This window comes from Mustela lutreola, chromosome 2 (assembly GCF_030435805.1).
Source record: "Mustela lutreola isolate mMusLut2 chromosome 2, mMusLut2.pri, whole genome shotgun sequence".
NCBI lineage: Eukaryota > Metazoa > Chordata > Mammalia > Carnivora > Mustelidae > Mustela > Mustela lutreola.
In genome coordinates, this window is record NC_081291.1 from 222,981,061 (window position 1) to 223,083,083 (window position 102,023).

The 102,023-nt window shown below is 58.8% G+C and overlaps 1 protein-coding gene across 4 annotated transcripts; it reads left to right on the forward strand.

Moving 5' to 3' along the window:
- Window positions 1-376: 376 nt before the first annotated feature.
- On the forward strand, window positions 377-79,825 carry AGPAT3 (1-acylglycerol-3-phosphate O-acyltransferase 3). Of its 4 annotated transcripts, none has more exons than XM_059164874.1 (9): window positions 377-511; window positions 62,931-63,157; window positions 69,248-69,417; window positions 70,032-70,193; window positions 71,049-71,202; window positions 71,793-71,895; window positions 74,446-74,521; window positions 78,638-78,836; window positions 79,368-79,825. In XM_059164874.1, the coding sequence occupies exons 2-9, from the start codon at window positions 62,980-62,982 to the stop codon at window positions 79,454-79,456; spliced, it is 1,131 nt and encodes a 376-aa protein (XP_059020857.1). In that variant the 5' UTR covers window positions 377-511; window positions 62,931-62,979; the 3' UTR covers window positions 79,457-79,825. The 4 variants fall into 4 exon arrangements, with proteins under 4 accessions (XP_059020857.1, XP_059020860.1, XP_059020858.1 ...); XM_059164875.1 differs by lacking the exon at window positions 377-511 and adding an exon at window positions 36,236-36,305; XM_059164876.1 differs by lacking the exon at window positions 377-511 and adding an exon at window positions 57,146-57,341.
- Window positions 79,826-102,023: the final 22,198 nt, after the last annotated feature.

Here is a 102,023-nt window from a genome sequence, read left to right on the forward strand (position 1 = left end):
GCTGGTCCCGCAACCCACGTGGCCCAGCGGCTCCGGTCCCCGCCCCGGATTCACGCGCGTCCGTTCCGCGACCTCTGCCAGGGCCCCTTCTCCACCGGCACCCCCACGTGTCCCCACCTCCCCCGGCCAGGACCCCGTTGTCCCGGGCACCCCCCACGTGCCCCCATCCCCCACGTGTCCCCCGAGTGCCCCCCGCGTGTCCCCCCGGAGCCCCGCGCCCCCCCGCGCGCCCCCCCGCGTGTCCCCGCGTGTCCCCCCCGCGTGTCCCCCCCTCCCCGCGCGCCGGCGGAACTGTGGGATCGCCGCGCACAGGAAGTGGCGGGGCGGCGCGGCCGAGGGCGGAGGGCGGCGGGCCGGGCGGGGCGGGATGGGGGCCGGGGGCGGCGGGCGCCGCACTCGCTGAGGCCCGACGCAGGGCCGGGCGCGCCCAGGGCCGGAGCGCAGCGGCCGGAGTGGCCGCGGAGGCGACGCCGAGGCCGCGCGCGCGACGAGCAGGTGGCGGCGGCTGCAGGTGAGCGGCGCGGCCCCCGCCGAGGTCGGGCCCCCCTCCTGCCGCCCGAGGTCGCTTCCCCCCTCCCCCGCCCCCCGCCGCCCGAGGTCGCTCCTCCGCCCGAGGTCGGCCCCCACCCGAGGCCGGCCCGGGCCCCGCTGGCCTCGCGCCGCAGTGGGCCGGCTGCGCTCCGCCCGGCGCGGGGCCTGCGGGAGGACCCGGGTGGGGGGCGCTGGGGGTGGTCCGCGGGCCCGGGTCCTCCCGCACCCCCCAGCCTCCCCGGTGCCCGGTCCGGGCCGAGGCCCAGGACACCTCCCCGTCCGCCCGCGCAGCTCAGGCCGCTGCAGCCTCCAGGGGAGGGGTCCTGGGGTGCGGGGAGGAGGGGGCGCCGCCGGGGGAGGGGGCGCCCCTGGAGGGGCCGGGGCCGGGGCCGAGGGAGGGCACGACCCTCCCGCCGCGGACTCTGCTGTGGGGGCCCCCTCTGCTCCCCTCACTACCCCCCACCCCGCGGACGCGACGGGCCCCCTGCCTGGCCTGGGGGCGCCGGGGACCCCGCGCTTCGCCCCTGACCGCTCAGGCCGCATCCCAGGCTTAGTTTCACTTTTTGCCGGTCCGAGGGAGCGGGGGCTGCCGGTGGGGCGCGTGGGGGGCGGCGGGCGCCGAGTTTTCGGATTTGACTTTGGCGTTTGGACCAAGGCCGACTGTGAATTTCCACCGCTCTTGGAGGGATGGGGTCAGTCGGTGATCGCAGCGCTCTCCGCGGCCGAGCCCCCCTCGCCCCCGCGGCCCAGCGCAGGACCCCGGAAAGGAGGGTTATTATTAGCACTCGGAGCTGCCTTGAAAAATTGGGCAGGGTTTTTTTTTTTTTTTTTAACTTTGAGAAGTTCAGTGCAGTAGGGAAAATGCTATTAGAAATGGCTTCCTGGGCATTTTTTTTTTTAAAGCACAATATTAACAGTCTTGTCTAAGGGAACACTTGAGCAGGTAGGTTCCTTTTTGTAGGAAATATGATCTTAACAGAAGGAGAAATGAGGACTGCTGGCCTTCGGAGAGTCTGGGATGCGAAGCAGCCGCCCCCCGAAGAAGTGACAGTCATCCCAGGCAGCCCAAGTCCACCGCTGCTGGGCTGGTGCTCCTGGTGCCCGTGTGGGGGCCACACCCAAAGGTCCCTTTCCCGCATGCTCCCGGTTGCCCCCCTGCAGGCCCAGACTCCTTTAGGGGTTACTGGTCCACGTTTCCCTGTTGCAAAGCTTCATAGGGGTTCTCAGTGAGGTTCTGAACATTTGCTAATTTGATCACTTCCTGTTGCCCCTCCCCCCACTCGAGCATCATGACAACATGCCCCCCAGTCAAGGTTTTACAATCAGATTGTTACGGCTCACTTCTGTATCCACTTCTGTCACCCGGAGGGATCTCCATGATTACATTGTTTGAAAGGGAGGCTATGTGGGGTTGACAGTCAGGATTTCGGAAGGACCTCTTCTTGGCCCTGGAAGGTAGCCGCCTTGGTGCCCTGTGCATGCATAGTGGCCATGTTCGGCCAGAGTTTGCTGTTCATGCTGCCCGCGGCGGGGGGTGGCAGCTGGGAAATCTCTACCAAGAGGTTTGTGACTTTGCAATAAACTGAGGCATGTGCCAGAGCAGGGGGAGAGACAGGGCTGTACGATGGTCAGGGAAGGCACAGGAAGGATCCTTCAGCCGGCGCCCTCGGGCCTGGGCTGGCCCGCATGGTGGGCTCAGCGCCTGCATGAGCGGCCCCCCCACCCCCCGCCCAAACACAGGTCTGTGGGGCCAGCGCCCAGGAAACAGACAAAGCAGGTGTTGTGTTTTGAAAGGTAGAAAGTGTGCATCCACCAAGGTGATCTGGTGTGTCCGTTTTTACTCCTGCTTCCCATGTTAACTGAGTTCACCCTGATGCGTAGCCATGGCCTGTGTTCTCTCTGATCACGCTGCAAGCTTGGGAAAGAGCGCCCTGGGAGAACAGAGGTCTGGCTGCCTGCTGTAGGTTAGGTCACAGAGCGGTGGGCCAGATTCCGGCTGAGAACCGGAGGCTCCCATCTTCTGAGACCCCATCATGTGCTCAAAGTCCGGACGTTTTCATCTGGGGTCAGATCAGAGGGAGGAGGGAGATACTGCAATCCTCGTAAACAGGGAAAATAAAACACAGAAGTTGTGTTGAGAAGAGCCAGATTTATTGTTTTTGTTTTGTTTTTCTTTCTTTCTTTTCTTTTCTTTTTTTTTTGTGGTGCTGGGGAGGGGTCTGGTTAACTTGTCTGGTTAACTTGAATTGCACACCTTCTGTTGACTTCCAGCCTGACTTTACTCGGGAGACGGGCGAGGGCATGCTTAAGGGGTAGCCCAGGAGCCCCTCACCCGGTAGTGGCGGCCCCCTGTCCCCATCAGAGTCTGGCAAAAGCTGTAGCGTCCACCGCCAGGCCTCTCCTCTCTCTCCAGCCTTGTCAGAACTGAGAGTTTAGTGGTAGAAGTTGTGGCTGATTAATATTTATAGAGCAAAGAACCTGAGTGGCTACATCTGTCTGTTTCCTTTTAAATGACTTGTAGAAGGTAAGAACTTCAGTTGCTCTGTCTTACTGAGAAATTGCTGTTACAGTAAGGTTGGGCTGAACTTTGTAAAGCAATTTCTCAGAAATTTCATGGGTTTTACTTTGGTAACCCAAGAATGTCTGAGGCTCTAAGTGAGTTGTTTTGAGTTGTAAAGCAAAAATGTCTGTGACTTTATCTGTCCTTCCTAAAAACTGCTTCAGAATGATCTTAACGTTAATCGCCGGTTACTGCCAACATGTGAGGGGTTTGTCCTTGGCCAGCCTTCCTTTTAGTTATCAGGATTTGCTCTGTTTGGATTATCTTTGTGGAGCAAAGTCTGAGGTGGTCATCTTGGGAGGGCATCTGTGTGACCGTTGGGGAGGTGGCGGGAGGGGTTGGGGGAGGCCGGCCCCCGTTCCTCTGCAGGATGGACGCTGTGGTCTGATCGCTGTCCCTTCCCGAGCGTAGCTGGAGGGGTCGCAGGTAGAGTATGTCCTGGTTGCTGGTGTGGGCAGATGGATGTGTGACAGGCGGCATTCTTCTGTAGGACTCAGCACCGAGGCTGGGCGCATGGTGGGAGCAGTGTGCCAGTGGCCAAGAGGCCTGTCCCCAGGCGACTCGGGGAGGCCATGCATTATTAATGTGGACCTTCTCAATTCCTTTCTGAAAGTGGGTGGGGGGTGAGATCAGTAATAGCGAACCATGGTAATGAATCCTGCCGCGACCAGTCATAAAAAGCCGCATGCTGCAAGGAAGTACCTTCAGCCGGACGTGGTGCTCGGCGGCGACTTGGGTGCCCGGGTGGCGGGCGCCTGCTGGGTCTGCTCAGCTCTGGAGCCTTTTCCTTCCTCACGTTGTTGGCTGACCTGAAGACTTTATAATCGTACGCGGTCTTTAAAAGTGTCACCTGCCTGCTCACTGAGGCTTTGCAGATGGTCCTGTGACAGCAGCTACAATGATGGCCACTCTGTGAGGGGTTTCACGAGCAGATCAGGTTGTTTGCTTCTGGGAAAAGCCCTGTGAGGACCGTGGCCTCGCCCCGTTACACAGATGGAGACACTGAGCGGGGGAAGGGCTTGCTGAGGCCGCTCAACTGGCTTCTGGAACCCAGAGCACTTTGACGCTCAGAAAACTCAGTGTGTGAAAAATGTACATTTCTGAAACTAAGTGGTTGGCGTCATGTAAGTAGTCATTTAAAACCGTTCTTACTTCTGGGAGGCTGCCCTCAGTGGACCGGGGACCAGAAATCCCCATCTGAGAGGGTGGGAACAGATACATGCTAGATATGCTGTTGCACAGGGAAGGTCAGGTCATGCAAATCTGTGCGAGCTCCGCTGCCTTGTGCGCTTGGTGGGAGCGAGATGAAGGCTGTGCTGGGTCGCGTGGGGAGCGCACCGGTGTTGGTCCAGCGTCCCATGGACTGGTTTCGACTGGAGACCACTGTCCAAGTCTGACAAGAGCTGTTGAATGAACGTGCCTTTTCCTAGAAGAGACGTCACCCCCATGTTCGTGAGGTCCGTCAGCTGGTCTACCTGGCGAAGCCGTTTTTGCCAAAATGAGCCAGAAGGCCGTTCTTACGTGGGGAGTGCATTGGTTTGGGAGATGTAGAAAGCAGGTGCCAAGAAGAGAGGTGCAGGAGGTCGGCTGGGAGCGAGGCTATGGGGACTGAGGGGCACTGGGGGGCGCTGGGGCCCTGGGGCCAGCATGCTGCTCTGATGCGGGGAGAGGGGACCAGATGGCGGAGGCCTGGCAAGGGAGGACCTCTCCTGCCGCTCTGAGAAAGTCTCGCCGGGGTCCTCCAGCCGGGACTCACCCCACCCGGGAGCCCAGGGTCCCTCAGGCCCAGCCCCCCATGGAGGGCCCATTGCTGCCGTCTGGCAGGTGCTCCCTCCAGGGGGTCCGAGAGTCCGGGTCCCATGACTGCCTCTCAGGCAGTGTTTGGTGACTTCCACAGAAGTGGACGGACGCGGTGAGCAATCCTCCAGTGTTGACAATGCCTGGCGCAGACGTGTTTGTTTTTGTTTTAGAAAAAGCCGCGTGGCTACCGCGGGTCTCCTCTGCCGGCCCGGCGGTGAGCTGGGACCCGGCAACGCAGCGTCTGGGGCTAGGAAAGAACCAGGGCCTTCCGATGGTTGTGGAGGTCCGAGCACACGTACATTGGCACACGTTAGTCACTATTTTCAGGTGTGAGTCAAGGGGCTGTTATAACCCAGGTCGAAGGAAACGTGTTCGAAAACGTAGTGACAGCCTGGGCGAGTGTGGCGTTTTCCTGGGGCTCTGACAGCTGTGTGCCCCTCACTGCTTTTCCTTATAGTGCGGGAGTTCTTGGGTACAAACATTTCTTTTTTGGTAAATAAAATTCATAAAGTTGTGAATACAGAGTCTGTCAGGCCAGGCAGCAAGGAGAGCCGGGGGAAAGGCGGGTGTGAGACAGAGGGGCCGGGCCAGGAGTGACGGCCGAGGCCTCTTTTCTTGGGCGTGCTCGCTGGACCCCCAGCGCTGACCCCTCACCCCCAGCGCTGACCCCCAGCACTGAGCACTCACCCCTGGCCATTGACCCCCCCAGGCAGCATGACCCCCAGCCGACACGGTCAGGGAGATGCCGGACTAGCGGAAGCAGATTTTTGCTCTGCTAGGACAAGGCAGGAATCTGGGGTTTTATATGCAGTTATTTATTTCTAACAAAGTGCACGCCGGATAAAAAATGTTGCCGCCCGAATTCAGCTCACAGGCCGCAATTCTTATTACATCTGGTCTAAGACATTGGTTTAATTTTTGACATAAAGTAACTGAGCTCATGAATCGAGGACAAAATGCACGAGAAGCAAAAGCGCCGGGTGACGGAAATGCAAGGCTTCACGTGCCGGTGAAAACCCCAGATATCGTCCATCTCAGGCGCGGCTGCTGGAAACAGGGTGGGGGTTCTCTGACGGCCCACGGATGGGAGAGGACGGCACCCAGAGTCCGTGTCCAGGAAACACGGAGCTCCGAGCGTCTACACCGCGTGTGGGGGGCCCTCCTCAAGTCTGTGCGGAGACGGTCGGCGAAAGATGTTTACAGAATGTGCCCCGAGGCCAGATGGCACTCTTGACCCCGACCCGTGTCCCCCGACCCCCCTCCAGCTACAGTGCAGCCACCAGGAGGCGAGGCTCTGGCACCGGAGCCCTCCCCGCGGCCCTGGTGCGCAACCACCAGCCGCGGGACGGGGACCCTCCTGCTCTCGAGCCCTTGATGCTGTCCTGAGCTCTGGCAGACGGACGGATGCACCATGTCCTGTCTGGTCGTGACCTTGTTTGCATTCCCTGCTAGATGCCGCTGAGCTCCTCCCTGCGCAGACCCCCCGCGTTCCCCTCTGAGGTCCTTCCCTGCAGACCTTACCTGTGCCTTACCTGGGGTCCTGCACCTCCTGTTTTCTCGTGGGCTCACGTGCCTCGGGCTTCTCCCTTACCTTCCCCACCCTGCGGCACTCCTGCGAGCTCCCGCACTCTCTTGTGGAAGCCTGAGGTGTGCCCTCCACCCGGAGGAGCTGACTCTGTGGGCGAGAAGCGGGGAGCGCAGTGCTCTTCTGTCCCCCCGGGAGCCCCGCTTGTCCACACCGTCCTCAGCGCGGCCCTCCTTCCCGGCCCACCTGGCGGCACTGCGGCCGCCTGTCCGGGCGCCTTCTGTCGGGTCCTCCGTCCTCTGGTCGCTGCGTCTGCTCGGCCGCCCCGCGGGGCCCCGGGAGCAGCTGGCCATCCCTGCGGCTCGTGGCTCTGGGTTAGGGCTTAAAGCCGGCCTCTGAGGCCTGTGGGAAGCTGCCCGGATTTCGATGGGAAGGGCACGGTCCCTGGAGAGGAGCCGGGACGACTTTCCCGCGTCAGAGGCTGGTCTTCCTGCTGGGGCTCTGGCCTGCGGCTCTGTCACTGCAGGCCACCCCTGGCCTCCCGGCCGGCTCCCCCATGGCCCTCAGCCTGCCTTAACGACTAATGTTGCTTTTCTAAGTGATGTTTTTAAGCTTTATTTTTTACTGAAAATTTATTTTTTAACTCCTTCTCAACGTTGAGGAGAAATGTATTTGGTTTTGGGTATCGCTGTGGTCACTGGGCTCCTTACCAGTCTCCAGTTCCTGTCATTTATTTGTAGACGTTTAGGATTTTACTTCTTTTTAATTAATTAATTAATTTGACAGAGATCACCAGTAGGCAGAGAGGCAGGCAGAGAGAGGGGGAAGCAGGCTCCCCGCTGAGCAGAGAGTCCAACGTGGGGCCCGATCCCAGGACCCTGGGATCATGACCTGAACCGAAGGCAGAGGCTTAACCCACTGAGCCACCCAGGCGCCCCAGTTGTCTTTTTTCTAAGACTATTTTGCTGAAAATGTTTTACGAAGCCCTCTTTTCCGCATGTGTCGATCACGCACGGTTTTTCCATTTGTCTGTTAACTCGGTGACGTGCGCGGGTCCTTCCCTGCCTCCCTGGTGGTATCCCAGCGTGGCCGGGCTCTGTTATTTCTTGCTAAGTTACTGCGTTGGGTCGGTTTGTGCTGATTCGTGGGGGATTGTCTGCTCCTGTGTCCGAGGTGGCTTTGGCTCATAATCGGCCTTGATCACACCCTGTCCCCGCGAGCTCTGGCGTCTGGACGATGCCCGACTCCTGATGTGAGTCGGGTGGTGTGGCCTCTCTCCGTGCTGCGTGGTGGAGCTTCCGTGAGACCGAGATCGTGTGTGTTTTATGTCGCTTCTGGTCCCGTCAGGGCGTCTGTGTGGACCCGTGGTGACGTCCTGGTTCTGTGTCTTCACGAGCCCCGGATCCGTCAGTTTCCAATCCCGTCTGAACGTGGTTTGTTTCATTCATGTTCTCCGCTTCTTGGTGCAAAGGTCCTGGTATTTTCTGGGTTTTCAGATCTCTATGGGACGTGAAGTTCCCTTTCATTTTTAAAGCTACTTTCGCTTTTCTGTTTTCTTGTCTGCTCGTAGCCCAGGTTTCTCTCTGGTCCTGTCCTGCGGTTGGTGAGGAGCCCAGGTCTGGCGGCTCTGCTCCCCGGTGCTGTGCCTTCCTGTCTGACGCGCTCCTTGGGGATCATCCAGTGTCTCTTTCCAGGTTACTGAGTTGTCTCGTTATTACTTTTCACAATTCTTTATTCCTTCTCCGAGCATAGCTTCTTGATTTCTGTCCTCAGACTTCAGGCTCCCCCCGTCCCTGCTCTGCTGTGCCGCGTGCCGTGTGTTTGGGCTGCGGTCCTGTCCCCGCACAGTCTGAGCACTTTCCAGGGTCCTGGTTCTCCTGTGACCTGGGAATGACACCCACGAGTGAAGCAGAAGGGCTTTCGCTTGTGCGCGCGGCAATTTCAGGTCACCTTTGTGTTACTGACCTTGGCTCTGGCTGCTGTGGGCAGAGGCCGCGGTGTGTGTGGTGCTGAGTGCCTGGCCGTTTCTGACACTTGGATGGTGTCGCGTCGCCGTGCCCTGGCTGACGCAGTGGCCGCCCCGGGGAGCTGGCCGTCCCGCCCGCCGGCTCCCGTGCCCGTGTCCGGTTCTCCCCAGCCGCTCCACGCTCCCTCCCTCCAGCCCCTGCCATCCACCCCGCAGGGGCTTTCTTCTCACTCATCCTGCTTCCTGGACATAAAGGGTTGTGTCCTTCCAGAATTTGGGAGAAATTCCAGCTGTTGGTTCGTCGAGTGCTGCTCGGCGACCCCCCAGCCTCCAGCCCCTTCCGAGCTGCTTCTCTCTGTCATTTTGTGCTGCCTCCTGGGTGGTTTCTTCAGGCCCCAGCTCTGCCTTTGTCCCCGCCTCGTCTGCTGCGGCACCAGCTCCTGGAACTTGTCATTCTCTTCGGGGCATCTGGGTGATTTGGTCGGTCAGGCACCCGACTCCTGGTTTCGGCTCAGGTTGTGATCTCGGGGTCGTGAGATGGAGCCCCCCGTCTGGCTCTGTGCCGGGTGCGGAGTCTGTGGGGATCGTCTTTCTCCCTCCGCCCTCCCCTGCCTCCCCCCACTAATGTGACGTGTGCACACGCTCTCTCTCGCTCCAATAAGTAAATCTTTAAAAAAGAACATTCTCTGGTTCCTTCCAAATCTGCCGCTTTCTCGCTCAGTATCTGTTGCTTGCGTGGACTTCAGTGTTCTCTGTTACTGCCGAACACTCCGCACACGGCCACGAACAGCACCAACCAACAGTAGCGATGACACCGAAGTCTGCGTTTCCGGAGGGTTGAGTCCCACCGCTTCTCTGCCGTCTCGTGTGCACATTTGGATAGTTCTGGGGGGCTGCGTCTGTGGGTTCCTGCAAATCTCCCTGGAGAGGCTCGGCTGCTGCCCGGAGCCCCGGAGTGGGACTGATCTGGGGGCACTGTGTGAGGTCAATTTTTCTTTCTTTTCAAAGACTTATTTATTTATTCGAGAGAGAGGGAGAGGGAGTGCGCCTCTGGGGGGGCAGCAGGCAGAGAATCAGAACCAGAGCTGGGGGGTCAGGCAGGCTCCCTGGGGAGCCTGACAGTGGGTTTGAGCTCAGGACCCTGAGACCCTGACCTGAGCCCAAACCAGGAGCCGGACACTCAACCGACGGAGGCCCCCAGGCACTCCGGGTTTATTTTCTGGACTCAAACAGGGACTTCTAAAGGTGTCACTGACCAAGGGGAAGGTTTGCCAACAGTGGGACGGGAGAGAACGTGGCAGACGTCGGTGCGCCTGACGACAGAGACCACCCGGGAAGACCCTGTGCTCTCCGCAGTCTAAGCCGAGACGACCCCTGCCCCCCCAGCTCACCCTTGTCAAGCGCTGTGACGCGTTTCAGACGCAGCTGCAAAATGTGACAGAATTTGTCCTCGCTGACCCGGCTTTGTGCCGTCCACGCGGCTGAGGTGATCTCTGCTGTCCGAGAGCCAGCAGAGTCCCCGGTGGACGCCTATGGTCCGGGGGGGCGGGGGGCTGTCGGCCGGCTGAGGGCTGCCGTCTGCACGTGGGACGTGGTGCCCATGGGGACAGCTGGCGTTTTAAGACAGACGACGCCGACGTCCACGGGTGGGACGGATCGCTCGTGTGGGTTTGGGGACTGGATTCAAGACGAGAGGAAAGCCCGTTTGGCACCTAGAACGGGGTTATTTCCAGGCTCCTCTGAGGCTGTCTTCGCGCTGTGTGGAGACCCCCCCGCTGGGCTCTGGTTCTCAGCCCCGCACTTTCCACACACGTGGGGGGCTTAGCGGGCCCGTCCCTGCCCGTTCCGCACACACAGCCCTCCCTCCGTCCCCCAGGCCCTGCCGGGATCCACTTTCCTCTGTGTACCTCGCCTGCCCCCAGCCACTCACTGGGGAACCCCTGCTGCCAACCCCCTCCAGGCAGGCCGCTGGGGTCACTGCGGTGGATTCACTCCCGTAGCCCGAGGCCGTCCCTTCTGTGCTCTGCTCCTGTCCTCGCAGTGGCTCCCAACCCTGCGTCTGAGTCAGGACACGCACACACATGCTTCTAACACACAGTCACTCCCTGCACTCGGTCTCTGTGGCCCCGTCTTTAGCTCACCCTGGGCCGCTGACCTGGGCCATTTGCCCTGGTCGCTGGTGAAGACGGTGAGGGCAGGCCTTGACCCCATGGGCTGTGCCGTGGGCACGTGCCGCCGAGCGCTTCGGGAAGACATGTGCCTGCGTCGCACCACACGTGTGTCGGAGAAGCAGCGTCACCCGGGGCGTCGTGCCGTAGTCGTGGCTGGGCTGCCCCTGGACCGGAGCACGTGGAAGGTGCCTCGTCAGGAAGGGAGAGCGAAAGTAGAACCTAGAAGCCAGGCCTGAGCTCCACACGGGCGCGTTCCAGCCAGGCGGGGTCACCAGCACCCCAGCGTGTCTGTCCCCCGGCGCTGGCTTCTCCCTGCTTTGCCCTCCGTGGAGTAGGGGATGAGGGTGGCTTCTGTCCGTGGCTGGGGACTGTGGTGGCTGTACCACGGAGTGTCTCGCCCGGGCCTGGCAGGTCTCTGGAGCACGGCAGAGCTGTTCCGCCAGCCCGCACCAAAACGGGATGTCTGCATGTCACCCCAGAGCAGGGCGACGTGACCGTGCCAACTTTGGATTTTCCCTGCTGCTGAATCATTTTATGGCTCAGCACATCCCAGAGCAGCGTCTCTTCCCCCGGAAAGCTAGTGGCCGGACTGTAGTAGCCTGGCCTGCGTGCGGACGAGCTCCCTTGGGGCAGCTGCATGGCTGCTGGGAGGGGACAGGTAGGGCACCTGTGCCTCTGCTGCTGCCTCTCGGGTGTGAGCGGGCGCTCTGTGTGGGGCCGTGTGGACCCCAAGCCTCTGGACACGGCCTCTCTCGCTGTGTGCGTGGTTCCCTTTTGTTACAAGTTTGCTTGTTGTGGGTGTGTGGGGGTCACACCTATGCTGTGGCCTTTTGAAGATGAACCTCGAAATACGCAGTCATGCAGCGGGCAGGACAGTTCACGGAGCCCTGGGGCTTTGATTCCCGCCCGTACCTGCACCCGGGAACGGGGGCAGCGGGCCATGGGAGCAAGAGGCACCAGGCCTCCCTCATGTGCAGACACGGGGAGCGGGCGGCGGCCACCCACCCATGTTGGGTGTGACCTGTGGGACACTGGAAAGGCTGTTTCCGGGGCTGGTGTGGTCTGTCACGTAGGTCAGCCTGTGAGTGCGGTGGTCTGTCACGTAGGTCAGCCGGTGAGTGCGATGGTCTGTCACGTAGGTCAGCCTGTGAGTGCGGTGGTCTGTCACGTAGGTCAGCCTGTGAGTGCGGTGGTCTGTCACGTAGGTCAGCCTGTGAGTGCGGTGGTCTGTCACGTAGGTCAGCCTGTGAGTGCGGTGGTCTGTCACGTAGGTCAGCCTGTGAGTGCGGTGGTCTGTCACGTAGGTCAGCCGGTGAGTGCGGTGGTCTGTCACGTAGGTCAGCCTGTGAGTGCGGTGGTCTGTCACGTAGGTCAGCCGGTGAGTGCGGTGGTCTGTCACGTAGGTCAGCCTGTGAGTGCGGTGGTCTGTCACGTAGGTCAGCCTGTGAGTGCGGTGGTCTGTCACGTAGGTCAGCTGGTCCCTGGAGCTGTGTGTCCGAGTGGCTCAAGTGACAGCAGTGTTTGGTCACAGTTCTGGAGGCTGAAGTCCAAAACCAAGACGTTTGTGGGGTCTTCCTCTGGGGGCCGGGAGGGAGGTTGTGTCCCGGCGTCTGTCCTTGTGTGGCTGGCATCCGTCTTCCCCATTTCTGTCCACGTGGTGCCCTTCCCACAAGTGTGTCTCTGTGTCCTGAGATCAGGGCCCACCCTGGTGACCTCATCTTCACAAGCGACTCTGCTCTGACCCTGTGTCCGGAGGTGGATCCTTCTGAGGCCCTGGGGGGCAGGCCCTCCGCGTGTGAATCCAGGGAGGACGCGATTCCACCCGTAAGCGCGAGCTGTCTTTATTTGCCAGGAGCTCTTGTAAAGCCCTGATTACTGCCGGGATTTGGGTGGATTAGGAGGGAACCGTTCGGCCGTGTACAGCGAGGCGCGTTCTGGGCGAGACCTGACGTGCGGGGCGCACGCTGCTGGGGCGGGCGGTGCGTGGCCCCAGCCTCTGAGCTCATGCGGGAGCGCAATCCTGGACAGCGCGTGTCCCTCCTCCCTCAGCGCCGGTGTCCGTGCTGGTGGGCGCCGAGGACCCTCTGGGGTCGGACAGGCTACGGCCGAGCCTGGTGTCCACGTGGGATCCGGCCTAGGTTCACCTCCTTGCGCCCCACCTCCCACGGAAGTCACCGAATGCCGCATCCCTGGGGACACGCTCCCTCGGCAGTGGCACCTCGCAGGGTCCAGGCCGTGGCCAGCGGCGGGACGCCCAGCCTAAACAGGAACAGTTTTAGGAAAAGAAGGAACTTGAAAAGGGACCGATGACGATTACTCGTCCTTTATTCTTTGTTGTTTATTAGGCCTTTGTTTCCAGTAAGAGATCGGTTTTCTCTTCCCCAAGTTTTATAGAAGAACAAAGGAGACCTGAAGTGTTTAACGATTTTATCTAATTCCGTAACTTGTGATTATATTGTATTTCCCAGAATGAGTTGGCTTTTTTTTTTTTAAATTAGGAAAAGATTAGGAAAAGAAAACACATAAAACATTGAACCTCCTGAGCCTACACACCAGTCGAGGAAAGAACCTATCACAGACAGTTGAAGCGAGAGAACTAGTGAAACTAAAAGCTTCTAAAAACCATGTACGTGGAAAAGGGAAGTGGGCGGAAGACAGTCCCAAGAGTGCGTCATATCTGACCTCGTGCTGCCTGAGACAGTGCCTGAGGCCACGTCCCCTGGGGGCCACATCCCACGGGGGCCACGTCCCACGGGAGCCACGTCCCACGGGGGGGTCACATCCCACGGGGTCACGCTGGAGACGGCCCACTCTGATTTCGATGTGTTCTCACTGTGAAAGGTGCATCCACTCGAAGACTGAGTACAAAAAAAAGGGATGTGAAATGTCTCCGTCATGTTCTTTTATGTTGATCAGAGGTTGAAATAACACTATTTGGGACTAATTGGGTTAAATAAACTATGACTACATGATTTTTGTCTGTTTCTTGTGACTTTTTTAATGTGGCCGCGGGAGAATGTGACCCTGAAGGGCCTTGCCTCTGTGGCGCACGTCCTGTTCCCGCTAGACGGCGCTGGTCCTGGTTCCCGGGAGCTTCACAGGGCGGGGGTGGGGAGCCCCTCGTCTCCGAGACCCGCAGTCCCAGAGCGAGGGGGGCGAGCCTCGTGTGTGTCCGCCCGCCGGACCCCATGTGTCCTCGTGCAAGCCTGTTCGTGGGCACTGCTCGCAGCGGGTCTGGCCGATACCAATGGCCCGGCGGGTTCGCTCCTCTTAGTGAAGTGTCCTGTAGCGGCTCCCGCACCGTGTGGACGGGGACCGTGGAGTGAGTCCACACCCAGAATTTTAAAGGCTGTGTCTGTCTTCCACTGTGGAAATGCTGGGGCGCGTCTACACTACGAGGGGGCCGTGCTTGCCTGTGGCAGGTGTGCCTGAGAGAGGCCGGCCCGGGAGCCCCACGCCTCCCCGGGGTTGCGCTGGGTTGACAAGGCAGTCGGCGTCTTCCCGGGAGCATCTCGTGGGCGGCTACGCTCCTGGAATGTTCTGTGTGGGCACCTCCTTCGCGGAGGGCCAGCCGGTTTCTCCGGCCACAGGTGTGCGGTGCTCCAAGCTCCACAGGTGTGCGGAGCTCCAAGGTGCTCGGGCTGGGCTGCGGGAAGCTGCCCCCAGCTCCTCCTGTCACCTCCGGCCTTGGGGCCTTGGGGACGGCAGGCCGGCCGCCAAGCTGCCTCCTAGGCCTGGGCCCTGGACACAGGCTCTCCCTTGTCGCACAGACCGTGTGTCTCTGTGCCACGGGAGCAGACACCGAGTGGCCGTGGGGCCAGCCAGGGGCTGATGCTGGCCCCGGGAGCCACACCCGCACCAAGGCCCCAGAGGCATAAAGATCCAGCCGCCCCGCTGTGGTGGGGTCTGCGGGGAGAAGCCCTGATTTGCACTGGGCTGGGCAGCCCTGACACAAAGGAGGGCGTATCTTCTTCCCTCCTGGCTGGTGGCTCTGCCTCCTGCAGATGCTGGGACCCTGGAGTCCTGGGCGTCCCTGGGCAGAAGGCCCCAGGACAGCACGGCCAGCAGGCCGCAAGGTGATGGCCGGAGGTCCCTGGGACCCCGCCAGCCTGGTTCTGGAGTCTCTGCAAGCCACCTGCAGGAGGGCCAGCTGGGTCCTGGGGACTTCCCCCCAGCAGCCTTTAGCTCTGTTTCCTAGAAGAGGCACCTCTGACCCATTGGTCACCACTGTCCCCAGGCATCTGTGACCCTGATCAGAGCCTTCATGAACCTCCCCACATAGTCTCCAGGGCTGGGGACCAGGCCCCAGGTGCAGCTGGTGACCCCCCCCCGTCCCTCGTCCCCCTCCCCCACCCTGTCCTTTCCCTCTCTCTGTCATGGGAACGTTTGAGGGCAGGCGATGTGGGGAGTGGCCTTCGTTAGCAATGAGGCTTCCAGCTGGAGAACACACCACGGGGCGGGGCCCCGGCCCCTCCGGCCGTGGCTGCGTTCTCACTGCCCCTCTGGGAGAAGCACCTGCGCTTCCCGGTCTAAGTGAGCCTGTGTGGCCACGTGACCTGTGTGGTCACTGCCCCCGGCTGAGGTCCCACCTGGACCGTGTCACCGTCTCTTTTGTTCCCGCATCTGCCGTCCCCTCCCCTGTCCCCCTCACCACCCAGGACACCAGAGTCTGGCACGGGGGTGCCAGCGTCCCCCGTGTGTAGCCTCCGGGCAGGAGCAGAGGCCCCCAACTGCCGGGCACCTGCAGAGTCACGAACATCCTGCCCCGTGTCTCTCCCACGCTCGCGGGCTGCTGTCTGGGGCCACTGGTTTGGATGGAGACGTGTCGTCCACTTCCGCAGCCGCCGCCTGGCCGCCGCGCGCAGAGGTGACCGTCCTGCCTGTGGCTGTTTGGGTTTCTGCGTCTCCTTAAGCTTCTCGCCAATTACTCTTCCCAGGACTTTGTCCTTCCGGCTTCGTTGAAAGTCTGTTCCCCTATAGCTGCTCCTCAAGCCCCCCGGGTCTCAGAAACCCCGCAGCACTGGGCTCTTGCCCCAGCATTATTCGTGCGTCTCTGTCTCGGTCTTGTCCCTCTTGTCAAAACTCTGTCAATTTCATCGATCCTCTCAAAGAGCCAACTTCCCGGCTTTCCGTACAGTTTTTAGTTCATTCATTTCTGCTTTTTAAATTATTTCCTTTTTCCTGTGCTTTTTGTTTCTCTAACTTCGTGAGTCGTATTCTGTCTCATTTGTTTTCAACCTCTTAGAATTTCCTGCCGCACTTAGGTGTCACCCTTCCCTGATGATCGAAGATCTGGACCGTTTAAGCCTTTATAAGTTGTGACAGGAAACCCTTTGTTACTGTTCCACTCCGTGGGTTTTTAGATACGTAATTTTTTTCACCATTGATAACTGTTTTGCATTTCTAAATATATGGAGATTTTCCAAACATCTTTTTGTTGCCTTTTTAAAATTATTATTATTTTGGGGCTCCTGGGGGCTCAGTGGGTTAAGCCTCTGCCTTCGGCTCAGGTCATGTCTCAGGGTCCTGGGATCGAGCCCCGCATCGGGCTCTCTGCTCAGCAGGGAGCCTGCTTCCTGCTCTCTCTCTGCCTGCCTCTCTGCCTACTTGTGATCTCTGTCAAATAAGTAAAATCTTTAAAAAATAAATGAAATTATTATTATTTTTAGCTTCAGGGAACTGTGGTCAAAGATTATGGTCTGACTGGTGCTTGTCTTTGGAAATCTGTTGAGACTTGCTTTATGGCCCAGCATCTGGTTCAGTTTTGGAAATGTCCTCTGTGTCCTTGAAAAGATGACATTCTGCCGTTGGTGGAGGCATGTTCTGTATACTGTATAGATGCATAAAGTTTATGCATCCCGGCATTCAAACCTATGTCAGGTTGGCAAACCAAAGCCCAGCGGCCAAATCTGGCTTGACACCTGCTCCTTGCCTCCTCCTCCTTCTTCTTCTTTAGGATTTTATCTATTGAAGAGAGAGAGAGCAGGAGCAGCGGGGCGGGGCAGAAGGAGAAGGAGAAGCAGGGTTTGTGCTGAGCAGGAGCCTGACGCAGGGCTCAATCCCAGGACCTTGGGATCATGACCTGAGCCGAAGGCGGGCATTTAACCAACTGAGCCACCCAGGCGCCCGGCACCTGTTTCTATAAATAAAGTTTTATGGGATCCCAGAGTCACTCATTGGTTTCCGGGTCGTTCGTGGCTGCTTTGCAGGAGGACAGAGTTGAGCGGTTGTGGTAGAGACTTGGTGTTTCTGGTCTGGCCCTTCCCCGAACACGCGTATGAGTCCGCGTCCTTGTGGGTTTCTTGCTTAGATGTCCCCGCTCTGTCGGAGAACAGGTTCCGTCGCCTCCGCGCATTCGCCTTATCCTTGCGCTGACACCCTCTCGCTTTGTGCGCTCGGGGCTGTGTCATTAGCGAGACGGTTTCTGAATGGTTTATCTCCCTCGTGGCTGGAGCGTCGGCCGCGAGGGCGAAGGCGCGGCCTTTCCCGCTGTGACGCTCTGGGCTTTACGCTGCTCAAATCACACACGGAACCAGCGACCGCGGCTCAGCACGTGCCTCGCGCTCCTCCTGCTTTTAACCTTTCTGTCTCTTCGTGTCATAGATGTGCCTCGGAAGTAGCATATGATTAAAGTTCTTTTAAATTGAAGTTTGGCATTTGTTTTTTCAAAGTCTGACGATGAATCAAAAATCATTTTTTAACTGGAGCCTTTATCTAGGCTCCTTTAAATGTGATTACTGATGCACAGAGCTTCAGTCTGTCACCTCGCATTTTTTAAAAAAGACTATTTATTTGACAGACAGTGATCACAAGCAGGCAGAGAGAGAGGGAAGCAGGCTCCCCGCTGAGCAGAGAGCCCGATGCGGGACTCGATCCCAGGACCCTGAGACCATGATCCGAGCCGAAGGCAGAGGCTTAGCCCACTGAGCCCCCCGGCCCCCGTGACCTTGCATTTTGCTCACTGTTTTATCTGTGCTGTGTCTCCCCCACCCTTCTCCCTCCTGCTTTTTTTTTTTTTTTTAAGATATTTACTGATCTTTTTATTTTTATGCCCTCTAGCAGTTTGGAAGTTATAGACTCTGCTTTTGATGGTTTTCCCGGAAATTAGAACATCCGTAGCTGTCCGTTATCCAACGTTATGCCGTTCTTTACTCTGGGGGCTGATCCAGGGACTCGGCTCTTGCCCCTTCCCGACCCACGTGTTGTGTGTTTAGTGATTTTTTAACCTCACCAGACACTCTGCTGTGTTACTTCTTGGTTCAGGTTTGTAGACATATTTGCCACTTTCTTGGCTTTTTATTCCGTTTTGCGCCTCCGGTTTTCCACATAAGAACACTTCTGCTCGAAGCAGGTGTGTGTTAGCGACTCCTTCCGTCTGATGCTTCCTGCTTCTGTGTCCCCGAAAGGCTTCCCTGCTCCTCTGGGGGCTTCTCGGGTCGTGAGGGGCCTTCTTGCACCGTGGGGGTCTGAGCACCGGCCTTTGCCATCCTCTGTACGCTAAGAAGCCATTGCCAGGCTCCCTCTTCTTGAAGGTAATCTGTCTTTTCTGGGGCTGCTTTTAAGATCAAAACGAAAAACGTTTGTGCTCCACAGGACGCCATCAAGAAAGCAAAGAGACGACCCACGGACGAGGAGAAAATATTTTCAAATCACATGCCCGCCTCTGACGAGTCCGGGACTGGGCTCTTGGCTCTGTGAACGCTGGGAAGGGGTGAGGAGGAGGGGGGGGTCCCCCTGCCCCTGCAGCGAGGCCCCGCCAGTGCCCCAGGACACGCCTTCCCCTGCGCTGCGGCTCCTGCGCCCCCCACGCGGAGCAGCGCCCCATCTGCCCCACGTCCCGGAGCTTCAGCCGCTGGTCTGGAGACTTCTCAGACACCTCCTGGCCTCCGAGCGTCTGCCTCAGCCCCAGGGCGGTGTCCGGAGGAAGGTGACCTTGGGTGGTGAGCTACTCGGGACAGGACGTCAGGGATGCCCTGACCTCACTGAATCAAGCGGGAAGCGATCGTGGACTGAGGAGAAGGGCCTGGAGTGGGTCCAGCTGTTTTCAGCGCTCGGCGCGTCTTCGGGCCCGGGCTTCTCTTTAGGCTCATTGGCCGCAGGCTCGCGGTTCGCCGTTCCCGCGAGCAGCGCGCAATCCCAGTGTTCCTTCTGAAATAGCGGACGGGCTGCTACTGAGATGCTTCCACTGAGAGCGCAACAGCTGAGACCGGAGAGAGAGGTAAATGCTTTTGTTCCTTCCGAGGGCTGGCTGTAGTGAGCTGCGTGGTGGTCGGGCCGGCCTGGTGACGGAAGCCCTGCTTTAGGCTGACGTACAGCTCCATGCGGCTCCGATGGGATACACTGTTCAAGTCCACCAGAGTCCTGCACTTGGGATCAGTGGGAAATTGAATTAAAAATACAAGGTTTCAAAAAAAAAAGATTACAAGGTTTCATCCCTGACTTGTAGCCAAGACCGGGAGACAGGGACTGGGTTTCAGATCCTGCCTGAAACAGCAGGAAAGCCAACAGGTTGTGCAAGGCTGTAGGTGTCAGAGGCTGTACAGCTGGGCACGGGGCAGTTGTCCCTGCGAGGGGGGCCCCTGGCCTCCGGAACTCTTGCCCACAGTGTCCAGCTGAGCCCAGGGGCGGGAGCCCAGGACCAGCTGGAGACAATTTGGCGTCAAAGGGTTTCCACCGAGGCTAGAGTTTGTGGGGAAACAGTGGAGTTGAGGGGATTGTGTGGGGACAGAGCTCTAGAGAGGACCTCCGGGGTCCAGGGGGTCTTCCTGATGGTTGGGTGAGTGCTGGTCCGTGCGTGTGTGTGCAGGTACCACCAAGATGAGGGCAGAAGGCGCCGGAGTAAGTAGGTTCTTGTGGTTGACCCAGGGAATGAAGTCTGTGTTCTCACCAGACACGTGGGAAGGCCTCACAGTCCAAAGGGTGTGGGGTAGAGCCCTGCAAACTCACTGCCTTCGCCCGGACGCAGCCGGCTCAGGACCCAGCAGACAAAGCTGATGGCGAGCCTTGAAGCGCCCAACTGATTCTGAGTGATTGAACTGCATCCCCGAGAAGAGCCTCACCAGGACGTGCGCAGCAAAAACGGGCTCTGACAACAGCAAGTCTGAGACGTCTGGAGCCGATCAAAAATCACTTGCCGTGCAAGGGGGACAATGTAACCCTGGAGAGGAGAGAGATCAGCAATGAGACAGAGATCCGGGGGCCGCACGTGTCCAGACAGAGGGGTCAGCGGGTGAGGGTGTTGAAATGTCAGTTACAGAAACACGCCATGTGTCGGTGACGCGGGAAAACCGTGAACAAGGAGAAAGCAGAAGGTTTGGGAAAGACCCACCGAGTCTTCCAGAAAACGCACTGGACGGGCTTCAGACTAGGTCAGGCTTGATAGAGACAAGATCGGCATTTGTGAAGAGAGAACCCTAGAAGCTTTCTCCAGCGAAACCCGGAAAACAGCAGGGATGGAAAAGAGGAACAGAGTGGGGAGGGGGGCCATCGGGGGTGGAAGCGCATGTGAAGTCGAATTTAGAGAAGAGGTGTGTGTGGTGGGAGATATTTGAAGAAAATAGTAGTTAGAATTCTCTGCATCTGAAGAAAGCTCATTTCTAGGAAGATTAGCAAACTCCAGGCAGAAGAAACGGGAAGAAAACCACACAAGGGCACATCGTAATCAACTTTCTGGAAATTTTAACAGTAGAAAAATCCTAGAAAAGCCAGAAGCAAAACCCTACAATGCACAGAGGAACGAAGACAAAACGAGAACTCACTTCCCATCAGAAGCCGCGCGATCCCAAAGATGGAGCCTCCTCCAAATCCTGAGCAGAGGAAGTCTTGGAGCTATAGTCCTACAGACAACAGAATATCGATCCGAAGTGGAGACAAAAGAAAGACCTTTTGGAGTTTAAAAGCTGCAAGAATGTCTCTCCAGAGGACTCTCCCTGGGACTGTGAAGGGCCTTCTTCAGCGAGGAGCCAGAAATCTGGATCTGAAGGACCGGAGCGGAGAAGTGCAGACAAGTAGAAAAGCCATGTGTCCCCTCGTGTTAAAAAAACAAACAGATGATTTACCGTTTGAAGATAATAATGACATTTGTAGAGTTCGCAATGTCAGTGGAAGCAAAAAGGTCTGCAACAATGTAGCACAAAGTCCAAGAGGAACAAAATGGAAACTGTTATAAAGTTCTTCAAATGAATGTGAAGTGTTAAAATACTATGGCAAGGTCGGCAGTGATGTAGTGAGTGTTTGCTCTAAACCCTGGGACAGCCCCTACAAAACAGCGGGGAAGGCTGGTAGCAAGCTGTAGTAAAGATCAAATTGAGTTGTTTAAAAAACCACGAGTCCAGAAGAAGACAGTAAAAAAAAAAAAAAAAAAAAAAAAAAAAAAAAAAAAAAAAATGAAGCCAAGAAATTTGGACAAATAGATGATGGATTTAAACCCAACCATACTGACAGTCTCATCAAATGCGAATGGCCTGAAAACTCCAAAAAAGGGACATTTTGCCAGAGGTTTTCAGATCAAAAAGATTCAATGAAAGTGCTATTTGCATTAAGTATAAAACACAGTTTATATTTTTTTAAACGTTATTTACTTATTTGAGAGATTGCGCAAGCATAGGCACAAGTGGGTTGGGAAGGGCAGAGGGAGAGGGAGAAGCAGATGGCCCGCTGAGCAGGGAGCCCAGCACAGGACTCAGATCACCACCTGAGCCAAAACCAAGAGTTGCGTGCTTAACCGGCTGAGCCACCCAGGCGTCCCTAAAGATGTGGTTTGAAGGAAAGCGTTGGAAAGGCATGTATTGCACAAATACTGGTCTAAAGATGGTTGAGTCGCATATGTTAGATTTCAGGATCAGAAGTATTTCCAGGAATAAGAATGAGACGTTATCCTGGTAAAGGCAGGAGTTTCAAGAAAGCATATCCTGTTGAATCGGTCTGCACTTAATAACAAAGCCTCAAAATACAAGTGGCACAAAATGATCTACTGAAAGGAGACATACAGATCTGTTACTGTTGGAGACTTCAGCACTCCTGTCCCAATAACTGATAGGACAAGCAGACGTAACATCAGTGAAGATGTAGAAGACTTGAACCATGCTGCTCCCCTGCTTGTGTTGCTTGTGTCTGTAGACCAGCACCCCAGCTTGCGGCAACATTGGAACTCACGTGCAGAATGTCCTCGAGACAGACCATGTTCTGGACGATAGAACAGGTCTCAGCAATATCTGGAAAAATCCCGAAATATTTGGGAACAAAATAAGCATAGTTATTCCCAGTTCAAAGAGGAGATCACGAAGGAAACAGGCACTGTTTTGAACTTAGTGAAAGTTGACACATCCTGTATCAGGATTTGTGGGGTGCAGGTAAAACTGTGCTCAGAGGGAGATTTATAGCATTAAATATATTAGAACATAAAACAGTCCTCAAGTCCATGATTTAAGCTTCCACCTTAAGAAAAAGCAAATACAGGAAAGAGATAGCAAAGAGCTGAAATCCGTGAAATAGAAAACAGTAGGAGAGAAACCCCAAAGTTGGTTCTTTGAAGCGATCATTAAATTTGATAAACTCCTAGTTAGACTGATCAGAAAAGAGAGAGAAGAAAATTAACAAAATCGGAAATGAGAGATGAGAAATCACTATGTATCTCATAGGTGTTAAAATGATGGCAAGGAAATATTCTGAAAAGCTTTGTGTGGGGAAATTTTGGAACAGGGATGAAATGGGCAAATCCCTGGAAAGATGCAAATCACTAAAACGCACTCAGGTCAAGTAGATAACCCAAGTAACCTTGTATCTATTGAAAAATTGAATTTATATATAAAAGTCTGTCAACAGAGAAAACACTTGGTCCAGAGGACTTCATTGAATTCTATTAGACACTGAAGGAAGAAATAATATTAATGCTGCACAAGGTCCCCCAGTCATTGGAAGAGGGTGAGTACTTCTCAGCCCACTCTATGAGGCCGGCATTGCCCTGGTATGTAATGCAAACACTGCAGACCAGTATCCGTCAGGAACAGAATGAGTTGGAACATCTTAACAAGTTAAATCCAACAACATGTGAGATGGGCACTGCATCGTGACCAAGGGTGAGTTTCCCCAGGAATGCAAGGTTGGTTTAACATTTAAAATGAATTCCTGTAGGGCGCCTGGGTGGCTCAGTGGGTTAAGCCGCTGCCTTCGGCTCAGGTCATGATCTCAGAGTCCTGGGATCGAGTCCCGCATCGGGCTCTCTGCTCAGCAGGGAGCCTGCTTCCTCCTCTCTCTCTGCCTGCCTCTCCATCTACTTGTGATTTCTCTCTGTCAAATAAATAAATAAAATCTAAAAAAAAAAAATGAATTCCTGTAATTCGCTGTATTAACAGACTAAAAAGAAAACCATGTAACTATCCTAATAAGGAAAAAAAAAGCCTTTGACAAACTTTAATACTCATTTATGCTAAGAAACCCCACAAGCTCTCAGCAGTCTAACAAGTGGGCATCGACGTCTGAGGGAGGGCATCTGCGCAAACCTGCAGCTCATACTGCACATAATGGTGGGAGACGAGGGTTTTCCTTCTCATATTGGGAGAAAGGCAGGGGTGTCTCTCTCACCACTTCTGCTCAACATTATGCTAGAAAAGTATGGCAAGAAAAACAGATAAAGGATGTACAAAATCGAAAAGAAGTAAAGTTGTCTTTATTCACAGGCGGCATGATGGCTTATGTGGAAAATCCTTTAAAAATCTATTTAAAAAGCTACTAGAATAGGTGCATTTAGTGAATTTACAGGGTACAAGTTCAGTCTCTCAAAATTAATATTATTTCTGTATACTAGCATCGAACAACTCAAACTGTAATAAAACACCATTTAAAAGGCTTCAAAAATATGAAATTCTTAGGGATAGATATAAGCAAAAAATGTGCTGAGAAATTAAAGACTAAACAAGAAGACCCATCGTCTGTTACTGGCCAGGAGGCCAACATTATTGAGAAGTTAATTCTACCAAAATTGCCCTGTAGATTCAGTGCAATCACAATTAAAATCCTGGTGAGGGTTTTTGTAGAAATTTTCAAGCCCTATTCTATATTTTTAAAAGATTTTTATTTATTTATTTGACAGACAGAGATCACAAGTAGGCAGAGAGAGAGAGAGAGGAAGGGAAGCAGGCTCCCTGCTGAGTGGAGAGCCCGATGCGGGGCTTGATCCCAGGACCCTGAAACCATGACTTGAGCCGAAGGCAGAGGCTTAACCCACTGAGCCACCCGGGCGTCCCTCCAAGCCTATTCTAAAAGTCAGACACAAATCCAGTGACCTAGAAGGGCCAGAATGATTTTGAAGAGACAAAAGACGACCCATTTTGAGACTTAACTCCCCTGCTTGAGCGTTACAGACATTGTGGAACTGACTGAACCGTACACCTGAAGATCAGCGGGACAGAGAAGACTCCAGGAGCAAACCCACAGCTTCCTAGTCTGCTGATTTCCAATGAAAGTGCCAACGTGACCCAATGGGGGCAGAGCCAGGACTCTGGGACCCCCAAATGTAGAAACAAGTCTGCGCCCACTTTCATCCCATTTGGACAAATGAACTCAAAGTGGATCACAGGCCTGAGTGTGAAGCTGTAAGGTCTGCAGGAGAAGTACGGTCTCCGCGCAGCGTGGAATGTTGTTCAGCCTTGGGAATGCCACTCTGACCACACTACGGTGCGGGAGAGCCTTGATGATGTCATGCTCGGTGACGGGAACCGGACACGGGAGGACGAAGCCTGCGTCCGTGCACGGACACGCCGTCCCCGGAGTGCTGAGAGCCCCAGGGACACGGTGGGGCGGCTGGGGAGGAGGCATCCGCGTTTCCTGAGGACAGAGTTCCTGTCTGGGGAGGTGGAAGGAGCCCTGCACGTGGACGGTGGGGACCGTGGCGCAGCGGTGTGGACGTACCGAGCACCACTGACTTGGACACTTAGACATGGGGAAGATGTGAAATTTGTGTAGGTTTTGAAATGGTTTAAAACCAATGGAAATAAGAGCCATGATTAGCCCGTAAGCCTGTGCTTTTCGCTTTGTGTGTCCTGGGCCAGTGTGGGGCCAGAGAGGGGCTGCGCCCGTGGGGTCGGCAGTGGCGCCGCGAGTGGGACTCCGCGTGTGGGGGAGCCGGAGGCTGGAGGCTCTTCTGCTCCACTCCACGGCGGTGGCCACCTTCGGCTGTCCCCGTATCTGCAAGGGACGGGGAAATTGCTTTGGTCTTTCCTGGCTTGTGACCTCCAGGTCTCTGTGGGTTTGCTCATTCCCGAGCTGACTCTTGGGCCTCCATCCCAGGCAGCGCGGAGGGAGGTCCGGCCCTCGAGAGGCCCCGAATAGGCTGCATTCCCGGTTGGGCCTGAGTCCATGCCGTGTGCTTGCGTGGCCCTCGGCCGCTCTGGGTTTGCTCCGTTCCGTGCGGCGCCAACGGCAGGTGCTCTGGCCGGCGGGGGGTTTCCCGTCCTGCGTAAGGAGTCGTGTTTGTACCTCTCACTTGTAGACCTTCACCCTAGAGACCGTGAGGACAATTGTCCCGCTGGCTCTGCTGCCCCGGGCCTCGGTGAGTCAGGAGACGGAGGTGTGGGTGTGTGTGTGTATGTGTGTGCACGTGGGTATGTGTGTGCATGTGTGTGTGCGAGGGTGCGGTGACCCCGTTCCCCACAGTAGCACTGGAGTGGGTCCACCCAGGCTCTGGAGCGGGCTCTGGCTGGCAGACGTGGGCGCCCACCTGCGAGCACACACCTGCCGGTCCGGCCTCGGCGGCGCGGGGGGAACTGTGGGGGGCCCAGGCAGGCCTCACTGCATCGTCGGCTGATTTTCTCGAGGAGGCATATACCTTCAAGGTTTCCTGTGACAAGTCTCTGTTGGTCCCAAATCCAGTGATGTTGGGGACCTGGTAACGGCTTTCCCCCTCTGTTCCTTCCTGGGAGGGCTGCACGGAGTGAGAAATGGGGCCACGCTGAGAGCAGGGCCCGGCCCAGGACCTTGCATCGGGGTGTAGGAGCCGCTGTCCCTCGCAGAGCCAGACCCGGACTTCGGTAGCAGACCTGAGAGGCCAGGAGGCTGTTTGTCCAGAGACGGGGGTGGTCGTGCGTCTTCGGCGTCCAGCGGTGGGCGGGCGACCTGGAGGCCAGGGGGCATGTTTGCTGGGAGGGGAGCCCGTGTTGGCCTGGGCCGGTCTGCTCCTGTGGGCCTCCCCCCGGGATAAGCAGCCCCAGTGATAAGCAGCAGCGCTGGTGGAGAGCGCCCGGTCTGGTGGCGCTGGTTGGTCTGGGTCTGAGGACAGCATCAGGGCGGCCCCCGTGACCCGAGCCTCTGTCCCATCCTTCACGTCCCAACTCCCAGCTCGGGGGACCTTCCTCTCGGGCTCCCTCCTGTGCCCTCAGTCCTTCCTGGGCTCCTCGCTCCTTCCTGGGCTCCGCGAGTGACCAGTTCCCTTCCTGTCAGTCGAGCTGTGAGCACAGGGCCTCCGCTGCCTTTGCGAGAACCTTCCACAGAGACGGGCCCGGACATTGCGGGCGGGGAGTTGAAGCCTCAGTGGTAATGACGGCAAACAGTGTGCTGGCGGCCGCCGTTTGGTAAAAACAGCCTTTAGGGTTTGAGCGGGGTTGATGGAGCCCGGGCCGGCCTCATACTTTCCACGCTGGCAGTCGTGGCTCTTACAAAATACAGATGCTACAGCGCACGCTGACCAGGCCTCACCTCAGGTGTTGAACTCAAGTCACTTTGTCGACGGTCTCCGTAGAGTGTTATATCCCCCGATGGTCCCCTCTCGGCTCAGCGCCACTCTAGACGGGGCGCTCCGCTAACTGCTGCTCTGAGCAGCTCGTCCCCTGCGCTCCGCATCGACAACAGGTCATCTGCCTTTCGTGACTCCCCACCACCGATTTGCTGACAGAGCTGTGGGCTGACTGCGAATGTGTCGCGAGCTCCTGGTGTCCACAGAAAGAAACCAAACCACACCGCGACCTCCTGAGCCGCTCCCGGTGCCTTCCCTCGGGTTACGGTCTGGCCGCGGGGTCCTTCCTCAGGCCGGGAGCTGCTCTCCCTCCTCGGGGCTCCGGCCAGTGGTGCGGGACCCCCGCGGGCAGCCTTTCGGTCCGGGAAACACGGTGCCTCGCGCACGGCAGGCGTGTGTCCCTGATGATGGCTTGTTGCTGGGGGACAGCGGCCAAGGCTCACCGGCCATCAGCCAGACCTCTCCTGGCAACATGGGATGGGGGGGGGGTCGAAGCTGGGAATCGGTCTCATCTCCCTCATTTCTGGGCACGGGGACTGCAAAGTCGCTCTTGGGGGCCGGCAGGCGGGCGGGGAGGAGGAGTGCGGGCTGGCAGCACGGGGCTTTGCCCGACTGGTCGCAGCTGCGGGGCCCTTCCCGGATCTGATTTACGACCGAGCGTCCCAGAGGATTCAATTAAGGTTCCCACCTCCGAGTCGTTTGGCTCCGTGTATATGCACGACGGCGCCACTTCTTCTGGTCTTTTTTGAAGTCTCGGGGGTGGAGGTCAGGGAGTCACCAGCTGCGTACCACAGCCGCTTCTCGTCCCATCACGCGCCCTCCTGAATGCCCGCCCCCCGGCCACCCCCCCGCCCCCCGCCCCCCCAGCAACCCTGTTTATCTCCCGAGATTAAGAGTTTCTCATGGTTTGTCTCCCTCTCGCTTTCTTCTTACTTTATTTTCCCTCCGTTCTTCTGTTGGTTTCTTAAGTTCCACAGACGGGAAGGGCCGAGTAAAACCAAACAGACAGAACAGGCGGCGTGTAACGGCGACTCCCATGTCCCCATCCACACTGATAACCCTCAGGGTCAAAATAAAGCATCGCATTCATCTGTGACCTGGCTGGCCCCTCGAACGATGTCCCAATACCCAGTAACCACAGGGAAGCAGACATACCACTTGCTCCGTCATCAGAGAACTGAGGAGTAAAGACCACCGATGTGCCGTCTGTCCAGAGCCGGGGCTGTCGACGCCAGGCTGCCGCGGGGCGCCGGTCCACCGCGGAGCGCGACGGGTGCCCCAGAGAGGGCGAAGGGCCTCACCGGTCCCTGCAACCCGCTGTGGCCTGTGTGTCCTGTGAACCTCACCCAAGGCAGTAAGGCGGGGAGGCGCCTTCCTAGCTGAGCCCGCAGACGGCTGTCCAAGAAAGCCAGCGGCGTGGAAGGACACGGCCCCTGCGGCTCCGGGCACCAGGGGCTCAGGGTGCGGTTCCTGCTGCGCGAGGAGTTCTCTGGACCCTGCAGGCGGTATGAGGGGCCAAGCAAAGGGCCCAGACTTTGCCCGGCCGGGTTGTGTCTCGGGAAGGCAGCTATCCTGTAAGGGAAGCTTTTCTCCTGAAAAAACAAATCTTATCAGTGCTCAGGGTAATTGGGTCCACCTTGTTACCACTGCAGGGGCAAAAGGTTAGAATTTAACAAGCAAGCAAGATAATTTTTTCCCTTAACATTTTAATTTTAATTACAAAATAATGCATGCTTGTGAAAACGGAACACAGAACCGAACCCAAGACATAATCGAGATTCCCTCTCTTTTTCCTGGTGGTGGTTGATCCTTTCAGAACTGGTCAGAATACACATAAAGACATACCTGCGCGCAGAGCTTTCAAAAACACATTTCTATGTCGTAACCTGCGTCTGCGCCGATGATTGTAACTTGGTCCGGAGGTTTTTATGCCACACGACTTGGCTTCATTTTGAAGACTTCCTTGTTCATGCAAGTTCAGGAGCATGTGTGTACACGGACCTGCACACGTGCCCACATGCTGCGGGGAATGTCTGCGTTACCGTTTCTGAGCACAGTCACCCCATTATCTGTGTATTAGAGCCAGAGCTTTCCAGACTGGAGGTGCCAGAAGCCTCGTGGTGCTCGTTCCTGTGTTGAGGGGCTGGCTGGGGGTCCGTGGAGGGGGACGATGGGCCTCAGAGCTCTGCAGTGTCCACGCCCCACCCCCCAGCCCCTTGACCGTAGACCCCACTGCCCACAGCTTTGGCTCAGGCGCCCCGCATCCGTTGTGGCTGGTGCTGTATGTAAGTTGCAAAGATGACGGGAGGCTGTAGATGGACAGTGACCTGGGCGATTTCCTTTCCACGGAGCAGGTGTCTGTTTTCTGGAACATTCCATGCTGTATTCCTCCTGCTGGAACACACGTAAGGATGGGTGTGCACACTCACGTGCACGTATACATGGGCTCACGGCGTTCATTAGTGGAGCTGTATTCCTTCCTGCGTGGGAAGGGCAGTGCACACAGACCGAACGGGGCTGGGGCTTCTGGGTGACTCCGCTGACTGCCCGGCCGCCGTGTTGGGGGGCACTCTCTGCCAGGCCGCTCCTGCCCCTTGCTGAATAGAACTGCAGTCTGGGAACACCGGCAGGTCTGGCCAGTGGTTCAGCTTTACCTTACGGTTTCTAGTTGAGACAGAAGGAGAGAGGGCAGGGTGCCCAGGAGAAGTATCACTTGTGGCCCAGGGGTCACACAAGCCACCTTCTCAGGTGTGGCTCCTGGCATTGCCTGAGCGCCTCTCCTGCTCACCTCCACGTGAACTGAACTCAGGAGGCGTGCCCACAGATGCTCGGGCACCAAGACTGGGTGGCCGGGCTTCCCTCTGCAGCCCCAGATGTGGAAGCAAGGGTGCCAGGGCCCAGGAGCATGTCCGAGCTCATGGAATACTCACATTGTTTCTTCCTTTCTTTCTTATTGTCAATAGTTAGGGTCCCTGGTTTTCTAGAGCAAGCCGTTCCTGAGTCCTGATCTAAACCAGATTTGGTCACGATGGTTTCTGTGCTTTTGTGCTGTTGTGGTGAGAACTGGTTTGCTGCTGTGCGTCCATAGTGAGCATCCTGTCCACATGCACGCACCTGGCCCAGGAGGTCATGGCCACGCGTTGCGTTCCTGGCGTTGGCTGGGATGCTGCTACATGTTTCTCCACTGCGTCAGGTGCTGGCTTTGGAGTGGAGAGAGTATCAGCCTGCCGGGAAACACGTGATGTGTACATGGGATATTTCAAATTGACTCTTACTTTATTGAGTGTTTTTGTCTGGAAGTGAGGTTGGATTTTGTTACCATTCTTGTTGAAGAGAAAGAATTTTATGGACAGAGTTCCTGATATCAAACCATCCTTGCATTCACAGACCAAACCCCACTTGGTCCTGATGTATTGTCTTTTTAACACGCTATTAGATTTGGTTTGCTAATAATTTTTTAACCCATTTTTGTACTCATATTTGTAAGCAAAGAGCAGTGGTTCTCAAACATATGTTCTCTTTACACCTTTGACTTACCGAGGGCCGCAGAGAGATTTTTGGGCATCTACGTGAGTCCTATATATTGTGGGTCTCAGCTGGGGGTGATTGGCCCATCACCAGCAGGGGGACACTCGGGCTCGTCAGGAGATGTTTTTGGTTAGCACAGCTGCAGTGCAGGGCACCGTTCCTGACAAGCAGTGGGCAGGCAGGGATGCTGGCAGAGAGCCTGCCATGCCCGGGCTGGCTTCTGGAATCTCAGCAGTGCCATGGTCAAGAAATCCTACTGTCCATGTAGGCTGCTTTAGAAACTAACCCCGAGAACATTTAAAAGTATTTATTTAATAGGCCATTTAAGTAGAAACAATAAGCCGATTACATACTAACATAAATAATCTCTTTTATGAGGAAAAGCTACGTCTTCCACAACTGACCCCAGGGAGTGAGGAGAGTGACACAGTTTTGTATTTTTACGAGTCTCTTTTATGTCTGACAGCGGAGGAGACAGCCGGAGTCCCCTGCTTCCGAATTCAGTCTCTGTCATTGGGTTGAAATATAAAGACCATTGTGCTTCCTCGAGACATCCTGGAAAGACAGGGGCCTTCCGTGTCCCCTGCTGGAGGCTCGGGGACCGCAGGGTCCTCTCAACACACATGGGAGCCATCGACACGGACGGGCTTCCTTCTGCTGCGTTCCTGCTGCCAAGTGCGGTCAGTGCCGTGCCGTCTTTGTAAGAGGCACGTGGACTTCTTCCATCTTCCTCTGCGTTCTGGGAAAGGTTAAGTTTTATGAAGATAATCTGCTCTGCGAGGGTTGGTAGAATCCCCTTCCAAAATCCTGTGACTATGCCATCCTTTGTGGGAAGTAGCCGACATTTTCTTTTCATTCTATAAAAATAGATCTGCTCTGGGGTGCTTGGGTGGCTCCGTGGGTTAAGTGTCTGAGTCCTGGTTTCAGCTCAGGTCACGGTCTTAGGTCCGTGAGACCAAGTGCATCTCAGGTTCTGTGCTTAGTGGGGAGTCTGCTGGGGGTTCCCCCTCTCTCTGCCCTCCTGCTTGCACCCTCTCTCTCTCTCTCTCTCAAATAAATAAATAAATCTTCAGAAAAAAATAGGTCTGCTTAAAGTTTCTTTTTCGTGGTCACTTTTTGGGTAAATTTTTCCTTCTAGAAAATATCCATTTCATCTAGGCTTTCAGATTTCTCTGCACAGACATGTGCAACTATTTCTATGATTAAAAAAAAAATGTTTTCTTTTGATGGTTGTTCCCTGTTTTCTTATTTTATGTGTTTTTTATTCTGCTTTTTCTCGGTTTTTATTGCTCTGGGTGACTTAACTGTTTTATTGATTTTCTTTCAAGTTTAGTTATACATTACAATTTTTAAACTCAGTTTGCTTTGACTTTTATTAATTCCTTCCTGACTTCCTAATTCTCTTTTTAGCTTTTCCAGTTAGAAGCTTGGTTCTCTTGTTTTCATGCCTTTGTTCCTAAAGACAAATATCTAAAGTGATCACTTTTCTTCTAAGTACGGTGGCACTTTCATCGTGCTTTTTAGAAATCGTGTGGTTTTGGTTTCTGCGTCCCCTGGAGAGGACCGTCTGAGAGGCGGGTGGTCCCTGTCTGGGGAAAGGCCATGTTTCCTGGTCTTGTTAGTAGTTTCTAGCAAATACGGTCTGCACTGCAAATACGATTTTGCATTTGTCGATTATTTCTTTGTTGCTCGATAGGTGCGTGTCCCGCGGGCAGGTGAACGGAGGCGTGGCGCTCGTCACCAGGGGCAGGATCTCACCGGGGCAGGATCGGCGCCGCAGCCTCAGACCCGCCTCCTGCTGCCTCACGGGTCCCTCCACCGCTGTCCTTCCCCCGACCGGAAGAGACGGGCGCGCGTCCTGGCATCAGCGTGCTGGGGCTCGTTCTTCTGCACCCCTGGGACTTCTGCAGCATGGAAAGTGCTGTGGGCTGCTGGGTGCACGGGGACGAGACCGCATGAGCTTCGTGAGGAGTCGGAGTTCCGCGCCCCGTAAATCCTCCTGCTCCGTCCCGCTTCATCTCCCCGGTCTGACCGTCTGCGGTCCAGCGCTACGATTTTGAATCCGAGTTTAATGTTTTGCATTCAGATTCGTTATTCCCAGCCCCGCTGGATGGCATGGGCTGAGGCGTCTCTCTCCGTGCAGCGGAGGCGGGTCTCATTCCGTGAGCCGCCGTGAGGACTGTCCCCTCCAGCAGGTGGCCTTGTCCTGTCCCCGCGTGTTTGGGTCAGTCCTGTTGTTATTTGGGTTGTATCTCGAGAGTTACAGATAAAATGTGGGCACGCGCATAAAACACACATCTTTTTGTCTGTGGTCCCTGTTTTTCACTTTTCTGGGTTTTCTGTTTGGTTTTGTTTCTGGTTTTGCTGGTGCAGGTGAAGGTGACCTGAGTGCCGGGAAGGTGCGCTTCCACCTCCTGGCTGCCTGTCCTGTGTGCGGTCATCCTTCCTGGTGGCTCGGGCACGACCCCTGCCCGTCTCTCCGGGACCTCCCACCTCGGGCCCGCCTGACTCTTGCTTCGTGGCGGCGGCCATCCCGAGCGGGCGCTTGTCTGGGTGTCCTTTCCGCGGCCTTGAGTTTCTGTCTTTTCTGTGACTCCGTGTCTGGGTGCGCCTGTCTCCACGTCTCGCGGATGCTGGGCTCCCCTGCCGTTCGTCCTCGTTGTGACCGCGGCGACGCACGGGCATCCCGCACCGCCGTCACCACCACCCTCGTTCTCGTCCCTCGCTCTACTGCGTCGCGCTGAGCTGACATCGGTCGGCTCTGTCTCCCCGCTGTTGCCATGACGTGCTTGCTGCGTCAGGACGTGCGGCTGGCCTCGCTCAGGCTCATCGGTGTCCCTACTTTCTTCCTCAATTGTGTGCAGACCTGAGAGCGAGGACTTTGGTCCACAGTGTTTTCCGACCCTCATTTCCTGGGCACTCCTCCCTGGCGAGCCCGCCTCTCCCAGGACGCACGGCCACACATGTGCATCCCGTTAAGTGGCTGTGACCGCAGATGGCCCGGCGGGTGTGCGGAGTCCACGCCGATCGCCTTCTCACCACGCCCCCCGCCAGCACCCCCGAGCGCGGGTAGCCTTCCCCTGGCGGGCAGCTGCACCCGGGACGCCTCGGCGCTCGCGCGCATGAGCTCCCCTGCATGAGTGCGGGACCCGGGCTCTGTGGCAGGCTCGCCTCGGCACAGGGGTGCCAAGAGCTTGAGGACGCGTTGGGCCTCGTCTCAGCAACGAGCCAGTTTTCAGAAGCCTTGTTCCTGCCCTCGACCCGCTGTTTTCAGTGGTCCCGAGACACCGGGGGATGATGGCGGGCCCGTCGGTGATCGCTGATTACGCCCCCTGCGTCTCGGAGCTAAGTGTTCCGGGGCCGTGTTCATCACTGCGTCACCAGTGTCGGGGTGGGCCGGGCCCGCACATGGGACGCGCGTGCTGGAGGACATGCCGTGGGGACGGGGAGCTCGTGGCCAACCTGCAGCACACGCGGGCGCAGGACACCCAGATCTCCCTGGGTTGCACCGCTGTTGTGTAAAGGTTTGAGAGAACGCAGGCTTCTTTATTTGGGCTAAATTCTGTCGATGGCGATTTCCCCTTTTGTAGATTAAACCCCTTAATGTGGTGACGTCAGTGGCAGGAGAGGGACCCTCAGGTGGCGGGAGGCTTTGACTGTTGGTTCCAGTAAGACGTCCAGGAAGCGCTGGGGAGCTCTCTCTGCCGGGTGACTCAGTGCCGCACGTGGTAAGGACACACAGCCTGTGGCGTGTGCTGGCTTTTGCGGAGCTCAAACTGCTTGTAAAGAACTGTGCCTCTTAAGACTTTGAAGACCCAGAGAGCTTTGAAGTGAAGAGACTTTGCTGGAAAGTTTCTGTTGATCTCGGGGTTTGGAGCCATGGTGTCCGGTGTGGTCTGTTGGTGAGGGGCCTGGATCACCACGGCCGTGGACTTGCCAAGGACCCTCCAGGAAGCGACCCCAGGAGGTCAGGCCTCCAGATGGCCAGGAAGAGGACAGGCCACCCCGTCCCGCCATCAGGTCGCTGGGTCTCATGTAAAAATCTGCTTACGTGGGCGGAGGGTCTGCCATGTGCCAGGCGCCCCTCTGGGCAGAGGTGACGCTCAGGGCAGAGGGTCTGTGGAGGACACAGGCTGTGGGGGTTGTGACCCCGGCACACGTGTCATAGTAGGTGGTCGGGGAGGCGATGGGAGTGAACAAAATTTCCGCGATCTTCCCGGTGCGGGGAGAACCTGGCGGATTGCAGGGGACGGCCGGGGTCTGAGTGCAGGTGCGTGCTGGCACGTGTGACCGGCGTGTGCGGGAGGCACGTGCGTGGTGTGTGTGGCGCGCGCATGCGCATGGGGAAGGAATCGGGACTGTCATCCCTGGACTCCTGGGGGTGCCCCTGGCCTCAGGGAGGGCGGAGGGGCCAGTCCGCGGGGGCCACAGTGGGCGTGGCAGCGCCCGACTGTCCAGCACGGCATAGTCGACAGGTCCTAGCGGCCGGACGAGGGACGGCCGAGGCTGGGTCGTGTGCGCCTCTGGTGCTGGGAAGAGAGGGAGGAGGAGGAGGCGTGGGAGGCCGAGGTGGGGGAGCCTGGCAGGTGGGTCCGTGGGAGCCCAGTGGGCACACGGCGGCACTTCTGCGGCAGTGAGCGGCCATGCTGCCGGCCCTGATTCACTTGTCCACAGGGCGCCACCGTGGCCAGTGGGGCGTTTAGGCTTAACCTCCCCACGACGTGGTGTGGACAGCTTCAGTCTGGCACAAGGCTCGGGGTGATGGGCACGGGCAGGCTGGGGCCCAGTTGGACACTGTGTGACCTGAGGCCAAAGGCAGGAGGCTGTGCCAGAGCCCCCTTTCCTGGGGACAGACGGACATGGGGGTGTCCCCGGCTTCAGAGGTGTCAGCGGGAGCTGGGATGTCCTGAGCTCCGGGGAAGATCCAGGAGGAAGGGGAGCTGCCGCGCCCACTCCCTGTGCCTCCTGGATGTACCCACGGTACATGCGCCACACCTACACACACCCGTAATCACATGTGACACACTCCTGTGCACACCACACGTGCTCATGTGCACATTACACACAGTGAACCCTCGTGCGTGCACATGGAGACACGCGCACAGGTGTGTGGACACATGCGTACACACAGCACACACCCACACACGTGCACACAGAGACGCACATGTATGGGTACATACTCACACGTGTGCACCCACTGTGGGGTGCGGGAGGGTGAGTGCAGCCCTCGGGGGCTGTACATGGAGGAGCCTGTCCCTTGTCACCGTGGCCCATGGCTTGGGACTCAGGGTCCTCTGAGCCGGGCCCTGCTCGGGGAGGGACCCCCGCTCGGCCTCCCAGCATGCAGGGGTGCATTCCCGAGAAAGCCGGCAGGGAGCCTGGTGGCCTTCCACTGGCGCAAGGAGACAGGGGCCAGGAGAGCACAGAGCTTTGAGGCGGGATGGGGCACCGCGCCCTGGGCTCTCTGTGGAGAGAAGCTCCCCTCTGGGACCTGTTCCAGGGTGAACCTCATCCTCTTGCTGCCAAGGACGAGACTTGGGACTGGGTGCATCTATGTTAGGGACCGGGGTGGGGGCTACACAGCTCAGGACAGTTTTCACTGACACAGACACACGTGCCGCAGGGTTCCGTGTCTGTGAGGAGCCGGTTCTCTCCCGTTACCAGCAAGCCTGGGGTTAGGCCGGGCAGCAGCTCCGTGGACCTCAGGGGCCAGGCTCCCTCTGACCTCCTCTTCTGCCTGCAGCTTCTGCCCCCGACTCCGGCTTGCTGGTCTCAGGAAGGGTGCTTCCCCCCCGGCCCTTTCATCTGCATTCCAGGCAGGAAGGAGAAGGGCATGTCTGGGCCACTTCCTAGTGGCTGTCGTCTCCCAGGCTGGACACTGCTGCTCCGGTCACAGGGGACTGGGACCTTCCCTGCTTGGGTGGCAGTGGCCTGCCTGACAGGATGTCTGTCCTGTTGGTACTGAGCGAGGGATGGTGGCCTCTGGGTGGGCAGTCCCCCGCTTCCCATCGTGCTGCAGACGGGCCTGTATTCCAGAACCTCTGACCCGAGTGTTAGAAGGCGCGTCCTGTCCCGTCTCCTTGGGTCTCCCGCCACCCTCTGCCCCACACAGGGGTGGCTCTACCAGTGGTGACTTGCATTTCTGTTTCTCAGGGCAGGGGGCATGTCGGGTCCTGGCTTTCGGCCTCTGTGAAAATAAAGAGGAGAAGGGCCACCACCTCCATCTCTGCCACGGCTGTTTCCCCGTCGCTCACCAGCCCCGACCAGGACCGGTGCAGCTGGACGTGGGTGGCGGTGGCCCCGGGCCACACTGCTGGTTGTTTCTGCCTCCTGGTTGCAGAGGGTTTAGGTCAAGGGTGAAAAGGACACCTCCGGAGAGCCCGCCTTCTCGCCGCTCCTACGGGGAGGAGCTGAGGGCAGGATAAAAGCCAGCAGGTCCTGTGTCCTCGGTTGCTTTCAAGGGACTGCCCAGCTCGCCTGGCCCAGGGAACCCCCAGGTAAGGGCAGGGCGTGCCGCTGTCTCTCCAGCAGAACCTTCCGCCTTCCCCGGTGAGCGAGGAGCCCCATGCAGCTGCCGGCCGGGCTGGGCATGTGGGGCCCCACCGTCTGGCGGCCTGCACCGTCTGTGCTCCCAGGAGAGCAGGCCGGGGCTGGGTCACTTTCCAGGGAGCCCCCACATTTGCTCCGCCTGCAGGAGAGCCCTCACGGCTCGTGCATCCTCACCCTGTGCCCCAAAGCGAAGGCGAAGCCTCTGGGTCAATAAGATGGTGTTTGGACCTGTCCCAGGGCCATCTACGGGGCTCGGAACTCCTCGCTGGAATCTGTGCGTTCTGGGTCTGTATGGTCTCCCTGCTCGGGGGCCCGAGGCTGTTGTCTGCCTGAGTCACTTGAGTAACCTCCGGCAGAGCCCGATGGTCCAGGGGGTCCAATGTCCGAGGCCACGGCCACACACGGCTGTTGAGGCCCTGGAAGGGAGCGGCTGCGTCGGGCAGTGGGAGTTAGTGCCTGGTGTCCACGGACCTGCGGGAAAAGCAGCATGAGTGGGTCCTCTGCGCCTGTTTTTTTCTTTAAGATTTTATTTATTTATTTGAGAGAGAGAGAGAGAGCACTAGCAGGGGAGCGGCAGGAGGAGAGGGAGAAGCAGGCTCTCTGCTGAGCAGGGACTCCGATGTGGGACTCGATCCCAGGACCCCGGGACCATCACCCCACCCACAGCAGACGCTTCACCGACGGAGACCCAGGCGCCCAGCTCACCTCGTTAATGCCGTACAGTGAAAGAATGCGGTTTTGGTCCCGTTGGGTTAAATACATCAGTAACTCAATGCAGCTGCGAGAATGTGTAACGTCCCCGCGCGGCTCATGTCCCCGCCTCGGCCGGCCCGCGGAGGGCTGCCCTGTGACCCCTGTGTCTTTACTCCCCCCCTCCACCAGTTGTGAGATCTGGGGAGTTCTTACGTGCTCCCGATGGAGAGAGGGCTGGTCAGCTATGAGTCCTGCTTTCCTCGGCTGGGCAAGCTGTTTCTTTAACCAACAGGTTCCCACATGCAGGACAGGAGCCCGTGGCTCTGGGGGGCATATGTAGCTCTGGGGGATGGCCAGGGGCATGACTCTTGGGGATGCCTGAGACGGGGCTCTGCTGCCATCTGTCAGGGGACAGGCACCGGCGCAGGGACCATGTGTGCACAGAGACAAACAGAGCCAGTGAGTTCTTATGTGGTGGTGGGGAGGGCTTTGCTGCAAGAGAAGTACCCGGACGGTCAGGAGGGAAGCAGTGTCTGTGGTCTTCCTGGGGCGAGTCTCTGCGAGGGGAAATGGACTGGGACCAGGTGGGTGTGTCGGGAGCTGGCCCGGAGCTCAGACAGCAGTCACATGCGAGGCGGGGGCAGGCGGATGGACAGCCCAGCCCGGGGTGCAGAGGCTCTGGCCCAGGACCCAGCCGGGCACAGGAGGCAGGAGGCAGAAACATTTGCTCCTGAATTAAGTTGCCTGGTCCCTTCCATCGATCTGTCCATTTCGCAACCCGACGTTCAAGGACTGTTGCCACCTGCTCCCTGCATGGGCGGGGGCCACAGAGCCGTGGGCGGGTCCTTGGGAAGGGGGGGGCGGAGGCAGCAGAGCAGGGACCCAGGGGTGCTGGGGCCGGCTGTGGCAGTCAGCGTGCGCCTGCCCTGGGGCCCCCTCGATGGAGGAGCTGCTGTGCGTGTCACCACCCCACGCTCCGCCCGGCAGCGCCCCGGCCCCCAGCTCCGGCCTGTCTGTGGAGTGAGCGCTCCCGGTGCCCAGGCACTAGGAGCAGAGCCTCGACACCTTCTGTCCCTTCCCCTCTGCGATCCGACCGCCGGCGGCTTGTACTTGCCAGCGTGTCCAGAGGAGTCCGCCTGAGGCCGTCAGGAACAACCCCTTCGAGCTCCCTGTTTTGCAGGGACACCTCCACGGCTCGTTGTACAGTGGCACCAGCAGTGGCCCCAAGTGAGCCCGAGTGCTAACACCCGTCTCCTCCCAAATGCGCTGCTGCTGGAGGGCCAGCAGGAGGGGGTCCCAGGAGGGGGGGCGCGTTAGAGAGGACGCGGGCGCCCAGACACTCCATTGGCGGCCGTCGGACGCCTCCTGAGGAAACCAAAGCAACAGAGGGAGGCCAGACAGCCACAGAGAGCCCCAGGGCCCCGGAACGGACCGCATCCCCCGGGAGGGCTGAGGCCGGGGGTCCCACGGGTGGGGAGGAGTAAGCCGGACCCGACGGCCAGCCCCTGCCAGAAACCAGGGGCAGAAACCGGGGGCTCGTGCAGGTGTCCTGCTGCTGAGGGGAGCCAAGTGGGCGAGAAGGATACAGCCTCTGGCCGTCGAGAACCACTGGGCCTTGGCGGGCCGTCCGTCTGAGCCCGCATCCCCAACATTGCAACACAGCTGGAGCCCCGAGGGGTGTCCTGGGCCTGTGGAGACCCAACCCTCTGGCGGCCAGCGGGGCAGCTGCCTGGGGACTCTGCAGAGCAGCATGGATGCCCCATCGAGGTCAGGGTCCCGAGGGAGGTCTGACACCAGGCCGGGCACGTGGCAGCCAGAGCCGCACATCTCTCCAGAGGACACTGGTCTCCGGAGCCGTTCGGAACAACCCATCGGGGAGGCTGTTTGGGGTGTCCAAGCCAGGCGCAGCTGCCGTCGTGACACGACCCTGGCCAGGGGTAAGGGGCTCATGGTGGCCCCTCGTTACCCTCTCTGGGGGCGGGGTTGGAGGTTGCAGAGGCAAGTCCAGTGTCCAGAGATGGAGGGACAGAGTAAGATTTGCCGCCGGCCAGCGGTAGCACGCAGCTTCTCGATCCGAAACCCTGGCGCCAGACAGGCGTGCCCGCCGACGTGGGCAACCGCAGTCCCCCAGGCCCTTGGCAGGAGGGTCAGAGCACGGGCGCCCCACAGGCCAGTCCCAGGAAAGAGGGGTGGGTGCAGGACCACTGAGGGTTGCAGGGATGGTGGTGACCGGCAGCCCTGGGCAGGGACAGGAGGGCCGGGTGCCGGCTCCCGGACATCTTCACAGCCTGGGGCCTCAGAGCCGCAAATGCCGGCGTGGGCTGAGGGCCGCCGGTCAGGAGGGAGCTGGAGGGCCCGTCCGCCCCAGCGATGGGATCACGGAGCTGTACGTGGGCTGTGTCTGGTGCACGGGTGCGGGAGGACGTCTTCTAAGCACAGGTCAGCAGGAACGTGCCTGCTGCCCAGGAGAAGGTTCCTGATCGTCTTGTATCCTGGCAAGGTGGGTGAGGGGAGCTGACCCCATCAGGACGCTCCCCAGAAAGACCCTGAGCTCCGTGCGGGCGGAGGTGGTTGTGATGGCGTGTGTCGGAGGTGGGGTCGGCAGGGACCACCAGGGTCCTTGCGCTGTGCCCCAGTCTGCATGTCCACAGCTGGTGTGTTCGGGTCAGACGGCATCTGTGGGCACATTTTGTGTCAATCCAGGTGTGGGGCCCATGGAAGGACTAGGTGGTGGGCGCTGCTGTACTTGGCAGACCAGGCCGGGCTGTGATAACCCCTTGTACTTGTTTTAAATAATAAAGATGTTAGATTTCTTTCCCCAGTTCCCTGCTGCATCTCGGCGTCCCGAGCCGGGCTGCTGAAGCAGAGAGGAGCCGGAGTCGCACTTGTCGTGCTGTGGGCATCAGGGTGCCTAGCAGGGGCCTAGGGGTAGCGCACCAGCCGCTGCGGGCCTGGGCAGCGGCAAGTCCCTGTCCTCTGCCAGCTGTTAAACTGTGATCTGTGCCGTGACCCGCCACGCTGGCAGACTCTGGGCACACAGCAGACGGTGCCAGCAACCGCTGGAGCCCCCCCACTTAGGGATCCCGCAGGCTGGGTGACAACGCACATGGAGTTCTTACGCTTCGTGGGGCCAGGAGACCAGGATGGAGGTGCCGGCAGATTCGGGGTCAGGGAGACCCCCTCCTGCTTCACAGCTGGTGGCTTCTCGCTGGGTCCTCACGTGGGGGAAGGGTAAGGGCGCTCTCGGGGCCTCTTCCCTAAGGGCGCTGGTCCCAGCGTGGGGGCTCCCCTCTCGTGACCTCTAGCCACCTTCAGAGGCCCCGCCTCCTAATGCCAGTCCCTCGGGGATCAGGTTCCAGCACATGAACTTGGCGGGCGCAGACCTTCAGTCCCTGGCAGGTGGCTCAGAGTGGGAAAACCACTCGGTGTCCGGCGTGTGCCGGTGTCGGCAGCTGCAGACGGAGCAGCGGTCAGCCTGGGCATCCTGAGGACGGTGGCTGACCTTTCGTTCCCTGCCCTGCTTCGGCACTGTTTCACGTTTTCAGAGCAAGAATGTGTACTCCCAGTGAATTTACAAAATCTCATTAGGGCTCAAAAGCCGGGGTGTTTTTACTTTGAACGTCTTCTTTGAGCAGGAGAACTGGGCACCTGGGGTGGCTGTGACATCACCGCGTCCCAGACTGAAGGGCGGGTCTTCCGTGTTTTTCCCACGTGCAGACCTGATTGGGGAAGCTGGCCGGAGAACGGGCCCCGGAGCAGTGTCCCTGCGGCACACCTCCACTGTTCCCTTGGTGAGCTGGAGGCCCTGGGTCAGCCGTCGGGGGAAACTGCCTTCCCGTGGGACAAGACAGCAGGTGTTTCCGCCCAGCTGGGTGTCCTGCTTGCTCAGGAGCCAGCTCCTGCTCAGGGGAGCGGTGGTTTGGCAGGTAGACGGCCTGGGTGAGAGTCCTGGTGCTGCTCTTTCCTGCCGTGGGACTTTGCATCAGCCATGCACACGGGGCGGCCAGGATGGCCGGGGACCGTGTGCGTGTCGCAGTGGGTGAGACAGTAGTCGCCCGCGTGGGGCCACCAACTCCCGCTGTTAGAGCTCTCAACTGTGGCTCTGGAACTCAGGCTCCCGTTGGGGACAGGCGGGCAGCCGTCCAGCTAGTGGGCGCTTCCTGAAGGAGAGAGGAAGGCCCTTCGCAGGAGAGGGGATGGCTCGGACTCAGACCCTGCGGCTGGTGACCCCCCAGGGCCTCTGCAGCGCTCTCCTGGCGGCTCCACACTCCTGGGAGGGACACGGGACTGCAGCAAAGCGCACCTGTCTGAGAGTGCACGTGCGCAAGGGAAGGACACGCACCTGAGAGTATGCGTGCGCGAGGGGCAGGACAAGCACCTGTCTGAGAGTACGTGTGCGCAAGGGAAGGACACGCAGGAGCTCATGCAGGAGACTAGGGGTCCACCACTGGGCACGCGGCACGGCAGCCTCCCGCACTCCCCTGGGCAGCAGCCCCTCCTGGACCTGCAGCCAGTGGCCCAGAGCAAGCGGGGGGGGGGGCACAGCTCGCTCTGCACCTGTCCAGCTCCTGGGCACCCTGTGTTTGGGGGTTGCAGCCCAGCTTTTCCTCCTGTCCCCACCCCGGAGACACCCCCCCACGAGGCATGCTGCTGTGAGGAACAGCAGGGGTCCTCACCGCAACCATGTTCTCACTGCCACTGTCACCGAGTACAGCAGGGCTCTGTCCACCTGCTCCTGGGTGCCGCGTGCTGTCTGCGCGTCAGACCAACCAGCCGGTCAGGGGCCAGACGGAGCCCCCCGCCCAGGCAATCTCTGTTGCAGGCACGTTTCCCAGTTCTGTGCTCTGGGGCTGCCTTCCGGCCGAGCGCTGGCTGTGCCATGGCTCTCGTGGAGACATGGGAAGAACAGGGTGGGGGCCTCTGGGGGGTCAGATACACCCCTGCCTGGGAGCAGGAGCTCCTGCTGTCCACACACCAGACGCTTGGCTGGAAGCCTCGGTAGAACTTTGAATCGTGGTTTTTCGTTGAAATGATGAGGAACCAGCTGATTGAAGTGAATTTGCTGTCCAGAGCTCAGGTTGGACATTGTGTTTCACTTACAGAATTTACTGAGCGCTTTCCAGGTGGGAGTGTGTTTGGGGACAAGCATCACTTGGGTGGCACTGGGACCTGGCCACAGCGTCAGGCTTCCTGGGGCAGGGGGGCGGGGTATGTGTGCTGGAGGGTCAGCTCCGGACACGCCGCCGGGCCGCCCGACTTGGATGGCGCACGTCTTCCTCCTGTCCACCCCCGGGCAGCAGCTGCAGGTGCGACACGCGGGTGCCAGCCAGTCCCAGGTGTGGAGTCGTGAAGAATGAGAGTGTGTCCCGTTACCCTGCTGCATGGTTCCTGAGGTGGCCGCAGGCCGGAGAGCCGGGTCACCTGTCCGTGGGAGGCGTGGCAGGTGGGCCTCGTGTCTGAGAGTGGCCGGTCATCTCCAGCCCCCTGAGCATGTGAGGCCCTGCCCCGGGGTGGCAGCATTGTCCCCAGACACCTGCTGCTGTGACGTCCCCCCCACGGTGTGCAGTGGTCCAGACCAGCCTGCGCTGTGCCGTGTGGTCATGACGAGCCACACAACGTCTGGCGCCGAGAGTTTCCGAAGATGCTTCAAGGCACTTGAGATTTGGCCGCTGGTTTTCCTGAGCTCATACCTCAGGCTGTTTATCCGTGTTTGGTTTGCATGGTAACCCATGTTCTCCGCGCGTCCCGGTGTGGCTTGGAAGGGCATCGTGTCAGCCGTCCCCGAGAGCGCCGGCCTCAGCCCTGCAGCCTCCAGCACCGTCTTGTTTACCCAGAGTGAGTCCGAGCAGCGAGCCTTCCCGGAGCGGCTTGGTTTCTGTTCCTCCCTGACTGGGCGAGCCGGCGCCGCTGCCTGGGGGGTCAGTCCGACCCGCCCGCCTCCCACAGGTGCGTCCTGCTTGGTGGCCAGGTCCCTGTAGCGCGGGGCACACCCTCAGCGTGTCCTCGGAGCAGCCTAGACGTGCCGGACGGGAGGCCGCCTCCCCTGGGCTCTGGCCTCTCCCTGTCCCTCCCTGCTCCTTCCTGGGACCCACGGAGGCGTTCGGGAAGCTCCTCACCTGTGCAGAGAAGGGCCCTGACAAGTGCCAGGAGCTCCGCATCCAAGTGGTCAGTAGGGGAGGCCCCGGGCCTAGGACGGGGTGTGGGTCCCGCCCTTGCCCACCCAAGGGGCCCAGGGAGGCTTCCCGGGAGGGTTAGGGAGGCTTCAGATCCTTCCCTCCGTGCTGCTCGTCCTGCTGCGTGTGGCCCCTGGAGACTCTCCCCAGTCCTGACGCTGAGCTGAATCTGGATAAACAGGCTGTGACACGGGCGTCCCCAGTGGGCGGGCCGCGTCTCGTTAACCTCGTAGGTGCAGGGAGACCGTGGGGCGAGCGTCTCGCTGCTAGGACACGTGCGTCTCTGAGTCCAGCAGCCAGAGGCTCGCCGCCGAGCAACAGCTCCCAGCGCGTCTCCTCTCCCGGAGGCTCCGTCCCTGCCAGCCGCCCTGCCCCGCAGTAGCGGGGTAGCAGCGAGCTCCCCAGCCCCTCGGTCGGAGTCCCAGTGTCTCTGGGGAACCGTGCGGAACGGGGATGGGCTGGGGTGTCGCAAGTGTCTGAGGCCCGGAGACGTGGGAGGAGTTCTAGGACGCCCGCCCTGGGGAGGGGCTGGATTTGCCTCTGGGGGCCTGGGCTGGAACTGGCCCCCTGGGGTCAGCAACCTGCTCGGAGGCCACGTCGGCCACGTCTAGTTTCAGAGGCTGGGGCTGCCTGTTATCTGGGGACTTGGAGCTGGCGGTGCTCCCTGAGAGCAGAGCCGTTGTGACGTTAAATGTGTAATTTGGATGTTGCATCCGGCACTTCGCGTGGCCTTGGCGTCACCCACATGACCGCTCACCGCGTCCTGTCTCCGGTGTGTCTCCACGCGGCTGCCCGCGCGTGGACAAGGCCCCCGGAGCCTCCCACCTGCATGTCCGGGCGTGGCCCACGTGGCCTGTCTGCTTCCCCTCTCTGCAGGGCGGTGTTAACGAGCCCTCCCCTCGACTCCGGTCATCGGCCCCTGGCTCGGGGATGGTGTGGGGGGGTCCACCCCGAGGGCCAGGACTGCAGGAGAAGCGGGTGTCAGGGCAGGCGTGTCTGCGGGGCCAGGCTAGCTGGGGCGGTCAGAGCTCTGTGCAGGGGAGCAGGGGGAAGAGGCTGGGGACGGGGTCTCCTAAGGCCGAGCAGTGGGCCGAGGGAGCCCAGGGAGCCCGGGGCCCCTCCCCTGGAGGCTGGAGAGACGCTGTTCACTCTGTGGACCCTGGGGGTACTGGCGGCCAACGAAGCCCGTGACCCACGGGGACTTTCTCTGCACCCCCCGCCCTCACGCGCCCCTGCCCCTGTCATGCCGTGGTGGCACGCCATGAACTTTCTGGCAGGTGACTCTTCCTTTATATCTGGGCGTTTGTCAGCACCTCGCTTCCCGGGACAGTTGTGTGTCTGCCCCTCGTTAGGGGACCCGTCGTCATCACGGGACTCCCCACAGGACGTGGGGGTCCGCAGAGAAAACTGAGAACTTGTCTTTGGAGCTCTACAGTAGTTGCCACGACACATTCGTCGCTGCACGTTGGCCCGTGTCTCTGGCGGTGATAACGTCCGCTTGGTAAGCAAGACGCACCGGTGTCACTGTGAGACCCCCCCAGTCAGAGGAGGGAGCGGGAAGTCCCCTGGGGAGACGCTCTTCAGTTGGAAGAAACAGCATCAAATCGCTTTGAAAGACGCCTTTTATGTTGCTGCTCCGAGGACCCTGCAAAGAATTTCTATCAGCACCGTCTCTGGTCTTCTACTATTTAGGTAGAAGTCACTCATTTTCAGGCCCCGGGAAATAACCCAGAGGCCACGTTCCTGTGATGTTTTCCTGTGCAATATGTCCCCGTCTGCTCTGGTTCCCTGTGCCTTTGACGACGCGGCATGCGGAGTGGGAGCCGCGCGTCTGGCGGGAGCAGGGGGCGGCCCTCGGCCTGGGCTGCTGCGGCCGGGCTCAGGGGTCAGGAGCCTGCCCGGTGGGGGCTCCCTCCGGTAGAAACGCAGCCGCAGGGACATCGTTACTTCAAAACAAATGCAGCCAAGATCGAAACGTTCTCGACTTCACACAAATAATGTAAAGAGCGTGGTAAGATCAGTTCTCGTCCAGCGTCCCCTGCCGTGGGCATGACCGGGAACAGGTTTGAGGCTTTGCTCTGGTTTGGCTCGGAGCCCAGAGAGAAATCTTGGGTAATTCTCTTTGTCTCTGTGGCCTTTGCTGTCCCCAGGAAGGGGGCCGGGGAGGACCCAGTGCTTCCTTGTGCTCGTCTCGTAATATCCGTCCCCCCTCAGAGCAACTGTCGCTTATGCCTCACGGTAGGGGAAACTGAGGCTCGGCTGTGATCGGAGTCCAGGCTGTGCTGCTCGCCCTCTCGCGAGGGCCCCCGCAGCTGTGCGGGGTGTCCGGGAACCCACGGCCCACACTGTGAGCATCGCAGGAGCCTGGGGACAGGACAGGACAGGGGCCTGGGATTGGGCAGGGGTGTTGGGGGGCTGGCAGAGGCAGCTGGGGTGGGTGGGGGCCGGCGTCCACATGTCCTTCTGGCAATGCTGCGGAGGAGGGGGCTGGAGTATGGACGGGAACCAGCGGCCCCCAGAAAGCCGCTCCCAGGAGGGCACAGCTAGCCTGGCCTCAGACAGTCTGCACAGGCGTCTGCGTGTGAGAAGACCCTGGGCAAAGGTCGGTTCCAAGTGCCACCTCGCAGGACATGCCAGGGGACCAGGGGACCCCGGCTTGACCATGGGGCTTCACAAGCTCCTGGGCTGGGGTCTGCACACGTCACCAACACAGGCGCCCCGCGGGGTGGCCCTCTGCGAGAGGACGGTCTTCTCTTCGTGGTTCGTTAGAAAGGCAGCCGTCCGGACGCCTGGCTGGGGCAGGATTGCTGCCCGGGCTCTCGGCCTCTCCAGCAGCACCGCTGTCTCGGGGAAGACAGGCACAGACACTGTGGAGCTGGTCCTCCTCGGCCAGCAGCTCCTCTGGCCACTGTGGGGAGTAGGACTTCGGAAAGCCGTGGCCAGCAGCACGGCACTCACGGCGACCCCCCGGAGCCCCTGCCCGCGGACAGAGAGGAGGGCAGGCGACTGCCTTCTCTCCTGATGCTTCTCGGGCCAGAAGCCAGATGATGGAAGCATCTAGAAGGAGCCTTGTGATCGCCTGTCCAGAGGCCACCAGGACCACCACCTCAGGGTCCCCTGGGACGCACCCACGCTGCAGACTTCTTGCGGGTTCCTGGGGCTGGGTCAGGCCTTGCCGGCGTGCCAGGTGGAACAGGAGCTCGGGGCCGTCTCCTGGGTCAGGTGTCGTGCAGGATCCCCAAGCAGCAACTTCACTCTGTCCCGAGACAGCCCCGAAGGGAGGTATGCTGGCCAGAGGGGCCCTCAGGGTGCTCTCCCGCTCCTATCTCCCCTGCGGTGCAGATGGCCCTTCTGTCCCTGGGTCACCTGATCTCACCTCAGCGGGCTCGGGCAGGGAGACTGGGGCGATGGATACACCCCTACCTTGGCTCACGGCCTCAGTTTCTCCAGCACTGTGTTCCCCAAGATGACAACGTGCAACTCTCCCCCACGGTCCTTTACCGGAGAGCAAGGGGCTGGAGCTGGGACCCGGGTGTTGTACGTGCGGTCCTGGAGCCCTTGTGTGTCACAGCTGGGACCCATGGGCCTGCGTCTTGGCCTGAAGGACAGGCTGTCCGGCCACCACTTAGATGCGCCATAGCCAAGCCTGGGCCCCACCCCACTAGCCAACCCCCTGGCCCTGCCCCGGCCACGCAGTGTTGGGGTCACCATGCTATTGCTGGCTTCTGAGAGGTCGGGGAGAGATGGAGTGCGCACTGTGGGGGGGTCTGCGGTTCCCGGGTCAGGTGCCTGGCCAGGCCCCGTGATGTGGCCTGTTTACAGCTCCCAGCAAAGCAGCTTATTGGATTAGGGGGCGCCTGGCCGGCCCGCGGCGGGAGGAGGGACGCTGACCTGTTGGGGCTGCCTTAGGGAAGCCTGTTTCCGTCCAAGCTGGTCCCTGCTGCATCGGAAGGCGGCACCCCGGAAGCGTGTGCCCTTTCCGCCGAGCAGACGGTCTTGTCGGACTCAGGCAGCACTGCTCTGGACGTGACCTGTCCTGCTTGCCTGCTGGCCGGAGGCTGACAGCCGCTCAGGCCGCCGGTCTTCTCGTGCACGTCCCGGCCCGAAGATGCTGTCCGGCCACTCCACCTGCCTTTTCTTGGGGCTCTGCGCCGCCCTGCTGGCCGTGGCCCTGACCTACTACTTCTACTGGTGAGTCCGCTGGTGGGCACTGGGCCGTCCCAGCGCCGGGGCTACCGCGCTTGTGCCCTCCTCTTTCCTGTGCCCCATGTGACACAGACGTCCCTGCTGGGGACGGGGGCCTTGCGGTCGGCAGGGACTTTGTGTGCTGAGCTCGGCCCGCGTGATCCCCACCTCGCCAGGCGGGGTGTCCACCCTCCAGGGAATGCTCCTCTGTTTGGGAGGAGAAGGCGGCTCCAGGGGACACACCTGTCACCAGCAGGTGCTGGGGGGAGGCTTCGGGGGAGGGGCGGCGCCTGACGTGGAGCAGAGTTTGCCCCTGCCCGGCCTCACCGCCCCCTCACCTCTAACCACCCCGCCCCTGCGCGGAGGTGTCGGGGATGTACAGGCGTCTGTGAAGGAAGCAGAAGGCGCTCGTTCCCAGCGGAGGGACCCTGTTGTGCCCGTACGTGTCCAGCTGGTTTACAGTGAATCAGCAGCGACCCTTTCTGGCCGTCAGGACCCGCGTGCGCACAGTTTCTTGCTGGTGTGGAACACACGAGCCTGGGCTTCTCGGGCCCGACCCATGTGGGGGTGTGACAGCGGAGGGGGCACAGGCTCCAGGCCACCCGTTCCCATCTGTAAAGTGGGTACCGTGTCTCCCCGGTCTGCACGAGACCGTCTACACCGGCTGCACCAGGTGATGGCCTGAGCCTCACGAACTGGCGTTTCTCCCACCTGGTGGCTCTGGGAAAACTCAGAAGCCCGGACCCGGGGCCAGCTTCACTGCTCAGAGCTGAGAGGGGGCTGAGTTGCAGTGAGGGGACGGAGGCTCTCGGGAAGGTTCTGTGCCCGTTCGTTCTGTTTCCTTCAGTGCGCAGGCCGTCCGCGCGGGCCTTCTCTCCGGAGGCTTCCTCTCCTCGGGATCCGATTAACACCTCTCCCGTGTCGCCGGAGGAGGAGGGCGCTCGGCCACAGACGGGGCGTGACGTGTCCTCAGGCCTGGCGGCCCTTTCCTGCCCCCGGGAGCTGCGAGCTCCTTCCTCCCAGACTCTGCACTGTTCTGGGATGAATTTCTGCCCACGGGAGTTTGCATTTTAGCTCTTAAGTGAACATTACAGAACTTACAGAGAGACAAACACATGCGTGATTTAGGGGAAGAATGAGCTCAGGGAGGGACAGAAGGACTTTTGTCCCTTATTAGAGGAGTTCTGGGCCTCGGGGAGGGTGAGGTGTTTCTCCGGGCCCCGTGGAGCTCCCCGGGAGTAGCAATCACCAACCCTTGGCATAAACTTCAGGACGCTTTGGAGAGCAGGGGGACGGCCAGCCCGGTGAGCAGAAGTCCCCCTACCCCCCGCACCCCCGTCGTGGATGGGGAGTGCAGGTCAGGAGTAGGGAGGCAGCTGTGTGACTCTGAGGACTGGCCGCCCGCGGGCCACGTGGGGCGTCAGGCTTGACCTACCAGCACACCAACCACCCGCCCCGCCAGGTGCCCACGCGTGTCCCACCACTCAGCACTCCACCCGCACGTGGATAGAAGTCCAGACCGAAGGACACTTCTGCGGCTCATTGTGACCTGTCTGGAGGAGACTGGTCGCCCTTGTCCTGCCCTTGTCCCCCACATTCGGAACTGGGGGCCCCGCTGCAGACTGGCCAGCGCTTGGCCATGTGGCAGGCGGCCTCCCCAGCGTGGCCGCCCCCATGGCCCAGGGGAGGTCCGGGAGAGGGGCCGCCCTTCTGTCCGGGAGGCCTCTGGCCCGTGCACAGGGAAGCACCTCCAGGAGAAGGCTCATGGCCTCCGGTGGGGAGTCTGCGCTGCAGACACTGTAGCTCTCGCCCCAAGACGCCATTGGAAACCCGCGTTCTCCGCTCGGCTCTGCTGCGCGGCCCCTCCCCTCACCATCCCCGGGTCCAGGACGAGGCCTTCTCATGGGCTTCCGTTTTGCAGGGGAGGACTTGGTCCAGACCAGGTGTCTCTGTGGGCCCAGGGCTGAGCCCATCAGGAGCCAGAGGGCCGGTAGGGGCCAGAGTGTGGCCAGGGGAGTGGCTGTCGCCGCCCCGAGCTGGAGTGCGGAAGGGTGGGGAGCGGTGGGGCCCCAGAAGACTTGGCGCGGAGCCCCGGGCCGGCGGGTGGGGTATGCGGGTCTGTCACATTTGGATGCAGGACCTCCAGGACCCACGGTGAGGGCTGGGGCATGTGGGCTCCCGCGGGTCTGTCACATTTGGATGCAGGACCTCCAGGACCCACGGTTCGGGAAGGCGACGGGTCGGGCCGTGTCTTCCTTGTGGGGCTTCTTGGTGTGGATCAGTGTCCCAGCATGGAGTGGGGCCTGTGGGATGCGGGATTTCCCAAACTAACGGACCGGGAGACCCTCTTGTAGCGAGGCATTCTCGGCATTACTGTCTGAATTGTTTTACAGATGCTCAGAATTATTCGAGTATCAGTTATGCAGAAAATGGCACCCAGGTTTGCTGGCTTGGGAACCCGAACACCCACTGAAAGTGTCTTAGCAAAGACCTTTTAGACATTGGTGTGTTCGCAAAATAGGGAGGGACCCTATAATTGGAGATTTTTCAAGATGTGTCGAACAGAGCCACCCTGTGGTCCTGGTAAGAAAGGTTATGTCAGCCTCAGTTTTGAAGAAGAAATTGAAATTCAGAGTGATCCCGTCACATGCGGAGGCCACAGACCCGGACAAGGATGGTTCCCTGAGCCCCAGGCCCAATGTGCTCGCTTCCAGCTCCTCCTGCCAGTGGGAAGATGTGGCGGGTGTGGGGGGCCTTCCTGGCAGCTGGCACGTTAGCCGAGCTTTCTCCAGGTCAGTGTTGACTAAGTGACAAAAGTCACTTTCATGACATCTGTGTTCATCTTTAAAGTTGATATTTCATAATCAACATTAGCCCAGGTGTTGGAATGTTTTTATATTTTTATTTCTCTAGAATAGTAATATAGTAATATACCCTGGTTTCCAGGAACGTGAGCTCTCACCTCTCCCCTGTGTGCACTGCTGCGCAGGTCTCCGGCCGGTGTTCACGGAGAGGCAGCCCTGTGCAGGCCCTGCTCTAGACTTTCCGTTACCGTCAATGAGTCTTTGCAGCTTGGAGGAGGAAAACCAAGTCCCGTGTGAAACCAGCAGTAGAAACTCACGCCCCACGTTAGCGTGATCTACGTTCGGATCAGTTCTGCCGAACAGCATTTTCTGTTGCTTGAAAATATCAATTGTTTTGCTTTTTATATTTGAGAAAGGAAACATATTCCTCGTTCAATACCAAAAAATCTTCCCTTAATCATGTATTTTCAAAGATTTTAGATGAGACTGAGAGAGCACGTGCGTGAGAAAGAGCAAGCTGGGTCGGGGAGGGGCAGAGGGAGAGGGAGAAGCAGGCTCCCCACTGAGCAGGGAGCCCGGCGCGGGGCTCGATCCTGGGACCGTGAGACCATGACCTGAGCCGAAGGCAGAGGCTTCACTGACTGAGCCACCCAGGCGCCCCCTTAAGCATATTCTTTGTTGAACAAATTCTTCTCGGAAGAGTTCCCATCTGGTTTGGAGCAGAGTCTCCTTCTGGGCCACACCCACAGGGTGGTTATCCTGACGTTTCCCGTCACTGTACAACCGGGTGAGTTCTTTCTCTGTTAGGTTCCTTTTCTTGCTGGACTGTACCCTTAGGTGATCTTTTCACAGAGGATGAACAGGGGTCACATTTTCGGAAAACTGCCTGGTTCAAGGCCACTGTAGTTTCTGTCTTCAGTCTTTGTGTCTCTCTGGTTCTGGGAGGAAGAAACGGGGTTCGGAGGGAGGAGCAGTGGATAAAGGATCGGCTTAGAGAGGCGCTGGCGGAGGTTGGGGCGGCCGCGAGGAGGTGAAAACTGTCTCAGCAACACTGTCGCTCGCTTCAGCAGAGCTGTGTGGGGACGGGGAGGGTCCGGGAGAAGCAGAAGCATCACGGAATCCAAGTTGATTTTTCTTGGTTCCAGGATCAAAATACTGCGAAATTTGTAAAGTGGCCACATTTCGGACTGTGCAGAAGCATCAGATTCTGGGGAAAGTCTGTGGCGCTCTCCGGCTCGTGACCCACGGGTTCTTCCCAGAATGTCCCCCGTGACCTGGGGGTGGTGGTGCGCGGTGGTGCTGTCCGCAGTGCTGACACGGGATTTCTGGCGGGCATGCCCGGTGTCTCCTGGTCCCGCCAGCAGGCCTGTGGCTGCAGATGTTACGATGTAGAGTGACTAGTATAGTGGGAAGGAGCTGGGTGAGAAGGAAGACCCGGCGCGGGGAGCCGTGGTTCCCCAGTGGGGGTCGCTGCCGCTGAGAGCCATTGCTCGGTGGTGGGTCCCAGACCCGGAGTGCCCTCTGCGCTCTCTCTGTGAAGAAGTAGGATCGGGGCCCCTCTGTGCATGTAGGAAAACGGCTCTTGCAGCAGTTCAGGAGGATTGGAATGAGCCTGGTGAGGGGCTGGCCCCCCAGAGCAGGGGGACAGTTAGGGACCTTCCTCCCGACCCTGTAGCTGTCCCGTCCTGGGGTTGAAACCTCTCTGGCTCCCATGCCTGCAGCCTCCAGCCTCCCTCTGCAGGGTCATGGGGAGGGGACTGGCCCCAGGAGGCACCGGTCATTTGGGATTCACGCAAGAACGGGTGCTGCTGTGGGCCTTGGCTGCCGCTACGGAGAAGTTGGGGGACGAGTCAGGTTGGCTGTCAACGGTTGGGGTCCCGGGAAAGCAGAGGAAAAGAACGCGTGGGAAAGAGGCTGTGTTCAGAGAGCAAGGGAGAAGACTCTAGAATTCAGTTTCCATGCCTACTGAGGAGTGGTGGGAGGGCCAGTAGGGCCACAGGGTGTGACTGCCCATAATATGTCCCCGGACCCCATGCAGCTCCCAGTGTGTCCTGGAGACCTGATCTTGCACGGGGACGTTCTCCTGGGGGTGTGGCACAAAGGGGACCGGCACCTGCGTCTCTCGGGGCTCCCTGGCTGTCGGGGAGGCTGAGCCCAGGCCCGCTCCCAGCACTCGTGGGGGGCGTGGAACCTCGTTGCCCACGTCAAGCACAAGCTTGGCTCGCGTCCTTGCGAGCACAGTCCCCGAGACTCGGCGGGGGGCGGGGCAGCCGGGGGCTGGAGCAGGTGGTGTGCGAGCCCCCCAGGCATGGACCCTTCCCGCTTTGCTGTCTGGGGGACGGTGAGGGCAGGGGAGGAGGAGAGGGCAGGGTGCGGCTCCTGGTGCCGGCCGCGCGAGCTCTGCGCCTCCTGCTCTCCGTGGCCGCTGCCGCCCCGCAAGGCAGGACGCTGGACTTGGCGGAGGACATCTTCATGCCACCTTCTACTTCGCGGGTTTTGTAGGTGTCAGAGGTGGTTTTGGAGACCGCTGCAGGACATGCGGATCGGAGACATTCTGGGTTTACATGCAGACAGGAAGCTCAAGTGGGAGTCGCTGCTGAGCGACAGGGACCCTTCTCCAAACCGCACCTGTGCCCGGGGATGGAAGGGACCCGCGGGCTCTCCCACAGCTGTGAGGGGAGCAGAGGGTGATCATTTCAAACCCACTTCGCTGATCTCATTCAGAATCCCTGCCTCTCTTAAATCTAGTTCTTAAACACGGTGACTCTTTCATGGCTAATGTGACATCTTTTTCATCTTTGTCAATGGTTTTGTTCATCTGTTAAGATTTGCGTTCTTAGGTAGTAAACGCTCATAAATGCCCATGTGTTCTGGAGTTCGTTCTGGAAGAGCTTTCCCAGGACTCTGCCCAGGCGCCCCGGTGCCATCTGCCGGGAACGCGATGAGGTCACGGAGAAAGGCAGGCCCCTCCCAGTGCCCCCGCCCCCCGCAGCTCTGGGACCTCATGCTGTCCCCGGCCTCGCCAGGTCTGCTTTTCCAGCTGAGTTCCTCTTCCGAAACCCACGTCTGCCCCAGGGAACCCTCAGGGAACCGAGAGGTCATGTCCGTACTTGCCTTAGGTTTCCTGTCAGTTGGCTGTCCTGTGACCTCCAGTCCCTGGTGGGGCCAAGAAAGCCGAGGACGTGCCGCTCGTCTGGCTTTCGTCCTGTCGTGAGGGCAGGAGTGATGGGCTCTTCGCAACCCGGGGAAAACCAGAGCCCCGCGTGTTTGCCGTGTGAGATGTGCTGTGCTCGTAGGAAAGTGCATTGACGACCGAGCTCCTGAGTGATTCCAGGCAAACCCTTGTCTTCCTCTAAGAGTGAAATGCTGTTGTTATAACGGGCGGTTCGTGGTCACGAGATTACAAGTCAGCGTTGCTGTGACTGTTTCTGTACGTGTGAGCACGTGCAAACACGTGGGTGTGCACGTGTGCGTGAACATGCGTGTGCGAGAGCATGGACTTGCATGTGTGTGTGTTGTGTGTTGTGAGGCTGTGCACATGTGCACACGTGTTCCTGCACAAGGAGTGTCGTACACATGCACACATGCGTGTACAAGAACGTGTGCACGACAGCACTGTGGTTGTGCATGCATGAAAGCATGTGTGCACATGTACACGCGTGTCTCCAGGAGCCCTCTGTGTGCGCGTGTATGCGTGTTCGGGAACTCAGCTGACAACCTGTCTCCCTGGAGAAAATTCTGCGCCGGCGCCGCCGACCACCTTGGTGTGAGGAGCACTGTGGCGTCCCGCAGGCCGGGGACCTGTCACAGTCTCTTGTGCCGTCACCAGGCTTGGCTGTGGGAGCTTCTCCGCCCCTCCCGGCTCGCAGCCGACATCACTGCTCCAGCCGGAGGAACAAGCCAAACCACCGCAGAGGGACGGGGGTGGCTGGAGCTCGCAGAGCTGCGGTAGGTGGGCGGGCGGCGTGGGGCGCCCCGGGTCCTTCGGCAGCCGCCCTCTCTGCACCCGCGGTGCACGCTCGGCTCCAGGCTCCCCACGTGCCAGGCTCCCACGGACACCACGGGGACAGGCCCGGCCGCCACCACTGGGGCAGTGACAGCCCTGCTGTCCTTGTCTTTGGTCTGGGGCTCCTATTCCCCTCTCAGGCGGCTGCTGGGACACCTCTCACCACACTGGGGCGTGGCCTGGGGGCCTGGGTCCCTTTGATCCATGTGGCTCTTCTGGAAACCTCCTGCCCGGAGGGTCTCCGTGCCTGCAGGGACATTGGCAGCTCCCTTTCATCTGAGCCCCAAGCCGCTTCTCCTGCAAGCTTTGTGCACCTGCTCCCCAGAGACCTGCAGCCGGTCCGGGTCAGGCCAGGGTTTGAAGCTCTCGGTGGGGACCATTGGGTGGACACACATCCAGAGGTTCTGGTCGCATTGCCCTTCCAGGAACCTTTGCACGGACACTGCATGATGGGGTGTGAGGGGCTCGAGATGAAGAAGCCGTGCTGGTCACAGATGCGCGCAGGCAGCATGCACAGTCCGTAGCGAGCCGGGACGGAGCAGCGACACAGCCCCTGCAGACCGGCACGGGTCGCAGTGACGGACGTGGCGGTCACTTAAATCCTTAAATCACTGGCGGGACTTAAACCCTGCCAGTCTGTCCTCTCTGCCTCTCGCGGCACGGAGCTGCCCACACAGGCTCAGGCCTCGGAGGACCGGGGGCTTCCTCCTGCTGCCCACACTGTGAGTCTTCTGGCTCCCGAGGAAGCTGCTGCCCCAGGACACTCTTCCTCGCTCAAAGAGGCCAGAGGGCAGAGGGCATTGCCGGAGGGACCCCTGAGCTTACAAAGCCAGGCACCTTCCTGAAAGTTCCCGTGGACTCCTCCCACATGCCCCGCCTGGAACAGGGCCCCTCCACCATCCCCAGACCAGCCTGTCAAAGATGGGTTCCTTTAGGGCTTAGATCTGGGGCTAGGGTGCCCTCTGGGGGTTCGATTCCCACCTGGCGTCGTGCAGTGGGGGGAGCCCACAGAGGCTGCGTGGTACACGTGGGCCCCAAGGGGGGTTTTCATATGTCGTTTAATTGGGTCATTTTTACCCACTGGTTGAGAAGTTATAGGATGCTAAGATTCTTATGAGCCCGGTAATGGCTTTAAGTCACTTTTGTGTTCTGTCCATTGTAACAGCGTCACATGCAATGAAAAGACAGACGGGCCCGAGTACAAGCACAGCAGGACATCGGTGCCCGCGTGAGCCGGGCTGTCCACACGCGAGGCCAGCCGCTGGCTGTGGGGTGCATGGGCCTCCGGGTCTGCCCACCTTCGGGCCCTGTGGGTGGAGGCTGTGTGCTCGCTGGGTCCCCTGCAGGCTCCTCCCTGGCTCATTCTCGCGGGTTCCTCGGCTTCTCCTTCCTGTTTGCTTTCCCCCCCCGAGCTGCGGGATCTGCTGTCTGGCTCCCGGCAGGGGTGGGGGGACCTGTTGGTATTTTGATTCGGCTTCAGGTGTGTTTATAAATGAGCTTAGAAAGAATGGTTCGCGTGGCATCCATGCATCGCTAAGAAACCGCCTGGATGTAGCCCTCGGAGTGGCCGCCACCTTATTGGCCCGTGATTCCGTGGCTCCGCACCCTGGGCCCAGGGGCAGTCCCACTGCCGATCTCCGCTGGGGTCATCGGTGTGGGTGCGGTCGGCTGGCCCCCGCCCAGTGCTGGGGATCCGCAGCCGTGGGGCCCACCTTCTACCATCCACGCTCACTCAGTGGGGAGGCTGTGAGGCCTCGGCTGTGGGGGGAGCCCCAAGGCTAGCCTGGGCGCCAGAGCCAGGGAGCGGACCCCACCTCCGTGGGTGGCCTTGTGAGGGGGTGCGCACAGGAGGCCGACGGCCGGCATCTGTCACTCCGAGTTTTCCGTGTGTTTAGCTCCACTTCCCACCTTTCCGGCTACACGGAACTTTCCTTGTCGGGCTCCGTCTCTTTCTTCTCCGCTGTCCCTGGGCGTCTTGTCACTTCCACTGCCAGCATCCTCGGGGCTTGTCTTCTGCCGGGCCGTCTGCGTCTGTGCGTTCCCATGGAAATGTGCCCACTGGGCTGCCTGGACACGGCCCGGGGCCATCACGGAGTGTTAGATGATGAGCGGGCTCCCCACCAGCTTTAGGGTCGTCCCGAGTCTTGCCTGGACTTCGACCTTTCTGGTTCTGCCGGCTGGTGAGACCGTGGAGCGCCCTGGGACACCAAGAATTAAAACTGCGGAGCTGCCAGCGGCTGGGAGCCCCTGTTGTTAGTGCCTGGCTTCCTAGGTTGCCTCAGGGTCTCAGATGACCCCCAGGGGCCAGGGTCCTGGAACCACCAAGTCAGAAACAACCATGCCTTTCTGTCATCTTGGTGCCTTGGGTGACGTCCGTTAGAACTCGCTACCAGACGTTCCGAGAATGCAGATCTCTGTCCGCAGCATTTTCTCTCTCCACCGACCCATTCCTGGTCACGGTCCTGCTTTGGTTCCGGCGGCTTCTCCGGGGTCTACAGCATCCAGACCTGTCACACGCAGAGAGCCGTGATTCTGCGCCTCCTCTTAGAAGAGTTCCCTCCCTCGGTGGTTCCCAATGTGGATGAAGTAGAACTGGCCACAGAGGATTATTAGCCAAGAAATACATCCTGTTTTTCGGCCGACAGGAGGATAAGGTGATCTCTGTATGTGGACTTGCTCAGGCACTAAAAGTAGCCCCTTAAAGCCTCAACAATACGATCGTGTCTGTCTTGTCTGAAATTGTAGCAGGACGCGTCAAAATGCCTTTGCTGCTTCTCGGCCTAGTTCAGTAACAAGTAACAAGTGGACGGGAGACACTCCTTCCCCTGTCACTGTGGTGACCTCCAGGTAGACAGCAGTGGCCGCATTGTGTTCTCATCCGTGATGTCATCGCGGGGCCGCGGGGTGTGCCCACCACTCCCCGCAGCGGGCGCTCTCGGAGGTGCTTCCCCCCAGACCGCAGGCTGGCTCCGTCCTGCCGTGCCGCCGTCAGCAGGATGTCTGCCGCCAGCGCCCCTGGGGCCCCCCGCTCACATCAGATTGGCCGCGGGCCGGGGAGCCACCCAGACACCCTCGTCCAGGCCGCGTCTACAGCGGGAGCCCGGGGGAGCCGGGAGTCCTAGTGTGAGTGAGGCGTGTTTGCTTCTGGGCCGCCCGGGCTGGTGGCTCCGGAGGCAGGGGTACTGGTCCTGGTTCTGGGCTGCGTTTCAGACGGTTCGTGTTCTCACCTGCGTTGGTGGTAGTTTAGGAAGTAAACTACCTGCGGAGGTAGTTTAGGAATATTTGAGAAAATGCCCTCCGTCTCCTTCCTGGTTTCCAGAAGTCTGTCTGGTTCACACGGTGTGGCCTCGGGGCTCCGCACACAGACTCAGCACCGGGGCTCAGGCCCGGGAAAGCCCTAGTGCAACCAGCAGGCCTTCCTCTTCTGCCTCCGAGCAGGCCAGGGCCATTCTGAATGCCACACGGGTCAGCAGGGCGGACTGGGAGGGATGGCGGGAAGCTAGTGGCCACCTCTTGGCTCGGCCACTCAACAGGCTTCGGGTGTTGGACAGCCGACATCCGCATGGGGCGCAGCGGTCCGCAGCCTGTGGCGGGGAGCACGTGCCCGGAGCGTCAAGGACAATGCGTTTTGGTGTATTGAGCGTCTTCTGCCGTCACCAGCCCCCGTCTGGCCGTGGTTACACTCACGCTCAGAGAGTCCTCGGACAGGCCATGTGAGGCCACGGGCTGGGAGCTCGGCTCAGAGTAGGCAGCGGTAGGAGTGGCCGACTCGTGACGGTAGCTGGTCCCGGGCTCTCAGGTGGGGGCCACAGGTCACCTGCAGAGACCAGCGCGGAGCCGTGCAGGAGACGTGGCCTTGGGGCCACCGGACGCCATCGAAGGGTCCCCTGCTGCTTTCTCACCGTGACGTGGACGCTGGGGGGGGAGAGGGGCAGAGGCACCAAAGGCAGCCCCTCCGTGCACGGTCACTGGCCGTCACCCTGACGCAGAGGGACAGAGGCATGAGTGCCAGGAGAGAGGGTCTGTGGGCATCTGGGGACGGGTCTGCCCTGGAGCTCGGAGAGGCCCTGGGCGGCAGTGCCAAGCAGACAGCAGGACGGGAGCTGGTCCGCACTCTTCCCGAATTCCGGGACTGGAACAAGGCCCGAGTCTTTGTAAGAGCTTCTGCGGGGGCAGCGGCTGGCGCGGCGCGGGACCATCTGGCCAGAGCGCCTCATGCCCGGCGGCTTCCGCAGCAGCCGTTCCCCGGCCGGGACTGGCGTCCGAGATCAAGGGTGGGCCGGGCTCGGTTCCCTGAGGGGCCGCGGAGGAGGGACCTGTTTGCCGACCACGTCTCAGCCTGGGCTTCGCGGGGCTCCCTCGTGGGAGGCTGTGTCCAGTCTCTCTCCTGAGGACTCCGGGCAGACGGCGTCAGGACCCGATGGCCTCATGTAACACCATCAGCTCTTCAAACACCTCCAGGTATGGCTGCTGTCTCAGGAGCTGGCGGTTAGGACCCCAACATACCTTTTGGGGGACCCAGTTCAGCCACAATGAGAGGTGCCCCATGGGGTCTGAGGGGCCAGGCCTCTCTCATGCCCTGAGCCACAGACAGCTCAGCAGCAGGGACCACGGGCTCGGGATCAGCATTGAGAGCCCCAGGAGGGACAGGGTCCCACTTCTTGGGGGGCGGGGCGCTAGCGCAGGGAGCAGGGTCTGGCCCCACCGGAAGGCTGGCTGGCTTCTGCAGAGACCCGGGCCTGTGTCCCTGCCATGGCCGGGGAAACACATGGGGCTGTGTTGCTGCTCTGTGAACAGCTTTAGCTCAGCCCGGCCCAGCGAGCCACTCACTGCCCCTCTCTGACTGGCCAGCCGTCAGTCCTGTGCCTTCTAGCCCTGAGGGGTGGCACACCCCATACCCCCACTTTGAGAGGCTGAGCACACAGCACATCCCTGCCTCGAGAAGCTTGTCCAGGGCCACTCACCCAGGAGGCGGCCACCTCACCATCCGGATCTAGTTGAGCAGATGCCGGCTTCTCGAGCAATCTGACTGTTCCCTGATGCATGGAGACAGGCCCAGCCTTCCTCACTGTTCAGCAACGGTCTCTGATCATTGATGAGAAAGTGCTACATGAGGGGGACAGGCCCTTGTGAGCAGCTGGTGTCTTCCAAGGCCGGGGTGCGGGGGGCTCTTCCGGGTGCTGCCTGGGCAGCACAATGGACTGCGCTCTGGGCTTTTCTCCTGTCCGTGTGTCAGACGCACACGTGTGGCCGGGGGCTCGGCCAGGGGCTCGGCTCTGGCTTCCCCGTCCTGAGCAGCCGGTCTTGAAGGCTCTGGGCCTCAGTTTCCTCCCCTGTAACGTGGAGGCAGGTCTAGACGCCAGGAACCCACCTGCTGGGGTTTACTATAACTTCCCGGCCATCCCGAAGGTGCAAGTGGAGATTGCTGTGTGATACCATGACCCCTGGGATTGGCCTGCACGGGCACTGTCCCACGGAAGTGTCGTGTGCCGTCAGGAAACAGCCACAGGGGACATCCACGTGGGCACAGGGCAGCACCATCCGGAGAAGTCCGGATGCACACGCCCCAGTGCAGCGGGTCCTGATCCCGGGGCCTCCCTGAGCTCCTGACATTGCGTGGCAGCCCCGGGAGACCCTGAGTGTGGTCGTAAGGGGCAGAGACGAGAGATGACATGCAGGCGGCGTGATGGGGTTGGAGCGTCACCAAGGACGGAGCTGGGCGGACAAGCGAGCTTGGGTGTTCACAGGGATTCCTGTTAGCAAGTCGGAGGCCAGAGCCTCGTTGACGAGGTCAGGATAAGGTCCCGCAGGGGGACCGCAGGGGATAGAATGAAGCGTCTTCCCTGACTTTACAGCTGACCTGCGTGTCTCTGACACAGATGGGGGTGGTGGCGGCAGCCGGCGGGCACTGCAGGCTTCAGCCCCACGGGCTGCGTGCAGCAGAACGAACGGGCTCTGTAGGAAAAGTAAAACTTGACGGTGCGCCGGTGTGCGCACAACACACAGAGCCCGACCCAAACTGGTCTGGTGAGAGGCAAGACGTTTGCAAGCATGCCCCGCACCCCGAGACCCGCCCCCCTGCCACACTCCTGCTGTGCCCACCAAGGCCGGGAGCGTGCAGGCCGAGCCTGGCAGCATCCAAGCAGAGGGTCGACACGGGGTGCTCTTGTCAGGTGGGCGTCAGGGAGGAGCCCTGAACTGCCGCGGCTGATGTTCCTTGGGGGGGGTCTGGCCCACACGGAGTGATGAAGTCGCGTTTGGACCCCACTCCTGGTTCGTCTGGGCCAAAGACTGACAGCCCAGGCAGGTGACCAGCAGCAGGGCAGATCAGGCAGGTCAGACGATGCCGGTCTCAGGAGAGCCCAGGCTCAGGCTCACCCTCAGGTCCCGGGAGCCTGGCAGACAGCAGGCGGGACCCCACCCCCACAGTGACCGCGGGAGGACAGGACAGGTCATGAATGTGAGTCGTCAAGGAGGCGAGCCATCGGAACGACACTCCGGTCCAAGACCAGCCCCGGGCCACGTCCATCAGCCGTCGTCAGGGGAGATGAGTCCCGGGGTCTGGGGCAGGGAAGCTGGGCCACAGGCGTCTCACTCCCGACAGGAGGATGCGGTGTTGGTGGCAAGGGTGTGAGCAACGTGTGTCTGGGCGGGTGCAGCTCGGCAGCGTCCTGGCGACTGACCCGTAGATCAGGCTCAGGCGCCCAGGACCGGCTACTCTCACCTCGGGGCTGAAACAGATCCCCGGGTGAGAGCCTATGTTCGCACAGAGACTGGTGTTCGGACCTACACGGTCGGCAAAGCCTGCACAGGGCCGGAAGCCATCGGCAGGTGGGTCGGCAGACGGGACGTGCCCCGTGGAAGGTCGCTCCGCGTTCAGGCTGAACGGTGGTGGACACGCGTGCCGAGCTGCACGTCAGGTCCCGTGTGCTTCTGCTCATGTGAGCCTAGAGGAGAGGAAGCCGGATCTGCAGTGCCAGAGCCCAGTGGCCTTGCCAGGGGCTGGGCGCTGCCTGGGCAGGGGTGATGGGAAGCATCCTGACATGACCACGGCCTTGACCATGGCCGTGGCTTTCCCGCTATGTGCCAGTGAGTGCATCTGAGCGGGGGTGAGCTGTACCTTGTGGGACCCGGACCTCGTGCCCTAGGGATGGAATCAGTGGCCGGCTGGGACCTGGGGGATCTGCTTTTAAGAGGATCATGGCTGATACAGCAATCATGGCTGATACACACACTGGCTTCTGGGGACCCTGGTGGTTCTGGCCCGTGTGGCAGGCGGTGCGAGCAGAGTGTGTGCCGCGTACCTGTGAGGTGCGGGGATGGGCAGCGATGCTGGGCCGGGCAGCGCCGTCACCTCTCGTCCGTGGAAGGAGGTCGTCGTCAGGCCTGGCATGTTCGGGACTCTGCTTTCTAGAAGCATCCCTGCCCGCGGAGGGAGTGTGGACACAGTGTCCCCGCCCGCAGTGGAGTCTGGTCCTCCTGCTGCTCACAGTGGGACCGCGTCAAGCCACCTGTCGTGCTTCTGTTTGCTCGGAGGGCGGTGTTTATGGTGTCCCCGACAACGCAGGAGGAAGTATCTTTGCTGTCCCATGTGTGTTTTCTGTCCTTTACGTCCAGAGGGCCAGTTATCGTAACCGTGGGCTACTGAGTTAATAACAAACCGTCCCAGCGCTGGTGTGAGACAAACACTGCCCGTCCTTACTCCGGGTCTCGGGATTGGTACTACAGCCACTATGGGCTGGTGGGTCAGGGCTGCTCGCGGGGCTGTGGGCCCCCAAACGCCTGACCAGGCCTGGACACCCAGCTTTCATGTCCAGGACCTGCGGCTCAACCGTCCTCCAGCTCTGGCAGCTGGCTCCCTCGAGAGTGACCCTGCGAAGACCAGGGACTGGGCAAAAACTGTTTTGCAGCTCAGTCTCGGAAGTCATAGCTTTGTGTTTCTAGCACAGTCGGTGTGGTCCCCGGAGGGGGCAGGGGTGTCCCCAGGGTGCTCAGCTTGTGAAGTGAAGCAAGCCCCGCCCCAGAGAGTCAGGGAGCCCGTCTCAGCCAGCTCCATGCCCCATGCTACAGCGAGTGTGGGCGCCCCTCCCGGGACCAGGTCTGCAGGTGCGCCGGCCTCGGGCGGCCCTGAGCTGGGATCTCAGCTCCCTGCTTGGCTCTCTGCCACCAGGGGTGTGACGGGGCAGCTCAGGGGACAGGCGCAACTGAGAAATGTGAGCTGAGCCTTGGGCATCACCCGAGGAGGTAAGACACACAGGCACGTGATAAGGGGAGAGAAACCGGTTAGGGGCCCTGGCTGAGTCACTGCGCGGTGTTAGAGCCCAGTCAGAGGCTGTCGGCTTCCAGGGCCGCCACGGCTTGGGAGTGGAATAGCATCTGCTTCCGTGGAGTTCATGTGCAGTTTTGTCTTTTAAATGATGCTCAAAAGGCTAAAATAAAAACGATCTGTATATTTTTTCCTAGAGGTGATCGGTCACCAGTAATATTTGGGGGCATTAGTTTTAGACTTTTCTTCCTTCCTTGTGTGCCCGGGGCTGTGTGTTTGCGTGTGGTCTGAGTGTGTGTGACGCTCCCAGGAGGACCGCGGAGTGTGGTGCGGGTGAGCTGCGGGCGGGCTGTGCCGCGAGCCCCGCGGAGGACCGTCGGCGTGCGGCCACCGGGGCCCCGGGCGCCCGCCCCGCCCCGTGCTGACCGCTGCCCCTGTCTCCCCAGGACGGCTGTTCTCAGTGAAGGACCCTGCGCCCGCTCCTGAGCAGCGGCCATGGGCCTGCTCGCCTACCTGAAGACCCAGTTCGCGGTGCACCTGCTCATCGGGTTCGTGTTCGTGGTCAGCGGGCTGGTCATCAACTTCGTCCAGCTGTGCACGCTGGTCCTCTGGCCCGTCAACAAGCAGCTCTACCGCCGACTCAACTGCCGCCTCGCCTACTCGCTGTGGAGCCGTGAGTGTCGCTGCGCACGGGGCGGGGGAGGGTCGCCGGTGGGGGAGGGTGTCCTTTGTGCTCCAGGAACCAGCCCCTGCCGGGCGGGGCCCTGGGGGATGGGCATGACCGGCAGGCAGGGTCCAGCAGGGGATCCCCCGCCCCCTCCCCGTGCCCCGGGACCAGAGGGGCTCCTTGGGAGTGGCCGGCACACGTGCGGCTAGATGCCTAACCCCAGGCTGTCCGCTGGGTTGAGCCTGGTGACGTTCCGACCGTCGGCCGCCTGGAGCCCGGAGGACATGGTTTCATGTGGTTTGGCATGTTTTGGGACTTTGAGGGTGTATATTTTCGGTATTTCGGGAGTTTGAGGACAGACGTAAAGTCGGTTTGCCGGCTTCCAGCCCACAGGCCAGCCGGGGCCAGAGCACCACGAGGCAGCGGCAGGCGCCCATCCACTCTGTGCGCACATGAGTGTCTGTCTGTGAATGACAAGGACTCGCCCACCTTTGTATACGTGTGTAGACGTGCGTGTCTGTGGCCGATGCGCCCCGGGTGTGTGTGTGCACATGACATTGGTCTCCACCTGCCGGGTGGACAGGGACGCTGGCAGCAAAGCCCGCTGTCACCAGAGCTCAAGTCTCGTGCTATGGTGTGTCCGCAGGGCACCAGGGCCATTGTAGGAGGAGCCCCTGCCAGCGGCTCCCCGCACCAGAGCCCTCTGTCTATGTCAACTGTCATTCTACGGAGCGAGAGTGTCCCTGGACGGTCACCCGCGGAAGTACCTATCTGCACGGATGTTCTCATTCTGTCACTTCCACGTTAGCACGAAACCAGCAGCCGCCGTGGTGCCCCTTAGCGGAGACCAAGTACGGTGAGGGGACAGCGGCCCCGCAGCCGGGAGGAGCCAGGGCCTCTCCGTCCCGACACAGAACCGTCCACAAATATGTTCCTAAGGGAAAGACAAGGTGCACAACAGAGTGCGCGGCACACTCCTGTTTTCTCTGCGGACAACGCGTGCACCCGTCTCTGGCCGGTCGTGCCCGGAAGGTCCCCAGGGGTCGCCAGGAAACTGAAAGTCCCGGGGAGTGGAGGAATGAGGACTTCTATTTCTCACTTTTTTATGTTTTACTTTCACTGATTTACTCCTTGTTTGGTTCTTATTCTTTTCATTATTTACGTTTACTTATGATTATGTCTGACTTGGTGCTTACATTTCTTGGCACAAGACCATGTTTCCCTTATCATAAAGAGAAACGACACCCATTCCAGGGCCTACGGGAAACGGGGCTCTCTTACCTCCCAGCTTCGGGGGTGCAGACAGGAGGCTGGCCCTGGAGGCCGGACACCGTGACTCCCGCCACCTCGGCCGAGAGCGGCGAGCTGGCCCGGGGCTTTAGCTTGCCTCACAGGCTCAGTAGCTTCAGTTCCCAGGGTCTGGTTTCTGTTTTAGATAAAAGAGGATTTTGTGGGGGTGGGGGAGGGAGAATGAAACTCCTGTCGTGTGGGAACCCGGTTCCACTCATGAGTACAGCCGATTCGAATGGAACCTCACCAAAAGCACCAACACTCATTAACAAAAACTAAACTGTGGCCTCCGCGTGCAGCAGGGTCGTAAGGGGAAACACTCCAGCCGGCTCGGTCCTGGGTGAGGCCGGCTGGTTAGCGCCTGGCTGGGGGCACAGCTCGTAACGGGGGCCTCCCAGCCCTGCCCCTTCCCCCAGCAGAGAGCCGGGCACTGGCACAGAACCTTGAGCTTGACTTCCAGGGCCCGGCTGGACCAGCTGCTGGGCGGGGGACCGGATCGAAACCTGGACCCGGAGCTGTGGCTGGGGGGAGCAGGTTAGCAGCGGGGTCTGGGGTCTGCAGATCTGGAGGTGACGCCTCCCACGTTCGGCTCAGAGACTCTCATGGTTGAAGACAAAGTGAATAGGAGCCCGTAGTCAGAGGGACAGGGACATGTGAGAGACGTAGCTGGAGAACATAGACACGCGAGAGACATAGTTGGAGGAACAGGGACACGCGAGAGACATAGACGAAAGACTGCCAGACGGTGACAAGGAGAATCAAATAACACTTCGCTAAGGCAGAACTGTAGTTGCTGAACGTGGATGAACATGACATGGCACAGGCCGGGCACAGTGGACGCGAGTGTGCGGCCAAGACCCCGGGGCGGGGGTGACGCGGTGCTGGAAGGAGGAAGGGGGAACGGCCAGGTCTGCGGAGGGGACGTGGTAGGTGGCACCGGGAGAGTCCCCCTGGGGGACGAGGTGGTGGTGCCGTGACGCCCAGAGGACAGCAGGTCCCCAGCAGGGAAAGCAGGTGACACGCACGCTCAGACCTGCCCCACGAGGCCACAGACTGCGGAGACAAAGAGCAGGTGAGACGTGCCGGGACAGGACAGCCCGAGTGCTGGTGGGACGGACAGATGGACCGACCGCGGTCCTTCAAGCGAGGGTGACATAGGAGCAGTCCGACGCCGGCCCAGGGTGGCGGCACTCACGGCCCACAGATGCGCTCACGACGTTCCTGCCCCGAGAACGTTCTTCAGGAAGAACAGAAGCTGCGTCATCAAGGCAGGGTCTTAGGTGCCTGGAGGACGGCCGTCAGGGAAACGGGAGCAGCTCTGTCCACGTGAGCCCGTCGAGTGACGACCGAGCCGGCCTGTGAGGTGGAAGCCGGGGAGGCCTGGTGTGTGGGGTGGGGGGGGGGGCGAGCGTTCCAGCCCCTGGTCCTGCTTCTCCTTCCGGGGTGGCCGGGACAGCGACCGTCAGACGCCACCGACGACAGCTGGTGGGAAACACGCACCAGCCCGACGGGGGAACTCTTGGAGGAAGAGGGGTTAAAAGAGCAAAGACAAATCCATTTTTGTAAAAAAGACAACGAACTGGGCGAAAGCATGGAAAAGCACGTGCAGTCGGTGAGCAGCCCGGAGCACGGCCCCCGTGCGGGGAGCAGCCCCGAGCCCGAGCAGCGCCGGCCTTGCTGAGCACGAGGCTGGGGGAGCCCCCGGGGGCCCGCTGGAGCTGGGGTGCTGCGCAGGCATCCCCTCCGGCCAGGACGGAGGGGAAGGCTCCCCCAGATGGCTGTGAGGCAGCAATCACAGCATCGTCTCAGTGACCCTGAGCCTGCGTCCCGTGTCTAGAGGGACACGTGCTTCTGCTCTCACGCTGTGAGGTCTGGCCTGCCCCCTCCGCCCCTGCTGGTGCCCTGAGTACGTCCCCAGTGTGACCCCTGTCCGGCCTCGGGCTCCCACTGACCCGGCCACGCCGAACCTTCCGGGCGGGGAAAGAGCATCGCCTCCCTCCCAGCCGCACTGTCCAGACCGAGTCAACGAGGGGCGTCTGCGGGCGGTGGCGGGCAGCGGGTGAGAGGCTGCGAGCGAGCACTGGCTTGTTCGGAGCGAAGGAAGCCCCGCCGGAAAATGAGTGCTGGGCCCGGGAGCCCGCCAAAGCCCCAGTTCAGAATGTCCCCCCACCGGGCCGAGACCCCAGACATGGAAGACAGGTCACCGCACTCCACCGACAGGGAGGCTGCCGGTCTTCTGGTGAGATGGGCAGGGCCACCCCGGCCCGTCCTCCCCTCTACGAGCACAGACCAAGCTTCCCCACAGGTGACTTCGGGCTTATCCTCGTGAGAATGTCTGTAGGGGATCTAGGGTGTCTGTCTGTCCCTCCCTCCATGTGTGGTCTCTGGGCACCTCGGTGAGACACAGGACACCTGGGACAGCCCGCGTTCACGCAGCATTGCCCGCGAGGCCGACGGCCCCGGAGCGCCTGCGGGGTGGGAGCCGAGACGTCCCACTTCCAGGTGGGGCTGCACAGCGGGCGAGGGGCCGCCGAGCCAGCCTGTACCCCTGCCCCTGGCGGCCCTGGGTCAGGAGGCCAAGGCCCTACTGGGGCCTCTCAGACAAGGGGTAAGGAAGCAGAACTTCCCCTTGTCCGTGGCAGCATCGTTCCCGAGGGCCCGCGGTGGGGACACCTGTCCGGCAGCGGACGAACCCGTAGAGACTGCGCGGTCCGAGCCTGCAGCAGGCAATACCCTGCCTTTACACGGGGTCTGCTGCCTCATGGGACCACGCCGACCTCAGGACGTTGGGTGGGGGAGCCGGTCCCAGAACATGTCCCACCCTGTTCTGTGTCCGAGAGGGACCTGAAATGGGCCACACCTGGAGGGCCACAGGGTTTGTGATGCTGTCCAGCCCTGTGCCCAGAGGAAACGGCACAGGATTGTGCGCTGAGGGCGTGTTAAGAGGGTGCGTCACAAGTGTTCGTACTAGAGTAATGGAGAAAACCTTGGCCCATTCCCCACAAATCGCTTTCAGAGCAACAGCCTCCCCGATGGTCCCCTGTGACCCTGTGACTTTGCCCAGGCCCTGCCCCGGCTGCGTGCCTTCGGATTAAACCAGAGCCAGAGTGGGGGCGGGGGGGAGAGCGGGAGCGGGGCTCCTTGCCAGCCATGTCTCCGTGTCTCCGTGTCTCGCTGGGGCAGGTGGCCGGGGGCCCCGTCGGCAGGGGGCACTTCCACACGCACAAGCGGCCTTGTGGCCTCTGCTTTCCTTCCTCTTCTTTTCAACAGCTTTCCTGAGAGTAAGTTCACCCCTTCACAGTATATGGTCCCTACAGGTCAGTCCTTCAGGATGGCCTCTCCCCGAGCACGCTGTTTTCCGGGCCCGCCCAGGTCGTGGCTGGGTCACATGGTGCGGTATGGCCGGACGGTGTCACCCAGTTGTGCATCACTCTGTGGGCACTGGGGTGGTTTCTTCCGTTTGGCTGCCACAGGGCTCCAGGCCACATGGGTCCCCACTGGGATCTGGGGTAGAATCGCTGGGTCGTCCAGAAGCTCCGTGTGGACTCTCAGTACCGAGAAAGTACCCAGCACGTGCCCAGCAGCCGTCCCGCCGTGCGTGCCCAGTGGTGCCGGGCGGTGAGGGGCCCAGTGGGGCCCAGTGGTGCCCAGTGGTGAGACGGGCGGTGTGCCGTCTCCCCCATCTGTGTCCAGGGACGGCCCTCCCGAGGAGCAGGGAGGGGTGTCCCGCCATGGTTTGGTCCCATCCTGATGACTGCTGGTACCGAGCATCTTCTCGGGGCCTGGGGGACAAGTGTCCATTAGGAGTGATTGTCTCCCATGCCTGAGCCTCTCTCCAGGCTCAAGAACGTGGGATGGAATCATCCAAGGCTCGCAGAGTCATCGGTGCCAAGTTTGCCTCGGGCAGGTGGTCTTTTCTGCTGACCTGCCTTCCCCCGGGTGGAAGGGGCCGGTGAGTGTCAAGGGATCATCGAGGGGCAGACCTCTGTCCCCCTGCCATCTCGCAGACAAGAAAGGTGGGAGCCCTGATCCGCAGCATGTCGGGGACAGAGCCCAGGCGGCCCTCACCTGGGCCCGGGCGGGTCCTCGGCCTGGGCTGGTGGAGGTGCCTGTCGGGAAAGAGAGACCCGCCCCAGTCCTCTAGTTCTGGGATGTTAACATCACAAGCTGTGGCCTGAGCAGTCCAGAGGCCCTGTAAGGAAGCACGATTTCCTCCTTTCCGTAAATGGGGAAACTGAGGCCCAGGTAGTCAGGCATGGAGCCCGCTCTCCAGGTCCCGGCCTCCATCCCTGAGGGCCAGTCCCATCAGAAGATGGGTAGACTGGTCCAGCACAAAAACAACGGGGCTTCCCTGCAGTGATCCTGAGCCCGAAGGTCAGGCTTCCCGGTCTGTGGGGTCACCTTTCTGGGCACGCCTGGCCACGGTGGGCACTGCCACACTGCTACACTGCTGGGGCTGGCTGTGTGTGTGCACCCACCCCTGACCTCCCATTCTGTGGATAAAATGTGACTGTGGGAATCATAATAGGACGGGAAGGCGTCCGTCTAAGATGACGGTTTTCCTCCACTTCTGCTTTCCATTTGTGTTCTCCCTGACTTGGGCTTAGAAAAAATCATTATAACTTTGGAAAATTAAATTTATGAAATATGAACCATCAAAACTCATTTGTAGCCGGAAGCCCCACCCTGGATGAACGTCCTGTAAAGTGCCCTGAGCACAGGCTTGGCCGGCCCCTCCTGCAGCGGGGGGCGTGGAGCCGAGCCCAGCCCCCCGCACCTGCTGACCCCGCTCCCCTGTGTCCGCAGAGCTGGTTATGCTGCTGGAGTGGTGGTCCTGTACGGAATGCACGCTGTTCACGGACCAGGCCACGGTCGACCGTTTCGGCAAGGAGCACGTGGTCATCATCCTCAACCACAACTTCGAAATTGACTTCCTCTGCGGGTGGACCATGTGTGAGCGCTTTGGCGTGCTGGGGGTGAGCAGTGCAGGGTCCTGGGAGGTGCTGGGGGTGAACCACACGGGGGACCTGGGGAAGTGCGAGGGGTCCAAAATCCCGGGGGATTTTGGGGGTGAGTGACATGGGGTCTGGGGTTTTCTTCCCTTCCAGTGTAGCCCCTGAGTCCTCTGAGACCAGAGTCTGAGGTCAGGTCAGGTCAGGTCAGCCCTCAGCTCTCCAGAGCTTGTCCTGAGCTCAGGCTTATTGCTCTGCTTCCCACGAACCTTGCGTATCGAGAGCCCAGAGCTCCCTTGGCCAGCCGAGCAGTTGCAGGGAAACAGCAGGGCCACAGCAGGGCCGCCTGAGGCCGGCTGAGCAGGCGCTGCAGACAAAGCAGCCATATGGGTCATCCAAGGTCACCCTCGGGGAGCCCCGGTCCTCGCGGCCAGAGCGGGCCACCCCTCCCTCCGCCAGGCCTGTGCCTCAGTTTCCTTGTCTGTCGGACGGCATGCCTGCCCCTTGGGGTCCTGTGGAAATCAGCGGGCACGTTCAGAGCAGGGCCGCCTCATTGACGGCAAAGTCACCAAACACCAAGCCGGTCCCAGGGGTGCCTGCGAGGGTCTGGACTCTCACCACCCGCCCCCTCCCTCCAGAGTTCCAAAGTCCTCGCAAAGAGGGAGCTGCTTTACGTGCCGCTCATCGGCTGGACGTGGTACTTCCTGGAGATCGTGTTCTGCAAGCGGAAATGGCAGGAGGACCGGGACACCGTCCTCGAGGGGCTGAAGCGCTTGTCCGACTACCCCGAGTACATGTGGGTGAGTGCACAGCCTCTGCGATGCGCACACGCTGCAGCCCGTGAGAACCGGACCCGAGCCCCCCGGAGCAAGGGCACAGCAGGGCCAGGCCCCTCCCCCTCTGAGCTTGCAGGCTGGGGGGCCCCTCCCAGCTCACCCACTTCCCTCTGCCCCAGTGCAGACCCAGAGCCCCACTGAAGGCACCTGGAGAGGGAGCGAGCCTCCCTTCCTGCATCCGCTGCCCCGGGACACCTGCCTGGCTCCTGGCTGGGTGGCGGGGGAGCTTCTGGGGAGCCAGGCTGCAGAGCAGACCCCAGGGACCCTCTGGTTCTGGGGATCAACTTGTACTTCAAAGAAGACTTAGCCTGCCCTTCAGAACAAGCACCCCTCAGGCCCCTGGGGCGGGGGCTTCCGCCTGTGTTTCCAGCCCCTTCCAGGAGTCTGAGACCCCCGCCCCATCAGAAACAAGGGCAGGCTGTCGGTGTGAACATTGTTTCCCTTTCTGAGCTTTCTGGTCTCTGGCAGGAGGCCTTTGAAAACTGGCTACTTAGTGGCATTTTTAATCCCCCCGGGGAGGCAGAGGGATAAGAGACTTCCGATTTTCCGCCCCCTGGTGAGGAGGCTGCTGCCCGGGCATCTTCCTGTTTGCATTCCTTCCAGAAAGTGGTCTTTCTCAGTCCTCGAGAATCAGGGTCGTGGCTCAGCTGTTCTGCGAGGGGCAATGCGTGGCCGGAGCGTGGGTCACACCCTAAATAAAGTCACGTTGTACATGATGCCCCACCGGTCCCTGGAGTGCTCCGTCCTCGCTGCGAATTGAGCAGCACGCGCTCTGTGAGCCCGTCGCCTGGGGTGACCTTGTCCACTCTCATGTGGCAGTTCCTCCTGTACTGCGAGGGCACACGCTTCACGGAGAAGAAGCACCGCGTCAGCATGGAGGTGGCCCTGTCCAAGGGGCTCCCCGTGCTCAAGTACCACCTGCTGCCTCGCACCAAGGGCTTCACCACGGCGGTCCAGTGCCTGCGAGGGACAGGTGAGGGCCAGCCGGAGGTGGCCGTGCGTGCTCTGGGCTCTGCAGGGCAGCGAGACCGGGAAGTCATGATGTGTCCAAAGCTACACAAGGGACAGCCGGGCCGTGTAGAGAGAGGGCAGCAGGGGCTGGGACGGGGAGCCAGTGAGCACAGTGACCGTGTGTCGGCTGGCCCTGGCGTCTCTGAGGTGATGGAAGGCTGGTTGATGGTACAGGTGACAGATACACGGAGTGAAAAAGTGATGTGAGTGAAAACCTTATTCTAAAGGGGAAAATACTATCTATCTAATGAGTGCCAAAGGGGGCAAGATCAAATATAGGACATAGAACACGGGGAACAAACAGCAGCCAGACCCTAAATCTGAAAACAGATGTCAGTAAATGCAGTACTGAGCGCCCCCACGTATGCAGAGAGGAGCCTGTGGGGCCCAGCGGGGTGCGGGGCTGAGTCGTGTGCAGGTGCGGGGCCGAGCCGGGTACGGGCCGAGCCAGGTGCGGGGCTGAGCAGGGTGCAGGTGTGGGCATGGGTGCGGGCATGGGTGCGGGCATGGGTGCGGTGCAGGCCCCGGTCTCAGGCCCCCCCATCCCTGCAGTGGCCGCGGTCTACGACGTCACGCTGAACTTCCGTGGAAATAAGAACCCGTCTTTGCTGGGAATCCTCTACGGGAAGAAGTACGAGGCCGACATGTGTGTGAGGTGAGCCGCCCTTCCCCGTGTCCCCAGCCCTTGGCACCGGGCCCTCCCCGTGCAGCCTGGAGACAGCCTGCGCCCCGGGACTGCACATGTGGGGACAGACACAAGCACTAGCTCTCCTACAAGGTGAAGGGGTGGGTGCGGGGTGAAGGCAGAATGTTCTGGACGCCCCGAGGGTGGGGCAGCCTCTCTTGCCGCAGGGAGCACAGAGGCCCTTTAAAAGAGGCTTGGCTCCAGCTTGGACCACGACTCAGATTCCCACAGGCAGAAGTGGGAGCTGGGGGAGCTGTCCCAGCCCTGCGCCTGGTGTTCTTAATAGTGGGGGTTTTGACTTTGGCCTCAGCTCAAAGCATAATGGTGGGCGGGCCCTCCAGGTCCCCCTCTGGACTGGATCAGCTCAGTTGAACTTGCCGGCCCCTCCTCTCCAGGTTCCTTCACCGTGTGCAGGAAGGCAGGACCGGCCAGCGTGTGCCTAAACCACGTGCGGGGTCAGCTCCCCTGGTCTGTCACCCACCAGCTCTGACTGGGTCTCCGCCCCGCTCAGCCTGGCCCCCAGAGCTCTCAGAGGCCCCCCTCATGTGACCCCATCTAAAGCAGTTTCACCCCCCAATGCAGGAGTAATTTTGTGAATGCTAAGAATAAGCCAGGGGGCTTTTTCTCCTGCGGCTTGCAGTGGATTGGCTCAGAGGAGGTACAGAGCCGGCGTCCCTGCCCTTAGATCTCTGGAACCAGCAGGGACCAGGCAGCTTTCCTGGGACTTACTGGTCCTGGCAGCCTCCAGCCCTCGCTGTGGTTCGTATGAGAGCACCTGCTGTGGTCCAGGACAGTGACAGCTGTGGTGGCCTCTGTGCCGGTGCTCACCCTCCCTGGTCCTGGGGTGTTTGGGGGGCAGGGTGGCCCAGGTCCTAGCCAGCAGGTGGCAGGGTTGGGGGAGCCCTCCTGATCCGGCTCCAGGCCCGTGCTCACAGCCACCCCACCGGTAGCACTGCCCCTCTAAGGGACCATCACCTCCGGCAGGAGAAGACCTGAGCCTTCTGTTCATTTCCCCCTTTGTTGCAGAAAGCCTGAAACTACACTTTACCTAACTTTATTTTAACAGACATGTTCTTAGAATGTCTAAAAGCGTCAATGTGCTGTTTTGTGGTACTTACCATTTGGCAAATTTGGAGGAAAGCAGTGTCCAGTGAGTCTGGAACATGCTTGTCATCAAACAAGCCAAAGCTTTCTTGGGCTCATGGAAGTTTCCTCTTTGGAGTCCTTTTCCTATTCCCCTGCTGGTGAAGTTGTGCTGGGGACAAGGCCAGGGGCATCCGGGGGTGGTGGCCTGAGCCTCCCCGAGTTCGTTTGGGGTCAGCATTCTTCAAGGGACTCGAGTCCGCTCCGGGAGCGGACTTTTTTTTTTTTTTTTTTTTAAGATTTTATTCATTTATTTGACAGACAGAGATCACAAGTAGGCAGAGAGGCAGGCAGAGGGGGGGGGGGAGCAGGCTCCCTGCAGAGCAGAGAGGCCGATGCGGGGCTCGATCCCAGGACCCCAAGATCATGACCTGACCTGGAGGCAGAGGCTTAACCCACTGAGCCACCCAGGCGCCCTCATAGTTTAATTTTGTATCGTGCTTTTAAATTCTTAATTTATACACTTTGTACTGCGCGTCGCTGACTGACACTAGAGCCTGGGTGTGGCCAGGACGGGACACAGACCAGAACCAGAGCAGTGTGGCCAGGTGGGTGGGTGGGAAGCCCGTGGGCGCGTCCCTCAGCAGCCCACCCTTCCAGACTTGGTCTCCTCACCCGTGGGTCCGGGAGTTAGAGCACTTTCGTGTAGAGGGTTCCGCCTTTCTCTCACTCCCCGTGGGCGTCCAGCACTCTCCAGAGGCTGCGTGAGAGTGGCACCCACCTCGATCCCAGAGGTGGGCAGCCCTGCGGGAAGAACACCGCCAAGGTCATTCCTTCTCACGCATGTCCCCCCGTGCCCCCTGCCGGCGGCCTCAGGGACTGTGGCTGCGGTGGACAGCCCTTCCTGCCCTTGCCCTGCTTGTCCCCCCCGGAAGACACCTGCGCTCCTGGGCCGGTGATCCCCTGGTGATTAGGGATATAAATAAATTGTGTCTTCTCTGGAGTCAGCTGTTTGTGAGTTCAGATTAAAGTTCTGAATCTCTCTTGCTTTTCATATTCGGAGCAAGTAGATCTCATTGGTGAAATACAATCCTCTTGGCCTGATGGTAGACACTGTCAGATTTGATTATTTCCTAAGAATGAACTATTAAGAAAGACCAAAACTCCTGTTGCAGCTCACAAATGTGCACCCTTCTCTGTGGAAATGGGGGCGTGATCTGTTCCCTTACAGTACTCACAAGCACCCCTCCCTCCGTGGCCCCCATGGTCCTGCAGGGGTCAGTTCCTCTGTGCCCGGGGTGGATGTCTTTGCTGTCTATGTGGCCTTGGAACTTGTGAGGCACGACCAGGAAAGGTGGGCCAGCGACGACCCCCCTCTCCTGTTTGATGCCCTCCCACGGGGAAGCCACTTGGCTTTCAATCTTCTTCCCCAAACAGGAGGTTTCCTCTGGAAGAGATCCCACTGGATGAGAAGGAAGCGGCCCAGTGGCTTCATAAACTGTACCAGGAGAAGGTAAAGGCATGCGGCGCTCCTCTTCCCCGGGGGTCTCGGGAAGAGGTTTCGGCGGGGCGGCTCACGGGGCAGGCGGGGCGTGCACGCGGACGTCTGGAGAGGGAGAACATGCGGCTCTCAACCACTTCCCCCCTTCTTTCCAGCATCTTGCATGTTTCTTGACTTGTGAGAACTCAGCACACTAGAGAAAAGTAGGAAGGATGACGTACAACTGTGGCTGCCACACTATCACACTGGTTTCGCGTTTTCTCGTAAAAGTGGATAGATCTACAGCCTGCACATAGTGTGTGTGTGATTTATGCAAGAGACGCAGTGTAGGTGACGTGAGGAGATCCGTGTGCCAAGCACGGATCCTTCTCCGCTCCCCCCGCAGCACGCCCTGCCCTGAAACTTCACACCAGCTTGTTTTATACACACGAACACACAGGACACGGTATCTTCATCTTCAGCATCGGGGGCGCTTAGAGAGAGACAAGATCCTTTCCACATACAACAGGTTCCCTTTTAAAGGCACGGGTGAGCTTTTAAGAAAATAAGGGACATCTCTAAGGGTCCAAAAAGAAGGGAGAGCTGAAAGCCCGGGGTAAGCCTGTGAACTTGGGGACGCCCCACCCTGCGATGGCGTTTGCTGGTCCCTCACCCTTACCCTGGAGTCTTGGGTTCGAATGCCCGCCCGGAAACAGAAGGTAGGGTTGAGCTCGTTGCAGGCAGAGACTTTTGAGAGTCTTGCCCTCGCACCGTGAATTAAAAGAAACCAACCTGCCCGCACAGGAAACAGACTTCGACGTTCTCCTTTCTCCTCTGGGTCTCCACAAGGTCTCCCTGATAACTCGTGATCACAGGCCGGTGCTCAGAGGGGTTTGCGGTTTGAATTTATCCCAGCGACATAGTTCAGGGAGAGCAGAGCCAAAATGTCAACAAGTGGTTCTAGACAAAGCACTCCAGAGTTCCCGAGAAAAGCACACAGAGAGCTGGAGAAATGCAGGTAAACACAGGTTTCTGTGGGTCAGGTCCCGTGGGAGACGAGCACAGAACAGAGCACGTGTGCAGCGCCGCACGGACACAGAACGGAGGACGTTCGCCAGCGGATCCGCAGAGACTAAAATCAGTTTGTTTGAAGTGACTGAGCACGAAGAAGGACCCGAAAAGAGTAACGCCCACGGAGAAAAAGATTTGAGAAGAACCAGGTAGAATTTACAGGCAGCAAAAACCGAGTCACTGACGGTGAAGTGTTAGTTAGTAGGTTAAATGACAGATTGGGTCCAGCGGAAGAGAGAGTGACCTGGAAGACTTCGAGGAGATTACTCAGAAGGTAGCACAGCAGAAGCACGGACAGGAAAGGAAGTTTAGCAGACGCGGAGCACAGGCCGAGAGGTCCGCTCTGTGACTACTGGCAGGTTCAGAAAGGGACAGGAGTGGTGGGGGGCAGGTGTCAGAGATGACAACGGTGAGCTCCTGGCATTCGTCGGGTTCCAGAAACACAGGTCTGGAACAGGGAAATAAAGAGAAATTCGTCCCTACTGATCTGAAATCGCGGGACGCGGAAGACCGTGAGATCTTAGAATAACCAGAGAGAGGGGAAGTCGTTCCCACGAGGGAGTGACTGTGAAGTTGACATTAGACACACCTTACTATGCGCCGGGGCCTCTTATAAACGCCTTACACACGTTTTATCCTAATAGTCACACGCACACTGACATGCACGTATGCATACATGTGTTAAAAATAGAGTAAACCCAGAGAGACTAGAACAAAGAACATAATATAAACATAGCATTCATCATTTGAACAGAAAGCAAAGCTACAAAAGCGTGTTATCAACTGTACCAAATGCTTTTCCTTTAAAAATACTAACAAAATTTAAAAAAGTAAAATAAATAAAAAGAAGAACATAAAAATAAAAATACTAACAACGTAGAAAACGGTGGACAAGCCTGTCCCGTTAGAAGAGGGACAGCATCCACAGAAGTGAAAAGGTAAGCCCGGAGGAGCACGGGAGACAGGAGGAGGGTCACCAGCGCCGTGTTCCTGCGCTGGAAATCTCAGATAAAGTGAATGACGATTTCCAAGAAGGTGAGTCTCTCCAGAAGAGAAATAAAGCCTAGTGGGAAAGAAATGCAGCATTCGCGTGTAGGTAGACAGAAAGGCAGAGAGATCTTGAGCACAGGAGACAGTCCGTCTCCGAAGCCAGGCAGCTTGTGAGGGTTTTAACTCTTACGATAGACGATTGTGTGCAACAGTGTTATTCAACAGAAGAGGAGAAGTAACGTAACTGTGTCATTAGGAAACAGGACAGTGTGTGTGTTCATCTGCGATGGTGCAGTCGTGGTGAACCGACTGCGTTTCATCTGCAGAACCAGATCGTGTGGACGCAGTGTGTCGACACGGCGGGCGGCGGTGCGCGTGCGGGCCACGTGGGGACTGTGTTTGCACGCACACACCTGTTGGGTGCACCTGCAGCGTGTCGGGGGTGGAGGACAGAGGGCCCAGCCGGGACCCAGCAGCCTCTGGGGGTGGCGGAGTAGGGGCCTCATCTCTGTCCCTAAGGTTCACCTTCTAGAATCATCTAACACAGATGTAGCAAGGGACAAGCTTTGACATAGATGACTTTTGAAAACATAGGTATTTTTCTATTATTTGCCATGTTTTTCTATACTACTGAAATACATGGTAACATTTTTAGTCATTTTTTGTGTCACTTAACGGTTTAATTTATATTAAGGACATTAAGGTGTTCTGTTTTTTCTTTTGTCAGTCACTATCGTGTTTATATCTGTCAACACTGACATAAATAGGTTTAATTCACTCCTTTCAGGTTTTTTTAAAAAGACCTTTTTTAAAATTTTTATTTATTTATTTGTTTATTTTTAGAGGGCGGGAGGGAGGGGCAGCCTCCACACACAGCAAGGAGCCCGACGCGGGGCTTGATCCCACCACCCCGAGATCATGACCTGAGCTGAAACCAGGAGCTGGACGCTTAACCGACTGAGCCCCCCAGACGTTTTTAAACTTAATTTAGTTTTTTTAAAAAGATTTTATTTATTTATTTGACAGACAGAGATCACAAGCAGGCAGAGAGGCAGGCAGAGAGAGAGGTGGAAGCAGGCTCCCCGCTGAGCAGAGAGCCCGACATGGGGCTCAATCCCAGGAATCTGGGATCATGACCTGTGCCGAAGGCAGAGGATTTAACCCACTGAGCCACCCAGGTGCCCCTTAATTTAATTTTTTAATCCAAGTAAAGTCTACCCCCAACATGGGGCTCGTGCTCAGGCCCAGGCAAGGTGCAGACCCAGCTGTGGCCAGACTCAGTGCTTTGAGCGGATGTGACAGCTTCCCAGAGGCATCGACAGCTCCCGTTAGCACCAGGCATAACCTGGAACTGGACCACAGAGGTCGCGCCGTGTGGTTTCCCTGTTCCGCAGATGTGGGAGCGGACTGGTGGGGGGTGTGGGCCGGGGGTGGGGGGTTCCCGGGCCTCCCGGCCTCTTGCCCTCTGTCCCGCTGCACAGTCAGGGAGTGGCGGGCAGTCGGGCGGGGAGGGAAGCAGGATGGAGTCCTCACTCCAGGGCTGCTCTTCCCTGGCCACGTGAGTCTGGGCTACGGTGGCCGAGTGCCTGGCAGGCTTCAGGGAGGGGGCACAGGCTGGATGCGGCTGGGGGGTCTGGAGGCTGGTGGCTGAGACCCTGTCTGTTCCAGCAGAGCCCTGCAAGGGGAGGGGGGAGGGGGGTCCGTGGGGAGTCGGGAGAAGTGGAGGACGTGAGCTCAGAGAGTCGCGAGAGCCGCTCAGCCGGCCGGGCCCTGCGTGTCCTCTCAGTGAGCCAGACCGAGCGTGCACGAGCCCGTGTGCCCTGGGTGGACGCAGTGTGCGTACCAGCTACGTTTCCTGGCCTGTGTCCCAGCTCTGAAGGGGACGGAGCTGTTGCCTGGAAGAAGCCACGGCCCACGTGGGCACTGTGGCGAGTCGGTCTTCAGGGCAGGGAGTCAGTCTTCAGGGCAGGGGGCGAGCTGAGCTCCCCTCCCAGACCCTCCCAGCACCCGCAGGCAGGATCCTTCCGCCACTCCCAGGTGTAGACGTGGGGCTGAGCCGGTAGCAGCTCCATCTCCCGACTCTTCCAGGACGCCTTGCAAGAGATGTACAACCAGAAGGGCACGTTCCCAGGACAGCAGTTCAAGCCCCCGCGCCGGCCCTGGACACTCCTGAACTTCCTGTCCTGGGCCACCGTCCTCCTGTCTCCTCTCTTCAGTTGTGTCTTGGGCGTCTTTGCGAGCGGCTCGCCCCTCCTGATCCTGACGTTCCTGGGGCTTGTCGGGGCAGGTAACGGATGTGAAGGACGCGGCTCGGGCTGGGGGTCTTCTGTGCTGGAGCCTGGGAGCCGTCGAGGTGGCCGGCCTGTCGGGAGCGGGGTCCCCCAGAGTCTTTCCAGCCTGTCTGCTACGCCACAGGGTCGTGCGTCTCAGGGCCATCTGCCTACCTACCTGCTCTTGTGGCATCGTGTGCTGCTGCTGGGGTCAGGCTCCTGGGTCTGCGAGGTGGTCTGGGGGTCTCTGAGGACAAGGCCATTACTTTACAGCCCTGCACACAGTTCTGGGACCTCAGGATGTCCCTGGAGCCTTAGTCGATGGTCGATGGTCGGACACTCAGGCTCTCCCCCACCAGGCCCACCCCCTGTGCCCCTCAGACCAGGCTGGCCCGGCGTGGAAGCGGGGAGGGAGCAGGGAGAGGGCTGGCTTGCCGACCCCACGGAAGGTCAGAGGCAAAAGGTCGGGACTGCCCTACCCCACCGTCAGGTTTTCCGACTGGACGGCCAATCGGCTGGTCTAACCTTGCCTTTCTCCTGTCTTAAAGCGTCCTTGGGAGTCCGCCGACTAATAGGAGTAACTGAAATAGAAAAAGGCTCTAGCTACGGAAACCAGGAATTTAAGAAAAAGGAGTAATTACCGGCAGTGATGGTACACACGTAACCTGACGGTGGTATCCATTAACTCGATTAGACACAGAACAACACACACAGATCGGAACAAAAGACCCTTAGAAACGATTTTTCTTAATAACTGGTGACTAATATTGACCAGGAAACCTTGAGCCAAGAGCGAAGCCGTCGGAGGCCCCTGCAGAGGAAGACTCCAGCTGCACCCCTGCGTGGGGCCGAGTCCACCACGGAGCCTGGCGCAGGGGCCGCGTGTGTGCGGGGGCGGGGGGCAGCCACGCCTGGGTCACGGGTCCCATCCTGATGTCATCTCGAGAGATTCTGCTGCCAGAGGGGGCCTTTGGACGCTTTCTCTGCTTAAACTTAGATCCCATTTCGTTTTGATCGGTTATTTCGGGAACTCACCCGGGCCCTTCGCCGCCTCCCCTCCCCTCAGCGAACTTTCCCTGTCCTCCCGGAAGGGGGGACATGGAGGTCCCAGGCCCCCGGAGCGCCCAGCGCCTCTGCTCCGCGCTCGCCCATGAGCTGGGCGTGCAGAGCGCTCCGGGGGCTGAGCACACCGCGTGTCGGATGGACGGGTAGCCCCATTTCACGGTCAGACCCCTGCTTTCCCGTCTCCTCCCTAACCCCGTGCGCGGGTACCTTGCGTCTGTTTTTACAGTTTAGGGGCCCCTTCCCCCAGTGGCTGCACCCCTGCACCCCACGGGGCCCTTGGATGCTGGTGTAAAGAGCGGCCACCAGCGAACCTCTTCTGGCTGCAGACTGCTCACGTGGAGCTCGTCGGCTTCGGGAGGTTTTATTTTTACAGTTGGCCCATCGGTGGCTCGGCTCCCCGATGAGAAGCAGCCGTGGGGAGCCTCGCCCGCACTCTGCCTGCCTGCCTCCCCCAAGCAGGCCCCGGTCCCAGGGGTGGCCTGCTCCCGTGTGGCCGGCATCACCCCGGGGGCTTGGGGGTACTGCTCACCCTCAGCTGCCCCGCCCCCGCCATGGGGTGTCTCCCCGTGACCTGTCGTGGGTCCCCGGCCCCAGAGAGCTGCATGTTCCGCAGATGGAGCCGTGGGGCTAGGGCCGCTGGAAGGAGGAGCGTGGGGGGCCCCCAGCAGCCGGCTCCCCGGGCTCAGCTCAAGCATCCCGCTGCTGCCCGCCCGGCCGCCGGACTTCCTTCCTAAGCCTCAGGTGTGTGGTTTCCAAGTCAACACTCCCTCGCTCGGTTTAGCAAGGGAAGGAGCACTAGCGGTGTTGGCTCTGGTGGCCTGGAACCAGCATTCCCAAGAGAGGCAGGTGGAATTTCCTAGGAGAGGAGGTGGAGGAAAGAGGCATGGGAACGACAGAAATGAAATTGGGCGAGTACTTACGCATCGGGCCAAAGTCTGTGTTTCCGGAGGGTTTCTGGAGACAGCACATGCTCTCTAGGGGGACGCTGTTGGATTCTGGGTGGTCGCCGGGGTGAAGGGCGTGGTGGGGCTCAGCCCCCATGAGGCAGAGGCAGGACAGCCCCCCTGTGTTCAAGCACAGCTCCCCTCCTTCCCAGCTGAGACCCCGCACTGCCGGGAGGGCCTGCCCTTCCGCAGCGCGGCCATCTGTGTGTGTCAGTAACTCCCCAGCCCCGGGGATGTCCCCGAGCCCAGACGCGTCACCTGCAAGACGCAGATTTAGATCTCCCACCCGTTTAGCCCCCAGCTCTCGATGAGTTCTCTGCCCTCGGGGTTGCGGCGCGCCCGGTGAGCCCGCCAGGGTCGCCGAGCGCGCCGCGCAGAGTCCCGCCGGCACGGAGACCAGGGCCAGTGGGCGTGAAATCTCAGCGAGTCCCTCCCCATCTAACAGATGAGCTTGCGCACTTAGTGCCAAGACCTTGAGAGCAATAAAGTCTACACCATGAATGCTTGGGGGTTTTGTTTGTTTTCGGAGGGGGATAGGTTGCTTTTCATCCACCGCAGAAGGGAAAGGGAGAGGGGAACTTTAATTTTTTAAATCAATCAGAACAGCGCTTTTCTTTCCTCCTCACGCCCCACAGCGGAGCCTCCTCTGTTGCTGAAGTCAATGTCCAAATTAAGGCCGAGTGTTTGGACCGTGCGGGCTGGCCGTGGTTGGGGTGCACTCAGGCACCAGGCCCTGGCATCCCCTGCCGGCACCCCATAGGCTGAGCTCAGAGCCTGGGGGCTGCTGGTGGCTCATCTCTTGGCTCCCTGGGGGGGAGGGCCCCAGCCTGTGTATCTCCCTCTGGGGAGTTCCAGGGACTTCAAAGCTGCCTGTGGCTGCTACCAGCACTGGGGGACTCCGAGAGGGCCGTGTAAGTGACCGTCCCCACTGCCGGCGGGCCAGGAGGTGCTGGGGAAGGGCGGAGCCGGTCAGAAAGCATGTCCTTGTTTGCAGTTCATCCAAAGCAAGAAGTGACCCTGGCCACCCGGTGCTTGGTGGCAGCGCAGCCCTCCTTGAGGTGTCCTCACAGTCCCTGTCCTCGAGAAGCACAGAGTCTAGCGGAAGAGAGGCGTTCCGAATGTACAAACCACAAACAGCAACATAAACCAACAATGTAAACTACACTTAGTCGTAAACACCGCACGTGCGGCCCCCGATCCACCCAGAGTCTCCCCTCGTCTGCCCCGGCTACGCCCCCTCCAAGGCACGGGAGCCTTTTCCTTCCCCGCGTTTAGTTAGCGTCACCGTTGAGCTGAGCCAAGAGTGGGGCGCGTGTTCGGGGCGATCTCGGGGCCGTCACACTCCATGTCGCTTCCTCCACTGGGGCACTGACGGGACAAGCCACGCAGAATCTTTCCGGCCTGCTCATCCTCAGCCGAGCTGTCCAACCGTGCGCGGCAGCTCACGCTTCCAGGTTCTCAGCGACCCCTGCATGCCGCGCTCGGTGTCCCGTGGCATCCCGTGGCTTCTAACACTCCCCCAGTCTAACCAGGCTTGGCGGGACAGCAGTGGGCCTGGCGTGCCTGCCCGCTTCCTCTCTGGACATGGTGTGTCCATGGCCCAGGTGCCCGCTCCTGTCTCCAGCGAGTGAGCTCCTGCTGGAAAGAGAGCCTCTGTGAGCGCCCGGGGCCCCGGGGCGGGTTCTACACCCTCATCTGTCAGGGCCGGGACACCCCAGTGCAGGGAAGGGGAGGGTAGATGACACGCTGTGTTCTGCTTGGCCGAGGGGTGGACACACATGAACTCAGTCTGAACACGAGCATTTGCTGCCGTCCAATTCCGTGAAATTGGTGGCATCCCCATGAGCTGCACAGGGTAGGAGATGGCCAGAGACGTGGACACCAGCCAGCCCGGTCAGCAGCCAAATATTCTTTTCAAAGACCATGGCATTGCTTAACATTTTTAAGCTCTGCAATGACACGTCCTCCTGGAGTTTTCTTTTCTCGTCAACTTTTCAGTTTCTTAACTTCCTGTTTCAAAAGTGACGGGACCGATGTCGAACGATAAGGCCCTGAAATGCACTAAGCCGTGTTAAGTTAAACTGAGCTACCTGAGGCCACGAAGAAATGCCTCTGGTCCGCCTGTATGTATTGTCTCAGACCCGTGAGATTCGTACGTTGTGACAATCAAATGTGACTCACCTAGATGCCGGGAAATGCCACTGGCTTCTGAGCCACAGAGACGGTCGCCAAGTACTGTAACTGTGAATGAGCCTCTCTCTTTGGAAAACCACGCGGACCCCCAGCTCGGTGCGTGTGATGGACGTCGGGGCTCTTTTCCCGAACTGACGGATGGGTCCTGCCTGCCTGTTGGCCAGTTTCAAAGAGTGATGAATTCTCTACAGGGTGCAAATGTATTATATGGGTGTTTCCTTTTGTACACTTCATTTTTACAAGTTTTGCTACTCACAAGCTTTATGTAGTCCAGGATAGAGGTATTTTTGGCCTATGGGAGCCTGTGGGGGTGGGGTGGGGATGGGCAAGCTACCTGAAACTTTACCAGTCTGCGTTCTGAACAACCAGCTGTGTCCGCCACACTCTGTGGCGATTGCTTTGTACGTGGGCGTGTCTGCACCTGCCCTGACGGTGGTACTTTCTAGATAAAATGCTGCAGGCGCCATGTGTGTCTCTTAACATTGCTGCTGTCGCCGAGAGGGAGGAAACATCCACAGGGTAAACGTTGTCTCCAGCGTGCTCACGTTCCCCCCGGGAAGCGGGGGACACCGAGCCACCCGCCCACAGGGACTGCCCCCTCGGGGGGCCTCCTGCAGGTCACGCTTCCCAGGCTTCTCCATTTCATGTAAGATGCTTCAGGAAGGGGAAATCGGAAAGGAGAGAGGCCATCCGGCAAGGGCAAGGGGAGAATCAGCGGGGGACGTGCCCAGCCGCCCTCTGCCTAAACATGGGTCTTAAAAGCCATCAAGAACAAAAAGGTTTTCCAAAGTAGGCATGTATATATTAAAAATTATTTTTTTGTAACAACAAATTCATTCTGTGGAGAAAATCAAGGAACAATTTTTCTTCTTTATAAAGAAAAGAACTCTTGTTAGAACCGAGAGCTGCCCAGGCTCTCACTTCTGTCTTGTGAAAATAAATCGAGCTGAAAGAAGCCTGGTGTCACCTGTGCTCAGGGAGCAGCTGCCAATGATGTGCCTCCTGCTCTGCTCCCATGTGGCCCTGGCGGCAGGGACAGGGCCACGTCCACGTTCTGCTCAGGGCACCTGAGACCAGCTCAGAGGGGCTCTCCCTCAAGTCCCACGTCTAGACTCGTTTTTAAAAATGTTGTCCTCAGAGGGGCGCTTGGGGGGCTCGGTCGGTTGAGCCTCCCACTCTAGGTGTCGGCTCAGGTCATGAGCTCAAGGCCATGAGATCGAGCCCCGCGTTGGGCTCCACGCTCAGCGGGGAGCGTGCTGGAGATTCTCTCTCTGCCCCCGCCTCGCATGCTTGCTCTCTCTCAAATAATCAATAAACCTCTAAAAAGTAAAAATATTGGTCCTCAGAACACATGTGTGCCAACACACACATTCTCACACACACACGCGCGCGCGCGCGCGCGGTGGGATCTGGGGAGAGGGAGTGCTCTTTTCCCAGGAGACAAAACCCGAGGGCCCCATACTCTTGGTGCTTGGGAATGGCAGGCTTGGGCCAGACCCTCGTCCCCTATGCACGCAGCTGGGCTCGTGTGCTGGGACCTGGTGCAGCACGACTGTCCACAGGCAGAGACGGGCAGTTGTGGAAGGCACCCTCAGACTCCACAGAGTCTCGCACACATCTGGGTCACCCGGGGGTGGGCCATGCTTCATCAGGAGGCGCACCTGCTCTGGGGACACACACCACCTCTGCTTTGGCTCTGCGGGGGAGACCCCATTCATTGGCACCAGCTCCTGGCCCCCTGATGTAAGAAGCTGGGGGGGGTGTATGTACACACACACACACACACGTGCAGCACACCAGCACACGCAGACACAGGTACACGCGTGTGTTTGCTCATGCACCTCTGTGGGCACGGACACACTAGGGTGCACACATGTCCACACACCAGCACACACCCCAGGTTGTAAGAGGAAGCAGGGCTGCTTCTGTAAGGGCAATCCCACGAGGAAATGGTAGGAAATCACAACTTTATGCTCTGGAAATCACCCTTCTTCTCACGTCTCCTCATGTTTCACGGAGCGCCTGGGACCGCCGAGCAGTCCAGGTAACCCGCGCAGCAGGGAGCTTCCGGAAAGAGAAGCTCCTCTTGACAAAAGTGCTTCCTAGAGGCTAAAAACCCAGGGAAGAGCCCCAGTGGTCCTGGGCGTCTCTGAGGAAGTGGGTGACGTCATCAGGTCCGGCTCCAGCCCCGCCTACTCCAGGGCAGAGCCCCGCAGCCGTGGGAACACCCCAGGAGGAGCGAGTTTTGGGGAGAGCGGGCGGAAGGAATGCACGGGGCGTCTGGAAGGTGGGACGACCGGGGGTGGGGGCGTTTTCAGCTCTGCCCCCGGGAGAATCTGGCAGGTGGTTGAAGGGACCCTCTCCACAGTCTGGAGGGGGCCTGACCCCCTCAGATCATACCTGTGGGGTCCAGTAAGGCCTACACACGGCCTTCCCGAGGGCTGAGTGTGGCAGGGGAGGCCCTAGCCGGGAGGGGCTCCTTGAGGTCCTAGAGCACTCGGAGCTGGCTACTGTGTGCGGGGGGCCTGGGGAGGGGTCCTTACAGACAAGCACGTGCTAAGTGACCTTACACCGAGACTGGAGTTGGGGGTGAGGAGCCTGCTCCCGGCTGTTTGCGAAACCACTGAAGATCCAAGGGCCCCTCGGGGGCATCACGGGGGAGGGATTCTCCTTCTGTCACGGGAGGGGGGGCGGGGAGCGCATACACCGGGCCCAGAGACCTGTAAGGACTCCTGGGAGCTGCGCGGCCAGAGCGCACCTCGCCTGACCGGGCTCTCAACCACTATGCGGGACCAGAGAGCCTCTGGGGACCCTAGCCCCACGCACCGCCCTCAAACACAAGGTGTCCTGGTGAGGGACTTCAGCCATGAGGGACAGACAAGTAGACTCCTGGCTGAGGCCTGACAAGCGTTCTCGATCCCCGGACCCCGAGAGCATGGCCTGAGCCACCAGGCATCCCCTGCTTCAACTTTTGGGATCCCCCTTTCCAGGGGCTTGGCGCAAGCGTTTCTTCCTCTGTTTACGACCACGGAAACAGATCATGGCTTGGTCTCAGCCTGGGAGAATCCCAAAGGGGCTCCTGTCACAGAGGGAATACAGGTGAGCCGAATGCGCCGCACCCCTGCCGCTCCCCATTCCCACCCCACGCGCAAAGAGTCCAAGGGCAGAGGCCACCTTTTCCTCAGAGCACAGCCGAGCCAGGATGTCCATCTTGGGCTGTGGGAAGCCAGGAATGGGAGAGGGACCTCGGGTGACAGCCATCAAGCAGGTCCTGTGTCCTGTGTGCTGCGCACCTGTTGAGGCCGCCCGGCCTAGCCGGTCACTGTCCCACATCCCCCAGCTTGGAGAGAAGCAGGGAGTCGGCCATGCAGGAGGCCCCCTGGCTGCTGCGGTTCCAGCCCCTTCCCAGCAGGAGAGAGTCAACCAGGGGGCTCCCCGCAGGACAGAGCAGGCCGGTGGAGGGGGTGCGGCAGATGGAGGAGCAGCCGGCTGGGGCCCCTGCTGGAGAGCCGCAGAGCTGGCTGGCAGCTGAGGCTGTGAAGACTGGTCCTGGAGCGCTGCTGTGGGAGTGGGGAGCCTCAGGGTGACCCGAGCCCCGCCTCCCTAGAACAGATGCAGAGACTCTCCAGGGCGGGCGTGCAGAGGAGAGGCACAGACGGCGGCGTGTGGGCCGGGGTGGGGGGTCCGTGCCACCAGGCTACCTGGCTTGGCTACCTGCAAGCTCTGGGCCCCTAGGGCAGAGGCCTTGGTGCACTGGGAGCAAGGCGCCCACGGGGTCCGGCCTGCGCTCCCAGGGGGACCGGAAGAGAGAGCGGGAGCCCCGAGGGTGGGAGGCACAGCAGCTCCTGGGTCCTCGAGGGGCCAGTTCCGGGCGGTGGACGGAGGGCGTCTCGAAGAGCAGAGAAGTGTTTAGAATCCCAAGTGTGTTACGAGGCTGCAGCTGGTCTGTTGAATTATGATCTGTGGAAGGAGCAGCACAGACCCTGACCTCAACAGCCTTTGGGGACCTGAGACCCACGAGCCGCCGTCTGGACAGGCGCTTTCAGTCCAGCCCCACGAAGGAAGTGGAGCCACAGGTTTATTCCTTAAACAGAGCCCTGCTGAAGATGCTAGATGAGCCAGGGGAGGGCTCTCCTCCGTCACAGTTCACGCATGGGCAGGAGGCAGACAGCAGAGGACCAGCACCTCTTACCCACCAGGAAACCAGTGGCTGGGGCGGGGGAGGGGCAGAGGGAGAGGGAATCTCCAGCAGGTCCCCCTGAGCGCGGAGCCCCCGCACGGGGCTCAATCCTCCGACCCTGAGACACGACCTGCGCTGCAACCAAGATTCGGATGCTCATCCAGCGGAGTCCCCCAGAGGCCCCCGAGTGGTCGTTTTAAAGCGTGCCTGGGAAAGCCTGAGCAGGACTTGCAGGCTGTGTCAACTCCAGTCCTTACCTGACTGTCCAGGCTCGGCCCGAGCAGGTTATCATCCGTACAACGCCGCAGCCTCCCGGAAGGACAGTTGTTCTCCTGTTCACACACTCCGTGTCCCTCCCTCCCTATCTCTCTCTCTCTCTCTCTCTCTCTCTCACACACACACACACACACACACACAGAGTGTTCTCGGGAACTGGTCCGAGAGGGGCTCCAGGGCCCCCTCTGCCTACCCCAGGTTCGGGCGGCACCACAGTGAGTCTCCGCGCGGCTCTGAGCGTTTCCGCAGGAGCTGGGTCATCCCGGACACGCGGCCTTGAGCTTGTGTCTGGCAGCGTCTCAGCGCGGCGTCTGGACGGGTCCCCGATGCCCGGGAGCCTTCTGTAAGGTCTCCCAGGCCAGGCCGGCACCGAGGGGCAAGGGGGGACAAGGCCCAGGGCTCTCTGCCCCCGCTGTCCCGCTGAGCGCCCCGTGGCGTGGTCCGTGCACAGGACTCCGAGCTGGGGACCGGAGGACGGAGGGAAGGTGACCTGCACGGAAGCTGCCAGAACGGGCTTAGGAAGTTCACGGCACAGGGGAGGGCGGGGAATGTCGTGGCGAAACCCAAGTCCCCAGACAGCACACTCGACCTGGGCCGTCCCCCCACAGGGGAGGGTTCTGTCCCCCTAAAGACCAGAGGGCCAGGCCAGGGCGGGGCGGCAGGGATGGTGCTGGGAAGGAGCCCCGAGAGGAACATCAGAAGGAAAAAGTGAAAACGACGCAGCACCACGTGAGCGACCACGGCTCCGGCACCTGGAGCCGTCACAGCGATGTCCAGCTAGTGAGGGGGCGGCTGGGGCTCCGATGGCATCTGCCTTCCGCTCGGGCCATGGTCTCCGGGTCCTGGGGTCGAGCCCCACGTCGGGCCCCCGGCTCGGTGGGCAGCCTGCTTCTCCCTCTCCCTCTGCCTCTCGCTCTGCTCTCTGTCTCTATCTGTGCATCTCTCCCAAATGAATAAAGTCTCAAACAAAAATAGTAAGAGAAACCCATAGGGGCCCGTCCCCAAGGCCACTGCAGCCTCACACGCCCTGCCCTGCCACGCGACGCGCGCCCGCGTCTCTCCCTCCTCCGTCCACGGGTGAGTTTATCCTGAAGGGCAGTGACAGTGGAGACTCGCTTGCCCCGTGCCGTTCTGGGCACTTCTGGGCATTAGCTCAGTGTCTTCACAACCCAGGAGGAAAGCCTGAGCCTAGGTTTCCCCAGTCAGCCCGGCACCCAGCAGCCTCAGGCCATCCTCCTGGATCGTGTCCCGGGATACACGGAAGCACACGGAGGCACATGGACCGGTCGTCCCGCCGCCCAGGCTGATCCGGAGTCGCGGTGGGACTCACACAGGGAGCTGCATGTCATCCTGCGGCCGTATAGTTTCTCGGTGTGATGGTGGCAGAGTCCCTCCCTGGTCCTACTGGCCGCCGGCCGCCCTGGGCCATGCAGCTGGGAACCTTGTATCCGAACTGCTCCGTGTGGGAGCTTAGGGCGGGGGTTTGGGCCCTCGCAGATCCTACCTCTGTTTCCCCAAATGGGTGCGCCGTTCCCATGTCCAAACTGAGCGCAGACGTGGCTTCAGCCCTCGCCTCCCTGTCTGCTCTGGGGGACAGGAGGATGACAGGTGCATGTGAGTGTTGGGGTCCCCTCTGGGAGATGCTCTGTTGATTCCCTCTGCTTCCCACTGTGGCCTTTTTCTTATCGCTTCATAAGAATTATCTTAAGGAATTTTTTTTCTTTCTTCTTTTTCAAAAATTAACATATAATGTATTATTTGCCCCAGGGGTACAGGTGTGTGAATTGTCAGGCTTACACACTTCACAGCACTCACCCTAGCACACGCCCTCTCCAATGTCCAGTCCCCAGACACCCCATCCTTCCTACACCCCTCCCCTTGGCAACCCTCAGTTTGTTTTGTGAGATTAAGAGTCTCTGATGGTTTGTCTCCCTCCTGATCCCATCTTGTTTCATTTTTTCCCTCCCTACCCTGCCAAACCCCCCATGTTGCATCTCCACTTCCTCATATCAGGGAGATCATATGATATTGTCTTTCTCCGCTTGACTTATTTCGCTAAGCATGATACGCTCTAGTTCCATCCATGTTGTCGCAAATGGCAAGATTTCGTTTCTTTTGATGGCTGCATAGTATTCCATTGTGTATATACACCACATCTTCTTTATTCATTCATCTGTTGATGGACATCTGGGCTCTTTCCATAGTTTGGCTATTGTGGACATTGCTGCTATAAACATTCGGGTGCACGTGCCCCTTTGGATCACTATGTTTGTAAATACCCAGTAGTGCGATGGCTGGGTCGTAGGGCAGCTCTATTCTCAACTTTCCGAGGACCCTCTGTGCTGTTTTCCAGAGCGGCGGCACCAGCTTGCGTTCCCACCAGCCGTGCAGGAGGTTCCCCTTTCTCTGCATCCTCGCCTGCATCTGTCGTTTCCTGACTGGTTACTTTCAGCCCTTCTGAGTGGAGTGAGGTGGGGTCTCACTGTGGTTCTGATTTGCATTTCCCCACCCCCTAGAGCAATTCACGTCCCCAAAGACGTCCTGCCACTCCTTTCCTCCAAAGTCTTCCGGTGTTGCTGCTTCCAGACACGTGACCAGTAAGCCCAACCATGCACGCGGCTCTCCCCAGTATCTGTCCCCTCCAGCCCTGCCCACGGGAGGACCTCCTCACCCCAGGGGCCTCTGGGGAGACACGTGGATCAGGCTGGGGTACAACGCCGGGGAACCGTGGCTGGCACCACCCTATGAAGTGGAGCCTCTTGTGAATCAGACCTGTGAGGCTCTTTCTGCGGACAGGTGCGCTGGGCACGCCATGAGGCCAAGGTGTGTGCTGGGGGGCAGGCATGAGAGCGGCACAGGTGATGGAAGGTGTGGACCTCCATCTGTGGGTCTCCAGCCTGTCCCTGCTGATCGCAGCTGCCCCGCTGCCCTCGTGTGAAACACTCCTGCCCAACTGTGCCGCCCAGTGGCTTTGTCGTACCTCGCCCGGGAGCGCCGGTTCCGATCACGCATGCTGCTCCATGGCAAGGCCCGTGGCAGCTACCCGGAGCCAGAAGCACACAGGGGCTGCTTTCACATGCCTTTAAGCTCTCAGAAGCATCACTCCAAAATCCCAGGACCCTCGGTGGAGGATGCAGTTCTGTGAGCGTGGAGGCCAGTGGGATGGGGGGACCTCGTGGGACGTCTGACCAGCTGAAGGTCTCCGTGGCTCTCCAGGGAAGAGGGGGTGCTTTCCCTTATGGGAGGAGGGAGGCTGCGCCTGTCGGCCCCCAGGTCGGGGGGCTGAGGAGTTCAAGACCCTCAGGCTTGTCTAGTAAACTTCACCACCTCCCTGAGTCTCAGGTCCCGTTTGATTCTAATTAGGGCTTGTCCTTCGCACAGGTCGCCTGCCCATTGCAGCTCTCCTTCCCTTTCGATTTTTTCCCCTAAGGTTTTATTTATTTATTTTTCAGAGAAAGAGAGAAAGAGAGAAAGCACAAGCAGGAGGACTGGCGGGCAGAGGGAGAGGAGGAAGCAGGCTCCCATCGCTCCCCGATGCAGGGCTCAATCCCAGGACCCTGAGATCATGACCCAAGCTGAAGGCAGAGGCTTAACCCACTGAGCCACTCGGGTGCCCCTGTTTCCCTTTCGATTAAGGTGAACAATCATCCAGTTTTCCCGAAACCGTCTCTGTGTTAGCCCTGGAGTCCCCACATCCCGAAACCCCTTACTCGTGGGCAAACCGGGAGACCCTCACGCTTACAGCCAGGTCCTGGGTGTGACTTCCAGCACAGCGGCTGCGGGGTGACACAGGCCCCAGCGACAGGCTCCGAGACGGCCGAGGGCACACCTGTCAGTGTTGGGCCTGGAACCTTCACCGGCTGAAGCCATTTTCGTTCGCATCTGAGAAACATCTTGTAATTAAAATTCTATTAAAATAAGGGGAATTTGAGGACCCCAAGACGAAGCAACCGGTAGCATCTTTAAAATTTACTTTACTTTAAATTTGCAGAATTTACTTTAAAATTTCACTTTAAAATTGCAGAATTAAGATTCACAAGTGTGTAGGGAGTGAGATCAGTTCATTTGGGGCCCCAGGTCAAATCCTGTTTAGGGGCCCAAGGGCGCCAGGCCGCGAGCGCCGCTCATGGAGACGCTCAGGCTAGTCTCCCCAGCCCGGCCTGAGAAGTCATTTGGGGACGTGTATCAGAGTGAGACAAGCAGAGTGTCCTGTTCTTGGCCGGGACCTGGGGATCCGCCTGGAGGCCATCCTCGGTGGAGGTCTAACCACCTCCCGCCACCCCAGGGCCTTCCTGCCCCACAGCCGGAGCCTCCAAGGCCACCTAACCCACTTAGAAGATGGCCCCAACTAATGGCCACTTAAAAATGCATGACCACGGCTCTGCATTGGGAGGATCGATCCCCAAGATCTCTCTGGAAGGGCTCAGGGAGGCCTGGAGTCAGCTTCTCCTCAGTCTGCCCCTCCCCCGCGCGGGGCGCTGTGTCGCAGGCTGGGTCCGCTCTGGGCCTTTGGCATCAGCACGAATCCTGCGGCTGGGAAGGCCCAGGTCGCTGTTTGCCCATTTTCTGCTCATCAGTAACCCACGCGGGGCGCGTCTCGCCCCCAGTTCTCCAGCGGGCTCCCCGCGAGCGCCGGCCTCAGCCCGGACCGGACCGCGGGACTGGGCTCCTGCAACCCCGAAGGGCCCCGGAGTGCGGGACGCTGAGCGGACTTGGGGCCACAGCTCCCAGGAGGAGAGCTCTCCGGCTCCGCGGCTGCCCCAGCTGCGTGGGGTCTGCTCTCCCGCAGGACGTCGCCGCGACCCGCGCAGAAGGAAAGCTGTGCGCACCCCAGTGCCTGGCGCAGAGCCTCCACCCCCGGGGGTCTGCGTGTCCAGCCGGGGCAGCGCGCAGCAGACTCTGGGAACGGAGGCCTAGATGAGTAGGGGTCGTGTTCTCCTGCGACAGGAGTCCACTCCAACCTGGCTCAGCGGGCTGACAAGGTCACGGCCACCGTCTGGCCCCGGAGCCGGCCACCTGCCTCTCAGCGGCCTGCACGTGGTCCTGCAAACAGCGCGGGCTCTCGGGGGATGGGAATGTGTGCGCTTTCCTGCGCCCCCCGGGAGGCCCTGGCCAGGCCAGCGTGGGGGTGTCTGCCGGCTGACTCCAGAAGGTGCTACAGCACCCCCCTCCCCGCCCCGCCCCGCAGGGCTGGACCTCCGGTGGCAGAACCGAGGCCAGAGCAAACAGGCTCACAAGGGAGTCAAGGGGCTTCCCCGGCCCAGGACCCCCAAGTGCAAGGGACCGTGGCCTGAGAAGACTCAGCTTGCAGCCCTTCCCATGGTTACCAAGCCTCAGGCCTCGTCCCCCAGGGACACAGGGGCCCAACCTCCAGGGAAAGGGCCTTCCTGGTTTTAAGAAAGTCCTGAAGGCACCTCTGAATTGTAAAGACCCTCAGACTCGGCTGGTTCTGTTTAGTTCGGATATCTCCGCATAAAGTTCCGATGAGAACAGTCACCTCTTTCCCAGGAGCGTTCTCAAATGACAGGAGGGGTTCAACAGCCCATTTCATTTCTCTGAGTACTTAACACACTCACCCGATAGCCCCCGACACAGGGAGAAGCCCCAACATCCGGCCTGTCTGCAGGTGTCTCCTCCCCCCTCCCCCAGGGATATGCATGCGCTCAGCAGCGGCACACTGCAACTTGCACAGGTCCCCACAGAGAGGGTGATGAACCCCAACTCCACGGGACAGAAGCTCCTGTGTTCTGGACCCTCCCAGCCCCGCCCCATATACCTCTCCATCTGGATGTTCACCTGCACCCTTTATCACATCCTTTAGTATATGATGAGCCCACAAATGTGTTTCCTTGAGATCTGTGAGTCGCTCTAGCAGATTAGTCCGACCAGAGAAGGGGTCGTGGGAGCCCTGATTTGTAGCCGGTGGTTGGAAGTGGAGGAAACCCTGGGACCTGCTGATTGTTATTGGCATCTGACCTGAAGTCGGAGGTGGGGGGCTCATGTCTTTACCTATTCTTATTGGGTTGGTTTTTTTCTTCTTGATTAGCAGTAACTCTTTATATATTGTTTATTACAAAGATTTCATTCTTTGTAATGTATACTCCCCCCCCCCCTTTTTTACTTGTTTATTTTTTGACTTTGTTTATGATGTTTTTCTCCTGGCATATGTTTCTATTTTTATGGCCAGACTTGTCCTTCCTTTATGCTTTGGTCTCTGGATTTTGACATATCATAGGAAGGCCTTCTCCACTCCAGGGGTAGAGGAGTTCACCGTATTTTCTTCTAATAATTTCATGGCTTTGCTTTCTACATGCAAATGTTTGATCTCCCTGGGCCGTATCCTGGGGCAGAGTTAGGAGCATGGATTTAACGGGATCTTCTTCCAGTTAGATACTGAGTTGTCCCAACAGAATGTGTTCAATACCTGTCTTCGTGTTGACTTGTTTTCAAATATCTGATAAGCCTCACCAACGCCCTATGAGATGAGCATCGATTCCGTTTGATAAGGAGATCCACAGCAGTAAAGTGGGGGATAAGCTGGGATTCAATGAGCTACACACGTGTAAACCCCCAAGCACAGGGAAACACTACTTGATCCGGTGGGTACGTCGCTGTGCTGAAACAGAAGCGTCCTGCTATGCAGGGAGCCGGGGCGTTGGTGGGGATAAATGGGCAGAAAGGTCTAGTCCGTTGAACTAATGCACCCCTACTCCCGAAAACAGCTGAGCAAGAACAGGACAAAACTTCTACTTCTTTATTCCACGTCTCAGTCCTGGGCTCTCCTAATACTTCCCAAAGACTTTCATTTAGGTCCTCGTTCACCTTCGACTTGAAGTTCCAACCTGATCACACGCTAAATCCCCACGTGTACTCAGGTCTGTTTCTCACCTGTGATGTCGTTCCGCTGCCCTGCGGGCAGGACACTGTCCGCACGACTCCAAGTTAGTTGTTCAGCTCTCAGCGAGAGCTGCCTTGTAGAGTGTCAGCATGACTCCTCCTTCCCAGAATTTTCCTGGCTACACTTTCTTTATTTCTGATATCACTCCTGAAATGAGCCATTCTAGGCAGAGGACAACTTAGCCTGTTGATAGTAATGATTGTAAGGATTGCATTAAACTTAGAATCCAGCGTGGGGAGGGTTGACTGTCCACACCCAGCCCAGAGCATGGCTCATGCTTTCACCTGGGCAAACTGACTTTGGGGACTTTGAAGGTTCTCCCCATACGTGCTTTACACATTACTTGCTACACGTATGCCCCAGCGTTTTCTCTTTTTGTTGTTGTCTTTATGGGGTTCTCTCCCCCATATCTTTCGTATTTATGCACGTGCACACCCACATGCGCGTGAGCGCACACACACACACACACGCATTATCTATCAATCACTGTAGACGTAGACGAAGGGTACTAATTAATTAATGTGGAATAATACTAATATTATAGGTAACCCGTTAAATTCTCTTATTACTTGTGCTTATTTAAAATGGATGCTTTGGGCACCTGGATGGCTCAGTTGGTTCAGCCTCTGCCTTTGGCTCAGTTCATGATCCCAGGGTCCCAGGATCGAGTCCCGCATCAGGTTCCTTGGTCAGCGGGGAGCCTGCTTCTCCCTCTGTCCACCCACCTCACCAGCCTTGGTGATGCGAAGATCTCTGTCTTGTTTCTGCCTTTAAGGGAGTAACTCCCGAGCCTCGGTGTTAAGCATGGAACTGCCCCTGGGCTGATATTATACGACTATAACGTTACATATGTTGACGTACGGAGGAAGAACCCATCGTTGTCATTTCATTAAGCATTTTTAAAAATCAAGAATGATTGTTGAGTTTGGCAAATGCCTTTTCTGAATTCACAGAGACGATCATAGCGTTTTCTCTTCCATCTCTTCCCCTGATGTGCCGCGTGAGCAGACTGTCTAACATGAACTCGCCGGTTTGCTTTGGCAGCAGAGTCTGTCTGGAACACGCTAGTCTTCACACGCCGACGGGTTCTACTCGCTCATAGTTCAAGACTCTCATACTGATACTTGTAAGTTATTTTGGTCGCTGGATTTCTTTCTCTGTGCAGTCTCTATCAGGTTTTGCTTTAATACTAGACTTCCTTAATGAAAAAGAGTTGTAAGTTTTCCCCCTTTTTCTTTCTTTTTTTTAAAAAAGATTTTATTTATTTGAGAGAGAGAGAGAGAGAGAGAGAGATCACAAGCAGGCAGAGAGGCAGGCAGAGAGAGGGAGAAGCAGGCTCCCCGCTGAGCAGAGAGCCCGATGCGGGACTCAATCCCAGGACCCTACGATCATGACCTGAGCCGAAGGCAGGCACTTCACCGATGGAGCCCCCCAGGTCCCCCTCTCTCTTTTTCTCCGCTCGGGAGTAGGTTAGAGAGGGCGGACTTTCCCTGGGAAGTCGTCGGAGTTAGGGGCTGTTTTGGGGGGAGGAAGAGCTTTAACAACTTTCTCTAAGATTTGGAAATTACCTGTTTAGACTTTATTTTCCGGACTCCATTTTTTCCCTAGAAGATTAAATTTCACTTTAAGATTTATTTTAAACAAATAGTTGTTTAAATCAAATCAGTACAGATGGGTCATGTGCAGCCACTCGTCCTCGTTTCTGTGGTTACGCTCAGCGTATTTGCACCTTCTCCCCATGTCCTCCACTCCCGCTGCGCCGGCGACGCGTCCCCGGGCTCTGGCTCCCCACCAGTGACGGCTGCTCTCCTGCCTTTGATTTGCGTTTCGTTTTCCAACCTTCCACGCCAGTGATGCATTCGCTTTTTGCTCTCCCTTGTAAATACGTTGGCATGTTTGCATCCGAGGCCGCGTGTTTGCCACAAGGCGTGAGCCAGGGGCCCGCAGCACTGTGCTCCCACTGTCTTGGTGCCGGCGAATTGTACCTTCTGGCCGGTAGTTGCCCTTTGACCCAAGAGCTGTTGAGAAAATTTGTAGATTCCACGTAGAAAGGCTGTTGGGTGTCCTTATTTTGGTATCAATTTCTGGTATTGTTGCGTTACAATTGGAAGATGTGGCTGGATTATTCTTTCAGTTTGGAAAGTCTCTGAGGCTCTCGTGGGGGCTCAGTGGACAGTCAACGCTGCTTCGCGTCCCCTTGCCGGGAAGAGGTGCCCTGTGGCTGGGTTGGAAAGGTCTCCCCCACGAGTACTTTACTCATCAGTGTTCAGCCTTGAATACCGTTGCTTTTTGTCCTGGTTCTGCCTTGGACTAGACTGTTCCTCCTGTTAGCAAGGGCAGCCTTACTGCACCCTAGAGCCAGAAAGGCACAAGAGCTCAGGCTGGGATCTCCAGGACATCGTGTGCCTCCCTCCCCTCACCCTCTCCCCTGGTCATGTGGGTCTGGGAGATCTTGGCAAAGGAAGAAGCAGGAGGGCACGGGGAGGGCTCCGGGGTCTGCGGCGACTGCCGAGCCTCCAGGAAGAAGCCCTTGGGCCTGAGAGCAAGAGGCACAGGGAGAGCAACCGAGCAGGGTGAGCCACCCACCAACAGACCCCCTGTCAGCCGGTCCTAAAGCCATCGTAGCTCTGGCCGGGTCTGTCAGGAACAGCCGGCCGATCCCCTGGAGGGAGGCCTTCGGGCCGACCAGAGCTGGGCTGGGCACACAGCAGCCGTTTAGGGATGCAGTCCTCCAAATTCATTTACAAGCTGAGGGGGAGAAGCTGGGTTTTCTGTTACTAACAATGAAGCCCTCAATGTCCGCAATGAAGCGTCTGGTACGTGTGACTCTCTGAGTCGGGCAAGTTCTGGGGCAGAGTATCTGGGGCAGTTAGTGTGTGGGCGAGGGCACAGAGTGGAATGGGCCTGGGTGCTGCACGCGCCTGATGGACCACAGAGCTCCACCTCTGAAACTCACCATACGCTCTATGTTAATTAAATCGAATCTTAAATTAAACACCTCTTCAAAAAGCAAACGAATCATTGATTCTCGGTAATCAGGCCATGGATGCCCCTGTTTGAGACCTGGGGGTGGCTGTGGGTGCCTCTCGCGGGGTGGTTGCAGGGCAGGTGTGTGTAGAGCCGGACCTTGTCCTACCGACCGGCTGCATCCTGGGGGCACTCAGGGGCCGGGGGCCGGTGACTTACTTGCTGGTGGCCCCAGAGAGAGGTGGGAGGGCATGGGGAGGGTGAGGAAGGGCAGGACGTGGAGAGGCAGTGGCTGTCACTGGTCCTGCCGTGTCTCTGGGCCCCTCAGGAGCCGTGCACAGGGCGCTTGGAGAAAGGGAGGTTTGTGCCGTTGTCCACCCTCAAGGGAGGCCCTGATGGTGGTGGCGACTTCCTGGCACTTCCCGCTCTGGGCCTCGGAGAAGGTCCTGGGCCTGGGGCAGGAACGCGGGGCCCCCAGCCGGTCCTGGAGGGGTGACCCTACCAGCAACCAGGCCATCTAGCTGCCACGGATGAGACTGAACTGTGGGCCTATGGTCTGGGGCCCCTCAACCTGTCTGCTAGGGTCTGGGTGCGCCCCTGTGATTGGACAGTGTTACTCTGTGCGGCCCAGTGAGAAGAGACGCACAGAAATCTGGGCTAGCTGATGCCGCCGGTCCCAGCGATTCCAGCTGGGTTCTGGTGCCTCTGGAGGCGAGCCCTGAACCCGCACTTGCCTCCCACCGCCCCTCCTGCCCCCGCAGCCCGACATTAGACATGCTGGGGGCTGGCACGGGAGGTGCCAGCCCTGGCTAAGCCAGGCCACAGCTGGCTTCTGCCCCCAGCGCAGGGGATAGCCCCCGGGCGTGAGAATACCAGAATGACAAGAGTCTCCAGCAAGGTGGCCCCTCTCACCCCTGCCTCCCGTCCCCACTGAGCAGGACACAGGTGCCAGACAAGCCTCTCAGGGGATAACCGCAGCTTGAAAGGAGAAAGCGGGAAGCCAGGCTGCCAGGAAGCCAGTAGAGAAGGCAACCGAGCTAAACATAGGAGCACTGAGCAGAACGTCCGGAAATGTCATCCTCAGTGCCAGGTCTGGCTTCATTATCCCTAATTATTTGAGTCACATGATGCAGAGGCAAACCAGGGAAGAGGTCCGTGCACACGGATGTGGGGAGGGTGTTCTTTGTGCCAGCGACGCACAAGGACAGCGGCTGTGGCCTGGAGGGGCGGGGGCCCTGGTGCACCCCAGCTCTGCTCTTCTACCCACTGTCCCCCCAGCGCCCCGTGTTAACTGGATGGTAATAGCAGGTGTTCTATCCCCCCTGGGCTGGGGAGAGACTTTTTCCTTAAAGAGAGCCAGAAGGGCAGCTGCAAGGTCAAAGGGTGGGCCCTGATCACGGCTTTATAGTGAGGTGGCCTTGGGGAGTCTATGACCCCCCCCACCCCCAGCACACCAGGCTGTTGGTTTTACCCTCACCAACAGCCTCTGCCCCCACCCCACACCAGGGGTTTGTTAGTTTAGGAGGGAAAAAAGTCTGCATGACATTTCTTCGATTGCTCCCGAGGTGGATTTTTCGTCTGCAGAATTGTTCCTACATCTTCTTTTCTTTGGTGGACGGTGGACTGTTTGCCCAACCAGGGATCTAATTCCTAGACAGCTCGGTGTGTGCAGAGAAACCTGCGACCCAGCGGCGGGGGCCAGACTGCCTGCCCAGCGCAGCCCGGCCCCAGGAGAAGCTCCTCACCCCGTCGGTGCGCGAAGCCCCACCACAGAGGAGTGGGCGTGCGGCGAACGGTTCACAGCATCACACGGCTCCCCTGTGGGCTCTTTGTGGAGACTCGAGCATTAGTATTTTAAAGTCAATTGAGTTTTGTTTTTTAAAGATGTTTATTTATTTTACTTTGAGAGAGAGAAAGAGCAGAGAGAGAGGGAGAAGCAGGCTCCCTGCTGAGCGGAGAGCCCAATGCAGGGCTCGATCCCGGTACCCTGAGATCATGACCTGAGCTGAAGGCAGAGGCTTTAACCCATTGAGCCACCCAGGCGCCCCATCAGTTAGGTTTTTAATTAAACTTTTATTTTGAGTGCAATTGTAAGTTGCAATTGTAATTGTAAAAATTGTAGGTTTTCTCCCCAGAGGTGACAGGTGGCAGAGCTCCAGTGCCCGCCTCCATGGGGACGGGGACATTCATGTAGCCCAGATGATGCAGCATGATCCGTCCCCACTGGGATTCTTCAGCCCCTTTCCCTGCTTACCCCACACCCTCTCCTGAACCCGTTGTTTTCCAGCTTTGTGATTTTGTCATTTCAAGAGTATTCTGTAACAGAGTTACAGAGCATGTGACGTTTTGCGGCGGGATTTCTTCATCCAGCCCCGTCCTCTCGAGCCCACCCACATGCACCTGCCAGCAGCCTGTTCCTTCTGATTGCTGTGTAGTGTCCTATGCTGTGTGTTTAACTGGTCACCCATCAGGGGACATCTGGGTCATTTCCCGTCTGTGGCTATTACATATCAGCCTGCTATGAACACTGCTGGCTGGCTGTTCCTTCGGCCCATCTCTGCGGAGGGGACTGAGCGGTAGGGCAGAGCAAATGCTGTGGACCTTCCCCGGAGCCACTCCACCTGCAATAGCCCCATACCTTATGTAACAGGCTCTTTGGAGCTTAGAGATGGTGCAATGGGCTACCAGGAAAGATCATTTGGGCCCAAGTTCCCGCAACCTTTAAAAAAAGCAAATGCTGTCTCAGGAGACAAAGATCTAGAGAAAGAACAGACATTGATTAATAGAAATAGCATCATGTTTGCCATTATTAAAAGGAATTGCTAAACCAGTATTTGTGCTGAATTCCAGCATTTTCTAAATTCCCATGTGATAAAAAAGTTCTGATAGGTCTGCTGGAGGGAAAAGAGCCCAGGAGGAGTCCCCTGACGGCTCCCCAGCCGGAGGCTGGCTGCAGTGGAGCAGGAGAGCTTCGCCCTCCCCTCCCTCCCCTCCAGAAAGGAAACTTCCATATCTCGCCTATTGTAAATATTGCTAAAATAAACATTGGGGTGCACCTATCTTTTCAAACTCGTGTTTTCACTTTCTTTGGGCAAATACCTAGTGGGATTATCAGATCCTATGGTCATTCTATGTTTACTTTTCAAGGAACCTCCCTACTGTTCTCCATAGGGAGGAGGTGTGGGGGGGATGGGCAAAATGGGGGGAGGGGAGTGGGAGGTGCTGCGGTTATGGAGTAATTCTGGGGAATAAAGGCACAGCATGGGGAATATGTCAATGACACTGTGGCTGAGTGGTGACTGGTGGTAGCTGCACTGCGGGGAGCCCAGCCCCAAGGACAGAATTGTTTCTTTGTACATTGGAAACTAATGTAACCTTGTGTGTCAACTGTACTACAAAAAAAGTACTTCCTTAAAAAAAAAAAAAGTACTTCCTAGAACTGTAGAACAAGAAAAAAAAAAAAAAAAAGAAAGGCTTCTTCCAAGCCAGAGCCAGGCACGTGGCTAGGACATGGTGTCTGTGGTCATCAGGGAGACTCCTTAGTGTCTGTGTTCCCCGAGTCTCTGAGTTATGTCTCCGGGAGGACAGGCAGCCTTGTGGAGGTCTGCCCTGCGAGTCTACACTTGGTATTGGCAGGTTTTAAAACATTTTTATTTCGGAGGTGCCTGGGTGGCTCTGGCAGTGAAGCATCCGACTCCTGACTTGGGCTCAGGTCATGATCTCAGGTCATTGGATCGAGCCCCGAGTTGGGATCCGAGCTCAGTAAGGAATCGGCTTGAGATTTCTCTCTCTCCCTCTCGCTGCCCTGCCCTCTGACACTCATATGTGCTCTTTCAAAAAAAACCAAAAAACAAAAAAACAAAACTGAACATTTAAAAAGTGTTTGTTTATTTTGGCTACTTGAGTAGACATGAAGTGATAGGTCACAGTCACCTTATTTTGTCTTTCCCTGGTGTCTACTGATGCGGAGTCTCCTCTCCAACCTGTTGTTAAGCCGATGGGGTGAAATTCTCATTTCAGTAACCATGCTTTTGAGTTCCAGATGTTCCATTCAATTATTCTGATACGTCTCTTACTCTGCTGTGTGTCCCCGTCTTTATTCATTAGGTGCATACTTCTCCTTAATTCTTTGAGTTTACTGTGGGAGCTTTATAGTCTTACTCTGTGAACACAGTATCTGGGCCATCCAGAGGCTGGTTACTACTGACGACGTTGTTTCTTGATTATAGTTTACACTTTCTGGTTTCGAGGTGTAGTAATTTTTTAGCATATGTTGGGCATTGGTGAATCACGAGTCGTAGAGACCATGGATCATCTTCTACAGAAGAGTCTGGACTTCTGTTCTTGCTGGCAGTTCAACTACTATCTTTTTCACCTACTTTGTGTAGGCTTAGTTTTAGGCTTTTTGTTAGGTTGGATCTGAGGAATGTCCAAAGTGTCCACCAGCTTGTCAAGATTCAAATCTGAGTGCTGTCTGTCTTGCACATCTTGTCAAGGCTTTGCCTTGCACTGTTTTAAGATTGGTGTAGCATCGACCCTATTTTAGGGCAGGGGTTGGCAACCTATGTATGGCTCCTGGCCACATCAGGGCCATGCCCTGTTTTCATTTGGCCCTTGAGCTAAGGATGGTTTTTATATTTTTAAATAATTGTTTTTCTAAAAGTCCCAAAGAAAAATCTAA

Bases quoted from the DNA above. Each gene is read 5' to 3' on its own strand.
- AGPAT3 (XM_059164874.1), top strand. From the start codon at position 62,980: ATGGGCCTGCTCGCCTACCTGAAGACCCAGTTCGCGGTGCACCTGCTC. The intron at 70,194-71,048 runs GTGAGTGCACAG...CTCATGTGGCAG, and splicing joins ACTACCCCGAGTACATGTGG to TTCCTCCTGTACTGCGAGGG. The intron at 71,203-71,792 runs GTGAGGGCCAGC...CCATCCCTGCAG, and splicing joins CCAGTGCCTGCGAGGGACAG to TGGCCGCGGTCTACGACGTC.